The sequence below is a fragment of the Engystomops pustulosus genome, chromosome 6, assembly GCF_040894005.1.
Source record: "Engystomops pustulosus chromosome 6, aEngPut4.maternal, whole genome shotgun sequence".
Classification (NCBI taxonomy): Eukaryota; Metazoa; Chordata; class Amphibia; order Anura; family Leptodactylidae; genus Engystomops; species Engystomops pustulosus.
In genome coordinates, this window is record NC_092416.1 from 12,286,301 (window position 1) to 12,430,479 (window position 144,179).

Consider the following 144,179-nt stretch of genomic DNA (forward strand, 5'->3'; position numbering starts at 1 on the left):
GAAAGGGGTAGAATTCATCAGAGCGGAGGAAGAGAAGGAGAAGTAGCTGAAGTGGATACTGGAGGAGGCCAACAGAATCAGGGATGAGGAGGTTGAGCAGATACTGTAGGATATTATCAGGAGTTGGAGCAGAGTGTGGAGGTTGTCAGAAGAAAGGCGGAGATGGGGCAGAATGGGGTAGGATGTCCCCAGGAGGAGAAAGAGGCAGAGGAGCAGAGAATTGAGGATGTTATTAGAGTGGTAGAGTAGGAGGTTGAGCAGAGAGTGGAAGTTATAATCAGAAGAACAGAGGGGGAGGATAATGGTAGAAGTACCCCACCAGGAGCCTCCTTGTTGTGAGATTTCCCTCAGTAACCTCACCCTCCTCCTGCCAGTCTCGGCCTCTTCACCGGTCCCTGCTGTCACCTCAGTCACATTTTTTCTTTTTTTATCTCCTGCAGGTAAGGATGAGATCTGGAGTCGGCTGTCCTAACCGCGAGCCAAAGATGTCCCTGTTTGTCTCAAGTGTGCAAAATTGTTGCCAATGTAGTAACAGTATAGATAACAAATTCTGTCCTCAGAATTTGTCAAGAACACAGAGGAAGCAGCGAGGGGAACAGAAGACCCTGCAGGTGACTGCACATGACTCTGTATGGCTTCCTATACTGCTGGTCTGTAAGGCCTAGTAGAGATAATGGTAGAAGAGACCCCACCAGGAGCACCCAGTAACCTCACCCTCCTCCTGCCAGTCTCGGCCTCTTTACCAGTCCCTGCTGTCACCACACATTTTACCCTTCTCTTATCTTCTACAGGTTCCTTAGACTGTTCTGCTGCTTTGTCAGTCAAGACACATAAAGATAAGATCTGGATTGGAGTCTGCTGTCCTAATCGCGAGCCAAAGTCCCTTTTTTTCTGAAATCACAACATATCACTCACAACCAATTTTCATAGAAGAACACACAGCAAGAGGTGTTGGTGCAGCAGATTTCATCGGAACAGAGGAGGTGGTGGTGGAGAGTATTGTGAGAATGTTATCGGAGCAATAGAGGAGGCAGTGGTGTCTCAGAGAGTGGACAGAGTCATTAGAGTGGAGGAGGAGGAGGTGGAGAAAAGGAGGAGCAGTGGAGGAGGAAGAGGTGGAGCAGAAAGGGGAGGAAGTCGTCAGATCTGTGGAGGAGAAGGAGAAGTTGTTGAAGTGGATATTGGAGGAGGCCAACAGAATCCTGGAGAAGGATGATTAGGAGGTTGAGCAGATACTGGAGGATATGATTATCCTTATCCTTTTATCACATGGAACTGATCTGTCTACTTTTTTATTTCTCTTTAGGAACAAGCGGCACTGATGGATCCCGAAACTCCTCAGGAGGCGTAAGAGGAACTCTTTATCTTCAGTTCACTGGGGAGAACGCACAGCATTATGATATTCAGAGATATCAGTCTGCAGAGAGCTCCCCCTAGTGGTGGCAGTGATATTCTTACATGCACTAGTCTAGTGGTAAAGGTGCATATGGAACAGAAGACCCTGCAGGTAAGTACACGTCTGTGGATAACCTCCTTTACTCCTGCTCTGCAAGGCCTTATAAAGATAATGGTAGAAGAAACCCCACCAGGAGCCCCCTTGTTGTGACGATTATCCCCAGTAACCTCACCCTCCTCCTGCCAGTCTCGGCCTCTTCACCAGTCCCTGCTGTCACACAGTCACATTTCAACCTTCTCTTATCTACTGCAGATTCCTCAGAAAGTTCTACTGCGGTGTAAACATTGGATTGGAGTCTTTGGAGCGGAGAAGATGGTGGTAGAGAGGATTGTGGAGAATGCCATCAGAGCGGAAGAGGAGGAGGAGGTGGATCGGATGGTGGACAGAGCCATTAGAGCAGAGGAGGTGCAGCAGACAGGGTAGGAATTTATCACTGCAGTGGGGGCAGCACGGTGGCTTAGTGGTGAGTACTTACAGCCTTGAGGCACTGTGAACCTAGGTTCAAGTCTAAGGTTCAACATCTCGATATGAGTTTTTATGTTCTCTCCGTGTTTGTGTGGGTTTCCTACGGTTTCCTCCTACATTTGAAAACATACTGGTAGGATGATTAGATTGTGAGCCCCATGGGATAGGCACTGGTTTGACAAGCTCTGTGCAGCACTGCCTAATCTGTGTGCGCTATATACGTAAAGAATTATTATTATTTTATAGGAGGAAGAGGTAGAGCAGAAAGGGGAGGAAGTCATCGGAGCGGTGGAGAAGGAGAAGTTGCTCAAGTGGATATTGGAGGAGGCCATCAGAATCGCAGAGGAGGAGGAGGCAGTTGAGTCGATACTGGAGGAAATCATCAGAGCAGCGGAGGAGGAGGTAAGGCGGAGGATGGAGAAAGTCAGCGGAGGAGGAGATGGAGCAGAAGATGAAGCAGAAGATGAAGAATACCATCAAAGCAGCGGAGGAGAAGTAGATGGTGGTGGAGCAGAGAGTGGAGGATGTTATGAGAGTTGCAGAGGAGGAGGATGAGCAGAGAGTGGAATTTATAAGCAGGACAGCCAAGGAGGAGGAGATGGTGGTGAAGCGGAAAGTGGAGGTTGTGAGCAGAGCAGTGAAGGAACTTTAACACCTAGAAGTATAAGAAGCAGAAGAGGACGTGAGGAGGAGTTGAGGGCCGTCTTCAGATGTCACATTATAGATATATATTATGATGTCATGTCAGAGTCCACAGGACAATCTCCTTGTACAGATCCTTATCCTCTTATCACATGGAACTGATTTGTCTTCTTTTTTTATTTGTTACTAGGAACAGACGCCGCTGGTGGATACCAAAATGTCTCAGGAGACGTAGGAGATTGATGATATATTCTGTCCACATCAGGCGTCAAGAAAGCAGAGATAGCAGAGAGGAGAACAGAAGACCCTGCAGGTAAGTACAAGTCTGTGGATGACCTCCATTATTCCTGCTCTGTAAGGCCCAATAGAGATAATGGTAGAACAGCCCCCCACCAGTTGCCCCCCCCCTGTTGTGAACTTTGCCCCCAGTAACCTCACCCTCCTCCTGCCAGTTTAGGCCTCTTCATTAGTCCCTGCTGTCACACAGTCACATTTTATCCTTCTCCTGCAGATTCCTCAGAAAGTTCTGCTGCGGTGTCAGTACATAAAGATGAGATCCGGATAGGAGTCTTTTATCCTAACCGCGAGTCAAAGATGTCCCTGTTTGTTTCAAATCACAACTCATCAGTCACAACCCATCTTCATGCTGGAAGACACAGCAATGGATGGTGGTGGTGCAATGGATTGTGGGAATTATCATCGGAGCGGAGGAGGAGATGGTGGTGAAGAGGAGGATTGTAGAGAATGTTATCGGAGAGGAAGAGGAGGAGGTGGTCGATCGAATGTTGGACAGAGCCATTAGAGCAGAGGAGGTGCAGCAGACAGGGTAGGAATTTATCAGAGCAGTGGGGGCAGCACGGTGGCTTAGTCTTTGGCACTTACAGCCTTGCGGCACTGGGGACCTGGTATCAAGTCCCAATGTCAACGTCTGCAAACAGTTTATATCTTTCTCTCTGTGTTTGCGTGGGTTTCCTCTGGGTCCTCCGGTTTCCTTCCACACTTCAAAACATACTGGTTGATTAGATTGTGAGCCCCATGGGGACAAGGACTGATTTGGTAAACTCTGTGCAGCGCTATATAATCTGTAGGCGCTATATAAATATAGGAATTATTATTATTTTATAGGAAGAAGAGGTAGAGCAGAAAGGGGAGGAAGTCATCAGAAAAATGGAGGAGAAGGAGAAGTTGCTCAAGTGGATATTGGAGGAGGCCATCAGAATCGTAGAGAGGGAGGTCGAGCCGATACTGGACAATATCATCAGAGCAGTGGAGGAGGCAGTGAAGCGGAGGATGGAGAAAGTCAGCGGAGGAGGAGGAGATGGAGCAGAAGATGGAGAATGTCATCAAAGCAGCGGAGGAGAAGGAGGAGGTGGTGGAGCAGAAAGTGGAGGTTGTGAGAAGAGCGGTGGAGGAACTGAAACACCTAGAAGAAGCAGAAGAGGACGTGAGGAGGAGTTGAGGACCGTCTTCAGATGTCACATTATAGATATATATTATGATGTCATATCACAGTCCACAGGACAATCTCCTTGTACAGATCCTTATCCTCTTATCACATGGAACTGATTGGTCTACTTTTTTTTTCTCTTTAGGAACAGACGCCGCTGGTGGATCCCAAAATGCCTCAGGAGACGTAAGATGTGATTGACTCTTTACATGCAGTCTACTAGGGAGCACAAACTGCATTATGATTTCTAGATCTATGAGTCTGCAGAGAGCTCCCCCTAGGGGTGGCAGTGATATTCTTACATGCACTAGTCTAGTGGTAAAGGGGCATATGGCCAATAGTATCCTATAAGTTGTTGCCAATGTAGTAACTTGCATTGATAATAAATTCTATCTCAAACCTATTTGTGTCCAAGTTATTTCACACTTGCAGTTTTACAAGTATTCGCATCAGTGTTACACTATGACTCTACCACCTATTTGCGTCATACAGTAATACTATGTTCTTAATATTTTACCAATGTTCTTAAATGGTACAAGCCTTTTACAATGAGGAAAGTAGTAAATAAGGGTCAGGGACGTGGCGGTGGTGCTGCTGCTGCTGGTGGTGATGGAGAGGGCATGTTCTGCTTCTGCCTGCTCCTAGTTCCTCTGGTGCAAGCAGGTGCCAGGGCGTGCGGCGTGTACTGATAGACCCTATAGACTGATAGACACTATATTACACACATTGGGGCACATTTACTTAGCCGGTCATTGGAGTTCACAGAAAATGCATTGTCTGATTATAATGCACCGTGCGCCTGTAATTTATATTCTCCCAAAAATTCATAAGGGTCTTAAAGGCTCCCCCTGGGAGACCAATACTTTCTGGGTGTGACTCTATATTTTCCCACATAGCAATTTTCCTAGATGCTATTCTGAGAAATTGGGGCAGATTCTGCATTCTCTGCGCTGGATTCGGGTCCGGCCGGGATTTATTAAGGCAGTTCCTCCGGCGTCCACCAGGTGGCGCTGCTGCGCTGAAGTTCCCTGGAACGCACTGGAATACACCGAGCCGGGCTGAGTGAAGGTAAGTGCAAACTCTGCAACACATTTTTTTTTTAAATGTGGCAGTTTTTCCGAATCCGTCGGGTTTTCGTTCAGCCACGCCCCCCGATTTCCGTCGATACGCCACAATCCGATCGCGTGCGCCAAAATCCCGGGGCAATTCAGGGGAAATCGGCGCAAATCGGAAATACGCGTGTATTGGAGAGTAAATCTTATGTCGGTGATACATCTGATTTCTTATGTAAATGACATAATACAAATGTCTCAGGCTGTGACCGACTGCTATTGGTCTCATTGGACGTATAATAGATGTAAATAAGTAACACATTTGGGTGGACAGACTAACTCACCTTTGGAAATGAGAAAATTGCTAATTTTTAAAAAATGTTTTACCAAATTTCCACTTTTTTAATAAATAAATGCAAAACATGTCAAAATATACAACTAGCATGAAGTAAAAAGTGTCATGAAAAAATAATCTCAAAATCACTTCGCAAAGTTAAAAAGTTTCAAAGTTATGACCACATAAAGGGACACGTGTAAGGATTGAAAAGGTCTGGTCTTTAGAGGAAACCTATCATCAGTTTAGTGATAGTAGATGTGTCCTAGTGAGAAGTTCCTGAGGACATCTTTTATTATAACTCTGTATCCCGCAATCATTGAAATATAAAGTTATAAAAGTTATGCAAATTAGCCTGAGGCGCTCAGGTTACATCACCTCGGGGAGCATCTAAGTTTAATGTATGCCTTCCCCTCCCTGTAGTGCATAGATAGGAAGCGCTATGGGGGGTGCATACATTAAAATACGAGGCTCCCTAAGGTACTGGGATGATGTAACCTGAGCGCCCCAGGGTAATTTGTATAACTTTTATATCTCTATATTTCTTCGATCGTGGGATATTGGGTTATAACAAAAAAAGTCCTCAGGAACTTCAATATGTCACATACACAAGTGCTGGTAGATGTGTCATAAAGAAGACAAATGTCCTGGTCACATTGATGCATCTCCTACTGATCCCAATACATAATAAGGCCAGAAATATCCTGGTCACTAAGGAGTTAATAAGACTGTTCTGTATGATGTCACAGTATCTGTGATGTCACGGAATGTTGTGTGTTGGCTCCTCCCCCTCCATTATGACATCACATATGAGGAGGTATATAAGGAGGTGCAGAACCTTCACTCCTCTGAGGGTTGTTGTAGGAGCTGGAGGTAAGTCCACTGCATTCTCCTCCATTCTCTTCTGTCATGTCTCCTCCTCTTCAGTAATGGAAACTTCTTCACTTTTTTGCAGATTGTTGGTTGGTGATTGATTGATTTGGATTATATTAGAGACTGAGCTTGTGATATTGAGGTGAGTCCATCTTTGCTATAAAAGTACAAGGTGTGAGGGTGGGCGCTGTGTATCCACTATAGAGGGGGGTATTATTATTATGGGGCCCCAGGTGCATCACATCTTCTCTACAATATTCCTGTATTTGGACACAATTACAGGCAGTCCCCTAAGGACACCCGATTTACAGACGGACCCCTCTGCCCACTGTGACCTCTAGGGAAGGTCTCTGGAGGCTTTACTATAGTCCCAGGCTGCATTGATCAGCTGTACGGTGTCTTTAAAGAAGCTTTTATGATAATCCTTGGTCCAATTATATAAAAAAAATTTGAAACTCCAATTGTCATTGGGGCAAAAAAAAAATTTAGTCTAGATATACAATTATAAAATAAACAGTTTCGACTTACATACAAATTCAACTTAAGAACAAAGCTATGGAACCTATCTTGTATTTAAACCAGGGACTGCCTGTATATGTATTTCCAGGCAGAGTTGTCATAGTGTAGATGGTGTGTGTACTAACCTCTGACCTTAGCTTTTATTGGTCTGAGCTTGCTGATGGCGGCCATCATGGTGAGCTTTGCTGCCCTTGTCTGTGGGATTCTATGAGCTTTAGTCATGAGTTAAGGGGAGGCCTATGAACTATACAGTGTTGGGGTTAATGTGCTGGTACAGTTCTGGGATGGTTCTGAGTGTCTTTATTGTGTAGGTGTCCTTGGAGGCTGCTGAGACTTGTCCTTAACCCCTTGTCCTCTTATGTCTAATGTTCATCTTCTACATCTGTGGAGGTCATGGAAGATGTCCTGGACACTGATTGTCTTATTTTCTTATAACAGGGAGGAAGGCGAGGAGAAGGTGAAGAGCAACATCATGGTGGAGAGAATCGAGATGGAGGAGGTGGACAGGATTGTTGAGAATGTCATCGGAGTGGAGGAGGAGGTGGTGGTGGAGAGAATTATGGAGAACGTCATCGGAGTGGAGGAGGTTGTGGTGGAGAGGATAGTAGACAATTTCATCGGTGTGGAAGAGGAGGAGGAGGTGGAGCGTAGAGTGGAAAGAGTCACCAAAGCGGAGGAGGTGGAGCAGAAAGACGAGGGTTACATCAGAGTGGTGGAGGAGGTAGAGCATGGAGGAGAGGAAGACATCGGAGCGGCGGAGGAGAAGGAGGAGCTGTTAAAGTGGATTTTGGAGCAGGCCATCAGAATCGCGGAGGAGGAGGATGAGGAGGTTGAGAAAGTACTGGAGGATGTCATCAGAGCGGCAGAGGAGGAGGAGGTGGATCAACAAGCAGAGAATGTCAACACAGCAGCGGAGGAGGTGGAGGTTGTCAGCAGAGTGGTGGAGGTGTTGGAGCAGCAAGGAGAGGTTACCATCAGAGCTGCAGAGGAGGAGTTCCAAAAGAAGATATTAGAAGATGCCATCAGAGTTGCAGAGGAGGAGGAGGACGTTGAGCAATTACTGAAGGATGATATCGAAGCGGCGGAGGAGGAAGAGGAGGAGGTGGAAATGGGAGTGGAGGATGTAATGAGAGTGGTGGAGGAGGAGCAAGTGGTAAAGCAGAGTGTGGAGGTTATCATCACAGCGGAGGAGGAGGTGAAGCAGAAAGTGGAAGTTGAAGTAGAAGAAGCAGAAGAGGGCGTGAGGAGGAGGTGAGTGCATCACATTATAGATATTTATAATGATGTCATGTCAATATCCACAGGACAGGGCACAGGACAATCTCCTTGTACAGATCCTTATCCTCTAATAACATGAAACTGATTGATCTCATTTTTTTATTTCTCTTTAGGAACAGACGTCAATGGTGGATACCAAGATGGTTTAGGAGGAGAAGGTCTTTCCTCAGCAGGCAACAAGAAAACAGAGATAGCAGAGAGCAGAACAGAAGACCATGCAGGTAAGTACAAGTCTGTGGATGACACTCATGCTCTGTAAGGCCTAATAGAGATAATGGTAGATGTGACGCTAACATGAGCCCCCTTGTTGTGGATTTTGCCCCCAGTAACCTCACCCTACTCCTGCCAATCTTGGCCTCTTCTGTCTGACTGTCACCACAGTAATATTTTACCCTTCTATTATCTCCTGCAGATTCCTCAGAATGCTGTGCTGCTGTGTTTCTAATGAAGATTAGAATTTATTTTCTGCTGTAATTACTCGATACCAAAGATGTCTCTGCTTCTCTTAAATCAAAACCAATCACAGCCCATCTACATGGTGGAAGACACAGCCATGACCCATCTTCATGCTGGAAGATAAAGTCAAAATCCATCGTCATGATGGAAGACCCAGACACAAAACATCTTTATGTTGGAGGACCCGGCCAATTCCCATCTTCCTGCTGCAAGACCCAGCCACGACCCATCTTCCTGCTGGAAGACTCGGCCATGACCCAGCTAAGATACATCTTCAACCTGGAAGACTCGGCCATGACCCAGCTAAGATACATCTTCATACTGGAAGACCCAGCCACAACCCATCTACATACTGGAGGACTTTGTCAAGACCAAACTTCAAACTGTAAGACACAGCTAAGACCATCCTTACACTGGCAGACCCAGCCATGACTAATCTTCAGGCTGGAAGACCCAGCCATGACCCATCTTCAGTCTTGAAGATCCTGTCATGATCGGTTTTCCTGCTGGACCCAGCCACAACCCATCTAAATACTGGCGGACTCAGTCATGACCGAACTACATACTGGAAGAGCCAGCTAAGAAACATCCTTATGCTGGGAGACCCAGCCACGGTCGGTCTTCCTGCCTGAAAACTAGTGATCAACGAATTCAGACTGCCAAATTTGGGTCCAAGATGGTTGTTAGGCCTTTCATGAAGTGAGTCACACAAGGATGAAAATTGGAGAAGAGTCAGCTGTAGCAAATGTGAGCCAGGTTCATGCTTGAAGAAGACCCAGCTAAGACATATCTTCATATTGGAAGACACAGCCACAACCCATCTACATCTTGGAGGATCAGGCCAAGACCCATCTTCATACTGGAGAACTCGGTCAAGATCCATCCTCATGCTGGAAGACCTGGCCACAACCCATCTTCAGGCTAAAAGCCAGCCCGGTCGGTCTTCCTGCTGGAAAACTAGAGATCAGTGAATCCAGACTGCAAAATTGGGTTCCAAGATGGTTGTTAGGCCTTTCATGGTGTGGGTCACATAAGGTTGAGAATTGGAGTGGAGGCTGCTGTACGAGCTGCGAGCCAAAGATGTCTCTGATTGTCTGAAATCACAACCAATCCAGTCATAATCAACTTCATGCTGGAAGACCCTGACACGACCATCTCCCTGATGGCAGACCTGGCCATGACCCAACTTCATGCTGGAAGACCCAGCTAAGACTTATCTTCATACTGGAAGACACAGCCACAACCCATCTTCATACTGCAGGACTCGGTCAAGATCCATCCCCATGCTGGAAGACCCAGCCATGACCCATCTTCATGCCGGAAGACCCAGCCATGGTCCACCTTCCTGCTAAAAGACCCAGCCACAACCCATCTTTAGGCTCTAAGACCCAGCCATGGTCGGTCTTCCTGTTGGAAAATTAGAGATCCGCAAATCCAGACTGCCAATTTCGGGTCCAAGCTGGTTGTATAGCCTTGTATAGTGTTGAATCATATGAAGATGAGAATTGGAGTGCTGTACCAACTGCAAGCCAAAGATGTCTCTGTTTGTCTGAAATCACAACAATCATTTACAGCCCATCTGCATGCTTGAAGACACAGCAATGACCCATCTTCACGCTGGAAGATACTGTAACAGTCCATTGTAATGCTGGAAGACTCAGACACAAAGCATCATCATGTTGGAGGACCAAGCCAAGACCCATCTTCCTACTGGAAGTCCAAGCCATAATCATCTTCATGCTGAAAGATCCAGCCATGACCATATTCCTGGTAGAAGACCTGGCCATGACCCAACTTCATGCATGAAAAAGACCCAGCTAAGACATATCTTCATATTGGAAGACACAGCCACAACCCATCTACATGCTGGAGGACCAGGCCAAGACCCATCTTCATAGTGGAGGACTCAAGATCCATCCTCACGCTGGAAGACCCGGCCACGACCCATCTTCAGGCTAAAAGACCCAGCCACGGTCGGTCTTCCTGCTAGAAAACTAGAGATCAGTGAATCCAGACTGACGAATTTGGGTCCAAGATGGTTGTTAGGCCTTTCATGGTGTGAGTCACATGAGGATGAGAATTGGAGTGGAGGCTGCTGTATGAGCTCCGAGCCAAAGATGTCTCTGTCTGAAATCACAACCAATCCAGTCATAATCAACTTCATGCTGGAAGACTCTGACACAACCATCTCCCTGATGGAAGACCTGGCCATGACCCAACTTCATGCTGGAAGATATGTTCATACTGTAAGACACAGCCACAATCCATTTTCATATTGAAGGACTCGGTCAAGATCCATCCCCATGCTGGAAGACCCAGCCACAACCCATCTTCAGGCTAAAAGACCCAGCCACGGTCGGTCTTCCTATTGGAAAACTAGAGATCAGTGAATCCAAACTAGTGAATTCGGGTCCAAGATGTTTGTTAGGCCTTTCATTGTGTGTGTCACATAAGGATAAGAATTGGAGTGGAGGCTGCTGTACGAGCTGCGAGCCAAAGATGTCTCTGATTGTCTGAAATCACAACCAATCCAGTCATAATCAACTTCATGCTGGAAGACCCAGACACGACCATCTCCCTTATGGAAGACCTGGCCATGACCCAACTTCATGCTGGAAGATATGTTCATACTGGAAGACACAGCCACAACCCATCTTCCTGATGGAAGACCTGGCCATGACCCAACTTCATTCTGGAAGATATCTTCAGCTGGAAGACCCAGCTAAGACTTATCTTCATACTGGAAGACACAGCCACAACCCATCTTCATACTGCAGGACTTGGTCAAGATCCATCCCCATGCTGGAAGACCCGGCCATGCCCCATCTTCATGCTGGAAGATATGTTCATACTGGAAGACACAGCCACAACCCATTTTCATACTGCAGGACTTGGTCAAGATCCATCCCCATGCTGGAAGACCCGGCCATGACCCATCTTCATGCTGGAAGATCCAGCCATGGTCCACCTTCCTGCTAGAAGACCCAGCCACAACCCATCTTCAGGCTAAAAGACCCAGCCACGGTCGGTCTTCCTATTGGAAAACTAGAGATCAGTGAATCCAAACTAGCGAATTCGGGTCCAAGATGGTTGTTAGGCCTTTCATGGTGTGAGTCACATAAGGATGAGAATTGGAGTGGAGGCTGCTGTACAATCTGCGAGCCAAAGATGTCTCTGATTGTCTGAAATCACAACCCATCCAGTCATAATCAACTTCTTGCTGGAAGACCCAGACATGACCATCTCCCTGATGGAAGACCTGGCCATGACCCAACTTCATGCTGGAAGATATTTTCATACTGGAAGACACAACCACAACCCATCTTCATACTGCAGGACTCGGTCAAGATCCATCCCCATGCTAGAAGACCCAGCCTTGACCCATCTTTATGCTGGAAGACCCAGCCCTGGTCCACCTTCCTGCTAGAAGACCCAGCCACAACCCATCTTCAGGCTAAAAGACCCAGCCACGGTCGGTCTTCCTGCTGGAAAACTAGAGATCAGTGAATCCAAACTGCCAAATTCAGATCCAAGATGGTTGTTAGGCCTTTCATGGTGTGAGTCATATAAGTATGAGAATTGGAGTAGAGGCGGCTGTACGAGCTGCGAGTCAAAGATGTCTCTGATTATCTGAAATCACAATCAATCCAGTCTTAATCAACTTCATGCTGGAAGACGCTGACATGACCATATCCCGGATGGAAGACCTGCCCATGACCCAACTTCATGCTGGAAGACCAAGCTAAAACATATCTTCATACTGAAAGACACAGCCACAACCCATCTTTATACTGCAGGACTCGGTCAAGATCCATCCCCATGCTGGAAGACCCAGCCATGACCCATCTTCATGCTGGAAAACCAAGCCATGGTCCACCTTCCTGCTAAAATACCCAGCCACAACCCATCTTCAGGCTGAAAGAGCCAGGCATGGTCGGTCTTCCTATTGGAAAACTAGAGATCAGTGAATCCAGACTTTCAAATTCGGATCCAAGCTGGTTGTTAGGCCTTTCATGGTGTGAGTCACATAAGGATGAGAATTGGAGTGGAGGCTTCTGTACGAACTGCGGGCCAAAGATGTCTCTGATTGTCTGAAATCACGACCAATCCAATCAAAATCAACTTCATGCTGGAAGACCCAGACACGACCATCTCCCTGATGGAAGTCCTGGCCACGACCCAACTTCATGCTGGAAGACCCACTTAGAAATATCTTAATACTGGAAGACACAGCTACAACCCATCTACATGCTGGAGCACCCAGCCAAGACCCTTAGTGAAAACAGCATTATGGAAATCACAGGGTGTTCCAGGGAGACAGCTGTCAGTTGGCAGCAGAATGAGTAGGCTGTAGAGTGGCACAATGACAAATTATGGAGGTGGTGGAAACATGGTAGGCCACAGAGTGGCACAATGACAGAGTGTGGAGGTGGCAGCGACATGGTAGGCCACAGAGTGGCACAATGACCGAGTGTGGAGGTGGCAACGACATGGTAGGCCACAGAGTGGCACAATGACAGAGTGTGGAGGTGGCAGCGACATGGTAGGCCACAGAGTTGCACAATGACAAAGTGTGGAGATGGCAGCAGCAGCATGAGGTTAGAGACTGGCTTGATGACAAATTCTTTAGGCGGCAGCGACATGGTAGGCCACAGAGTGGCACATTGATAGAGCATGGAGGCAGCAGCAGCAGGGGCCCACAGAGTGGCACAATGATAGAGCATGGAGGCAGCAGCAGGAGCCCACAGAGTGGCACAATGACAGAGTGTGGAGGTGGCAGCAACATGGTAAGCCACAGAGTGGCACAATGATAAAGTGTGGAGGTGGCGGCAGCAGCAGGAGCACACAGAGTGGCACAATGACAGAGTGTGGAGGTGGCAGACAATTCCAGTCCCTGGTAAAGATGGTGGATTGCAGATGGAGCAACTGGCAGCAGATGTGTGGCATCAGGCAGGTGGCAGCATCAGAATAGTGGCTGATGCAGGTAGTTAGAACCCAGACTCATTTCTCAACGTTTGGGGGAGGCGTCATGGCTCATCTAATCTGATGCCTAAGGCATTGGTGTGTTGAAATCCTGGCCAATCCAAGCCTGATTCATCTTGACAAAGGTCAGTCTCTCCACTTTACGGGTGGACAAGCGGGTTCTCCTTGTGATAACGATGGCCCTGCCGCACCGAACACACGCTCTGATGCCACACTACTGGCCGGGCACGACAGCTTCTCTACTGTAAACTCCGCAAGTTGCGGCCACCCATCAAGTTTGGCTGCCCGGTAGTCCCGGGGATCCTCTACCTGGGGTGGTAAAGTGCTGTCCAAGTAGGAAGCTACTCATTAAGAACTCCAGACTTAAGCTGATGTTGATGGAGCTGCTACTGCTCCTACCCCTCCCCCCCCCATCTCCCCACGGAAGCCGTGGGAGTAGTACGTGAGTAATAACTGCCAGTCCTGACAGAGGATGGACAATGGCGCACATAGGCAGTGGTCAACTGTGTGCACAGTATTTCTCTATAGTACTTCAGTTGTTCCTCCCTCTCGGCAGCTGGAAAAAAGTCACCAATTTTTGAACGGTAGTGAGGGTCCAAGAGGGTGGAGAGCCAAAAGTCATCCCTATGCCGGATGTTGACTATTTGGCTGTCACTAGTTAGGCAAAGCAGCATGCTGCGGGCCATCTGCGCAAGTGACTCTGAGGGACTCCCGGCCTCCATCTCCACAGTATACTGCCACTGTGCTTCTGGGTCATCTGCCTCGTCTTTTACCTCCTCCGGATGCTCTTGCTCCTCCTCTCTTGTCACCTGAGTGGAAAAACCACTGATTTCACAGACTCTACTTGTGCTCCAATGTCCTCCTCCTCCAGTTCAGCCCCACCGGACTCATGTGGCCATGAGATATAGGAGGTCATTTACTAAGGGCCCGATTCGCGTTTCCCGACGTGTTACCCGAATATTTCCGATTTGCGCCGATTTCCCCTGAATTGCCCCGGGATTTTGGCGCACGTGATCGGATTGTGGCGCATCGGCGCTGGCATGCACGCAACGGAAATGGGGGGGGGCGTGGCCGTACGAAAACCTGACGGATTCGGAAAAACAGCCGCATTTTTTTTTAAAAAAATGTTTCGCGAAGCTTGCACTTACCTTCACTAAGAATAGGCCGGTGAACTTGAGTGCGTTCTGATGCTCTTCAGCGCAGCATCGCCACCTGGTGGACTTCGGAGGAACTGCCTTAATGAATCCCGGCCGGACCCGAATCCACCTCAGAGAACGCGCCGCTGGATCGCGAATGGACCGGGTAAGTAAATCTGCCACATAGTCTCCACTTCTCCAGTGCCCTGACCAGACAGATTTTGCAGCATGAGTTCCAAGACATGAAGCAGTTGAATTACTTTATTCATCCTGCAGTCCTGGTGACTGACAAATAACGTGGCCTCTTCAAAGGGCCCGAGCAAACAGCAGGTGTCACGCATGAGCTGCCAGTGGCTGACATCAAAGTTACACAGGGGAATACTGCGGTCCGCTTGCATCATCAAAAAATTATTAATGGCTTTTCTCTGTTCATCCAGGCGGTCTAACATATAGAGGCTAGAATTCCAACGGGTGGAAACATCGCATATCAGACTATGTTGGGGGAGGCTGTTCTGATGCTGCAACTCAAGGAGGGTGTGCTTGGCTTTGTAAGAATGGCTGAAGTGCATGCACAGTGTCCTGGCCATTTTTAGAATGTCTTGCAGATGGTTGGAAGACTTGAGAAACCTGTTGACAACCAAATTGAACACGTGCGCCATGCAGGGCGCATGGGCCATCCCTCCTTGGTGCAGCGCGGACACCATGTTCCTCCCATTGTGATGAACAATGGGAGCAACATGGTGTTTGCGCTGCACCGAGGAGGGATGGCCCATACGCCCTGCATGGCACATGTCTTCAATCTGGTTGTCAACAGGTTCCTTAATTCTTCCACCCAACTGTCCGATTTTCTGCCGTTGCAAAGAAAGCCACAGATTGATTTCTTCTTGCATGACACGGAGCAGCTCCTCCCCTGTGTGACTTCGTTCTCCCAGGCAAACCAGGTGTAGAACTGCGTGATATCGCTGTGCCCTGCACATGTGGTATGATGGAGCAGCACTTTTGGAGGCTGAGGTGGTGGTGTAGAAGGAGGAGGGGACACTGGCGCAGGAGCAGCAGTTTGACAACGTGGAGGAGAAAGCAGTGTCTTTTGGTCTAGTTGTTGGTGTGGCTGGGCGGGAAGCACATTCACCCAATGGGCCATAAAGGACCTGTACTGGCTCTGACCGCAGTTACAGCTCCACACGTCGACGCTGCCGTGCTCCTTCGAAGAAACCAATAAGCTCGAGGACTGGCCCACCTTCTATTCTACATATTTGTGAAGGGCTGGCACTGCCTTTTTGGAAAAAAAATTGCGGCTTGGAACTCTCCACCCCGGTTCGGCACAAGCCATAAGTTCTCAGAAGGGTGCAGAGTCCACGACTTGGAAAGGGAGAGACTGCAGTACCAACAACTTGGATAAGAGCATGGTCAGCTCCTGCACCTTAGGATGGCTGGACACATACAGTTGTCTCTTTCTAATCGCCTCTTTAAACATCTGCTGACGCCATGCCTAGCGAGGGGCAGGAGCATCTGGACCGGGAGATGATGTCAAAGACAAAAAGCTCCCTTCGTGCAGAGGCGCCTTGACTGGCTGAAATGGCATGTGTGCCACTAGGTGCTGCTGCTGTTGCTGCAGCGCCAGGATGGACCTCCACATCTGTTCCACGTTTCTCCCAGGCCATTGGATGGTGACACTGCATGTGTTGGCGCAGGGCCGTGGTGCCAAGGTTAGCTCCCTGGCCACGCTTCACTTTCTGACCGCAGATTCTACATATACACACGCTCGGCTCCTCTGGTGTTTTAACAAACGACTGCCACACCGCCGAGGTGGTGATTTTACCGCCATCACTCTGCAATAGTGACTACTAATGCCGCTGCCTTGCTGAGTCCCTGTACCACTGATCCGAAGCGGGGCTTGCACCCCGTGGCTGTTTGGCTCCCGTCCTCACACTGCTGCCACCCTGTTCACTCAAGCCCACATCATCATTGTTTTTTGTTTCCATGTCACTGCTATCCTCCTCAACTGTCTCAGTATGCACATAACTTCAAGTGCCACTCTCCACATTCCCGCCTACTGCACACAGCAGTGGATGTCTGCCCCACCTCTTCACTGCCAAGCAGCTGCTGACTGTCCTCAAACACTTTGTCCTCGCTGAATAGTGGCGCTGAGGCCAGAACACCAAGTAGTTCTCTGACTGAGGGAAATGAACAGGACAGAGCCTTGTTGAGGACAGGTGAGGGCCGGTGACCTGCTCCTGGGCCATGCCAACTAAGGGTTGTATCTGACGAACCCACGGACTCTTGGCTGGGGTTGTCAGATGTCATCTGGGAGGAAGTGGATGACTTAGTCAACCCATCGACAATCTTTGGGTTGTTTATCAACACACTGCCGCTAGATGACATTGGCAGTTCTGGCCTCACAGAGTCACCCCTGCCGCAACATCCCCTTACTGTGCTGCGCCCTGTGCCTGCTCCACCTGCCAACTCTGCCTGACATATTGGTTAAACAACTATGTTGATTTGACACAGATCTACTTTATCTAACAAGAAAAAATGAAATTTGTGTAGAAGCACAAGAACTGACACCCTGGGATTGGATCAGAAATCACTGCAGAAAGTATGTGGATTTCACACTGATTTCTTCCTATTCACTTCAGGAACAAAAAGGAACCACTATTTGGGGTATACAGATCCCCCAAAACGGACACCCAGGGATTGGAGCAGAAATCAGTACAGCACAGTACAGTAGGAGCAGCTGGACTCTACAGGCAGCACATGCAGTGTGAAGTGCCGAGATTCAAAATGGCCGCCTCTTTTTATAGTCTGTGTGACATCACATAAGCCTGCCGGTCGCTGATTGGCTTACATGTCTGCACATGTGATCGAGGGTGTTGCTTTCTCCTTCCCAGAGTTCTCTGCCCCATGTAAAACGTTGTACTTGTGTCCATTTTGGTAATAAAGGGGGGGTTCCCACGAATCACCGTAAACTTCGGATTAGTGACGAATCAAAGTTTTCCTGAAATTCTAACCGAAGTTAGAATTGATTCGCCCATCTCTACTTATTATGGTAAGCACCATGGGTCATTCTTTTGGGGGTTACATCACATTACCCCAGTTTGGACGCTCATGCCTAATGCTCAGGCATTAGCCATCGGGACTACTAGGGTTTACATGTTACATACCTGCCCGTGTTTAACTCCAGACACAATTTATTCTCATTTACCAACTGGTAATAAGATTTGGGGTACTGGACACTGTCTGGTGGTCCGGATGTGTTTGTTTCTCCATGTGATTTTTTTGGGATATTGCACAAAGTGTTGACACATTGGGGGTCATTTACTAAGGGCCTGATTCGCGTTTTCCCGACGTGTTACCCGAATATTTCCGATTTGCGCCGATTTTCCATGAATTGCCCCAGGTTTTTGGCGCACGCGATCGGATTGTGGCGCATCGGCGCTGGCATGCACGCAACGGAAATCGGGGGCGTGGCCGAACGAAAACCCGACGTATTCGGAAAAACTTCCGCATTTAAAACAAAAAATTGGTCGCACGGGCCATACTCACATGCACTAGGAAGAGATCAGTGAACTCAGACGCAACTCGGCGGAACTCGGCGCAGCAGCGACACCTGGTGGACATCGGGCGCAGGACCTTCATGAATCGCCAGAAGACCCGAACGCTCATCCGAGAAGCCGCCGCTGGAACGCAAATGGACCGGGTAAGTAAATGTGCCCCATTGTTAATAACAAATAGTAACATGTAGTATATTGAAAGTTACATTTTGAGTCATAAAATTGCTGTGGGGACCGGAATATTCTTATTTATGAAGTGTAATATCTCCTGAGCTCAGGATTAGACGCCACCAGCAGCACCAGCACCGAGCCTGTCCACACCATCCGTTCAGCTTTCTATCCCTGAGATACTGGAGAGAAAGAGGAGGTTTGGGGCATCTCACTCCTGAACTCTGGTCTAGGAGCATTTCCAAATTGCCGGCCTTTGAAATTCTCCCGTTCAGGCTGATGGAGATGGACTGCTTTGGCTCTGAAGGCAGTGGCTGAAGTCCCCAGCCCCGGGGCAAAACTAAAGGGGTAGCAGCTTCTATGGGGCCCGAAGTGTCAGAGGGCCCGGATCCCTGAGTGGAATACTTGGAGAACTCAATCCACACACTTCTCCAGGGGTGCGATCCGTGATTGTAGCTGCGTCACAGGCGACGTTTGATGACACGCCCGCCTGCGTCAGGTTACAGGCCTATGGCCGGAGCTAACCCGCCGAAGGCTGTTATATTATGTATTATCAGTCATCTAAGCAGCAGCTATGAAGAAGATGCTGGAATGGGCAGGAAAGTATGTTTATTTTTATATTGTCTACTGGGGCAGCACTTGCTACTGGGGCATGGGAGCAGCACTGTGACTACATGGTGGCAGCACTGGCTACTGGGATATGGGGTAGTACTGTGACTACATGGGGACAGAACTATGACTACTTAAGGGCAGCAAAGCTACTGGGGTCAGGTGCTGTGACCACTTGGGGGGCAGCACTGGCTACTGGGGGCAGATGCTGTGACTCTTGCCACTATAGGTACATACATTTGGTAATTGCTGGCATTATGTCACAATTCTGCGCTCAATACACAACCCTGAGCTTGGTTTTGGTTCTGTCTTCTTGTACTTACACCTGTCTGAACACAGAGCAGCCGCGACACAGAACCGGTGCCAACATCTTTGTAAACACATGTATAAGATCCAAAGACGTTCTATCTAGTGGAAAGTCAGACAGAGAACTGGCGCAGCCACAATAATAGATCTGGGCCAATGTGTCCAGCAGCACAGAGGATGTAAGGAGGGGGTTATCAAAAACAGGGAATTACAGAAAGAATATCAGAGCCAGAGCATTCCGTAGTGAAAGCAGCACAGAGTATTTAAGACTGACAATGAGATTATGGAAGGCACTGATTCCCTCCAGCAGTGCAGAGTATTTCAGGAGGGAAGTTATCAGAGACAAAGAACTACCAGGTGAAATAAGTTCAGTCCTTCTGCAGCACAGAGTATTTCAGGAGAAGGCTTTGCAGATCCATCGCAGGCTCAGTGTCGGCCAGTGTGGGGGGGTTGGGGGGAGACCACAAGACATTTTGGTTGAAGTGAAGACAATCTACAGATTTTGGCATCAGGATATTTTATAAAAATACAAATTACAAAACGTCACATTTTATAATCATCTGCATAAACTTCTGTAAAATAGTCATATATTACTCTCTTCTCATGTATGTAACATGAAGGGTTAATGCCCCGGCTCCTCCAGTGTTTGGCATTGGCCTGGAGGGACCGAATAGTAAAATATCCAAAAATAGACTTTGTGCTATTTTTTCATTTATAACACTGAGGGTTTGTTACAATGTATCAGTCATGCTTTTTGGTGATATTCATGTAGATGTAGGATGCTGGGCTCTGGGTCAGAGTATTGTCCCTGCAAAGATGTGTAATCAGACCTTTGTGTATGTCTTTAGTAGCAGCAGGACTGTGATAGATGGATTTATATGGATTGTAGCTTTTATAAAATAGATCTATCTGTCACAGTCCTGCTGCTACTAACAGCACACACAGATGATTACTGCACAGGGGGAAGCCTGTATTCATGCCCTGCCTGTATCTAGGCTTTAGTCCATCTATAATCTTAAGATCAAGGGGGAGGGGGTTTCTCACAGTTTTGACCCTCACAAAAAAATTACTGTTTTTGCATGTAATGGTGTAATTATCCAGATCTCAGACTGGATCCAACAACTTGTCAGAATGCATGTGTCCTCACACTGCTGTGCTCTCAGCTCTTTGCCTAAACTGTTCCTTAGTCCCTTCACTCATCTTGTACTCTGCTTTGAGTAAAAGCTCTCACAGGCTTCTGGTTCAGTACTACAGAACTCATCCAGTACACAGGGGCTGAGGAGTGGCTGTGTGCAGGGAGCACAGAGCACAGCTGTGTAAGAAGACACAACATTGTACAATCCTGGAATAAAAATCCATATTTCACAGTCCTGCTGCTCCTTATACACAATAGATAGCATTGGCTGAACAGAGCACAGCAGTGTGAGGATAAGCCCTCAATGCACTTAGAGAAGCTACAACCCTGGAATATAAATCCATATTTCACAGCCCTGCTGCTCCTTATACACAATAGATATCACTGGCTGAATAGAGTACAGCAGTGTGAGGAATAGCCCTCAATGCAGTAGCTACAATCCTGGAATATAAATCCATATTTCACAGCCCTGCTGCTCCTTATACACAATAGATATCACTGGCTGAATAGAGCACAGCAGTGTGAGGAATAGCCCTCAATGCAGTAGCTACAATCCTGGAATATAAATCCATATTTCACAGCCCTGCTGCTCCTTATACACAATAGATATCACTGGCTGAATAGAGCACAGCAGTGTGAGGAATAGCCCTCAATGCAGTAGCTACAATCCTGGAATATAAATCCATATTTCACAGTCCTGCTGCTATTTATACACAATAGATAGCATTGGCTGCACAGAGCACAGCAGTGTGAGGATAAGCCCTTAATGCACTTAGAGAAGCTACAACCCTGGAATATAAATCCATATATCACAGTCCTGCTGCTCCTTATACACAATATATATCACTGGCTGAACAGAGCACAGCAGTGTGAGGAAAAGCCCTCAATGCAGTAGCTACAAACCTGGAATATAAATCCATATTTCACAGCCCTGCTGCTTCTTATACACAATAGATATCACTGGCTGAACAGAACACAGCAGTGTGAGGATAAGCCCTTAATGCACTAAGAGAAGCTACAACCCTGGAATATAAATCCATATTTTACAGTCCTGCTGCTACTAACTATATACACAAAGATCTAATTACACATCTCTCCAGGGAAAACACATATCACTGTCTGCAGTCTGTATTGTCACAGCTGCTGACAGGTTCCCTTTAAGGAAACAAGCTCAGGGAATCCTGCTGTCGAGTAGCTTAGAAGGGACATTGGCCACAACCTACGCAGCAGGTAGATGTTCTCCAGGGATCCGGGCTGCCATGCAGGAATCTCCAGGTGTAATGTCCCTAATGTACAGAACCTGCAGCACCAAAGTACAGAATGTATGGAGATCCCAGTGGCTGACGGTTCTCCTATATCTCTAGCTCCAGCACCTAGGAGATAGCTAAGATCCTCAAAGACCTCCATGTCTTCATTCATGGAGACATAACCATCATAAGTGTCCTCTTCATAGGTCTCTAAAAGAGGCAGCTCCCAAAGATTCCCCAGGACCCTACAGAGATCCTGGAGCCTCAGGTCCGGTTCTATGTTGGTCCATCTGGAGATCAGATGTGTAAACTGTCCCTAGATCTGAGATGATCTCCACCATGAAAGCTCCATCTGTGGTCCATAGGTTTGGTCTTCAGCCTCCATTGATGGTCTCCTTCCTCCATTCCTTCTATACCTGGGTGGCGTGCTTGACTTTGGGTGGGTTTGGTGGAGGGTTGGGGGATGGATTTCGGAAATAATCTGAGGTGTTGTCTCCATTATTCTGCAAAAACACCAAAAATAATGTTACACTTATTTTTTTTCTGGACAACATTTACAACAACAAACATGTGAAGTCGGCTAAAGACACAACCCTGTGCAGGACCTGTTACTGTAAAAGGTCCTGTACCTATAAGGTCACATGAGCACTGGAACAAAACTACAAGGCAACAAGTGCATAGTTGTGTGAAGGTTAGAAGGTCCCATGTTTAGAGGTCTTCGATCTTTGGCCTAAAGTTATTTTGGGCGTTTGGCCTTATATTCTGGGGGATTGTGGAATCTGGGCTATGTTTCTTATTAATGATGGAGTCTGCAAATGGTCTGTAATATTTAGAGGGCCTGGGGATTGGTTAGAGGGTTTGGTGTAGGTCCTAGATCTATTTGTGTAGCTGTAAATAATAAGAATGGGTTGGCAGCACAGTGGCTCAGTGGTTAACATTACAGCCTTGCAGCGCTGGGGTCCTGGGTTCAAATCCCATTCAGGTCAACATCTGCAAAGAGTTTGTATGTTGTTTGTGTGGGTTTCCTCCTGGTCCTCCAGTTTCCTCCCACACTCCAAAAACATACTGGTAGGTGATTAGATTATGAGCCCCATGGATACAGGGACTGATCTGACAAGTTCTGTGCAGCGCTGTGTAATCTGTGTGCGCTGTATAAATAAAGGAATTATTAGTATTACAAAAGTAAGTAAACTCTGCAGCTCTCAGAAGAATTCATCATCGTGGTCTGGGCCAGATGGAGAAGAAAGAGAATATGAAGAGAATAGAATCATATCTACAGATAGAGAAGACATCTCCCATCCTAGGACTAGGTGAGAACTGGATGAGTGTGACAGGGGCAATGGATACACCTAGTTGCCTTTGCCAGCACATAAAGGTGGGGATGTCTATCAAATTTGGGGGTAAAGATGAGGGAAGGGGTGATGAAGTCTTTTTGAAAACAGCCCAGAACTTGTGGTCTATTGGATCTTGTATCCTACAACATGCAAGGAAAGTGTAATGAACTCACCATGATGTAGGAGCCCATGGAGATGGACGAGCTGCGGTACATGATGTTATTCATGGTGAAGTACGCCGGGTCATCGGGGGATAGCGTAGTGCCTGATACCTAGAGTCATAAGGGAAATACAATAAATATAAAACATTAATTACACAAAAGACATTTTGTAATATCTCTGCTTGCCCTCAGTAAATTGAAACATTTTTATATGCCACTTATCCTAAAACAGAAAAACCAATGGTGACCTAATTGCTCACAGCAGACACTTTGCTACAGTTGTTGCCAGTCTGGATTATTCTATGTGACTATTCTATGCACATTGGGGCAGATTTACTTACCCGGTCCGTTCACGATCCAGCGGCGCGTTCTCTGCGGTGGATTCGGGTCCGGCCAGGATTCACTAAGGTAGTTCCTCCGACGTCCACCAGGTGGCGCTGCTGCGCTGAAGTTCCCCGAGGCCCGCCGGAATGCACTGAAGTTCACCAGCTTATTCCTGGTGAAGGTAAGCGGGAGTCCCGCGACACTTTTTTTTTAAAAATGCAGCGGTTTTTCCAAATCCATCGGGTTTTCATTCGACCACGCCCCCCGATTTCAGTCGCGTGCATGCCGGCGCCGATGCGCCACAGTCCGATCGCGTGCGCCAAAATCCCGGGGCAATACAGGGGAAATCGGCGCAAGTCGGAAATATTCGGGTAACACGTCGGGAAAACGCGATTCGGGCCCTTAGTAAATGACCCCCATTGTCACAAATTATCAGATTTGTATTATTATCTCACAGAGGTTACAAATGTAGTGAACCGTTAGCTTTAGAGGTGTTAGGTCTCTTCTGGATGTGAAAGAGGGGTTCTGTTCTTTGACAGCAAGCAGAGATTTTGAACTAGGTAAGTTACTTCTTAGAGCTGAGAGTAGGTATCTCACCGTGCGGATGGCGTCTTTATGTGGCGCGGCTGGCTTCTTCTCTCTTTCTGCTAAAGAGAGAAACACATGAGTAAAGTAAGTGCCCCCTTAACTCTCTTCAATGCACAGCAGGGGACAATAGAGGAGCAAATATGTGTTCTATCCTGATGGATGATGGCAGGGACATCTAAAATTAAAATAAAACATAAAAAAAGCTATGATAAAATACCTGAGCTGTGTAAATCAGGTGGGTATGGACTTGCCCTTTAAAAATCATTGGGGCACATTTACTAAAGTCTTTGTGCCAGTTTTCTGTCGTACTTTTCACATTCTTTTCTGCTTACACAGGTGTTTAAGAAGTGTCCGCACATTTGCACCCTTTTGTGTTGTGGCTGCACTATTCTTCATGCAACACAAATTTCTGCACTGCAGGGGGCATCCCGGTGCTCAGTTGGACCGTGCGCCAGATTTATCATGCAGTGATACAGTGATCATGCAGTCATGTTAAAGGTGCACCAAAAAAAAGTGGTGCACTCGGTTGGAGCAGAGGAGGTAGCACCAGATTCATGCAGAACATGCCCCAGAAATCCTGAATCTGGCGCCCCCTGCACACTACACAGATCACTGCACATAGTACACACTGGGGCACATTTACTTACCCGGTCCATTCGCGTTCCAGCGGCGGCTTCTCGGACGAGCGTTCGGGTCTTCCAGTGAGTCATGATGGTCCTGCGCCCGACGTCCACCAAGTTCCCTGGAATGCACTGATCTTCACCAAGCCGGGCTGAGTGAAGGTAAGCGCGAGTCCCGCGACACTTTTTTTTTTTTTTTTTAAATGCAGCGGTTTTTCCGAATCCGTCGGGTTTTCGTACGGCCACGCCCCCCGATTTCCGTCGCGTGCATGCCAGCGCCGATGCGCCACAATCCGATCGCGTGCGTCAAAATCCCAGGGCAATTCATGGAAAATCGGTGCAAATCGGAAATATTCAGGTAACACGTCGGGAAAACGCGAATCGGGCCCTTAGTAAATGACCCCCACTGTGCTACTCTTAGTAAATCTGCCCCATAGTCCTTTTATTATAGGTGTATAGTTTGTAACACAAATTATGTATCTAGTTAATTTGTGGACTCACCTCTGTGTCTTTTCCGCACACAAAAGACAACAATGATGATGAGAGCGATGAGCAGAATGACTCCTCCCACCGCACCAATCACGATGCCAGCAATTGCGCCCCCACTCAGCGAAGATGTAGAAGGGTCGGAGACTGCAGGGAACAGAGAAGACATAAGGAGTGGGATACCATGTGCACCACCTGTGAATGACCCCAACCCTCCCCCCACCTAATAAACACCCCAACCCATGTACACCAGTGAGAATAACAAAGTTATTTTGATGCCCCCTGTGTTGGACTTCTCCAGGAACACTGGTGGGTGGCGCAATATGGAGCAGGGTCAAAAACATTGAGGAATAATTAAGAAATTGCTATAGGGTGCAGGACTCAATATCCTATGAAGTCACAAAGTCTGAGTCTGCACTACTTATTAAAAATTATGGAGCAGTGGTTTTTACATGAAGTTACCTTTCATAATATATCTACTCTCTTAATGATGTATTAATTCCTTAAGACAAGGGTTGGATGTCCGGGACACTCCACCTCAGGGCGCGTTCACACGTTGCGTTTTGGTTGCGTTTTCATTGCGTTTGGAACGCATATACAACAACTGATGTGAGGTAATTTGCCTAATTACATTACCGTTTACGTTTGTAAACGCAATGTTAACGCATGCGTTAACAAAGCGCATGTGTTAACGCTTTGTTAACGCATGCGTTAACATCGCGTTTACGATGCGTTTTGTTAACGCATGCGTTAACAGTGATGAAATTAGGCAAATCACCTCTCCTCAGCTGTTGTATATGAGTTTCAAACGCAATGAAAACGCAGGTCAAAACGCAACGTGTGAACGCGCCCTCAAGGGGAAGTTCATAAAACGCCTACTAGCTGGAAAGTTCCAGACAAGACTAGTGCCAGATAAGATGGAGGAGATAAGTTTTTGAGGTGTAACCAGACAAACGGCTTGCAGACATCAGGCCGGCTGCAACTCTGATCCCTAACAGGCCCTGCCTAGGATTGCTGCCCAAGCATCTAATCTCTACTGAAGCTTATAAACCGGGCTGTGAGAATCCTTTGCCAGACATTACCCAACCAGCTAACTTGGTCCTGGACAGATTAGACTGTTACCTTGACCTGTTGCCATTGCTGTGTTTGAGTTCTGGAATAAAGGAACCATGAGTAGATGTTTTATATCCCTTGTCTGCGTGTGATCCCTGGCTGCCGCTAAAATCAATAGCCTCCCCTCTACCATCTACCTGCATATCCCTTACACACGCATACACCAGGAGTGTCCCAGAGAAAACTATTTCCACCTAACAGGGGCATCTCCCTCTTGGAATCCACCTGCCAGACCTGCCCTTTGTGGATGAGTTCTGTTCCATCAGGACCAAGCAACGGTGACCCAGACGAGCGCAAGGCTGCACTCAAACCAGCCACTCAGGTATAAGGGGAATCCAGCTGCCCCCAAGCCATTAGGTCAGGCCCCGGTGGGAGGACGTTGCATACACACTATATAGAAGTTTTTGTTTGAACATTTGCGTGAACGTTATGGTGATTTGGGTGTACACAAGGTTTCCACCACAACCCTTGGCAGAAGAGGACATGTTTACATCAGAATGTCTCGGATCTCAGGTTTAATCTTTGCTTTCATGTTATTCTAGCCACAAATTAAGATTCACACTTTTTGCCTATTATAACGTTGTCATTGTCACTAGCTGCCAGCAGAGGTTGTTGGGGAATGTTTTACCCTGTTGTGTCCCCAGGTGGCTCCACTCACATGAAATATTCAGGAACCGCATTGCATCTCCCCAGGAGACCGGGTTGGACACGTTGCAGGAGTAGTTCCCACTGTGAGTTCTGTTCGGATGATTGATCTGTAGGATCCGACCTCCATCCAGTGTTACGTAGCTGCCATTGATCACTAGTGATTGTCCCTCCCTCATCCATGTGTAGGTCATCCCACCACTGGAGGCGCTGCAGCTCAGGTTAACAGCAGGAGAAGTCTCATCCACCGCAGCCGGAGACTGAGATACCGAGACATTAGTCACAGGGTCTGAGGAGGAAAATGTAACAAGTCACATGATGTATCTGTACCGATATGTACTGCTCGTCCTGTTCATGAATACAATCCCAGAGCCACAGAAAAAACTGACACAAGAGCAAAAATATAGGACAGAGGAAGCCAAGAGTAGCTATTTCCATGTGCTATATTACAGGCCAGGGACTGTTGTCATGGAGGCAAAGGCAATGAAGACGTTTTAAAGCAGGTGTGTATAACAATTATGATCCACAGCGTTCTAAATCCCCCCCTCCCTTCTTCAACATCTCCGCTTGCTGTCAGTAAATCGACATGTTTTTATTCAGAGCCTAATCCCTGTTTAAACCCAGCCGAAGGGTTGATACATTTGCAGACACTTTATAAACACATGTGCAAGATACAAAGACGTTCTATTCAGTTCAAAGTCAGACAGAAAACTGGCGCAGCCATAATAATAGATCTGTGCTAATGTGTCTATCCTCTGACTGCAAGCAGTGATCTTAAAGGGATATTCTCATGTGGGCATTTACATTTAATTCATCTGCCATATACAAACATTTTTTCAATTGTATGTTACTAAAGAAAATGTACTTGTGTGAAGATTATTTCCTATAAATGGAATCATGTTGGCCCTTAGAAATATAATTGCTGTCCATGGATACGACCACGTGTGAAACTAATTTTTTTTTTTGTTAATGAAATGTCTGAGACTAACTGTATGTCCCCCAGACATCCTGTGGTAATGAATATTTAATCCAGGTGGTCGGGGGCATCAATAGCGCATGTGTGGCCACTGATGCCAGGGTGTGGGGGTGGTCGTATCCGAGGACAGCCGTCTCCTTTCTAAGAGAGAACGTGGCTACATTACTGGGAAAGTACTTATTTTTCAATAATATGCAATTGAAGAAATGTTTGTATATGGCAGATGAATTAAATTAAATGCAAATGTTCAGATGTAAATATCCCTGGAAAAATGCTGAGGATTTGAAGCATGGATATATTAGAAAGTTGTGACTGATCTTTCCTTATTTAAAATAAAAGAATCCCCGTAATTAACTCTTTTCTGGACTCACCGTAAATATTGACCCTAAAACTCAGTGATCCTGTAAGATCGCCAGGCGGCGCCACACTGACGCTGTAATTCCCGCTGTCACTCTTGGTGCTGTTATATATGAGGAGGGATCCATTCCCAATAATATCCGCTCTTCCTTGCAATGTAGGAGATGAAGCAATGATGTTCTTATACCATGTGACCAACATGGACCCATCTTTATTCCAGGTGACGACTGCATATTGATTGGACGTGTAGGAGATGGACAGACTGATGTTTCTTCCCACCAGGAAATCAACGGAGGAATTACTGACAACAGTTATAGCTGCGGCTTCCTGACCTGTGGAGAGTAAGATAACAGAGGGTAACAGTAGTAACTGGTAACAAGGAGCTAATGTATATATCTAATATATAACTCTGTATGTATGTATGTATGTGTATATGTATGTATGTGTGTGTATGTATGCATGTGGGTCCTCTAAAGGAATCTGGACCATCGCATTTACAATCACCAAATTTTGCACAGCCGCTCTCTGTGACTCGGTTAACATCATAGACTCAGTTTGGAGTCCAAATTTTCATCCCGCCATATAACCACCATACACAGGAGCCATTGTCTGCTGCTCCTGTGGCAGTTGGTAGCTGAGCTGTGATTGGTTGTTGTTTTGCCTCAGGTCATTAATATGAGCTCTGAGCTGTGATTGGTTACTATAGACAATGAGTATAAGACGCTTATGTATATAGGGACAGTAAAAGAGAGATGGAGAGGGAGAGACACAGAGACAGTCGAGACAGAGAAAGTCAGAGACAGATAGAGACAGTGACCATCAGATAGTCAGAGACAGAGAGACAGTCAGAGACAGAGAGATAGATACATATAAAATATTTTTTGTTGACCCTTTCTATTTTGTTTTAGCTAAGAGCAGTTCTTTACTATCCAGTACAGTATACAGTATATACACCAGCAAAAGAGGCACTGAATTCTCATCCTGCTGTTTTCAGGAACTATTATCTCTAAACCCCAATGAAGCAGCACTTCAAGTGCTTGAAAATTCCTTCTAGAGAGTGAAATGCTGTAGTCTAGATTTGGTGGTAATACAAATCCTTTTGGGAGCACTGCTTTATCAATATCTATGGATTGGTAGGGCCAGGTCGGCCTTTCAGTGCTTTCACCCATCAGTTTTCTGCATGTGCTGCTCCATGAGACTTCAGGGGAAACGTTCACACGCTGGCACATCGTGCGCCAACATATGGTGTAAGCCCCGACGCAACAGATCTATGGAGAAGCTCCAGCAATCTGATGTATCCTGTGGCGCTGTTGTACAATTGTATACCAGCTCCTACCTGGCGTAGAAATGCACTATAACCAGGGGTGCACCAGCTATGGGGCAAGTTGAGCCACTTGCCTCAGGCAGCACCATCTGCAGAAAGATGGGGGGGCGGCATCAGGGACGCAGTTGTTTGTTGCAAAGCAGGACCTGCCACTTAAAAATAGTGGGGGTCATTTACTAAGGGCCCGATTCGCTTTTTCCCGATTTCCCCTGATTTGCCCCGGGATTTTGGCGCACGCGATCGGATTGTGGCGCATCGGTGCTGGCATGCATGCGACGGAAATCGGGGGGGGCGTGGCCGAACGAAAACCCAACGGATTCGGAAAAACCGCCGCATTTTTTAAAAAAAATCTGTCGCGGAGCTTGCACTTACCTTCACTCAGCTCGGCTCGGTGAACTCCAGTGCGTTCCGATGCTTTTCAGTGCAGCAGCGACACCTGGTGGACGGCGGAGGAACTACCTTAGTGAATCCCGGCCGGACCCGAATCCACCGCAGAGAACGCGCCGCTGGATCGCGAATGGACCGGGTAAGTAAATCTGCCCGAGTGTCTCTACACATCTGATGTCAGCATGGGAGAACTCACTAAACATAATCTGATATATCACTACTGGCTGGGGCAGAGGGCCTATATAGCTAGGTTGCTGGAGCAGGGAGAAAACGCCCCGTGTTGCCCACTCCGATGCACCCCTTCACATCTTTCCATGGTGCGGAGGTGGCTTTAGGGGGGAAATAAGTACAATTCCGTGTCCTACACAAAGAATGGAGATTATTTTAGCACATACTGTGCAGTGAGGGAATTGAGTATTTGATACACTGTTAATTTTGCACATTTTTACAAATGTGGAGAAGTCTGTAATATGTATTGTAGAATCACATTGTATCATTTTTAAATGTATCAAATACTTATTTTCCCCACTGTATCACATATCTAAAAAAGCTGGAAAAAAGAGCAGTGCAACACAAATCCATCCTGATAAACCAGGGACATTACTAATAGCTCTAGGCACCGGACTGTGGTAGCTTCTTATATTTATTATCCATGGCCACCTTCTAAAATCAACTTTTATAATTATGCTAATGAGCCTGAAGAGCTCTGGGGTGTTACCATAGCCCTTCCATGCTGTAGCTTCACAGGCTGTTAAACTGTTCCCTCAGGGAAAGTGCTCCAGCACAGTGTAACATCCTGTCAAGCTACAGCTACTTTTTTTAAAGACTTGTTTTTTGTGAGATTACTTGAATTTTTTGGATGACATCATTTTGGGATACCTGTGACTCATTGGGGGTCCCATATAACTGATACCACTCATTTGAGTTATTTTTTTTTTCAGTGGGTGGCGAGAGTGGAGAAAAATGGTTGTTGGCCCCCCGTCTATTGACTAAATTTTATTGAATGGTTTTCATCATCAACAATTATGTAATGTGTTCATAAATTTGGGGATTGTGTGTCCCATTTTGTAAAATAATGAACACCAAAATGTCAACCGGTGCCATATCTAAGATATATGGGGTTGATTTATCTTCAAGCAGGAATAGTGTGCCCATTATTTTTTTTGTTTTCTTTGGGGGTATTTTTCCAAATTTTTTAGGAACAATTTAAATGGTAAATCTAGTGCCTACGCTACATGGAGACATGGAACAAACCAGGATTCCTGAAATGTAGCAAACTCCTGGTTGTGCATTAAAAAAATTTCAAACAATGCATAAAACAACCCAAAAAGTCTAATTAACATATTTTAAAGGAAGGTTATACAACATTTGCCCCTCTTTACTTCATCAGGAAGTTGGAAGTCATGGAAATTATGGGCAGTTACCCAAAAGTAGGAAATCATGGAAAGTGCCTAAAAATACTAGTATTAAAAGCTGTCCATAGAAAGCACCAAGGGGGGCTGGGGGTTCTGAGAAATGTCAGGCTGGAATGGAAAACAGGAGGGTCAGGCCCAACCCTAGAGGAGCCGATAGCCAGGGGAAAACCTGGCAGGGGCCATAAGGTGACAGGATCATCACAGAGCCCTGTCCCCAGGACTGCATACATCCTCATGCCAGTCACATTCTTCATCACCCTTTCCCCCAAACCGCTCCCTCCAATAAATGTGATTGATAAGAAAGAGTCTGACGTGAGGAGCCATAAAACTTTTATAGTCCTTGGGTACTGTAAAATCATCAACACTACTGAACTGAGGGGAGATAGATAGATAGATAGATAGATAGGAGATAGATAGATAGATAGATAGATAGGAGATAGATAGGAGATAGATAGATAGGATATAGATAGATAGATAGATAGATAGATAGATAGATAGATAGATAGATAGGATATAGATAGATAGATAGATAGATAGATAGATAGATAGATAGATAGGAGATAGATAGATAGATAGATAGGAGATAGATAGATAGATAGATAGGAGATAGATAGATAGGAGATAGATAGATAGATAGGAGATAGATAGATAGATAGATAGATAGATAGGAGATAGATAGATAGGAGATAGATAGATAGATAGATAGATAGATAGATAGATAGATAGGAGATAGATAGATAGATAGATAGATAGATAGATAGATAGATAGGAGATAGATAGATAGATAGGAGATAGATAGATAGATAGATAGGAGATAGATAGATAGGAGATAGATAGGAGATAGATAGATAGATAGATAGATAGATAGATAGATAGATAGATAGATAGGAGATGGATGGATAGATAGATAGATAGATAGATAGATAGATAGATAGGAGATAGATAGATATGAGATAGATAGGAGATAGATAGATGGATAGATAGGAGATAGATAGATGGATAGATGGATAGATAGATAGATAGATAGATAGATAGATAGATATGAGATAGATAGATGGATAGATAGGAGATAGATAGATACATAGGAGATAGATAGATGGATAGATAGGAGATAGATAGATAGATAGATAGATATGAGATAGATAGGAGATAGATAGATGGATAGATAGGAGATAGATAGATACATAGGAGATAGATAGATGGATAGATAGGAGATAGATAGATACATAGGAGATAGATAGATAGATAGATAGATAGGGAGATAGATAGATGGGAGATAGATAGATAGATAGGAGATAGATAGATAGATAGATAGATAGATAGATAGATAGGAGATAGACAGATAGATAGATATAAGAGATATATAGGAGATAGATAGGATAGCCCTCCATATACAGTCACTTACCTGTGTATATGAGCAGCAGGGTGGCACAGCCCTCCATATACAGTCACTTACCTGTGTATATGAGCAGCAGGGTGGCACAGCCCTCCATATACAGTCACTTACCTGTGTATAAGAGCAGCAGGATGGCACAGCCCTCCATATACAGTCACTTACCTGTGTATATGAGCAGCAGGATGGCACAGCCCTCCATATACAGTCACTTACCTGTGTATAAGAGCAGCAGGATGGCACAGCCCTCCATATATAGTCACTTACCTGTGTATAAGAGCAGCAGGGTGGCACAGCCCTCCATATACAGTCACTTACCTGTGTATAAGAGCAGCAGGATGGCACAGACCTCCATATACAGTCACTTACCTGTGTATAAGAGCAGCAGGGTGGCACAGAGCAGGGCACAGCGCAGGGCGGCGCAGCCCTCCATGTCCAGTGTGACATCAGATACCTGTGTACAGGTGACACTGGTTACAGGTGTATTTCCTGTTACCTGGAGGAGGGGCAGGGTGACAGGTACAGGACACGCCCCCGCCCGCACTCCTCACATTACAGAGCTCCGCTGTATCTAAGCCTCTCATGTGTGATACACCCCTCCCCCTGACACACACTGGATACATTGTTACATTCCTAAGGGTTAATCTGATACACATTAACTGAGTAACGGACCCCCCCCCCCCTCCCTACCTGAGATGTGTGGGGGGCGGCCGCTCTATGGAGACATCCTCGGAATAGGCAGTCCCATGTAAATAGAGGATCACACAGAGACTCTTAGAGGGGAGGTTCATTATAGACAGTCCCTCTTAGTCTCTCATTGATAATCGGATAATAATGTTCCCCATCCCCAGTAACTATGAGAAGTCACTAGTTCTACTCTAGTCACAGCCAAAGCAACGAGTATCCTTCACCGTAAATAATCTTTCTTTACACTTTTTACTCCAGTCACAGCCAAAGCAGCTGATACTGAACCTGAATGTTCTTGTGGACTCAATGTTTAATACGGACAATGGCACCAGCTACACTGTGACTACACGTCTATGAGCTGTGGGGACCAGAAGCATTTCTAGTGCAGCTTTGGATGTGACTAGAGCATATTTCATGATTCCTGAGCCTTGTATAGATGTCTCCTCAGTCTGATTATATCACATAGTACTGGTTCTGATAATATGGACCATGCCTGATATTATCATCTTCCTCTCCTCCACTCACTCCACAAGCTGCAGCCGAAACCTCAGCAGTGATAGTGAAGAGCAGAAACTGCCAGGAATGTGGACAGGACTTTCTGTTATGCTGCATTTTTATGTCACAAAAACCAAACCGGAAAAACTGGACCCGTTTCAAAAATATTCACACCCCAACCGGACAGCGGGTGTAACAGTCGCCCTATACGGGTGTGGTCATGTGTGTATATATATATATACAGTGCACAGGAATGTCCCGTATTATACACTATAAATATCCCTTTATAGGGAACTCACACCCCAGATCTCAGGAGACACAGAGTATATACTGTATATAATGATATATGTACAGCCGCTATAACCTGGGGATCTCCTGTATATAATGATATATGTACAGCCGGTATAACCTGGGGATCTCCTGTATATAATGATATATGTACAGCCGGTATAACCTGGGGATCTCCTGTATATAATGATATATGTACAGCTGGTATAACCTGGGGATCTCCTGTATATAATGATATATGTACAGCCGGTATAACCTGGGGATCTCCTGTATATAATGATATATGTACAGCCGGTATAACCTGGGGATCTCCTGTATATAATGATACATATACAGCTGGTATAACCTGGAGATCTCCTGTATATAATGATATATGTACAGCCGCTATAACCTGGGGATCTCCTGTATATAATGATATATGTACAGCCGGTATAACCTGGGGATCTCCTGTATATAATGATATATGTACAGCCGGTATAACCTGGGGATCTCCTGTATATAATGATATATGTACAGCCGGTATAACCTGGGGATCTCCTGTATATAATGATATATGTACAGCCGGTATAACCTGGAGATCTCCTGTATATAATGATATATGTACAGCCGCTATAACCTGGGGATCCCCTGTATATAATGATATATGTACAGCCGGTATAACCTGGGGATCTCCTGTATATAATGATATATGTACAGCCGGTATAACCTGGGGATCTCCTGTATATAGTGATATCTGTACAGCCGGTATAACCTGGGGATCTCCTGTATATAGTGATATCTGTACAGCCGGTATAACCTGGGGATCTCCTGTATATAGTGATATCTGTACAGCCGGTATAACCTGGGGATCTCCTGTATATAGTGATATCTGTACAGCCGGTATAACCTGGGGATCTCCTGTATATAATGATATATGTACAGCCGGTATAACCTGGGGATCTCCTGTATATAGTGATATCTGTACAGCCGGTATAACCTGGGGATCTCCTGTATATAGTGATATCTGTACAGCCGGTATAACCTGGGGATCTCCTGTATATAGTGATATCTGTACAGCCGGTATAACCTGGGGATCTCCTGTATATAGTGATATCTGTACAGCCGGTATAACCTGGGGATCTCCTGTATATAGTGATATATGTACAGCCGGTATAACCTGGGGATCTCCTGTATATAGTGATATCTGTACAGCCGGTATAACCTGGGGATCTCCTGTATATAATGATATATGTACAGCCGGTATAACCTGGGGATCTCCTGTATATAATGATATATGTACAGCAGGTATAACCTGGGGATCTCCTGTATATAATGATATATGTACAGCCGGTATAACCTGGGGATCTCCTGTATATAATGATATATGTACAGCCGGTATAACCTGGGGATCTCCTGTATATAATGATATATGTACAGCCGGTATAACCTGGAGATCTCCTGTATATAATGATATATGTACAGCCGGTATAACCTGGGGATCTCCTGTATATAATGATATATGTACAGCCGGTATAACCTGGGGATCTCCTGTATATAGTGATATCTGTACAGCCGGTATAACCTGGGGATCTCCTGTATATAATGATATATGTACTGCCGGTATAACCTGGGGATCTCCTGTATATAATGATATATGTACAGCCGGTATAACCTGGGGATCTCCTGTATATAATGATATATGTACCGCCGGTATAACCTGGGGATCTCCTGTATATAATGATATATGTACAGCTGGTATAACCTGGGGATCTCCTGTATATAATGATATATGTACAGCCGGTATAACCTGGGGATCTCCTGTATATAGTGATATATGTACAGCCGGTATAACCTGGGGATCTCCTGTATATAATGATATATGTACAGCCGGTATAACCTGGGGATCTCCTGTATATAATGATATATGTACAGCCGGTATAACCTGGGGATCTCCTGTATATAATGATATATGTACAGCCGGTATAACCTGGGGATCTCCTGTATATAATGATATATGTACAGCCGGTATAACCTGGGGATCTCCTGTATATAATGATATATGTACAGCCGGTATAACCTGGGGATCTCCTGTATATAATGATATATGTACAGCCGGTATAACCTGGGGATCTCCTGTATATAATGATATATGTACAGCCGGTATAACCTGGGGATCTCCTGTATATAATGATATATGTACAGCCGGTATAACCTGGGGATCTCCTGTATATAATGATATATGTACAGCCGGTATAACCTGGGGATACCCTGTATATAATGATATATGTACAGCTGGTATAACCTGGGGATGTCCTGTATATAATGATATATGTACAGCCGGTATAACCTGGGGATCTCCTGTATATAATGATATATGTACAGCCGGTATAACCTGGGGATCTCCTGTATATAATGATATGTGTACAGCCGGTATAACCTGGGGATCTCCTGTATATAATGATATATGTACAGCCGGTATAACCTGGGGATCTCCTGTATATAATGATACATATACAGCTGGTATAACCTGGGGATCTCCTGTATATAGTGATATATGTACAGCCGGTATAACCTGGGGATCTCCTGTATATAATGATATATGTACAGCCGGTATAACCTGGGGATCTCCTGTATATAACCTAAGGATCTCCTGTATATAATGATATATGTACAGCTGGTATAACCTGGGGATCTCTTGTATATAATGATATATGTACAGCCGGTATAACCTGGGGATCTCCTGTATATAATGATATGTGTACAGCCGGTATAACCTGGGGATCTCCTGTATATAATGATATATGTACAGCCGGTATAACCTGGGGATCTCCTGTATATAATGATATATGTACAGCCGGTATAACCTGGGGATCTCCTGTATATAATGATATATGTACAGCCGGTATAACCTGGGGATCTCCTGTATATAATGATATATGTACAGCCGGTATAACCTGGGGATCTCCTGTATATAATGATATATGTACAGCTGGTATAACCTGGGGATCTCCTGTATATAATGATATATGTACAGCCGGTATAACCTGGGCATTGTCTGTAATTCAGTCTTCCTGCATTTAGAACTAGAGGGAGCTCACCGTTTACCCCTTAAATGCGAGCCAAGAGTGCAGCTCAATGTAGAGGGCACAGAACACAGCAGTGTTAGGTCACACTTGTGCAATGTTAGTAGCTGCAGGACTGTGATACATGGATTTATACATAAATGGTCACTCTCGCAGATAGTTTCCTTAAAGGGAAGGTCTGCGGCAGGTAGAGATTGTTAGACTGTTGGGCTGCAGATAATGATAGGGGTCACGGTGCGGGGGTCACACCCGGCTGCACTCGCTGTGTAGCCCCTCTATCTCCCCTGCTGGTGCCATTATACAGTAATGATGAGGATGCGGAGCTCTGGACATAGAAAGGAAAAACTTTATTTATAGAAGACGTGTAATTACAGAAGACAAGGACCACACTGATCTCCGATGGCGTCTCCTCCGGCCCTCTCCTGATTATCAGGAGGTCCTACAATCGTATCCAGCGGCCGGCAGTGATCCGGGAAGGCACCCATGGGTGATGGGGACGGTGCGGCCCGATGGTGGCCAGACCCCCTCCTCTGGTATCTGCAGCAGTAGTCACAACTCCGCCTCCAACCTGCAATACAACAAGCCGATTGTCACCCAGCTTTCCCAGGACCAGATGATGTAACCACCTCATATGACTTCATATAGATAATTGGCAGAACTTTAATCCTTTAAGGGATTTTCTACAGGTGTAAAAACATGTCTGCATTTTCCCCAGAAACAGCGCCACCCCTGACCCTGGGTATTGTGTGGTACTGCAACTCATTTCATCTCTATACAGCTGAGCTGCAATACCAGCACCAGCCATGGGCAGGGGGCAGCGCTGTTTCAGGAAGACCGCAGCCATGTTTTTACACCTCTCCGTGCATATATCTGCTGTGATGGGCAGTAGACGAGGCACTAGCCCCCCAGACACACGTAGGACATCGCTGGAACGTGGGGGAAGACACAAGGGGCAGATTTACTTTACCCGGTCCATTCGCGATCCAGCGGCGCGTTCTCAGCGGTGGATTCGGGTCCAGCCGGGATTTATTAAGGTAGTTCCTCCGCCGTCCACCAGGTGGCGCTGCTGCGCTGAAAAGCATCTGAACGCACTGGAGTTCACCGAGCCGGGCTGAGTGAAGGTAAGTGCAAGCTCCGCGACAGATTTTTTTGTTTTAAATGCGGCGGTTTTTCCGAATCCGTCGGGTTTTCGTTCGGCCACGCCCCCCAATTTCCGTCGTGTGCATGCCGGCGCCGATCCGATCGCGTGCCCCAAAATCCCGGGGCAATTCAGGGGAAATCGTCGCAAATCGGAAATATTCGGGTAACACGTCGGGAAAGCGTGAATTGGGCCCTTAGTAAATGACCCCCAGTGTTCGCTGTCTGTACGAGCGCGTAATCACCACATCATTACAAACATATTTATCAAATTAGGCCCCAAAATATTGATGCGGCCTCCTGGCCCTCCCCTGCAGGAGACACTTCAATTACCCAGACACACTAATTAATTGTGTAATTGGCGCGGCACAGCTGCAGGCGGGCGCCCATCCCGGGGTCTGCGCCCATTACTGAGGGGGCCAGGTCGGAGGTCTCTGCTCCCAGTGTTCAATTTAACCCCTTATTCTACATTGATTGCAGCATTCAAGGGGTTAAAAACCAACGATTACACAGCGTTACAATGTATCAGTGCATTAGTCATATAATAGACTGTCTGTACTGCATGCAACTGCAGCAAACCCTCAGCTGTGAACAGTGTACAGTCTGGTGCCCCCTCTACCTGCACTAGATGCGGCCGCTCTCCCTCAGCTTGGTGACCAGGTCCTCCACGGTCTCCACCTTGACCCCGGCCTGTCTCTGCGGAGGGTCCTCCACGCTGAGTACATGGACGCGGCTCGTGGTGTCCACCCCAAGGTCCGCCGGCTTCACCGTGTCGATCTTCTTCTTCTTGGCTTTCTAGAGGAAACAGAGAGGCCTCAGTAGGACGACTTGTGGCGCCCCCTGTCTGCCGGGGATTGCGCTGCCTCATCGTCTTACCATGATGTTAGGTAACGTGGCGTAACGTGGCTCGTTCAGTCGCAGGTCGGCGGTCACCACGGCCGGGAGCTTCACGCTGATGGTTTCCAATCCTCCATCTATCTCCCGCACCACCGTCAGCTTCTCACCCTCCACCTTCACCTCCGATGCAAAAGTGGCCTGGAGGGAGCACAGAGGGTTAATGGAGACTCCCAGTATAATAAGGACTGTACACAGGCCGGGGGTCCCATACGAGGTCCTTACACTCAGCACAAGGGGGGGGGGCTCTAGGGGTTAAGCCTCCATATACCCTATGGAGCTGCTATATGGGACCAGCCTCACCTTATGGATAATTTACTACAACACGGCACAGAACTGTGCGATCCCTAAAGTCACAGCAGTGACTGTACACAGGGCGGGGGTCCCATACGAGGTCCTTGTACCCACATGTGACCCCTGGCTGCTCGCAGTACCTGAGGCCAGTCCAGCAGGGCGGCGGTCATCTGTCCCGTCTGGTTACAGTCATCATCAATGGCCTAAGAGAAAAGATGGGAGAGAGCGGAGGTCAGGAGGAGACGAGGGTCACCGGACCCCCGGAGCAGGTCCATCCCAGTATACAGTATATACACAGAGCAGTATGTAATATATAGTGCTGCACCGGCGGCCATACAACAGGACATGAAACTAGGATCTACTCCTAAAGAGGCAGCGGCAGTGCTGTACTGCTCACACGCTGCCCCCTGCTGGAGTGTCACTGATGTTACTAATACACCTGAGGCCCCTAGTGCCCAGGGGGGGTATTTATCTTCCATGGTGGAGGCCGGGCGTCTTGTAATCCAGCAGCCAGCCCCTATCAGGCAGGGATTACAGACAGTGCCGGGGGTCTCACCTGTTACCATACAGTGCCGGGGGTCTCACCTGTTACCATACAATGCCGGGGGTCTCACCTGGTACCATACAGTGCCGGGGGTCTCACCTGTTACCATACAGTGCCGGGGGTCTCACCTGTTACCATACAGTGCCGGGGGTCTCACCTGGTACCATACAGTGCCGGGGGTCTCACCTGTTTTCCCAGCAGCACCAGGTTGACGTTCTCCTTCTTGGCGAGGGCGGCCAGGATCTTGGAGACTTGGAAGGGTCCGAGGGTCTCGGCCTCCTTTGCCGACACGTCTACATGGATCCCGCGGTCGGCCCCCATGGCCAGCGCTGTTCTGATGGTTTCCTGGAATGACAGAGGAAGTCAGGACAGTCCCCGTTATTGATTTACTAGGCAGATTTGGTCATTCAGGACACTGGGAAAGCTGGATGACAACTGCCATTTCTGACCTCCACCTTGTTGTTACCCAATCCTGATCATCATCCAATACCGTGGAGCAGCACATAGATAATGCACTTCTAAGCAGAGATGTCATTCAGGACTGTAGAAAAGCTGGGTCACACCGAATATGGATACGATAGCAGTTGTCACAGGGATTCTTACTCAGCTTTCCCAGTCTCCTGATCATCTGAAGTCTGACTGCAGTTCCTATACACAGGTGGGAGGTTACTCAGCTTTCCCAGGCTACTGAACGTCATGTAAATCTATCACTTAACAAAATGCCCCCTTCACTCTCTTCCCTAGTATAAAGCCAAATGTGTCATTCAGTTCCCTGGGAAAGCTGGGTGATGTCACATGTGCCATCAATCACACAGGGACATCTACTTTTGAAATTGGGTAAATCTGTCAGACAGGATCCAGGGAAAGCTGGGTGACTCGTGTGAGCAGTGGCTGCAGCCAGGAACAGAGATCCTGAATACAGTGCACACACGCTTAGGGAAGTCCCTCCCATATGACACATCACTGTCCAGCAACATAACGGGCCAGGATGCGGGCAAATTAGAGTGTAAGCTCCTCTGCTGCACTGCTCTCCATGTACAGGACATCTGCAGCTATGACATACAGTTTGCTGCAGGCTGTAAAGTGAGATGCTGCCTATTAGTACCGTGACCTGCCATCTAGTGGCCGCTGCAGGAACCGCAATTATCCCAAAATAAACATATTCCACTAAAGCCACCAGCTACAACCCCTCTGCTTGCCATCAGTGAATGAAACCCTTACTTCTCAATATCTGCATCCAGAAGAAGAAAAACCGCTGAGGGTTTGTTACTATGTATCAGTTCTCCTCTCCTGATAGCATATGACAATGCATCAGTGCACATCATTGGTTTCACAATCTAGATGCCATTGAAGCAAACCCTCAGCTGTGAAAGGTAAGCAGGATGTGAATGACCCCCACACACAGTGACCGGTCCTATCTGCAGTGCCTGGCTCCGGCCACCGCTCCCTAGTCCATTACATAGAAGGTTGTGTAGAGAGCGCTGCTAGGAGACCTGCATGCTAATTACACCGCAAAGTAGGGGGCGCCGCCTCATGTCAACAGCCGCGCACAGCGCCCAGACATCAGAGCAGAGGAGTCTTACAAGTCACCATGGAGCAATTACACAGAAGAGGCCAGGAGAGTCTTATATAACAACTGCAGTACCCACAGCAGCCACTAGGGGGCGGATTATCTAGTAATAGGAAGAATCTCGCTTTACAGCCTACAGCAAACTCAGGTTTGCCCCTAATAGAGCGAGGTTGAAGAGCAAATAGATAACCTGCAGACACACCTGCTATAACGAAGCAACTGTAATTTCTGCATCAGCCACTAGACGGCACCATAACAAGTCAAAGGAAGAGAAAGCAGCTCGCTTTACAGCCTACAGCAAATTTAAAGTTAAACCCTAAGAGAAAAAAGTTGAAAAGCAAAAGGAGTAGCAGTCGCCCTTCCATAAAGAAGCATCTGCAGGTCTAACATCAGGCACTAGATGGCAGAATAACAGGTCACAGTTTACACAAACTTGCTATAGGAAGCATCTCACTTTACAGCCTACAGTAAACTGAAGTTAACCCCTAATAGAGAGAGATTATAAACCAGAATTGCAGATAGAAAAGGAGTCACTCCTGCCTTAACCAAGCATCTGCAGTTCTCATAACAGGCACTAGATGGCAGACTAATGGGTCAGAGTTCAAGCTGTCTATAGGAAGCATCTTGCTTTACAGCCTACAGTAAAGTCAGGTTAAACCCTAACAGGTTGGAAAGAACAATTGCAGAATGAAGATGGGCAGCAGTCACACCTGGCTTAGTAAAGCCGCTGCAGTTACCCACATGAGCCACTAGAGGGCTCCATAACAGATCAGTCATAGGACGAGAAAGCACCTCACTTTACAGCCTGCAGTAAACAGAAATCTGCACATAAAAGATTGAGGGCGAGGCAAAACTGAAGCTGTATTGTTACTGACTGGGCCAAGAGAAGCAGCTGCCCCTGTAGACCCTGGATTGTCCCACAGCTCTGGAATGTGAATGCAGCTTTGGAGGTGAATAGAGGAAAACAAATACTTTCCAAGAGAAGTCAGTCCAGCTGGAGTTCCCCTTTAAGCAGTTAACCAGCCGCACTGAGTTGCCCTGCCCCCGCTCGCTCCCATTATAACCGCATCCAGGAGATTTATGGCTCTTTTATGCTTTTAATGGTTTTTTATGCTCCCGCAGCGTCTGAACTTTCCTTCTAACAAACCCGAGGAGCGGATGTCACCACCGTCCCCCGACCACAGGAGCGAATCCCAGCGCAGCACAGCCCCCGCTACATGGACCTGCGGACACTAATGCTTTATAATCCTGCAATTAGGATTATTACACAATAACCTCATCCGCCCCCCCACAAAGCACTCGACAAATAATCAGCAGCATTATCACTGCAGCCGCAGCCACAGGCCCAGACATAGAAGAGCGGGGGAGGAAGACACAGCGCCCCCATAAGCCCAAGTCTGGCCGTGATTTCACCAAAACCCCAAAGCACTACCGCGACAAATCTTAACAGGACACCTCAACCACCAGCTGAGCCAATCACTGCAGAGCGCTCTGACCCCTCTGTGACTACACCCCCATACACAGCGAGCTGCCATGTCCTGTGTGTCCTGACACCTTTCTATCATAGCCAGCAGTGATCAGGGGTCAGCATGGGCGCTCTGACCCCTCTGTTCCTACACCCCCCATACACAGCGAGCTGCCATGTCCTGTGTCCTGACACCTTTCTATCATAGCCAGCAGTGATCAGGGGTCAGCATGGGCGCTCTGACCGCTCTGTGACTACACCTCCCATACACAGCGAACTGTCATGTCCTGTGTCCTGACACCTTTCTATCATAGCCAGCAGTGGTCAGGGGTCAGCATGGGCGCTCTGACCGCTCTGTGACTACACCTCCCATACACAGCGAACTGTCATGTCCTGTGTCCTGACACCTTTCTATCATAGCCAGCAGTGGTCAGGGGTCAGCATGGGTGCTCTGACCCCTCTGTGACTACACCTCCCATACACAGCGAGCTGCCATGTCCTGTGTGTCCTGACACCTTTCTATCATAGCCAGCAGTGGTCAGGGGTCAGCATGGGTGCTCTGACCCCTCTGTGACTACACCCCCCATACACAGCGAGCTGCCATGTCCTGTGTGTCCTGACACCTTTCTATCATAGCCAGCAGTGGTCAGGGGTCAGCATGGGTGCTCTGACCCCTCTGTGACTACAACCCCCATACACAGCGAGCTGCCATGTCCTGTGTGTCCTGACACCTTTCTATCATAGCCAGCAGTGGTCAGGGGTCAGCATGGGCGCTCTGACCTCTCTGTGACTACACCCCCCATACACAGCGAGCTGCCATGTCCTGTGTCCTGACACCTTTCTATCATAGCCAGCAGTGGTCAGGGGGCAGCATGGGTGCTCTGACCCTTCTGTGACTACACCCCCCATACATAGCGAGCTGCCATGTCCTGTGTGTCCTGACACCTTTCTATCATAGCCAGCAGTGGTCAGGGGTCAGCATGGACGCTCTGACCCCTCTGTGACTACACCCCCCATACACAGCGAGCTGCCATGTCCTGTGTGTCCTGACACCTTTCTATCATAGCCAGCAGTGGTCAGGGGTCAGCATGGGCGCTCTGACCTCTCTGTGACTACACCCCCCATACACAGCGAGCTGCCATGTCCTGTGTGTCCTGACACCTTTCTATCATAGCCAGCAGTGGTCAGGGATCAGCATGTGTGCTCTGACCTCCCTGTGACTACACCCCCCATACACAGCGAGCTGCCATGTCCTGTGTGTCCTGACACCTTTCTATCATAGCCAGCAGTGGTCAGGGGTCAGCATGGGCGCTCTGACCTCTCTGTGACTACACCCCCCATACACAGCGAGCTGTCATGACCTGTGTGTCCTGACACCTTTCTATCATAGCCAGCAGTGGTCAGGGATCAGCATGTGTGCTGTGACTACACCCCCCATACACAGCGAGCTGTCATGTCCTGTTTGTCCTGACACCTTTCTATCATAGCCAGCAGTGGTCAGGGGTCAGCATGGGCGCTCTGACCCCTCTGTGACTACACTCCTCATACACAGCGAGCTGCCATGTCCTGTGTGTCCTGACACCTTTCTATCATAGCCAGCAGTGGTCAGGGGTCAGCATGGGCGCTCTGACCCCTATGTGACTACACCTCCCATACACAGCGAGCTGCCATGTCCTGTGTCCTGACACCTTTCTATCATAGCCAGCAGTGGTCAGGGGTCAGCATGGGTGCTCTGACCCCTCTGTGACTACACCCCCATACACAGCGAGCTGCAATGTCCTGTGTGTCCTGACACCTTTCTTTCATAGCCAGCAGTGGTCAGGGGTCAGCATGGGCGCTCTGACCCCTCTGTGACTACACCCCCCATACACAGCGAGCTGCCATGTCCTGTGTGTCCTGACACCTTTCTTTCATAGCCAGCAGTGGTCAGGGGTCAGCATGGGCACTCTGACCCCTCTGTGACTACACCCCCCATACACAGCGAGCTGCCATGTCCTGTGTCCTGACACCTTTCTATCATAGCCAACAGTGGTCAGGGGTCAGCATGGGCGCTCTGACCCCTCTGTGACTACACCTCCCATACACAGCGAGCTGCCATGTCCTGTGTGTCCTGACACCTTTCTATCATAGCCAGCAGGGGTCAGCATGGGAGCTCTGACCCCTCTGTGACTACACCCCCCATACACAGCGAGCTGCCATGTCCTGTGTGTCCTGACATCTTTCTATCATAGCCAGCAGTGGTCAGGGGTCAGCATGGGCGCTCTGACCCCTCTGTGACTACACCCCCCATACACAGCGAGCTGCCATGTCCTGTGTGTCCTGACACCTTTCTATCATAGCCAGCAGTGGTCAGGGGTCAGCATGGGCGCTCTGACCTCTCTGTGACTACACCCCCAGACACAGGGAGCTGCCATGTCCTGTGTGTCCTGACACCTTTCTATCATAGCCAGCAGTGGTCAGGGGTCAGCATGGGCGCTCTGACCCCTCTGTGACTACACCCCCCATACACAGCGAGCTGCCATGTCCTGTGTGTCCTGACACCTTTCTATCATAGCCAGCAGTGGTCAGGGGTCAGCATGGGCGCTCTGACCCCTCTGTGACTACACCCCCCATACACAGTGAGCTGCCATGTCCTGTGTGTCCTGACACCTTTCTATCATAGCCAGCAGTGGTCAGGGGTCAGCATGGGCGCTCTGACCCCTCTGTGAGTACACCCCCCATACACAGCGAGCTGCAATGTCCTGTGTGTCCTGACACCTTTCTATCATAGCCAGCAGTGGTCAGGGGTCAGCATGGGAGCTCTGACCTCTCTGTGACTACACCCCCATACACAGCGAGCTGCCATGTCCTGTGTGTCCTGACACCTTTCTATCATAGCCAGCAGTGGTCAGGGGTCAGCATGGGCGCTCTGACCCCTCTGTGACTACACCCCCCATACACAGCGAGCTGCCATGTCCTGTGTGTCCTGACACCTTTCTATCATAGCCAGCAGTGGTCAGGGGTCAGCATGGGCGCTCTGACCCCTCTGTGACTACACCCCCCATACACAGTGAGCTGCCATGTCCTGTGTGTCCTGACACCTTTCTATCATAGCCAGCAGTGGTCAGGGGTCAGCATGGGCGCTCTGACCCCTCTGTGACTACACCCCCCATACACAGCGAGCTGCCATGTCCTGTGTGTCCTGACATCTTTCTATCATAGCCAGCAGTGGTCAGGGGTCAGCATGGGCGCTCTGACCCCTCTGTGACTACACTCCCATACACAGCGAGCTGCCGTGTCCTGTGTGTCCTGACACCTTTCTATCATATCACGCAGTGGTCAGGGGTCAGCATGGGCGCTCTGACCCCTCTGTGACTACACCCCCCATACACAGCGAGCTGCCATGTCCTGTGTGTCCTGACACCTTTCTATCATAGCCAGCAGTGGTCAGGGGTCAGCATGGGGGCACTGACCTCTCTGTGACTACACCCCCCATACACAGCGAGCTGCCATGTCCTGTGTGTCCTGACACCTTTCTATCATAGCCAGCAGGGGTCAGGGGTCAGCATGGGCGCTCTGACCCCTCTGTGACTACACCCCCCATACACAGCGAGCTGCCATGTCCTGTGTGTCCTGACACCTTTCTATCATAGCCAGCAGTGGTCAGGGGTCAGCATGGGCGCTCTGACCCCTCTGTGACTACACCCCCCATACACAGCGAGCTGCCATGTCCTGTGTGTCCTGACACCTTTCTATCATAGCCAGCAGTGGTCAGGGGTCAGCATGGGCGCTCTGACCTCTCTGTGACTACACCCCCCATACACAGTGAGCTGCCATGTCCTGTGTGTCCTGACACCTTTCTATCATAGCCAGCAGTGGTCAGGGGTCAGCATGGGTGCTCTGACCCCTCTGTGACTACACCCCCATACACAGCGAGCTGCCATGTCCTGTGTGTCCTGACACCTTTCTATCATAGCCAGCAGTGGTCAGGGGTCAGCATGGGCGCTCTGACCCTTCTGTGACTACACCCCCCATACCCAGAGAGCTGCCATGTCCTGTGTGTCCTGACACCTTTCTATCATAGCCAGCAGTGGTCAGGGGTCAGCATGGACGCTCTGACCCCTCTGTGACTACACCCCCCATACACAGCGAGCTGCCATGTCCTGTGTCCTGACACCTTTCTATCATAGCCAGCAGTGGTCAGGGGTCAGCATGGGTGCTCTGACCCCTCTGTGACTACACCCCCCATACACAGTGAGCTGCCATGTCCTGTGTGTCCTGACACCTTTCTATCATAGCCAGCAGTGGTCAGGGGTCAGCATGGGCGCTCTGACCCCTCTGTGACTACACCCCCCATACACAGCGAGCTGCCATGTCCTGTGTGTCCTGACACCTTTCTATCATAGCCAGCAGTGGTCAGGGGTCAGCATGGGCGCTCTGACCCCTCTGTGACTACACCCCCCATACACAGCGAGCTGCCATGTCCTGTGTGTCCTGACACCTTTCTATCATAGCCAGCAGTGGTCAGGGGTCAGCATGGGCGCTCTGACCCCTCTGTTCCTACACCCCCCATACACAGCGAGCTGCCATGTCCTGTGTGTCCTGACACCTTTCTATCATAGCCAGCAGTGGTCAGGGGTCAGCATGGGCGCTCTGACCCCTCTGTTCCTACACCCCCCATACACAGCGAGCTGCCATGTCCTGTGTGTCCTGACACCTTTCTATCATAGCCAGCAGTGGTCAGGGGTCAGCATGGGTGCTCTGTTCTCTGTGACTACACCCCCCATACACAGCGAGCTGCCATGTCCTGTGTCCTGACACCTTTCTATCATAGCCAGCAGTGGTCAGGGGTCAGCATGGGCGCTCTGTTCTCTGTGACTACACCCCCCATACAAAGCGAGCTGCCATGTCCTGTGTGTCCTGACACCTTTCTATCATAGCCAGCAGTGGTCAGGGGTCAGCATGGGCGCTCTGACCCCTATGTGACTACTCCCCCCATACACAGCGAGCTGCCATGTCCTGTGTGTCCTGACACCTTTCTATCATAGCCAGCAGTGGTCAGGGGTCAGCATGGGCGCTCTGACCCCTCTGTGACTACACCCCCCATACACAGTGAGCTGCCATGTCCTGTGTGTCCTGACACCTTTCTATCATAGCCTGCAGTGGTCAGGGGTCAGCATGGGTGCTCTGACCCCTCTGTGACTACACCCCCTATACACACCGAGCTGCCATGTCCTGTGTGTCCTGACACCTTTCTATCATAGCCAGCAGTGGTCAGGGGTCAGCATGGGCGCTCTGACCCCTCTGTGACTACACCCCCATACACAGCGAGCTGCCATGTCCTGTGTGTCCTGACACCTTTCTATCATAGCCAGCAGTGGTCAGGGGTCAGCATGGGCGCTCTGACCCCTCTGTGACTACTCCCCCCATACACAGCGAGCTGCCATGTCCTGTGTGTCCTGACACCTTTCTGTCATAGCCAGCAGTGGTCAGGTGTCAGCATGGGTGCTCTGATCCCTCTGTGACTACACCCCCCATACACAGCGAGCTGCCATGTCCTGTGTGTCCTGACACCTTTCTATCATAGCCAGCAGTGGTCAGGGGTCAGCATGGGCGCTCTGACCCCTCTGTGACTACACCCCCCATACACAGTGAGCTGCCATGTCCTGTGTGTCCTGACACCTTTCTATCATATCACGCAGTGGTCAGGGGTCAGCATGGGTGCTCTGACCCCTCTGTGACTACACCCCCCATACACAGCAAGCTGCCATGTCCTGTGTGTCCTGACATCTTTCTATCATAGCCAGCAGTGGTCAGGGGTCAGCATGGGCGCTCTGACCCCTCTGTGACTACACCCCCCATACACAGCGAGCTGCCATGTCCTGTGTGTCCGGACACCTTTCTATCATAGCCAGCAGTGGTCAGGGGTCAGCATGGGTGCTCTGACCCCTCTGTGACTACACCTCCCATACACAGCGAGCTGCCATGTCCTGTGTGTCCTGACACCTTTCTATCATAGCCAGCAGTGGTCAGGGGTCAGCATGGGCGCTCTGACCCCCCCTGTGACTACACCCCCATACACAGCGAGCTGCCATGTCCTGTGTGTCCTGACACCTTTCTATCATAGCCAGCAGTGGTCAGGGGTCAGCATGGGCGCTCTGACCCCTCTGTGACTACACCCCCCATACACAGCGAGCTGCCATGTCCTGTGTCCTGACACCTTTCTATCATAGCCAGCAGTGGTCAGGGGGCAGCATGGGCGCTCTGACCCCTCTGTGACTACACCCCCCATACACAGCGAGCTGCCATGTCCTGTGTGTCCTGACACCTTTCTATCATAGCCAGCAGTGGTCAGGGGTCAGCATGGGCGCTCTGACCCCTCTGTTCCTACACCCCCCATACACAGCGAGCTGCCATGTCCTGTGTGTCCTGACACCTTTCTATCATAGCCAGCAGTGGTCAGGGGTCAGCATGGGCGCTCTGACCCCTCTGTGACTACACCCCCCATACACAGCGAGCTGCCATGTCCTGTGTGTCCTGACACCTTTCTATCATAGCCAGCAGTGGTCAGGGGTCAGCATGGGCGCTCTGACCCCTCTGTTCCTACACCCCCCATACACAGCGAGCTGCCATGTCCTGTGTGTCCTGACACCTTTCTATCATAGCCAGCAGTGGTCAGGGGTCAGCATGGGCGCTCTGACCCCTATGTGACTACACCCCTATACACAGCGAGCTGCCATGTCCTGTGTGTCCTGACACCTTTCTATCATAGCCAGCAGTGGTCAGGGGTCAGCATGGGCGCTCTGTTCTCTGTGACTACACCCCCCACACACAGCGAGCTGCCATGTCCTGTGTGTCCTGACACCTTTCTATCATAGCCAGCAGCGGTCAGGGGTCAGCATGGGCGCTCTGACCCCTCTGTGACTACACCCCCCATACACAGCGAGCTGCCATGTCCTGTGTGTCCTGACACCTTTCTATCATAGCCAGCAGTGGTCAGGGGTCAGCATGGGCGCTCTGACCCCTATGTGACTACTCCCCCCATACACAGCGAGCTGCCATGTCCTGTGTGTCCTGACACCTTTCTATCATAGCCAGCAGTGGTCAGGGGTCAGCATGGGCGCTCTGACCCCTCTGTGACTACACCCCCCATACACAGCGAGCTGCCATGTCCTGTGTGTCCTGACACCTTTCTATCATAGCCAGCAGTGGTCAGGGGTCAGCATGGGCGCTCTGACCCCTCTGTGACTACACCCCCATACACAGCGAGCTGCCATGTCCTGTGTGTCCTGACACCTTTCTATCATAGCCAGCAGTGGTCAGGGGTCAGCATGGGCGCTCTGACCACTCTGTGACTACACCCCCATACACAGTGAGCTGCCATGTCCTGTGTGTCCTGACACCTTTCTATCATAGCCAGCAGTGGTCAGGGGTCAGCATGGGCGCTCTGACCCCTCTGTGACTACACCCCCCATACACAGCGAGCTGCCATGTTCTGTGTGTCCTGACACCTTTCTATCATAGCCAGCAGTGGTCAGGGGTCAGCATGGGCGCTCTGACCCCTCTGTGACTACACCGCCCATACACAGCGAGCTGCCATGTCCTGTGTGTCCTGACACCTTTCTATCATAGCCAGCAGTGGTCAGGGGTCAGCATGGGTGCTCTGACCTCTCTGTGACTACATCCCCATACACAGCGAGCTGCCATGTCCTGTGTGTCCTGACACCTTTCTATCATAGCCAGCAGTGGTCAGGGCTCAGCATGGGTGCTCTGACCTCTCTGTGACTACACCCCCCATACACAGCGAGCTGCCATGTCCTGTGTGTCCTGACACCTTTCTATCATAGCCAGCAGTGGTCAGGGGACAGCATGGGTGCTCTGACCCCTCTGTGACTACACCCCCCATACACAGCGAGCTACCATGTCCTGTGTGTCCTGACACCTTTCTATCATAGCCAGCAGTGGTCAGGGGTCAGCATGGGCGCTCTGACCCCTCTGTGACTACACCCCCATACACAGCGAGCTGCCATGTCCTGTGTGTCCTGACACCTTTCTATCATAGCCAGCAGTGGTCAGGGGTCAGCATGGGTGCTCTGACCTATGTGACTACACCCCCCATACACAGCGAGCTGCCATGTCCTGTGTGTCCTGACACCTTTCTATCATAGCCAGCAGTGGTCAGGGGTCAGCATGGGCGCTCTGACCCCTCTGTGACTACACCCCCCATACACAGCAAGCTGCTATGTCCTGTGTCCTGACACCTTTCTATCATAGCCAGCAGTGGTCAGGGGTCAGCATGGGCGCTCTGACCTCTCTGTGACTACACCCCCCATACACAGCGAGCTGCTATGTCCTGTGTCCTGACACCTTTCTATCATAGCCAGCAGTGGTCAGGGGTCAGCATGGGCGCTCTGACCTCTCTGTGACTACACCGCCCATACACAGCGAGCTGCCATGTCCTGTGTGTCCTGACACCTTTCTATCATAGCCAGCAGTGGTCAGGGGTCAGCATGGGTGCTCTGACCTCTCTGTGACTACACCCCCCCATACACAGCGAGCTGCCATGTCCTGTGTGTCCTGACACCTTTCTATCATAGCCAGCAGTGGTCAGGGGTCAGCATGGGTGCTCTGACCTCTCTGTGACTACACCCCCCATACACAGCAAGCTGCCATGTCCTGTGTGTCCTGACACCTTTCTATCATAGCCAGCAGTGGTCAGGTGTCAGCATGGGCGCTCTGACCCCTCTGTGACTACACCCCCCATACACAGCGAGCTGCCATGTGCTGTGTCCTGACACCTTTCTATCATAGCCAGCAGTGGTCAGGGGTCAGCATGGGCGCTCTGACCTCTCTGTGACTACACCCCCCATACACAGCGAGCTGCCATGTCCTGTGTCCTGACACCTTTCTATCATAGCCAGCAGTAGTCAGGGGTCAGCATGGGCGCTCTGACCCCTCTGTGACTACACCCCCATACACAGCGAGCTGCCATGTCCTGTGTCCTGACACCTTTCTATCATAGCCAGCAGTTGTTAGGGGTCAGCATGGGCGCTCTGACCCCTCTGTGACTACATCCCCCATACACAGCGAGCTGCCATGTCCTGTGTGTCCTGACACCTTTCTATCATAGCCAGCAGTGGTCAGGGGTCAGCATGGGCGTTCTGACCTCTCTGTGACTACACCCCCCATACACAGCGAGCTGCCATGTCCTGTGTGTCCTGACACCTTTCTATCATAGCCAGCAGTGGTCAGGGGTCAGCATGGGCACTCTGACCCCTCTGTGACTACACCCCCCATACACAGCGAGCTGCCATGTCCTGTGTGTCCTGACACCTTTCTATCATAGCCAGCAGTGGTCAGGGGTCAGCATGGGCGCTCTGACCCCTCTGTGACTACACCCCCCATACACAGCGAGCTGCCATGTCCTGTGTGTCCTGACACCTTTCTATCATAGCCAGCAGTGATCAGGGTTCAGCATGGGTGCTCTGACCCCTCTGTGACTACACCCCCCATACACAGGGAGCTGCCATGTCCTGTGTGTCCTGACACCTTTCTATCATAGCCAGCAGTGGTCAGGGGTCAGCATGGGCGGTCTGACCCCTATGTGACTACATCCCCCCATACACAGCGAGCTGCCATGTCCTGTGTGTCCTGACACCTTTCTATCATAGCCAGCAGTGGTCAGGGGTCAGCATGGGCGCTCTGACCTCTCTGTAACTACACCTCCCATACACAGCGAGCTGCCATGTCCTGTGTATCCTGACACCTTTCTATCATAGCCAGCAGTGGTAAGGTGTCAGCATGGGCGCTCTGACCCCTCTGTGACTACATCCCCCATACACAGCGAGCTGCCATGTCCTGTGTGTCCTGACACCTTTCTATCATAGCCAGCAGTGGTCAGGGGTCAGCATGGGCGCTCTGACCCCTCTGTGACTACATCCCCCATACACAGCGAGCTGCCATGTCCTCTGTCCTGACACCTTTCTATCATAGCCAGCAGTGGTCAGGGGTCGGCATGGGCGCTCTGACCCCTCTGTGACTACACCCCCCATACACAGCGAGCTGCCATGTCCTGTGTGTCCTGACACCTTTCTATCATAGCCAGCAGTGGTCAGGGGTCAGCATGGGCGCTCTGACCGCTCTGTGACTACACCTCCCATACACAGCGAGCTGCCATGTCCTGTGTGTCCTGACACCTTTCTATCATAGCCAGCAGTGGTCAGGGGTCAGCATGGGCGCTCTGACCGCTCTGTGACTACACCTCCCATACACAGTGAGCTGCCATGTCCTGTGTGTCCTGACACCTTTCTATCATAGCCAGCAGTGGTCAGGGGTCAGCATGGGCGCTCTGACCCCTCTGTGACTACATCCCCCATACACAGCGAGCTGCCATGTCCTGTGTGTCCTGACACCTTTCTATCATAGCCAGCAGTGGTCAGGGGTTAGCATGGGCGCTCTGACCCCTCTGTGACTACACCCCCTATACACAGCGACCTGCCATGAAGTGCCAACAAATGACCTACCTGACATTGCTGGGGTCCACAGCTGACGGCGATGATCTCGCTGACTATCTTCTTCTCCTTTAACCTGACGGCCTCTTCTACAGCGATCTCACAGAACGGGTTCATAGAGTGTTTGACGCCATCGGTGACTACTCCGGTCTTATCCGGCTTCACTCGGACCTGAGGTATACAGAGAGGTAACGGGTGGTCAGTGTTGTCATAGGCGCACGGCACTTGTGTCTAATCTGTCAATCCTCAGAACACATCTCTCTCCAGACGGCACTACACTGACACATTGTAACAAACTGCAGCTGTGTCACCATTCAGAGTTACTCTGGAGCAACACAGGAACCAGGAGCTGTTCACATTACCATTTGCAGAAAGGCTCATATCCAAACATCAGCTCCACACAATGTGTAGTGGTTGATCTTTGTATTGCAGGTTAGTTCTGTTCACTGGAGCTGTACACAGGTCACATGACTAATTAAAAGGGGTGTTTTTGGCACTTCAATGATGATGGAGCAAGCAGCAAGAGACCACAGACAGTAATCTGCCACCGTGGGAGATTACGGTGTCCTGTCCTGTACTGTGTTACTGTGTCCTCATTCACACCACATGTTCAGAACTGGGGGAGGGCAGCTCCTGCCTCCCACCTGGTTAAACATTCAGTCAATGTAGAGGCTGAAGTGCATGTGAAGGACAGGCCGGTCCTGTGCCTTGTCCCAATGCCAGGAGAGAGGTGGCACCAGCACCCGGCACCTACATCAGATAAGGAACATGTTCACACACGTCTCATCTGTGCAGAACAGCTACTGCCATAACCTGAGCTGCCAGAGCGCCCCCTGGTGGACCCAAGGAGGATAGACCATGCAGAACACATGTAACAATGTATCCGCGCAGGACACAAGACTTCCACTGTATCACCGTATACAGAGGGGGGGCGCCCCGACATCCTCACAAGATGAACCCCTCCGGATAAATATAATGGGGTCACCGGTAATACAGAGGGGGGGCGCCCCGACATCCTTACAAGATGAACCCCTCCGGATAAATATGATGGGGTCACCGGTAATGAAGCTGAACATTGACATCTCAATAACTGGAAAATACAAAAAAAATCAAGCTCTCCAGTCATGGGTCACAAGGTCGGTGTAGTCAGGGGGTCAGACACATGGCGGCCCAAGAAGGCGGCCCGACCCCAAGTCAGAAATTTCATGGTCATGTCTAGGGGGAAACTGAAATAGTGTACAGCAGGACTGATGGAGACAGATTGGACCTATATCTGAGAAATGCTGCAATAACAGATAGAGAAATGTGTTATTCTGTTATCCTGAGCACGTCTAAGAAACTTGTCCGTGTAGGAGGAGTAGCCCTTTAAAAAGGGTCGTTGCAAGATGCAACGTTATGGCCTGTATACGGGGGTCAGCGTCGCACACGGCCTGTATACGGGGGTCAGCGTCGCACACGGCCTGTATACGGGGGTCAGCGTCGCACACGGCCTGTATACGGGGGTCAGCGTCGCACACGGCCTGTATACGGGGGTCAGCGTCGCACACGGCCTGTATACGGGGGTCAGCGTCGCACACGGCCTGTATACGGGGGTCAGCGTCGCACACGGCCTGTATACGGGGGTCAGCGTCGCACACACAGCTGTATACAGGGGGTCAGTGTCACATACAGCTGTATACAGGGGGTCAGTGTCACATACAGCTGTATACGGGGGGTCAGTGTCACATACAGCTGTATACGGGGGGTCAGTGTCACATACAGCTGTATACGGGGGGTCAGTGTCACACACAGCTGTATACGGGGGGTCAGTGTCACACACAGCTGTATACGGGGGTCAGTGTCACACACACAGCTGTATACGTGGGTCAGTGTCACACACAGCTGTATACGTGGGTCAGTGTCACACACAGCTGTATACGTGGGTCAGTGTCACACACACAGCTGTATACGGGGGGTCAGTGTCACACACACAGCTGTATACGGGGGGTCAGTGTCACACACACAGCTGTATACGGGGGGTCAGTGTCACACACACAGCTGTATACGGGGGTCAGCGTCACACACACAGCTGTATACGGGGGGTCAGCGTCACACACAGCTGTATACGGGGGTCAGCGTCACACACAGCTGTATACGGGGGTCAGCGTCACACACAGCTGTATACGGGGGTCAGCGTCACACACAGCTGTATACGGGGGTCAGCGTCACACACAGCTGTATACGGGGGTCAGCGTCACACACAGCTGTATACGGGGGTCAGCGTCACACACAGCTGTATACGGGGGTCAGCGTCACACACAGCTGTATACGGGGGTCAGCGTCACACACAGCTGTATACGGGGGTCAGCGTCACACACAGCTGTATACGGGGGTCAGCGTCACACACAGCTGTATACGGGGGTCAGCGTCACACACAGCTGTATACGGGGGTCAGCGTCACACACAGCTGTATACGGGGGTCAGCGTCACACACAGCTGTATACGGGGGTCAGCGTCACACACAGCTGTATACGGGGGTCAGCGTCACACACAGCTGTATACGGGGGTCAGCGTCACACACAGCTGTATACGGGGGTCAGCGTCACACACAGCTGTATACGGGGGTCAGCGTCACACACAGCTGTATACGGGGGTCAGCGTCACACACAGCTGTATACGGGGGTCAGCGTCACACACAGCTGTATACGGGGGTCAGCGTCACACACAGCTGTATACGGGGGTCAGCGTCACACACAGCTGTATACGGGGGTCAGCGTCACACACAGCTGTATACGGGGGTCAGCGTCACACACAGCTGTATACGGGGGTCAGCGTCACACACAGCTGTATACGGGGGTCAGCGTCACACACAGCTGTATACGGGGGTCAGCGTCACACACAGCTGTATACGGGGGTCAGCGTCACACACAGCTGTATACGGGGGTCAGCGTCACACACAGCTGTATACGGGGGTCAGCGTCACACACAGCTGTATACGGGGGTCAGCGTCACACACAGCTGTATACGGGGGTCAGCGTCACACACAGCTGTATACGGGGGTCAGCGTCACACACAGCTGTATACGGGGGTCAGCGTCACACACAGCTGTATACGGGGGTCAGCGTCACACACAGCTGTATACGGGGGTCAGCGTCACACACAGCCTGTATACGGGGGTCAGCGTCACACACAGCTGTATACGGGGGGTCAGCGTCACACACAGCTGTATACGGGGGGGTCAGCGTCACACACAGCTGTATACAGGGGGTCAGCGTCGCACACAGCTGTATACAGGGGGTCAGCGTCGCACACAGCTGTATACAGGGGGTCAGCGTCGCACACAGCTGTATACAGGGGGTCAGCGTCGCACACAGCTGTATACAGGGGGTCAGCGTCGCACACAGCTGTATACAGGGGGTCAGCGTCGCACACAGCTGTATACAGGGGGTCAGCGTCGCACACAGCTGTATACAGGGGGTCAGCGTCACACACAGCTGTATACGGGGGGTCAGTGTCACATACAGCTGTATACAGGGGGGTCAGCGTCACACACAGCTGTATACAGGGGGTCAGCGTCACACACAGCTGTAGTACCAGGCACGGCCGCTGTAGTATGGCTGGCGCTGTGCCTCTCTCCATAGTGATGGTCTCTCCTCACCTTCACCGCGTAGTCTATGACCCGCTTGACACCGACCAGGGCCCGCAGCGCCATCTTTCCTGCAGAGTCAATGGAAGCGCGTGCGCCGCCAGCCAATCATCAGACCCGTCACATAGCATCCAGCCAATCACCGAGCGAGGTACCGCGGCCAATCAGGGGGCTCAGCACCAGCAGCGCGCCACGTGCTTCCCCAGCTCCAATCAGGGAGCTGCCAGGCTATGACTGGAGCTGGGGGCGGGGCGGGGGTGACAGGTGAAGGACAGGCCGGTCCAGTGCCCTGTAATCTGTACCGATGCCAGGAGGGAGGTGGCGCCGCCCCTCCAGCACCAGAACCGACCAGCCCCTCCCCCGCAGCACCGACTCCTCCGTTAGCAGATAAGGAAGGTGTTCACACACATCTCATCGGCCGCTGCCATATCCTGGTCTGCGCTGCCGGAGCGCCCCCTGGTGGCCACAAGGAGGAAAGACAATGCAGAACACAAGACTTCCCTGATGTTTTACATTGTATCACCCCCTCATCCTCACAAGATGCCCCCCCCCCCCCCCCGGCTACATATCATGGGGTCACCGGTAATACAGAGACTCAATCCGATCGCGTGCGCCAAAAACCCAGAGCAATTTGGAGCAAACCGGTAATTTTTGGGAAACCCGACGAAAATAAGCAATTTGGGCCCTTATTAAATGAGCCCCAATGACTGGAACCGTCACTGCACTCATATGGGGGGAGGGGGGAGGGACCCCCCTGTAGTTCCTATGATCGAACGCTTTTTGGCACAACCCCTTTAATCACTGTACAGTAACATCAGATCCCAGTGGTTTCAGGGTCTCCACCTTCTCCCACTAGATGCAGAAATCCTTTCCTATGGGGGGACACGACTCCTCTAGCCGCGCTTTCCCGGGAAACGCATATGCCATCGGGCCAAGGCCCGCCCCCTGTGCACTAGTGTCAAACTAGAAGGCTCAGGATGAACAGTGGAGGGAATTGTGGGCAATCATGGCCCAATCTTATAAAATAGAACATGCCCCCCCCATCACCGGTAAGTGACCCCGCATCTACAGCTGCCATCTATAGGGTCTTGTGAAGTGCCCTCTAAGCCCCCCCATTCGCTGCTGTGACTGATGACAGGCGCAATCATTTGGCGGCTTGGAGAGGGGAATCTGCTGAGCGACGAGACCGATAAGGAATGAATTCTGTCTCAAGTATCTGAGGACGCGGCGTCTTCACTGACTAGAGAGGAAATCTGCAGCGTCTCCTACTCCAGAAACAAAAGCTGAAAATTGGGGGATTGGGAAGAAGCGCGGAGCGTGCAGCCGCCTCACCGCCATCTCCATACAAATCACCTGCCGCATCTTCATCACCGCAAGACGACACTTCATCTAGAGACACAGAAGAAGCAAATTAACAAAAGAACAGACTAGATGAGGGAGGGGGGAAACCAGGAGAAATCTCTTGTATTGGTGCTCTGTCATGTTCCTACCCCTGTATTAATATAATTATTATTATATTATTATAATTATTGTTATAATTTATTGTAACTATATTAATATAGTTACAATAAATAGACAGCATTAATGAAGAGGATACAGCGTGACAATCTTTTTTTGAATTGAGCCTCCTCGGATTCCGTAGTCGATTTTTTAAAATGGCAAAAAAGTGCCATTTTCGACTTATTTTCTGCTACAGGGTAAAACGCAGTGAAAATCCGTTATTATATTTTGATAGATCGGACATTTTCGGACGCGGCGCTACCTAATGTGTTAATGATTTTTACTGTTTATTACAGTTCTAGGGAAGGGGGGGGATAAGATTTTTTAGGTTTTTTTTTTTATTTTTTTTTTTTAACTATTTTTCATTTTCACTTTTACTATTTTTCAGACTCCCTAGGGTACTTTAACCCTAGGTTTTCTGATAGATCCTATCACATACTACCATACTACAGTCTCCTAGTCTCCTACTCCATACTACTCCTGATAGCACATGGTAATGAATAGGTTAACCCGAAGTAGCCTCGGGTTTTCGGAAGACCCGAGGCTGTCATGGCGATGGATTTCCGCTCCCCGATGATGAGCATCGGAACGCAGTCAAGTTCACCGGCCTATTCCTAGTGAAGGTAAGTGCAAGCTCCACGACACTTTTCTTTTTTTAAATGCGGCGGTTTTTCCGAATCCGTCTGTTTTTTGTTCAGCCACGCCCCCGATTTCCGTCACGTGCATGCCAGTGCCGATGCGCCACAATCCGATCACGTGCGCCAAAATCCCGGGGCAATTCAGGGGAAATCGGCACAAATTGGAAATATTCGGGTAACACCATTAAAACATTATGATAATTGCCGCAGGGGTGTAACTAGCAGAGCTTGGGCCCCGCGTTCCCCATAAAAAAAAAAATACATATTTGTACAGACACAATTATACAATCGCACACATTTACGCACTCATATACACTCACCGGCCACTTTATTAGGTACACCTGTCCAACTGCTCGTTAACACTTAATTTCTAATCAGCCAATCACATGGCGGCAACTCAGTGCATTTAGGCATGTAGACATGGTCAAGACAATCTCCTGCAGTTCTCCCGAGCATCAGTATGGGGAAGAAAGGTGATTTGAGTGCCTTTGAACGTGGCATGGTTGTTGGTGCCAGAAGGGCTGGTCTGAGTATTTCAGAAACTGCTGATCTACTGGGATTTTCACGCACAACCATCTCTAGGGTTTACAGAGAATGGTCCGAAAAAGAAAAAACATCCAGTGAGCGGCAGTTCTGTGGGCGGAAATGCCTTGTTGATGCCAGAGGTCAGAGGAGAATGGGCAGACTGGTTCGAGCCGATAGAAAGGCAACAGTGACTCAGATCCCCACCCGTTACAACCAAGGTAGGCAGAAGAGCAACTCTGAACGCACAGTACGTCCAACTATGAGGCAGATGGGCTACAGCAGCAGAAGACCACACCGGGTGCCACTGCTTTCAGCTAAGAACAGGAAACCGAGGCTACAATTTGCACAAGCTCATCGAAATTGGACACTAGAACATTGGAAAAACGTTGCCTGGTCGGATGAGTCTCAATTTCTGCTGCGACATTCGGATGGTAGGGTCAGAATTTGGCGTCAACAACATGAAAGCATGGATCCATCCTGCCTTGTATCAACGGTTCAGGCTGGTGGTGGTGGTGTCATGGTGTGGGGAATATTTTCTTGGCACTCTTTGGGCCCCTTGGTACAACGCCACAGCCTACCTGAGTATTGTTGCTGACCATGTCCATCCCTTTATGAGCACAATGTACCCTGTAACATCTGATGGCTACTTTCAGCAGGATAATGCGCCATGTCATAAAGCTGGAATCATCTCAGACTGGTTTCTTGAACATGACAATGAGGTCACTGGACACAAATGGCCTCCACAGTCACCAGATCTCAATCCAATAGAGCATCTTTGGGATGTGGTGGAACGGGAGATTTGCATCATGGATGTGCAGCCGACAAATCTGCGGCAACTGTGTGATGCCATCATGTCAATATGGACCAAAATCTCTGAGGAGCTTCCAGCACCTTGTTGAATCTATGCCACGAAGAATTGAGGCAGTTCTGAAGGCAAAAGGGGGTCCAACCCGTTACTAGCATGGTGTACCTAATAAAGTGTCCGGTGAGTGTATATAATATATATATATATATATATATATACACATTTATATTATATACACACATAAAGTTCTAAACTCATACACTCATTTTTATATATTCGTATACAGTTATACCCACACATTTATGTGATCATATATACATTTATACACTAATATAGACAGTATATATAAACTCATAGAGTAATTTTACATTTATACAAACATATATATCAAATTTGCACAAATACTGTATAGTACATACACATTATATACATACATATACACTCACCGTTTATACACATACATGCAGTATAAACACACCATATACACACATAGGGGGTCATTTATCATACGCTGGCTGCAGGGATTGCACAGGCGCTGGGACAGGAACGCCCCATGCCGGTCCACTCCTCGTCAGCCGCGCCCCACTGGTGTGAAGGTGGCAGATAAAATAATTGCGAGTGCTAGATATAAGCTATAGGATATCATTTGCGATTATTTCATGGCTTGTACGTCACTGACGTGGTGCAGAAGCCCTGATAGATATCACCAATACTCTATTTACATACAGTATACATACATACAATATATACACCTGCATATACATACAGCATTTACACCTACATACAGTATGTACAGCATCTACACACATTCTGCGTATACACATACATACAGCAAATATACACATATACATACACACCATATACACACTTATACAGAATATACATAACCACTCATACAGCCTATGCATATACAATATGTACAGATAGTGTTGCTTGCCCTTTTTCTTTTATGTTCCTGGTGGGCAGGATCCAGCTTCTTCAAGTTCGGTCTGGGAGCAGGGTGCGGGCAGGAAGGTGCAGGGCGCACGGCTGTACTTTGCGGTGGTGGGAAAGTGCAGGAGGATGTGCCGGTAGGCGAGATAGTATGACGTGATGGCGGGCTGGAGGATATGCTGGCGGGAGGGAAGGCACAATGTGTCGGCCAGCGGGAAGATATGAAGTTTCCACGGGCGGGAGGACGTGAGTTTGGGCGGATGTGAAGGGGGGTGTGAGAGTGCGCGTCCTGCACAGGTGTGTGGCTCCATCTTTAGCACATCAGGTGGGGCCCTTACTGCTGTGCTGTTAGCAGGGGGGGGAAGGGTCCTGTGCAGCACGGGCTACAGCTGTTGTTATGCCACTGAACGAGCCTTTGTCGCCCCAGCGGCTGCTCCGGTGCGTTTCCTCTTATCCTAATTATGTGCTGCTCAGAGAACGCTGTATTCACTGTGTTGTCCCTGACAGGCAGAAGTAATCAATCGCTGCACCATCCCCCAGAAGCATTGTATGAGTCATCCAGTTTAGGTTGATTAGTCCTGTCTGGAGAGTTCAGGCAACTCTTTTATGTACAGCAGCCAGTCTGCACCCAGCTTTCCCAAGGTCCTGAATTTTATAATTGCAAAACCACTCAATTAAACAAGCTATGTTTCTGCATCAGTGTCACTACAGCATAGGTATGTTTGGTTCACAAAATTTCTAAAAACCAGTGGTAGATTTCCTTCAAAGCGTTCCGAAGTTATAACCAATTATTGTGATACATGTCGTATTCTAAAAATAGAGCTGAAAACAAACGTCGGTAAAAAGGGTTAATGCTGGCGCTCCTTTATCGGCGTATGATCGCAGCCACCTCCCCTCCTTTGTTGCGCCGGATTCATCAAGAGGCTTATGTCTAGGTTGGACATAAGGTCCAGTCTGGTGTAGGTTTGCGTAATAATGGTAAAAGTTTGCTAGTTTTTCAAAAGAACTCGAGCTCGGGGCAGGAATGACTTGTGTCTGTCCCCTCCACCGGCCAACGTGTCCCTCTACGCCCACATGGCGTTGGAGGCGGCGGATTTGCTATTTGCCCGATCAGTCGGGTTGTCCGACGGCCACGCCCTCCCATTCATGTCGCATGAAAGCTGGCGGCGATGCGCCAAAATCCGATCGCATGCGCCAAAGATCCCTGTGCAATTCGGTGCACTCTTAGTACATGAACCCCTATGTGTTTTACACTTAAGATAGGAGTAGTGTAGTATTCTCTATAGTAACATGATGGTGGGCCCCAAACGCGTCCTCCAGTCTGGCGCTGATGGTAGAGGAGCTGTAATAGTGCGCCCCTGCGGCACTTTATGTGCGGTGCCCTGTACTTTCTATTCTCCGTTAGGAACAGTCACGTTTGTTTTCTAAATTACAGCCAGGTGCTCTTGCGGTGTATGACCACTAGATGGCGCTACAATGTGCACAAATATTGTAGAAAGAAACAAGCCCCAAAAATGTCTAGAAATGAAGGTGGAAACATAAATAACAAGAACAAAAAAAAACTTTATAGCCGGCGCAGGGAGGTACGCGCTCGGCGCTTACCATGCGCACGCCTCTCCTTCACTTCCTATGTAGCCGCGCGCGCATGGTAAGCGCCGAGCGCGTACCTCCCTGCGCCGGCTATAAAGTTTAAAAAGTGTTTTAAAAAGCGATACAGCGGTTAATAACACTAACAAAAATAAGCTGGTGCTCTGTGTTTTCTTCTTAAACCTGCCATTTCAAGTGCTAGGTTTCCTTTAAAGGTTCACCCAGTGCAGGGGGCACCAGATTCATGAAGATGGTGCGCCACAATTCCTGAATGTGGCTCCCCCTGCAGACTACACAGGTAACTGCACATAGTACACACGGCACTGCTCTTAGTAAATGTGCCCCATTATGTTTGTATGTGCTGTCACATCTTTTCTTATATCTTTATAATTTAAAAAACTCTCTGGTCGTGATGGAGAGACCGAGTGCCTAAACTACAACCAAAACCCACATTGCAACCTGCCAACATGGTAATCTAAGAAATAACTTATTTTTAACTGTTTTGTCCTGTCACAGCTTTCAATCGTATCAGCGTCTTGAGGAAACCAATACAGTAAAAATTGAGATTTTCATTGTAACTCCCTTCCCGGTTCTCCTTTTCGCTGGAGAACCGGGAAGAAACAGAAGTCCTAGAGCTGGAGCTCCAATAATAATCCCCACATTTCACCTGTAGTCCCAGCAGCCAAGGATGTGACACCTTATGATGGGACTTAGCATGTCCCGGGTTTCCTCGGGCTGCAGGAGAAGGTCTGTTCTGGAACAGTGGCCTGAGTGCCCAGAGAGAGAGCTCCCGATGCCACCTCTGGCACCCGTGCCACAGGTTCACCACCCCTTTGATATTCCCTGTATGGGTCATAATGCAGAGGATTGAGAAGTAAGGCTTATAATATAGCGCCATCAGATTCCGTAGCGCTTTACAAATCATCCCCTGTAATTCACAAAAACCGCAGTCTGTTGGTGAAACCACCTGTCAATTATACTATGGGAGGAGCTCATTGTAATTGTTATCGGCAAGTTGTAACAATATAACCTCAGAGAGTGCAGGAACCTCCCCTATTACACTAGCTAGATCCGTGTGGCACATTATACAATATTACAGGTGTAGCCCCCGCTTTACATCTAAGTCTGTGCTCCCAGGCCACCCCGTGACTGCTCCGGAGAATATCAATATTTCAGTATATAAGAAATAATGACTCGGACATCTTACATCGTGTCATTTCTTTTATTGACCGCAGGGTGTCTTGAGGACTTTTTCAGTAACGGAACCTCTCAGGTGCCCTCCTCGCCCGTGTAGGGTAACGTCTGGGTTGCCTCCTTGCCGGCCTCCCCCTTCTCAGTCGTTTGGCTGGTCTGCTATCTCCATCATTGCCCGCATCATCTGTGGTTGGACGTGGAGCTTTCATAGGTGGGACCTTGGTGGCCGTTGAGGTTGAAAATGTTCGCTTTGTTGGAGGATTTTGTAAGGTCCCAGGGGCAGGGCTTGAGGTTACTGATGAGGGACGAGCTGTTTGAGGGGTCACTGAGGTTTTACGAGCTCTCTGTGGTGCATTGGTGGTGACCCCTGGGGCAGGACGAGCCATCTGTGGGGTATTAGCGGTGACCCCTGGGGCAGGACGAGCCGTCTGTGGGGTATTAGTGGTGACCCTTGAAGCAGGACGAGCTGTCTGTGGGGTATTAGTGGTGACCCTTGAAGCAGGACGAGCTGTCTGTGGGGTATTAGTGGTGACCCCTGGGGCAGGACGAGCTGTCTGCGGGGTATTAGTGGTGACCCCTGAGGCAGGACGAGCTCTCTGTGGTGCATTGGTGGTGACCCCTGAGGCAGGACGAGACATCTTTGGGGTATTATTGGTGACCCCTGAGGCAGGACGAGCTGTCTGTGGGGCACTGGAGGTGACCCCAGAGGCAGGACGAGACATCTCTGGGGCATTAGTGGTGACCCCGGAGGCGGCACGAGCCATCTGTGGGGCACTGGAGGTGACCCCAGAGGCAGGACGAGGCATCTGTGGGGCATTAGTGGTGACCCCTGAGGCAGGACGAGGCATCTGAGGGGTACTGGTGGTGACCCCTGAGGCAGGACGAGGCATCTGTGGGGCATTAGTGGTGATCCCTGAAGCAGGACAAGCCATCTGTGGGGCACTGGAGGTGACATAACCGCTCTGTGACGTATCAGCTGAGGTGGGTTCAGCTCTTTGTGCGTCATTGGTGGTGACCCCTGAGGTTGGAGAAGCTGTCTGTGGCACGTTGGCTATTGGCACAGGGACACTGGTGGGGGCCGCTGAGTTTGGGGACTCTCCCTGTGATGTTGGTTGAGATGCTGCGTCTTGAGGGACTTCTGGTTTTGGAAATCTGAAATATGATCAATAATTCATGGTAGAAAAATGACTGAATTTCTGCTTTCATCTAGAAACAGCGCCACCTCTGTCTATGGGTTGTGTCTGGTATTGCAGCGCAGCTCTATAGGAGTGAATGGGGCTGAGCTGCATTACCACACGTGGATGGTGTGGAAAGACTTGGGGCTGTTTGTGTAATTCAAAGAGCAGCCATGATTTTCTTGGGCATCTCCTTTAAGAGCTGTGACACCAAACCAGCTGGGACAATGTAAGGTCTATACCTGACATTTCATATCCATATAGAGGAGAACAGTCTGTGTTACCCATTGCAACCAATCACAGCGCAGCTTTCATTTTATATGAACTGTTTCAGAAATGAATGCCGATCCCTGATTGGTTGCTATGAGCAACACAACAATATGAGGCCTGTGGTTTATCCCCTGAGGCCTAAAGTGTAAAGAAAACCTCAGACCAAAATGTTCTCTGCCTCTAAATTAGTACATTTCTGTAAAGACCAATGTCATTCAGCTTAAAGGGGCGGGTGACGCCACCAAATACCCACCTGGTATGATAATTACGGGACCTAAAGAAGCCCCACCCCCTTGACTCTTACAAAACTGGGCTTTTATTATTCCTGGGAGTCGGGGACGAAGGTCATGTGACTCTTCTCTGATCCCGAAAATGGCTGATAGGGATTTTATCACCGCTCAGAAAAATTCTGCCACCTAGAGGCAAAATTACATGAAAACCATCTCACCGGAGCATGATTCTGCTGGTTGGGCAGCCTTCAGTCCCCTGCTGGATCACTCCTCGAATGTGGAAGTTCAGATTATGTGTAATCCAGGTATCTGGTTGTGGAGAATTCCATTACATGTGTGATGTCATCACTGGCTTTGTGATGTCATAACCCCATAAACTTCTTACATTCTGACTATTGGAAGGCCCAGATTTTCATAATTTTTGGCCAATATGTACAAATCCTGAATAAAGGGTCAGTCTGTGACCCCCTCCTCGCAGTATCATAGACCTGCGGATGGGGGTCTATTAAAGGACCCGCTTTACTACAAAAATTCATAGTCTAAACCAGTGGTGGCGAACCTATGGCACAGGTGCCAGAGGTGGCACTCAGAGCCCTTTCTGTGGGCACCCGGGTCATCGCCCCAGCACACCAGACAGGACTCAAAGAATCTTCCTGCAGCTCCAAGCAACTTAAAAGATGTTGCTTTCACTCATATATTAAAGTGATACTTACTTTGCTACTTGGAAATGATGGAAGAGGGAGAAGGAGTATACAGGGCCGAATTATCTTTGGAGGACCTTCTGCTGGCCCCGGATTCTCTGTGTTCAGAGGGGAACTGCAAAGAAGCTACAATGATGCAAATTTTCCATCTTGTCCTCAGGAGGCCAATATGATCGAACGTTGTTGAGGAACAGGGAGCAATAAGTTACTGCTTTAATTTTTGGTTGGCACCTCAAAATAAATAAGGGGGGTTTGGGGTTGCAGTTTGGGCACTCGGCCGCTAAAAGGTTCGCCATCACTGGTCTAAACAGATATTTTGCATGAAAATAAGGGTTTTTTTTGGAAGGTCTCATCAATAGGTGGCGCTGTTTAACATACTAATGATTTCCATGGAAAAGTGAACGGAACGGCGAGCTCCGTGCAGCGGCCACGTAATCTGTAGTCGCCATATAAATAAAGAATTATTATCCGAGGGATCCAAATGTTTTTTTTTTTTAAAGAATAATTTAAATCATGTAAAAGAAAACTCCTCATAACTACGATTATTGCAGACAGTCAACTTTATTACATTAAGAAAAAAAAAAAATTTAAAAAAATTTACAAAAATTTCCAACATTGAATAAAATTGTCAGCATGATCGTATGAAAATATTTAAGAAAAAACTTTAACACTAGCATCATTTGTAGGAATAGCGGCTGGCCATGTCAGTGGTGACAACTTTTAAATTAGAACTTTTTTTTTTTTTTTTTTAATATTTGAAAATTTTAAATAAAAAATAATAGTAGAAAAGGTCAAATTTTATTCGATGTATCAATGCAAATATAACAAAGTAGCAAAAAGAAGCTGCTGGATAGGTAGTGCTGTCCTCTGTTATTCCAATGGATTGAATAAATTAACAACTGGGTGTTACAAGTTGGTGGTGTGGCCTGGAATTTTTTTTTTTAAAGCTTCAGCATGTGAAGGGACACGCCCCCTGCTGGTATCACCCAGATGTCAATTTATTCAAAGGAGGAATAACAGAGGAATGGCAAAATATATTCCTATAGGAAAAGATGATCACAATTTTTATTTTTTGGGAAAAAACATATAATGGAGAGTGGAAATTTAGGAGTAAGCAGTGGCTTCAGGGACGACACTGACGAGGAAGAGGATACATGAGTTTATACCGATTCATATCCAGGTAATGGAGAAGTTTGATGTTCCAGGAAATGGAATATCCCTACAGAGGACGCAAAAGAGAGGTCATTAATGTCATGTATATAACAGCAGAATAGTGAGTGCAGCTCTGGGTTATAATACAGGATGTAACTCAGCATCAGTACAGGATAAGTAATGTCACGTATGTACACAGTGACTGCACCAGCAGCAGAATAGTGAATGCAGCTCTGGGGTATAATACAGGATGTAACTCAGGATCAGTACAGGATAAGTAATGTCATGTATGTACACAGTGACTGCACCAGCAGCAGGATAGTGAGTGCAGCTCTGGGGTATAATACAGGATGTAACTCAGGATCAGTACAGGATAAGTAATGTCATGTATGTACACAGTGACTGCACCAGCAGCAGGATAGTGAGTGCAGCTCTGGGGTATAATACAGGATGTAACTCAGGATCAGTACAGGATAAGTAATGTCATGTATGTACACAGTGACTGCACCAGCAACAGAATAGTGAGTGCAGCTCTGGAGTATAATACAGGATGTAACTCAGGATCAGTACAGGATAAGTAATGTCATGTATGTACACAGTGACTGCACCAGCAGAATAGTGAGTGCAGCTCTGGGTATAATACAGGATGTAACTCAGCATCAGTACAGGATAAGTAATGTCACGTATGTACACAGTGACTGCACCAGCAGCAGAATAGTGAATGCAGCTCTGGGGTATAATACAGGATGTAACTCAGGATCAGTACAGGATAAGTAATGTCATGTATGTACACAGTGACTGCACCAGCAGCAGGATAGTGAGTGCAGCTCTGGGGTATAATACAGGATGTAACTCAGGATCAGTACAGGATAAGTAATGTCATGTATGTACACAGTGACTGCACCAGCAGCAGGATAGTGAGTGCAGCTCTGGGGTATAATACAGGATGTAACTCAGGATCAGTACAGGATAAGTAATGTCATGTATGTACACAGTGACTGCACCAGCAACAGAATAGTGAGTGCAGCTCTGGAGTATAATACAGGATGTAACTCAGGATCAGTACAGGATAAGTAATGTCATGTATGTACACAGTGACTGCACCAGCAGAATAGTGAGTGCAGCTCTGGAGTATAATACAGGATGTAACTCAGGATCAGTACAGGATAAGTAATGTCATGTATGTACACAGTGACTGCACCAGCAGCAGAATAGTGAGTGCAGCTCTGGAGTATAATACAGGATGTAACTCAGGATCAGTACAGGATAAGTAATGTCATGTATGTACACAGTGACTACACCAGCAGCAGAATAGTGAGTGCAGCTCTGGAGTATAATACAGGATGTAACTCAGGATCAGTACAGGATAAGTAATGTCATGTATGTACACAGTGACTGCACCAGCAGCAGAATAGTGAGTGCAGCTCTGGGGTATAATACAGGATGTAACTCAGGATCAGTACAGGATAAGTAATGTCATGTATGTACACAGTGACTGCACCAGCAGCAGAATAGTGAGTGCAGCTCTGGAGTATAATACAGGATGTAACTCAGGATCAGTACAGGATAAGTAATGTCATGTATGTACACAGTGACTGCACCAGCAGCAGAATAGTGAGTGCAGCTTTGGAGTATAATACAGGATGTAACTTAGGATCAGTACAGGATAAGTAATGTCATGTATGTACACAGTGACTGCACCAGCAGCAGAATAGTGAGTGCAGCTCTGGGGTATAATACAGGATGTAACTCAGGATCAGTACAGGATAAGTAATGTCATGTATATACACAGTGACTGCACCAGCAGCAGAATAGTGAGTGCAGCTCTGGAGTATAATACTGGATGTAACTCAGGATCAGTACAGGATAAGTAATGTCATGTATGTACACAGTGACTGCACCAGCAGCAGAATAGTGAGTGCAGCTCTGGAGTATAATACAGGATGTAACTCAGGATCAGTACAGGATAAGTAATGTCATGTATGTACACAGTGACTGCACCAGCAGCAGAATAGTGAGTGCAGCTCTGGGGTATAATACAGGATGTAACTCAGGATCAGTACATGATAAGTAATGTCATGTATGTACACAGTGACTGCACCAGCAGCAGAATAGTGAGTGCAGCTCTGGTGTATAATACAGGATGTAACTCAGGATCAGTACAGGATAAGTAATGTCATGTATGTACACAGTGACTGCAACAGCAGCAGAATAGTGAGTGCAGCTCTGGGGTATAATACAGGATGTAACTCAGGATCAGTACAGGATAAGTAATGTCATGTATGTACACAGTGACTGCACCAGCAGCAGAATAGTGAGTGCAGCTCTGGGGTATAATACAGGATGTAACTCAGGATCAGTACAGGATAAGTAATGTCATGTATGTACACAGTGACTGCACCAGCAGCAGAATAGTGAGTGCAGCTCTGTTCCAGGCCGCAGTACATTTAGTGCTGTGCTTTGTGTCCGGGAGGCAGTGGAGCAGGGCAGGGCTGGTAACTGGAAGGGGTACTTGCTGTCCTTGGATCAGGCAAAAGCGTTTGATTGGGTTAACCACGAGTACCTCTGGTCTGTCCTTCTGAGGTATGGCCTGCCGGGGGAGTTTGTCAATTGGCTGAAAGTTTTGTACGCAGGGGCAGAGAGTTTCCCGCTTGTGAACGGTTGGATTGGCCGCTCTTTTGAGGTTGGGTCTGGTGTTCGCCAGGGTTGTCCTCTGAGCCCACTTTTATACGTGTTCGCGATTGACCCATTCCTTAGGAGGGTTGATCGTGGGCCGTTGGTGGGAGTCGGGATGGACCAGGCGGCATCGGAAGCCACTCTAAGGGTGGTAGCGTATGCCGATGATGTCACCGTTTTCGTGTCCTCGGGAGGGGAGGCGCAATGGGTGATGTCAGAGGTTGACCGCTACTCAGAGGCTTCTGGGTCCAAGATCAACCGGGATAAGTGTGAGAGTCTCTGGCTGAGAGAGGGGGATCCAGGCTTTGATCTCCCGGACACTCTTCCAGGGCCCCAGGACTCTGCCAAAGTTCTCGACATCGAATTTGGCCAGGGGGATTACCCCATGCAAAACTGGGACGGCAGGCTTAAGATCGCCGCTCAGAAGGTGGACCAGTGGAAGGGTTGGTCTTTGACCCTCAGAGAAAGGGTGAACCTGATTAAAACTTACCTCCTCCCATTGCTGATATATCTGGGCAGTGTGTGCATGTTGCCAGAACCCCTCTGGACTCGGGTCTACAGTCTGTTCTTCCAGCTGTTATGGGGGAATAGGCTGAACCTAATGAAGAGGGAGGTTACTTACCGCACGAGGAGACAAGGAGGGTTGTGTATGGTCAACCCTGTGGTGTTCCTAGTGAATACCTTTCTTAAGATCAATATCGCAAACCTCTGGAAAGAGAGGGCTCCTCCGTGGGTATACTCCTGTAGGGGATGGTTTCGGCCTTTCTTCCAGGAATGGGAGACAGGAGGGCGAGTGAAGGATCTCCGTACAACGCATGGGCATCTTCCGGCTTATGCCGGTGGGGTCTGGGAATGTGGGAGATCAGGACCATGTCGAGGAAACTCCTTGACAAGAGGGTTCTGTTGACCCATTTCCAGAAGCCTCTGGCCCTCAGGGATTGCCCAAGTCGGGATCTGGGGGTGGGTTTGAGTTTATTGAATTCCATCAGGATCCCCTTGAAGTTTTGGGACTTGACTTGGCGCTGCTTCCATGGAAAGCTGTGTGTGAGGGACAATCTGAAGTGTAGGAGCTCTGAGGAAAGGGGTTGTCCCCGGGAGGAGTGCGGTGGCCTGCTGGAGAGCATGGACCACTTCCTGCTTCAGTGCCCCTTTAACACAGAGGTGTACAACCGGGTGGGTGCTTCCATCCATTGGCCCGGGTTGGCCGGTCTCTCCTATGCGGAGTGGGCCTATGGAGCATTCAGAGGCCTGGGTGCCCGGGACCGCTGCACGTTATTCCTAGTTAGTTAGTGAGTGCAGCTCTGGGGTATAATACAGGATGTAACTCAGGATCAGTACAGGATAAGTAATGTCATGTATGTACACAGTGACTGCACCAGCAGCAGAATAGTGAGTGCAGCTCTGGAGTATAATACAGGATGTAACTCGGGATCAGTACAGGATAAGTAATGTCATGTATGTACACAGTGACTGCACCAGCAGCAGAATAGTGAGTGCAGCTCTGGAGTATAATACAGGATGTAACTCAGGATCAGTACAGGATAAGTAATGTCATATATGTACACAGTGACTGCACCAGCAGCAGAATAGTGAGTGCAGCTCTGGGGTATAATACAGGATGTAACTCAGGATCAGTACAGGATAAGTAATGTCATGTATGTACACAGTGACTGCACCAGCAGAATAGTGAGTGCAGCTCTGGGGTATAATACAGGATGTAACTCAGGATCAGTACAGGATAAGTAATGTCATGTATGTACACAGTGACTGCACCAGCAGCAGAATAGTGAGTGCAGCTCTGGAGTATAATACAGGATGTAACTCAGGATCAGTACAGGATAAGTAATGTCATGTATGTACAGTGACTGTACCAGCAGCAGAATAGTGAGTGCAGCTCTGGGGTATAATACAGGATGTAACTCAGGATCAGTACAGGATAAGTAATGTCATGTATGTACACAGTGACTGCACCAGCAGAATAGTGAGTGCAGCTCTGGGGTATAATATAACACACACAGACCTGAGATGATGAGGAGCAGGTTTGCGGTCCAGCACAGGTAGAAGGACCACTGGTAATTTAGTGAGTTGTTGAGGACTCCATCAGACGTGTTCGCTGTGTAGATGGACATCCCAATAATAAGAAAAATGGCTGCAAAACATAAAGAAGACGTCTGAGTGACCTGGCAGATCTGTGACAGATATATCCAATCGGAGATGAATCCAGTTTTCATCCATCTACATTACCTCCCCCTCCAGGATATCCTCATTCATTCACTCTCACAGGTTCTTACCTGACAAGCCATTCAAGATGGCGGCCGCCAGGGAGGCGGAGACTCTCCCCACATGAAACTTCATGAATGTAAGACAGGAAAGTATCATCCCGAAGAGGAGGAGCGAGACGGAGAAGATGACGAAGCCTCTGGTGGCATCGATGTATCCTGGAAGAACAAATCCCACAAATAACCCCCAAATACTGGAAATGTCACATCATGAGTCACCACTAGAGGGAGCTCCGCAGATACAAAAGATTCATTAGCTATAAACCTATGCAGTGGGCGCCCCCTGGAGGTGACTGTGTGAAGGAAACTACAAACTATAGTGTGCCGTGTGTGAAAACCAGAAATCTGATCAATGTGCTTAAGCTGCCGTCCTTACCCCCTCACTATCCATCTACTGCAGCCCACCAGGGACACTACACGAATCACAACAATCCCAGATAACCATCACTGATGTACATCCACAGGAACTTCCTCATCACCGCAGACAACTAGTGATATGATGTATTATCTATTCAGCTGTCTATACCACCTGGGACATCAGCTACTCGCCTCCAAACCACCTCAGCCCACCAGGGATTTCACATAGTATGAATTAAACTACTTTAGACAACAGGTAAATCAGGTATTTAACCATTTAACTACCCAAGACCACCGCAAATAACATATATATACACTCACCGGTCACTTTATTAGGTACACCATGCTAGTAACGGGTTGGACCCCCTTTTGCCTTCAGAACTGCCTCAATTCTTCGTGGCATAGATACAACAAGGTGCTGGAAGCTCCTCAGAGATTTTGCTCCATAGTGACATGATGGCATCACACAGTTGTCGCAGATTTGTCGGCTGCACATCCATGATGCGAATCTCCCGTTCCACCACATCCCAAAGATGCTCTATTGGACTGAGATCTGGTGACTGTGGAGCCATTTGTGTCCAGTGAACTCATTGTCATGTTCAAGAAACCAGTCTGAGATGATTCCAGCTTTATGACATGGCGCATTATCCTGCTGAAAGTAGCCATCAGATGTTACAGGGTACATTGTGCTCATAAAGGGATGGACATGGGCAGCAACAATACTCAGGTAGGCTGTGGCGTTGCAACGATGCTCAATTGGTACCAAGGGGCCCAAAGAGTGCCAAGAAAATATTCCCCACACCATGACACCACCACCACCAGCCTGACCCGCTGATACAAGGCAGGATGGATCCATGCTTTCATGTTGTTGACGCCAAATTCTGACTCTACCATCCGAATGTCGCAGCAGAAATCGAGACTCATCAGACCAGGCAAGGTTTTTCCAATCTTCTACTATCCAATTTCGAGGAGCTTGTGCAAATTGTACCCTCAGTTTCCCGTCCTTAGCTGAAAGGAGTGGCACCCGGTGTGGTCTTCTGCTGCTGTAGCCCATCTGCCTCAAAGTCCGACGTACTGTGCGTTCAGAGATGCTCTTCCATGTCTACATGCCTAAATGCACTGAGTTGCCGCCATGTGATTGGCTGATTAGAAATTAAGTGTTAACGAGCAGTTGGACAGGTGTACCTAATAAAGTGGCTGGTGAGTGTATATTAACCATTTAACTAACCTACACCACCAAGGATATTATATATTAACCATTTAACTCCCCTGGACCACCTAGGATAGGAGGCAGTTACCACTAGATCACAAGGGAATATCACAGTGATGGTGAACCTTTTAGAGACCGAGTGCCCAAGCTACAACCAAAATCCACTTATTTACCATGAAGTGCCAACATGGTATTTTAAGCAGTAACTTACTGCTACCTGCTCTTCCACATCTTTCAATCGTATTGGTCTCCTGGGGACACCAATACAGTTGAAAGAAATAGTGCAAATTCATACTATCATTGTAGCTTCTCTTCAGGGTCTCTCTATAGAAGAAGAATGAAGGGTCCAGCAGGAAGACCTCCAAAGATACTGCAGCCCTGTTCACACCTTCTCACTTTACCCACAGTTCCAAACAGACAATGAAGTGTCGCTTAAAAATAGCGCTGAGAGCAGCATCTCTTAAATTGCCTGGGACTGCAGAAAGATTTGGTGGATTTGTTCCTGTCTTGTGAACTCTGTCCTGAGGTGATAAGCTGAGTGCCCACAGAAGTGGCTCTGAGTGCCACCTCTGGCACCCGTGCCATAGGTTCGCCACCACTGGAATATCAGATGTTACCCAGAGATTTTAGATCTTATCTATTAAACCACCCTGGACCACCAGGGAAATGATACATTAAGAAATCCAAAACCATAAGGGATAGTAGACATTAAAAACATTACTCCAGATCAAATATATATGAACTGTATTCATCTCTGTTGTGGGTCGGGACCACCATAGATCCTTGCACAGAACCACTGATCTCTCCTGTGCCCCCAGTATCTCATCTGTACATGAGAACGCTCTCTGTCGTGTGGGTTTTGTTACAATGTTGCATGAGTATTTCCCATCAGAATGAGATTCTCACCGTTGCTTTGGACTTTAGTACATATGTTTTTGGTACATTTTTGCCACAGTCCAGAATGGAACAAGTCGGAGCCGAAATTCACCAACCAGTAGTCAGTGAGGGTCCCGGTCAGCACCAGGATCAGGCTGAGAGCGGAGCAGAGGAGTCCGGAGATTTTCAGCAACATTTTCCACAGGAGATCAAAGACAGAAAAACGTCAGAATCCTGAGAAAAGACAAAATTCTGATATTATATCCAACTACAGAGATACAAGAGGTTGTAAGAGATACAAGGGGTTGTAAAAGTCTTCACACCCCTGGAAAGTTTCCTTAGTTTTCAAACTTATCGCCACAAACTTCCTTGTGTGTTATTGATATTTTGAGTTAGAGAGAAACAAAAAGTATCAAGTATTTCTGATGTGTAAACAAAATCATCTATTCTTTGCACATTGGTGTAGTCAACATTGGTGAACAAACAGCATCATCAAAACCAAGGAACAAAGTTGTGGCACAGAGAAAAGCAGGGTTAGGCAGCTCTGAACATCTCCTGGAGCACAATCCACCATCGGTAAGTGGAAGGATTAGGACGCAACTGCTAACCTACCAAGACATGGCCAACCGCTGTACACTGACAGCCCAAGCATGAGGTCCAGGGAGACACAGAGATCCACAGCTCAGGAAAAGTTGTGTCCTCCAAAAGTCTTCAAGAAGAACCCATTACTGAAACCCATAAGAAGTCCAGTCCTATGTAGGAGCAGATAAAGAATAAGGAAGAAGAGGCTGAGTGGAGACCACAACTAATACCAAATGCAATGTGCGGACATCCTCCAGCCTCTAGATGTGCAAAGAAGAATGGAGGAACCTCCAGCCTTTAGATGTACAAAGAAGAATGGGGGAACCTCCAGCCTCTAGATGTACAAAGAAGAATGGAGGAACCTCCAGCCTCTAGATGTACAAAGAAGAATGGGGGAACCTCCAGCCTCTAGATGTACAAAGAGCAATGGGGGAACATCCAGCCTCTAGATGTACAAAGAAGAATGGAGGAACCTCCAGCCTCTAGATGTACAAAGAAGAATAGGGGAACCTCCAGCCTCTAGATGTACAAAGAAGAATGGGGGAACCTCCAGCCTCTAGATGTACAAAGAGCAATGGGGGAACATCCAGCCTCTAGATGTACAAAGAAGAATGAAGGAACCTCCAGCCTCTAGATGTACAAAGAAGAATGGGGGGAACCTCCAGCCTCTAGATGTAAAAAGAAGAATGGGGAGAGCCTCCAGCCTCTAGATGTACAGAGAATAATGGGGGAACCTCCAGCCTCTAGATGTACATTGGAGAATGGAGGAACCTCGAGATGTACAGAGAAGAATGGGGGGAACCTCCAGCCTCTAGATGTGCAGAAAAGAATGGGGGAACCTCCAGCCTCTAGATGTACAAAGAAGAATGGGGGAACCTCCAACCTCTAGATGTACAAAGAAGAATGGGGGAACCTCCAGCCTCTAGATGTACAAAGAAGAATGGAGGAACCTCCAGCCTCTAGATGTACAAAGAAGAATGGAGGAACCTCCAGCCTCTAGATGTACAAAGAAGAATGGAGGAACCTCCAGCCTCTAGATGTACAAAGAAGAATGGGGAGAACCTCCAGCCTCTAGATGTACAGAGAAGAATGGGGGAACCTCCAGCCTCTAGATGTACAAAGAAGAATGGAGGAACCTCCAGCCTCTAGATGTACAAAGAAGAATGGAGGAACCTCCAGCCTCTAGATGTACAAAGAAGAATGGAGGAACCTCCAGCCTCTAGATGTACAAAGAAGAATGGGGAGAACCTCCAGCCTCTAGATGTACAGAGAAGAATGGGGGAACCTCCAGCCTCTAGATGTACAGAGAAGAATGGGGGAACCTCCAGCCTCTAGATGTACAATGAAGAATGGGGGGAACCTCCAGCCTCTAGATGTACAAAGAAGAATGAAGGAACCTCCAGACTCTAGATGTACAAAGAAGAATGGGGGGAACCTCCAGCCTCTAGATGTACAAAGAAGAATGGGGGAACCTCCAGCCTCTAGATGTACAGAGAAGAATGGGGAGAACCTCCAGCCTCTAGATGTACAAAGAAGAATGGGGAGAGCCTCCAGCCTCTAGATGTACAGAGAATAATGGGGGAACCTCCAGCCTCTAGATGTACATAGGAGAATGGAGGAACCTCGAGATGTACAGAGAAGAATGGGGGGAACCTCCTGCCTCTAGATGTGCAGAGAAGAATGGGGGAACCTCCAGCCTCTAGATGTACAAAGAAGAATGGGGGAACCTCCAGCCTCTAGATGTACAAAGAAGAATGGGGGAACCTCCAGCCTCTAGATGTACAAAGAAGAATGGAGGAACCTCCAGCCTCTAGATGTACAAAGAAGAATGGAGGAACCTCCAGCCTCTAGATGTACAAAGAAGAATGGAGGAACCTCCAGCCTCTAGATGTACAAAGAAGAATGGGGAGAACCTCCAGCCTCTAGATGTACAAAGAAGAATGGGGGAACCTCCAGCCTCTAGATGTACAGAGAAGAATGGGGGAACCTCCAGCCTCTAGATGTACAGAGAAGAATGGGGGAACCTCCAGCCTCTAGATGTACAATGAAGAATGGGGGGAACCTCCAGCCTCTAGATGTACAAAGAAGAATGGAGGAACCTCCAGCCTCTAGATGTACAAAGAAGAATGGGGGAACCTCCAGCCTCTAGATGCACAAAGAAGAATGGGGAGAACCTCCAGCCTCTAGATGTACAGAGAAGAATGGGGGAACCTCCAGCCTCTAGATGTACAAAGAAGAATGGAGGAACCTCCAGCCTCTAGATGTACAAAGAAGAATGGGGGAACCTCCAGCCTCTAGATGTACAAAGAAGAATGGGGGGAACCTCCAGCCTCTAGATGTACAAAGAAGAATGGGGAGAACCTCCAGCCTCTAGATGTACAGAGAAGAATGGGGGAACCTCCAGCCTCTAGATGTACAAAGGAGAATGGAGGAACCTCCAGCCTCTAGATGTAGAAAGAAGAGTGGAGGAACCTCTAGCCTCTAGATGTACAAAGAAGAATGGGGGAACCTCCAGCCTCTAAATGTACAAAGAAGAATGGGGGGAACCTCCAGCCTCTAGATGTACAAAGAAGAATGAGGGAACTTCCAGCCTCTAGATGTACAAAGAAGAATGGAGGAATCTACAGCCACTAGATGTACAAAGACGTATGGGGGAACCTCCAGCCTCTAGATGTACAAAGAAGAATGGAGGAACCTCCAGCCTCTAGATGTGCATAGGGGGCAGTATTATAGTAGTTATATTCCTGTACATAGCGGGCAGTATTATAGTAGTTATATTCTTGTACATAGGGGGCAGTATTATAGTAGTTATATTCTTGTACATAGGGGGCAGTATTATAGTAGTTATATTCCTGTACATAGGGGGCAGTATTATAGTAGTTATATTCCTGTACATAGGAGGCAGTATTATAGTAGTTATATTCCTGTACATAGGAGGCAGTATTATAGTAGTTATATTCTTGTACATAGGGGGGCAGTATTATAGTAGTTATATTCCTGTACATAGGAGGCAGTATTATAGTAGTTATATTCTTGTACATAGGGGGGCAGTATTATAGTAGTTATATTCTTGTACATTGGGGGCAGTATTATAGTAGTTATATTCTTGTACATTGGGGGCAGTATTATAGTAGTTATATTCTTGTACATAGGGGGTAGTATTATAGTAGTTATATTCCTGTACATAGGGGGCAGTATTATAGTAGTTATATTCCTGTACATAGGAGGCAGTATTATAGTAGTTATATTCTTGTACATAGGGGGGCAGTATTATAGTAGTTATATTCTTGTACATTGGGGGCAGTATTATAGTAGTTATATTCTTGTACATAGGGGGGCAGTATTATAGTAGTTATATTCTTGTACATAGGGGGCAGTATTATAGTAGTTATATTCTTGTACATAGGGGGCAGTATTATAGTAGTTATATTCCTGTACATAGGAGGCAGTATTATAGTAGTTATATTCCTGTACATAGGAGGCAGTATTATAGTAGTTATATTCTTGTACATAGGGGGCAGTATTATAGTAGTTATATTACTATACATAGGGGCAGTATTATAGTAGTTATATTCTTGTACATAGGGGCAGTATTATAGTATCTATATTCCTGTACATAGTGGGCAGTATTATAGTAGTTATATTCCTGTACATAGTGGGCAGTATTATAGTAGTTATATTCCTGTACATAGGGGGCAGTATTATAGTAGTTATATTCCTGTACATAGGGGGCAGTATTATAGTAGTTATATTCTTGTACATAGGGGGCAGTATTATAGTAGTTATATTCTTGTACATAGGGGCAGTATTATAGTAGTTATATTCTTGTACATAGGGGGCAGTATTATAGTAGTTATATTCTTGTACATAGGGGGCAGTATTATAGTAGTTATATTCCTGTACATAGGGAGCAGTATTATAGTAGTTATATTCTTGTACATAGGGGGCAGTATTATAGTTGTTATATTCTTGTACATAGGGGCAGTATTATAGAAGTTATATTCCTGTACATAGGTGGCAGTATTATAGTAGTTATATTCCTGTACATAGGGCAGTATTATAGTAGTTATATTCTTGTACATAGGGGGCAGTATTATAGTAGTTATATTCTTGTACATAGGGGGCAGTATTATAGTAGTTATATTCCTGTACATAGGGGGCAGTATTATAGTAGTTATATTCCTGTACATAGTGGGCAGTATTATAGTAGTTATATTCCTGTACATAGTGGGCAGTATTATAGTAGTTATATTCCTGTACATAAGGGGCAGTATTATAGTAGTTATATTCCTGTAAATAGGGGGCAGTATTATAGTAGTTATATTCTTGTACATAGGGGGCAGTATTATAGTAGTTATATTCCTGTACATAGGGGGCAGTATTATAGTAGTTATATTCTTGTACATAGGGGGCAGTATTATAGTAATTATATTCCTGTACATAGGGGGCAGTATTATAGTAGTTATATTCCTGTACATAGGGGGCAGTATTATAGTAGTTATATTCTTGTACATAGGGGGCAGTATTATAGTAGTTATATTCCTGTACATAGGGGGCAGTATTATAGTAGTTATATTCTTGTACATAGGGGGCAGTATTATAGTAGATATATTCCTGTACATAGGGGGCAGTATTATAGTAGTTATATTCCTGTACATAGTGGGCAGTATTATAGTAGTTATATTCCTGTACATAGTGGGCAGTATTATAGTAGTTATATTCCTGTACATAAGGGGCAGTATTATAGTAGTTATATTCCTGTAAATAGGGGGCAGTATTATAGTAGTTATATTCTTGTACATAGGGGGCAGTATTATAGTAGTTATATTCTTGTACATAGGGGCAGTATTATAGTAGTTATATTCTTGTACATAGGGGGCAGTATTATAGTAGTTATATTCTTGTACATAGGGGGCAGTATTATAGTAGTTATATTCCTGTACATAGGGAGCAGTATTATAGTAGTTATATTCTTGTACATAGGGGGCAGTATTATAGTAGTTGTATTCTTGTACATAGGGGCAGTATTATAGAAGTTATATTCCTGTACATAGGTGGCAGTATTATAGTAGTTATATTCCTGTACATAGGGCAGTATTATAGTAGTTATATTCTTGTACATAGGGGGCAGTATTATAGTAGTTATATTCTTGTACATAGGGGGCAGTATTATAGTAGTTATATTCCTGTACATAGGGGGCAATATTATAGTAGTTATATTCCTGTACATAGGGGGCAGTATTATAGTAGTTATATTCTTGTACATAGGGGGCAGTATTATAGTAGTTATATTCTTGTACATAGGGGGCAGTATTATAGTAGTTATATTTCTGTACATAGGGGGCAGTATTATAGTAGTTATATTCTTGTACATAGGGGGCAGTATTATAGTAGTTATATTCCTGTACATAGGAGGCAGTATTATAGTAGTTATATTCCTGTACATAGGAGGCAGTATTATAGTAGTTATATTCTTGTACATAGGGGGCAGTATTATAGTAGTTATATTACTATACATAGGGGCAGTATTATAGTAGTTATATTCTTGTACATAGGGGCAGTATTATAGTATCTATATTCCTGTACATAGTGGGCAGTATTATAGTAGTTATATTCCTGTACATAGTGGGCAGTATTATAGTAGTTATATTCCTGTACATAGGGGGCAGTATTATAGTAGTTATATTCCTGTACATAGGGGGCAGTATTATAGTAGTTATATTCTTGTACATAGGGGGCAGTATTATAGTAGTTATATTCTTGTACATAGGGGCAGTATTATAGTAGTTATATTCTTGTACATAGGGGGCAGTATTATAGTAGTTATATTCTTGTACATAGGGGGCAGTATTATAGTAGTTATATTCCTGTACATAGGGAGCAGTATTATAGTAGTTATATTCTTGTACATAGGGGGCAGTATTATAGTTGTTATATTCTTGTACATAGGGGCAGTATTATAGAAGTTATATTCCTGTACATAGGTGGCAGTATTATAGTAGTTATATTCCTGTACATAGGGCAGTATTATAGTAGTTATATTCTTGTACATAGGGGGCAGTATTATAGTAGTTATATTCTTGTACATAGGGGGCAGTATTATAGTAGTTATATTCCTGTACATAGGGGGCAGTATTATAGTAGTTATATTCCTGTACATAGTGGGCAGTATTATAGTAGTTATATTCCTGTACATAGTGGGCAGTATTATAGTAGTTATATTCCTGTACATAAGGGGCAGTATTATAGTAGTTATATTCCTGTAAATAGGGGGCAGTATTATAGTAGTTATATTCTTGTACATAGGGGGCAGTATTATAGTAGTTATATTCCTGTACATAGGGGGCAGTATTATAGTAGTTATATTCTTGTACATAGGGGGCAGTATTATAGTAATTATATTCCTGTACATAGGGGGCAGTATTATAGTAGTTATATTCCTGTACATAGGGGGCAGTATTATAGTAGTTATATTCTTGTACATAGGGGGCAGTATTATAGTAGTTATATTCCTGTACATAGGGGGCAGTATTATAGTAGTTATATTCTTGTACATAGGGGGCAGTATTATAGTAGATATATTCCTGTACATAGGGGGCAGTATTATAGTAGTTATATTCCTGTACATAGTGGGCAGTATTATAGTAGTTATATTCCTGTACATAGTGGGCAGTATTATAGTAGTTATATTCCTGTACATAAGGGGCAGTATTATAGTAGTTATATTCCTGTAAATAGGGGGCAGTATTATAGTAGTTATATTCTTGTACATAGGGGGCAGTATTATAGTAGTTATATTCTTGTACATAGGGGCAGTATTATAGTAGTTATATTCTTGTACATAGGGGGCAGTATTATAGTAGTTATATTCTTGTACATAGGGGGCAGTATTATAGTAGTTATATTCCTGTACATAGGGAGCAGTATTATAGTAGTTATATTCTTGTACATAGGGGGCAGTATTATAGTAGTTGTATTCTTGTACATAGGGGCAGTATTATAGAAGTTATATTCCTGTACATAGGTGGCAGTATTATAGTAGTTATATTCCTGTACATAGGGCAGTATTATAGTAGTTATATTCTTGTACATAGGGGGCAGTATTATAGTAGTTATATTCTTGTACATAGGGGGCAGTATTATAGTAGTTATATTCCTGTACATAGGGGGCAATATTATAGTAGTTATATTCCTGTACATAGGGGGCAGTATTATAGTAGTTATATTCTTGTACATAGGGGGCAGTATTATAGTAGTTATATTCTTGTACATAGGGGGCAGTATTATAGTAGTTATATTCCTGTACATAGGGGGCAGTATTATAGTAGTTATATTCCTGTACATAGGGAGCAGTATTATAGTAGTTATATTCCTGAACATAGGGAGCAGTATTATAGTAGTTATATTCCTGTACATAGGGGGCAGTATTATAGTAATTATATTCCTGTACATAGGGGGCAGTATTATAGTAGTTATATTCTTGTACATAGGGGGCAGTATTATAGTAGTTATATTCTTGTACATAGGGGGCAGTATTATAGTAGTTATATTCCTGTACATAGGGGCAGTATTATAGTAGTTATATTCCTGTATATAGGGGGCAGTATTATAGTAGTTATATTCTTGTACATAGGGGGCAGTATTATAGTAGTTATATTCCTGTACATAGGGGGCAGTATTATAGTAGTTATATTCTTGTACATAGGGGGCAGTATTATAGTAGTTATATTCCTGTACATAGGGAGCAGTATTATAGTAGTTATATTCCTGTACATAGGGAGCAGTATTATAGTAGTTATATTCCTGTACATAGGGGGCAGTATTATAGTAGTTATATTCCTGTACATAGGGGGCAGTATTATAGTAGTTATATTCCTGTACATAGGGGGCAGTATTATAGTAGTTATATTCCTGTACATAGGGGGCAGTATTATAGTAGTTATATTCCTGTACATAGGGGGCAGTATTATAGTAGTTATAGTCTTGTACATAGGGGGCAGTATTATAGTAGTTATATTCTTGTACATAGGGGGCCGTATTATAGTAGTTATATTCTTGTACATAGGGGGCAGTATTATAGTAGTTATATTCCTGTACATAGGGGCAGTATTATAGTAGTTATATTCTTGTACATAGGTGGCAGTATTATAGTAGTTATATTTTTGTACATAGGGGCAGTATTATAGTAGTTATATTCCTGTACATAGGGGGCAGTATTATAGGAGTTATATTCCTGTACATAGGGGGCAGTATTATAGTAGTTATATTCTTGTACATAGGGGGCAGTATTATAGTAGTTATATTCCTGTACATAGGGGGCAGTATTATAGTAGTTATAGTCTTGTACATAGGGGGCAGTATTATAATAGTTATATTCTTGTACATAGGGGGCAGTATTATAGTAGTTATATTCCTGTACATAGGGGGCAGTATTATAGTAGTTATATTCTTGTACATAGGGGGCAGTATTATAGTAATTATATTCCTGTACATAGGGGGCAGTATTATAGTAGTTATATTCCTGTACATAGGGGGCAGTATTATAGTAGTTATATTCTTGTACATAGGGGGCAGTATTATAGTAGTTATATTCCTGTACATAGGGGGCAGTATTATAGTAGTTATATTCTTGTACATAGGGGGCAGTATTATAGTAGATATATTCCTGTACATAGGGGGCAGTATTATAGTAGTTATATTCTTGTACATAGGAGGCAGTATTATAGTAGTTATATTCCTGTACATAGGGGGTAGTATTATAGTAGTTATATTCTTGTACATAGGGGGCAGTATTATAGTAGGTATATCCTTGTACATAGGGGGCAGTATTATAGTAGTTATATTCTTGTACATAGGGGGCAGTATTATAGTAGTTATATTCTTGTACATAGGGGCAGTATTATAGTAGTTATATCCTTGTACATAGGGGGCAATATTATAGTAGTTATATTCTTGTACATAGGGGGCAGTATTATAGTAGTTATATTCTTGTACATAGAGGGCAGTATTATAGTAGATATATTCCTGTACATAGGGGGCAGTATTATAGTAGTTATATTCTTGTACATAGGGGCAGTATTATAGTAGTTATATTCTTGTACATAGGGGGCAGTATTATAGTAGTTATATTCTTGTACATAGGGGGCAGTATTATAGTAGTTATATCCTTGTACATAGGGGGCAATATTATAGTAGTTATATTCTTGTACATAGGGGGCAGTATTATAGTAGTTATATTCTTGTACATAGAGGGCAGTATTATAGTAGATATATTCCTGTACATAGGGGGTAGTATTATAGTAGTTATATTCTTGTACATAGGGGGCAGTATTATAGTAGTTATATTCCTGTACATAGGGGCAGTATTATAGTAGTTATATTCCTGTATATAGGGGGCAGTATTATAGTAGTTATATTCTTGTACATAGGGGGCAGTATTATAGTAGTTATATTCCTGTACATAGGGGGCAGTATTATAGTAGTTATATTCTTGTACATAGGGGGCAGTATTATAGTAGTTATATTCCTGTACATAGGGAGCAGTATTATAGTAGTTATATTCCTGTACATAGGGAGCAGTATTATAGTAGTTATATTCCTGTACATAGGGGGCAGTATTATAGTAGTTATATTCCTGTACATAGGGGGCAGTATTATAGTAGTTATATTCCTGTACATAGGGGGCAGTATTATAGTAGTTATATTCCTGTACATAGGGGGCAGTATTATAGTAGTTATATTCCTGTACATAGGGGGCAGTATTATAGTAGTTATAGTCTTGTACATAGGGGGCAGTATTATAGTAGTTATATTCTTGTACATAGGGGGCCGTATTATAGTAGTTATATTCTTGTACATAGGGGGCAGTATTATAGTAGTTATATTCCTGTACATAGGGGCAGTATTATAGTAGTTATATTCTTGTACATAGGTGGCAGTATTATAGTAGTTATATTTTTGTACATAGGGGCAGTATTATAGTAGTTATATTCCTGTACATAGGGGGCAGTATTATAGGAGTTATATTCCTGTACATAGGGGGCAGTATTATAGTAGTTATATTCTTGTACATAGGGGGCAGTATTATAGTAGTTATATTCCTGTACATAGGGGGCAGTATTATAGTAGTTATAGTCTTGTACATAGGGGGCAGTATTATAATAGTTATATTCTTGTACATAGGGGGCAGTATTATAGTAGTTATATTCCTGTACATAGGGGGCAGTATTATAGTAGTTATATTCTTGTACATAGGGGGCAGTATTATAGTAATTATATTCCTGTACATAGGGGGCAGTATTATAGTAGTTATATTCCTGTACATAGGGGGCAGTATTATAGTAGTTATATTCTTGTACATAGGGGGCAGTATTATAGTAGTTATATTCCTGTACATAGGGGGCAGTATTATAGTAGTTATATTCTTGTACATAGGGGGCAGTATTATAGTAGATATATTCCTGTACATAGGGGGCAGTATTATAGTAGTTATATTCTTGTACATAGGAGGCAGTATTATAGTAGTTATATTCCTGTACATAGGGGGTAGTATTATAGTAGTTATATTCTTGTACATAGGGGGCAGTATTATAGTAGGTATATCCTTGTACATAGGGGGCAGTATTATAGTAGTTATATTCTTGTACATAGGGGGCAGTATTATAGTAGTTATATTCTTGTACATAGGGGCAGTATTATAGTAGTTATATCCTTGTACATAGGGGGCAATATTATAGTAGTTATATTCTTGTACATAGGGGGCAGTATTATAGTAGTTATATTCTTGTACTTAGAGGGCAGTATTATAGTAGATATATTCCTGTACATAGGGGGCAGTATTATAGTAGTTATATTCTTGTACATAGGGGCAGTATTATAGTAGTTATATTCTTGTACATAGGGGGCAGTATTATAGTAGTTATATTCTTGTACATAGGGGCAGTATTATAGTAGTTATATTCTTGTACATAGGGGGCAGTATTATAGTAGTTATATCCTTGTACATAGGGGGCAATATTATAGTAGTTATATTCTTGTACATAGGGGGCAGTATTATAGTAGTTATATTCTTGTACATAGAGGGCAGTATTATAGTAGATATATTCCTGTACATAGGGGGCAGTATTATAGTAGTTATATTCTTGTACATAGGAGGCAGTATTATAGTAGTTATATTCCTGTACATAGGGGGTAGTATTATAGTAGTTATATTCTTGTACATAGGGGGCAGTATTATAGTAGTTATATCCTTGTACATAGGGGGCAGTATTATAGTAGTTATATTCTTGTACATAGGGGGCAGTATTATAATAGTTATATTCTTGTACATAGGGGGCAGTATTATAGTAGTTATATTCCTGTACATAGGGGGCAGTATTATAGTAGTTATATTCCTGTACATAGGGGGCAGTATTATAGTAGTTATATTCCTGTACATAGGGGGCAGTATTATAGTAGTTATATTCTTGTACATAGGGGGCAGTATTATAGTAGGTATATTCTTGTACATAGGGGGCAGTATTATAGTAGTTATATTCTTGTACATAGGGGGGCAGTATTATAGTATTTATATTCCTGTACATAGGGGGCAGTATTATAGTAGTTATATTCCTGTACATATGGGGCAGTATTATAGTAGTTATATTCTTGTACATAGGGGCAGTATTATAGTAGTTATATTCCTGTACATATGGGGCAGTATTATAGTAGTTATATACCTGTACATAGGGGGCAGTATTATAGTAGTTATTTCCTTGTACATAGGGGGCAGTATTATAGTAGATTTTAGTACATTATATTCTTATAGTAACTTGGTAAAGTATTTTTTAGCATTATTAGTGTTACATGAGTTGTCCTGTCTTGTTGTGAGGTTATAACCACTTGTTATATTATAAGGTGGTGAGAATAGCTGTCACTTCCTTCCCCCCTGTGCTGGTTGCAGTGTACATGTGGTGGTCTATGTGGTGCATAGAAGTAATAATGAGCACAGAAGACCCTCACACCCGCCATCCCCCCTCTGGTCTTGCCCCTGTAGCAGTGGGGTTTATGCTGCAGTATTGATGCCGCTCTGACCTGTAATGTGAATAGTTTCCTATACTCTGAGCATCTGAGGTCTTTACATTTGACCATATAGAATCCGGTTGCATATTGTCCTATGTTACATACGTGTCATTCACCAGCCGCATGTCACACAGGATGTCGCCTTCTGCATCTTCTTCATCTTTCGCTCTGAGTAAATCTCTCACCCGTAGCTACTACAGAGCCAGAACCGGACCTCATCCTATGAGACCCAAGTCTCTGAGCTACTGATTATACTGCACGATGTATGATACATAATACTGACATCATGTGACACCGGGGCTCTGACCAATGGGCTGGGGATATACAGGATGAAAAATAATAGTAAAAAAACAATAAAAAATATAATTTTCCTGGAATCTTAATTTGCTGCAGTGTGAAGCGAATGTAACAGAAGGATGTGATCCAGATGTAGCAGAGCTGAATTTGTCATCTCTATATATATTCTTGAGCTGTGACAACAAAGTGTTGACCCTGTTATGTCCCCGGGAGCTCTGCCCAATGACAAACTCGGCTCTGCAGCGCGATATGTCACTGTTTTACATACGGTGTGTTACCCAGCTTTCCTGGAGCCCTGAACAGTCAGTCTGATGAGATGGATTGAGCTGATGATCGTATAGGGGCCGTGACAAATGTCTCCCACCCAGGGGCTCAATTAAAGGGGCGCAGAATTAGGATCCGCACCCAGTCTTGGGTCCCTAATGGTAAATCAGACTGTCCCACCCCCCAGTCCAGACCTAAAGACCTCGGAATATTGGGAGGAGGTGCGACAGATTTGATACAAAGTTGCCGGACGGCGCATTACACAATGACCTGTATCCTGCTTGTATTACATTATCCAAGCAGTGGGTTATCAATCCCGAATTTCGTACCAAACATCTCTACCCAAAGTGCTGGTTTTTCTTTTAAGTTTTTAAATTTTGGAAAAAAAAACATTTTTTAAAAAAAGATTTTGGAATGTGCCATTTACAACATACGCCCCAGGGTTGTTTTGTGCGTCAAGCAGGGTCCAATATTCCTCCACTACCCCAGGTCACACACTTTGGGGTAAAATTTAACCCCCTCTTGTCACTGCAGCTGAGCCCATAGACCCCCCGCCCCCCCTTAGATGTCCTCACAATTAAGTCTGACCTATGTTGTGGTTATGCAGGGTGATGTAGCAGAGCTGAGTTTGTATGGCTGCAGGATGGTGATAGAGAGAACAAGTGATGCAACAGGTCTGTGCAGTCCCATGTAAATCCACAAAGAGTATGCACCAGGCATGATGGACCGGTGGATAATCTCAGCTCTGCTACATCTCCATGTTCTGGGCTTAGTATGAAGCTCATAGTTACCTTCTTCAGCGGCGCCGGGTGACTTGTAGCCGGTTTCCTGAGTGGTCGGGAGGGTTAATATGACTCTGTGTCGGGGAGGGGCTGTGAAGAGTCACAGCCATGGTGTGAGATATGAGGGGGCTCCTGTCACTATTCCAGGAAGACCCACATTATACTCCATCACTGCAGCAATTAGCTTCTATCTGAGCCTGTTCATCCTGAGCCCCCTGGTTCATGAAGAGAATGTAAAGGTCTAATAGAGACTGATGAACAGGACAGTCTCAGAGTATGTGCTAAATCTGCATTTTTTAAAAATATTTTTGAGCAATGGGGATAAAATGGGGGTAACTGGCCACAATAGGGGAGACCCCGGTGGGCAACACAAGATGGGGGGTTGACACAGTAAAGGAGGGGAGCTATAGATTTTGGGATCCATAATTGTGGAAGGGAGCACAATAGAGGGGATTATACATTTGGGGGCCACATTGGGGGTGAATTGAGAGGAACACCGTCCTCCCACATAAGGCTTGCATTGTCACCTTCGAGTTGTCTGTGATGCATGACTACGCCAAATTTGGACCTCACCAACCTGGCGACACGCATGTTCAAAGCTGCGCAAATCCCGAAAACCGTGAACAGTCCAACGAAAGTGTAATCCGCGACCCTTAGTAAATGTGCCCCAATGTCCGATATTAATTCGGTCAAACGTGTTGAACATATTGGGGCAGATTTACTTACCCGGTCCATTCGCGATCCAGCGGCGCATTCTCTGCAGTGGATCCGGGTCTTCCGGCGATTCACTAATGTAGTTCCTCCGACGTCCACCAGATGTCGCTGCTGCGCTGAAGTCCGCCGAGGTCCGCCGGAGTTCACGATCCTATTCCTGGTGAAGGTAAGTGCGTGTCCAGCGACACTTTTTTTTTAAAAAATGCGGTGGTTCCTCCGAATCCGTCGGGTTTTTGTTCGGCCACGCCCCCCGATTTCCATTGCGTGCATGCCAGCGCCGATGCGACACAATCTGATCGCGTGCGCCAAAATCCCGGGGCAATACAGGGAAAATCGGCAAATCGGAAATATTCGGGTAACAAGTTGGCAAAACGCGAATCGGGCCCTTAGTAAATGACCCCTAGTGTTCCCTCGTGCAACACAAGGACTGTAGGACCCGGGGAGGACTTGCTAATTGCCACCACTTTAGGCAGGACTTGAAGCCACTTAAGGCCCTTGATGCCCCTCCAGGAGAAATCCACGGTAGTGAACCCCAAGCTCATACCTCCTGGATGGACATCTGCCGGCGAGCCGCCCAATATATATACGAATGGCCGATCAGCCAAACCTTAGGCCGAGGTTAACCACGGCTGCTCCAGGTTCTCTCCGCCAAAGAGGATTGTAGCAACGGTGTCAGCTGCGCACCACCATGTCCCACAGGAAGAGGGGGCAGGAGGACCCCTCTAGGTAATCCTTGAATCGCTGGAGCTGAAAATGAGATAACACATCAGCAACCACATTAACCTCGCCAGGAACATACCTAGCCCAGTTGCAAGCAGCGTAATACCAGATGTCTCAGAAGTGCCAAAACCTGCCAAGAGCTTGATGTGAGATTGTCCAAGGACTGAACTGTACTTTCATTGTCCGACCAAAAACGAATCTTTTTATTCTCCATCTCCTTTCCCCAGAGCTCCACAGCAACTACGATTGGAAAAAGTTCAAGCAGCGTCAAGTTCTTTGTAAGTCCCCTCTCCAACCACTGCGAGGGGCAGCATTCCGCAGACCATTTTTTGCCAAAAACAGCACCGTAACCCTACAGACCCCACTGCATCTGTGTGCAACTGCAAGTCAGCATTGTCATTCTCAGGCTCCGGGAATGCCAAAACACCGCTATAGTCAGTCAAGTCCTCCTTCAGTACTGAAGTCAAGCGTATATGATGATAAGGTTTGGAGGTACCGGCAGTAACCAAAGATAACGTCCTGGAAAACACCCTACCCATAGGAAAAATTCTGCAGCCGAAGGCTAATTGGCCCAGCAATGACTGAAATCGTTGTCGCCCTGCAAACGTTCCAATTTATCGCCTGGGAGGCTGAGGGTCATATTTTTTGAGTCAATCAAGATTCCCAAAAAGGTCATTCGCTGCGAGGGGCCCTCAATCTTCTCAGCCAACAAAGGAATGCCAAAATAGCCTGCAAAGTAACGAAACAAACTCAGTAACCTTAAACAATCCAAAGAATCCCAAAGACTCTTTCTTTTGGACTAAACCCAGCGGAGAAACCCGACGATTCTCAAATGATGGGACAGCGAAGGGACCCGCCATTCTGCCGTACTTAACCTCTTTTAGCAAATTTTCTGCTACCAAAACCTCATTGTCCCTCACCAATTTTAGATTGTCTGCTAACATTAAACCGGCACAAAGAGGATAACAAAACCTTGGACCTACAGGAAGCGAAGAAGGCCTTCTACTAAGTGTGGCCTTTGATAAAAAGCCTGCAGGATCCCAGTCGCTTGGAGGCCGCCCCAGACTGTAAACCCGAGATGGCTCCAGAAGGAAAGGGAGCCTGAGGCTTCTGTGACATCAACAGCTGTATCCACATGTCAGTTGGCTTTGTCGCCCAAACAACCTTTGGTCTGGCCGCTGATCGGCGTCTAAATTTATCATATCTCCACCAGGCTGAACCTCTGTGGAGTTCCTGTGCAGTATATATGGTGTCCAAATAGACAAACAGATCTTGTGCGCAGTTAGGCTTCACCACAAAGGCCTGGGGCCAGTTACCTTTGTTTTTTTCTCCTCACCTTTCTGAAACCGCTTCTCCTTATCCACCGTTAATTGATTGGGAGATACCTGCGACCAAGTATTAACATATTTTTTCACAATTTTTTTCTCTGAGGTCAGCAGCAACATGTGTGCCAAAAAGAGCCACCCAAAAATAAGAATCTCCAAACAGCAGCCCAACTGACCCCGAAGCCTGCTCAGGCAGCAACGATGTCACCCTGGGGGCACCCCGGAAGCACCTCCTTCCCTTTTGGCTAAAACTACTTTAACCCCTTCCCGACATTTGACGTACTATTACTACATGGCGGGAGGTGCGTTCCCGCAATATGCAGTAATAGAACGTCAAACTTCTGGCGCCGGATCCTGAACGGCGGGTATCATAGCCGACACCCCTAACACCCCGCGGTCGCACTGACTGCGGCGTGTCAGGGGCATTTAACTGGAATCGGAATTACACTGTATTAGGTGAAGAATAGCTTGAACAAACGATCAATGGGTCGCTTGTTCAAGCTAACTGGTAAAAGTAAATAAAAAAAGTAAAAAACACTAAATAAACACACTTTTTAATAAAAAAGAATTAATTAAATAAAGTTAAAGTCCCCTAAACACAAACATTCCCTATACACATCTAATAAAATAAAAAAAAACCTGAAAATCACCAAAACCCCCCACATATTTGGTATCGCCGTGTCCGTAAAACTCTGTACAATAAGTCAGAAAAAAGTTTCATAAAATCCCTTCACAAAAATGTTCCAAAAAGTGATAAAAAAAAGTTATGTGCACCAAAATAGTACCACTGAAAAGGACAACTCAACACATAAAAAATAAGCCTAAAACCAGCTCTGTCAACCAAAAAATATTAGCGTTTTTTCTCCGAAAAGATGGTGAAAACAAATGAGATTTTCTTTATATTTGTTTTTTTTCTGTAAAATTGTAAAATATATAAAAAAACTATATAAATGAGGCATCACCGTAATCGTAGTGATCTATAGAATAAAGATATTATAGTATTTTTAGTGTACGGTGTACGACCCCCAAAATATCCAAAAAAAAAGAAACCCCAAATTGACAATTTTCTTTTCCTCCATAAAGAGTTAATAAAATCTCATCAAAAAGCTAATGACCCACTAAAATGAAGTATTTGTAAAGTGCATCTCATGTCGCAAAAAATAAGCCCCTATATGTCCAAATTGCCAAAAAAATAAAGATTGTATAGCCAATAAAAAGTGACAATGCATAATCTGCTGTGAATGGCGCAGCTTCCCCTCTATGCCCTGGCGTGTGCCCATACAGCAGTCACCACCACATATGGGGTATTGTTATACACGGGAGGGATTGGGTATCAAATTTTGTGGAGCGTTTTGGTATTTTATCCCCTGAGAATTTGTACATTTTATGAAAAACACATTCATTTAGCCCAAAAAAATAGAATTTCGAAATTGCATCCGATTTTGTTTTATCTTCTGTAAACCAATTAAAGGGTTAACAAACTTCATAAAAGTTGTTTTACGTACGTTGAGGGGTGTAGTTTCTATAATGGGGTAATTTATGGGGTTTTCTTTTATTTAGGCCTCTCAAAGTGACTTGAAACCAGAGCAGGTCCCTCAATAGCAGGATTTAGCTTTTTTTATGAAAATGTGAAAAATCGCACCAAACGTTCAAAGGCCCAGAACATCTTACAAAAATAACAGTATGCATAAAAAACCACGGAGGCATAAAGTAGACATTCGGTGAATGTTATTTTTACGTTTTTTGGTGTTATGACTCATGTGTGGAAAAAGTAGAACATTTTGAATTTCGAAAATTGAGAATTTTTCAAAATTTTCACCAAATATCTGATTTTCTCATAAATAAATGCAAAACATACCACCAACATTTTTTAACTAACATGAAGTACAAAGTGTCACGAGAAAACAATTTCAAAATCACTTGGATATGTTAAAGCGTTCCGAAGTTATAACCATTTATAGTGACACAGGGCAGATTTGAGAAAATGGGCCGCGTCAGGAAGGTGAAAAGTGGCTTTGGCGTTAAGGGGTTAAGGGCGCCAAGCACATCATCACCTTTAACAGATTCATTCATTCAATGCATTATCACAGGATAACTCATCAGCCGAAGAAACAACCAGGGCCATCGGATTGGAGGAGGAGGAGCCACAGGTGCGTTGGGCATCACCGGGGGTGGAACCGTTGGAGACACCCTTGTTTCGCCAACCCGGTAAGGTGAAGAAGCGTGCTGCCGCCTCTTAGACCGCCTCTCTTCGGAGCGGGTGTGATCACCATTGGATGAGGACGAAGAGCACCTGGAATTCGTCTGGCCCCAATTGGATCTACCAGAACATCTGCTGTCTCTGCCGATAGTCCGTCCCCGGCTTGCATAAGTGAAGCGGGAAAAGGATCGGGCTGAGTGAGATCGATGTCTACACTTTCCCCCAGGACAACTCCTATGAGACCCAGCCCTGCGGGAAATCCGTGCAGCTACAGGCTACGCTGGATATGGCCCCTCTCGTGGCGGCCATCAACAGTGCCCTTATAGAAGTGCCAGCCACAGTGCCCTTATACTAGTGCTATCAACAGTGCCCTTATACTAGTGCCAGCCACAGTGCCCTTATACTAGTGCCAACCAGAGTGCCCTTATACTAGTGCCAGCCATAGTGCCCTTATACTAGTGCCAGCCACAGTGCCCTTATACTAGTGCCAGCCACAGTGCCCTTATACTAGTGCCAGCCACAGTGCCCTTATACTAGTGCCATCAACCGTGCCCTTATACTAGTGCCAGCCACAGTGCCCTTATACTAGTGCCAGCCACAGTGCCCTTATACTAGTGGCAGCCACAGTGTCCTTATACTAGTGCCAACCACTGTGCCCTTATACTAGTGCCAACCACAGTGCCCTTATACTAGTGCCAGCCACAGTGCCCTTATACTAGTGCCAACCACAGTGCCCTTATACTAGTGCCAATCATAGTGCCCTTATACTACTGCCAACCACTGTGCCCTTATACTAGTGCCAACCACAGAACCCTTATACTAGTGCCAGCCATAGTGCCCTTATACTAGTGCCAACCACAGTGCCCTTATATTAGTGCCAGCCACAGTGCCCTTATACTAGTGCCAACCACAGTGCCCTTATACTAGTGCCAACCACAGTGCCCTTATACTACTGCCAACCACTGTGCCCTTATACTACTGCCAACCACAGAACCCTTATACTTGTGCCAGCCATAGTGCCCTTATACTACTGTCAACCACTGTGCCCTTATACTAGTGCCAGCCACAGTGCCCTTATACTAGTGCCAACCACAGTGCCCTTATACTAGTGCCAGCCACAGTGCCCTTATACTAGTGCCAGCCACCCTGCCCTTATTCTAGTGCCAACCACAGTGCCCTTGTACTAGTGCCAACCATTGTGCCCTTATACTAGTGTCAGCCACAGTGCCCTTATACTACTGCCAGCCATAGTGCCCTTATACTAGTGCCAGCCACAGTGCCCTTATACTCCTGCCAACCACAGTGCCCTTATACTAGTGCCAGCCACAGTGCCCTTATTCTAGTGCCAGCCACAGTGCCCTTATACTAGTTCCAGCCACAGTGCCCTTATAGTACTGCCAACCACAATGCCCTTATACTAGTGCCAGCCACAGTGCCCTTATACTACTGCCAACCACAGTGCCCTTATACTAGTGCCAGCCACCCTGCCCTTATACTAGTGCCAGCCACAGTGCCCTTATACTAGTGCCAACCAGAGTGCCCTTATACTAGTGCCAGCCACAGTGTCCTTATACTAGTGCCAACCACAGTGCCCTTATACTACTGCCAGCCACCCTGCCCTTATTCTAGTGCCAACCACAGTGCCCTTGTACTAGTGACAACCACTGTGCCCTTATACTAGTGTCAGCCACAGTGCCCTTATACTAGTGCCAACCACAGTGCCCTTATACTAGTGCCAACCACAGTGCCCTTATACTAGTGCCAGCCACAGTGCCCTTATTCTAGTGCCAGCCACAGTGCCCTTATACTAGTGCCAGCCACAGTGCCCTTATACTACTGCCAACCACAGTGCCCTTATACTAGTGCCAGCCACCCTGCCCTTATACTAGTGCCAGCCACAGTGCCCTTATACTACTGCCAACCACAGTGCCCTTATACTAGTGCCAGCCACAGTGCCCTTATTCTAGTGCCAGCCACAGTGCCCTTATACTAGTGCCAGCCACAGTGCCATTATAGTACTGCCAAACACAGTGCCCTTATACTAGTGCCAGCCACAGTGCCCTTATACTACTGCCAACCACAGTGCCCTTATACTAGTGCCAGCCACCCTGCCCTTATACTAGTGCCAGCCACAGTGCCCTTATACTAGTGCCAACCACAGTGCCCTTATACTAGTGCCAGCCACAGTGTCCTTATACTAGTGCCAACCACAGTGCCCTTATACTACTGCCAGCCACAGTGCCCTTATACTAGTGCCAGCCACAGTGCCCTTATAGTACTGCCAACCACAGTGCCCTTATACTAGTGCCAACCACAGTGCCCTTATACTAGTGCCAGCCACAGTGCCCTTATAGTACTGCCAACCACAGTGCCCTTATACTAGTGCCAGCCACAGTACCCTTATAATAGTGCCAGCCACAGTGTCCTTATACTAGTGCCAGCCACAGTGCCCTTATACTAGTGCCAACCACAGTGCCCTTATACTAGTTCCAGCCAAAGTGCCCTTATACTAGTGCCAACCACGGTGTCCTTATACTAGTGCCAGCCACGGTGCCCTTATACTAGTGCCAACCACAGTGTCCTTATACTAGTCCCAGCCACAGTGCCCTTATACTAGTGCCAACCACAGTGCCCTTATACTACTGCCAGCCACAGTGCCCTTATACTAGTGCCAGCCACAGTGCCCTTATACTAGTACCAGCCACAGTGCCCTTATACTAGTGCCAACCACAGTGCCCTTATACTAGTGCCAGCCACAGTGCCCTTATACTAGTGCCAGCCACAGTGCCCTTATACTACTGCCAGCCACAGTGCCCTTATACTAGTGCCAACCACAGTGCCCTTATACTAGTGCCAGCCACAGTGCCCTTATACTAGTGCCAGCCACAGTGCCCTTATACTAGTGCCAACCACAGAGCCCTTATACTAGTGCCAGCCAGAGTGCCCTTATACTAGTGCCAGCCACAGTGCCCTTATACTAGTGCCAACCACAGTGCCCTTATACTAGTGCCAGCCACAGTGCCCTTATACTAGTGCCAACCACAGTGCCCTTATACTACTGCCAGCCACAGTGTCCTTATACTAGTGCCAGCCACAGTGCCCTTATAGTACTGCCAATTACAGTGCCCTTATACTAGTGCCAACCACAGTGCCCTTATACTACTGCCAGCCACAGTGCCCTTATAGTACTGCCAACCACAGTGCCCTTATACTAGTGCCAGCCACAGTGCCCTTATAGTACTGCCAACCACAGTGCCCTTATACTAGTGCCAACCACAGTGCCCTTATACTACTGCCAGCCACAGTGCCCTTATAGTACTGCCAACCACAGTGCCCTTATACTAGTCCCAGCCACAGTGCCCTTATACTAGTGCCAGCCACAGTGCCCTTATACCAGTGCCAACCAGAGTGCCCTTATACTAGTGCCAGCCACCCTGCCCTTATACTAGTGCCAACCACAGTGTCCTTATACTAGTGCCAGCCACAGTGCCCTTATACTAGTGCCAGCCACAGTGCCCTTATACTACTGCCCGCCTCAGTGCCCTTATACTACTGCCAGCCACAGTGCCCTTATAGTACTGCCAACCACAGTGCCCTTATACTAGTGCCAACCAGAGTGCCCTTATACTAGTGCCAACCAGAGTGCCCTTATACTAGTGCCAGCCACCCTGCCCTTATTCTAGTGCCAACCACAGTGTCCTTATACTAGTGCCAGCCACAGTGCCCTTGTACTAGTGCCAGCCACAGTGCCCTTATACTAGTGCCAGCCACAGTGCCCTTATACTACTGCCAGCCACAGTGCCCTTATAGTACTGCCAACCACAGTGCCCTTATACTAGTGCCAACCAGAGTGCCCTTATACTAGTGCCAACCACAGTGTCCTTATACTAGTGCCAGCCACAGTGCCCTTATACTACTGCCAGCCTCAGTGCCCTTATACTACTGCCAGCCACAGTGCCCTTATAGTACTGCCAACCACAGTGCCCTTATACTAGTGCCAACCAGAGTGCCCTTATACTAGTGCCAACCAGAGTGCCCTTATACTAGTGCCAGCCACCCTGCCCTTATTCTAGTGCCAACCACAGTGTCCTTATACTAGTGCCAGCCACAGTGCCCTTGTACTAGTGCCAGCCACAGTGCCCTTATACTAGTGCCAGCCACAGTGCCCTTATACTACTGCCAGCCACAGTGCCCTTATAGTACTGCCAACCACAGTGCCCTTATACTAGTGCCAGCCACAGTGCCCTTATACTAGTGCCAGCTACCCTGCCCTTATTCTAGTGCCAACCACAGTGTCCTTATACTAGTGCCAGCCACAGTGCCCTTATACTAGTGCCAGCCACCCTGCCCTTATTCTAGTGCCAACCACAGTTACCTTATACTAGTGCCAGCCACAGTGCCCTTGTACTAGTGCCAGCCACAGTGCCCTTATACTAGTGCTATCAACAGTGCCCTTATACTAGTGCCAGCCACACTGCCCTTATTCTAGTGCCAACCACAGTGCCCTTATACTAGTGCCAGCCACCCTGCCCTTATACTAGTGCCAGCCATAGTGCCCTTATACTAGTGCCAGCCACAGTGCCCTTATACCAGTGCCAACCAGAGTGCCCTTATACTAGTGCCAGCCACCCTGCCCTTATACTAGTGCCAACCACAGTGTCCTTATACTAGTGCCAGCCACAGTGCCCTTATACTAGTGCCAGCCACAGTGCCCTTATACTACTGCCAGCCTCAGTGCCCTTATACTACTGCCAGCCACAGTGCCCTTATAGTACTGCCAACCACAGTGCCCTTATACTAGTGCCAACCAGAGTGCCCTTATACTAGTGCCAACCAGAGTGCCCTTATACTAGTGCCAGCCACCCTGCCCTTATTCTAGTGCCAACCACAGTGTCCTTATACTAGTGCCAGCCACAGTGCCCTTGTACTAGTGCCAGCCACAGTGCCCTTATACTAGTGCCAGCCACAGTGCCCTTATACTAGTGCCAGCCACAGTGCCCTTATAGTACTGCCAACCACAGTGCCCTTATACTAGTGCCAACCAGAGTGCCCTTATACTAGTGCCAGCCACAGTGCCCTTGTACTAGTGCCAGCTACCCTGCCCTTATTCTAGTGCCAACCATACTGTCCTTATACTAGTGCCAGCCACAGTGCCCTTATACTAGTGCCAGCCACCCTGCCCTTATTCTAGTGCCAACCACAGTGTCCTTATACTAGTGCCAGCCACCCTGCCCTTATTCTAGTGCCAACCACAGTGTCCTTATACTAGTGCCAGCCACAGTGCCCTTGTACTAGTGCCAGCCACAGTGCCCTTATACTAGTGCTATCAACAGTGCCCTTATACTAGTGCCAGCCACAATGCCCTTATTCTAGTGCCAACCACAGTGCCCTTATACTAGTGCCAGCCACCCTGCCCTTATACTAGTGCCAGCCACAGTGCCCTTATTCTAGTGCCAACCACAGTGTCCTTATACTAGTGCCAGCCACAGTGCCCTTGTACTAGTGCCAGCCACAGTGCCCTTATACTAGTGCCAACCAGAGTGCCCTTATACTAGTGCCAGCCACCCTGCCCTTATTCTAGTGCCAACCACAGTGTCCTTGTACTAGTGCCAGCCACAGTGCCCTTATACTAGTGCCAACCAGAGTGCCCTTATACTAGTGCCAGCCACCCTGCCCTTATTCTAGTGCCAACCACAGTGCCCTTGTACTAGTGCCATCAACAGTGCCCTTATACTAGTGCCAGCCACAATGCCCTTATTCTAGTGCCAACCACAGTGTCCTTATACTAGTGCCAGCCACCCTGCCCTTATACAAGTGCCAGCCACAGTGCCCTTGTACTAGTGCCAGCCACAGTGCCCTTATACTAGTGCCAGCCACAGTGCCCTTATACTAGTGCCAGCCACAGTGTCCTTATACTAGTGCCAACCACAGTGTCCTTATTCTAGTGCCAGCCACCCTGCCCTTATATTAGTGCCAGCCACAATGCCCTTGTACTAGTGCCAGCCACAGTGCCCTTATACTAGTGCCAGCCACAGTGCCCTTATAGTACTGCCAACCACAGTGCCATTATACTAGTGCCAGCCACAGTGCCCTTATTCTAGTGCCAACCACAGAGCCCTTATACTAGTGCCAGCCACAGTTCCCTTATACTAGTGCCAGCCACAGTGCCCTTATACTAGTGCCAGCCACAGTTCCCTTATACTAGTGCCAGCCACAGTGCCCTTATACTAGTGCCAGCCTCAGTGTCCTTATACTAGTGCCAGCCATAGTGCCCTTATATTACTGCCAACCACTGTGCCCTTATACTACTGCCAACCATAGAGCCCTTATACTAGTGCCAGCCACAGTGTCCTTATACTAGTGCCAACCACAGTGCCCTTATACTAGTGCCAGCCATAGTGCCCTTATACTAGTGCCAACCACAGTGCCCTTATACTAGTGCCAGCCATAGTGCCCTTATACTAGTGCCAACCACAGTGCCCTTATACTAGTGCCAACCACTGTGCCCTTATACTAGTGCCAACCACTGTGCCCTTATACTAGTGCCAACCACAGTGCCCTTATACTAGTGCCAACCACAGTGCCCTTATACTAGTGCCAACCACAGTGCCCTTATACTAGTGCCAGCCTCAGTGCCCTTATACTAGTGCCAGCCATAGTGCCCTTATATTACTGCCAACCACAGTGCCCTTATACTAGTGCCAGCCATAGTGCCCTTATATTACTGCCAACCACAGTGTCCTTATACTAGTGCCAGAAACAGTGCCCTTATAATAGTCCCAGCCACAGTGCCCTTATACTAGTCCCAGCCACAGTGCCCTTATACTAGTGCCAACCACAGTGCCCTTATACTAGTGGCAGCCACAGTGCCCTTATACCAGTGCCAACCAGAGTGCCCTTATACTAGTGCCAGCCACCCTGCCCTTATTCTAGTGCCAACCACAGTGTCCTTATACTAGTGCCAGCCAGAGTGCCCTTATAGTACTGCCAGCCTCAGTGCCCTTATACTACTGCCAGCCACAGTCCCCGTATAGTACTGCCAACCACAGTGCCCTTATACTAGTGCCAACCACAGTGCCCTTATACTAGTGCCAGCCACAGTGTCCTTATACTAGTGCCAGCCACAGTGCCCTTGTACTAGTGCCAGCCACAGTGCCCTTATACTAGTGCCAGCCACAGTGCCCTTATACTACTGCCAGCCACAGTGCCCTTATAGTACTGCCAACCACAGTGCCCTTATATTAGTGCCAACCAGAGTGCCCTTATACTAGTGCCAGCCACAGTGCCCTTATACTAGTGCCAGCCACCCTGCCCTTATTCTAGTGCCAACCACAGTGTCCTTATACTAGTGCCAGCCACAGTGCCCTTATACTAGTGCCAGCCACCCTGCCCTTATTCTAGTGCCAACCACAGTGTCCTTATACTAGTGCCAGCCACAGTCCCCTTGTACTAGTGCCAGCCACAGTGCCCTTATTCTAGTGCCAACCACAGTGCCCTTATACTAGTGCTATCAACAGTGCCCTTATACTAGTGCCAGCCACAATGCCCTTATTCTAGTGCCAACCACAGTGCCCTTATACTAGTGCCAGCCACCCTGCCCTTATACTAGTGCCAGCCACAGTGCCCTTATTCTAGTGCCAACCACAGTGTCCTTATACTAGTGCCAGCCACAGTGCCCTTGTACTAGTGCCAGCCACAGTGCCCTTATACTAGTGCCAACCAGAGTGCCCTTATACTAGTGCCAGCCACAGTGCCCTTATACTAGTGCCAGCCACCCTGCCCTTATTCTAGTGCCAACCACAGAGCCCTTATACTAGTGCCAACCCGTGTGCCCTTTTTCTAGTGCCAACCACAGTGCCCTTATTCTAGTGCCAACCACAGTGCCCTTATACTAGTGCCAACCAGAGTGCCCTTATACTAGTGCCAGCCACCCTGCCCTTATTCTAGTGCCAACCACAGTGTCCTTGTACTAGTGCCAGCCACAGTGCCCTTATACTAGTGCCAACCAGAGTGCCCTTATACTAGTGCCAGCCACCCTGCCCTTATTCTCGTGCCAACCACAGTGCCCTTGTACTAGTGCCATCAACAGTGTCCTTATACTAGTGCCAGCCACAATGCCCTTATTCTAGTGCCAACCACAGTGTCCTTATACTAGTGCCAGCCACCCTGCCTTTATACTAGTGCCAGCCACAGTGCCCTTGTACTAGTGCCAGCCACCCTGCCCTTATTCTAGTGCCAACCATAGAGCCCTTATACTAGTGCCAGCCACAGTGCCCTTATACTAGTGCCAGCCACCCTGCCCTTATACTACTGCCAACCATAGAGCCCTTATACTAGTGCCAGCCACAGTGCCCTTATACTAGTGCCAGCCATAGAGCCCTTATACTAGTGCCAGCCACAGTGCCCTTATACTAGTGCCAGCCACAGTGTCCTTATACTAGTGCCAACCACAGTGTCCTTATTCTAGTGCCAGCTACCCTGCCCTTATTCTAGTGCCAACCACAGTGTCCTTATACTACTGCCAGCCACAGTGCCCTTATACTAGTGCCAGCCACCCTGCCCTTATTCTAGTGCCAACCACAGTGTCCTTATACTAGTGCCAGCCACAGTGCCCTTGTACTAGTGCCAGCCACAGTGCCCTTATACTAGTGCTATCAACAGTGCCCTTATACTAGTGCCAGCCACAGTGCCCTTATACTAGTGCCAACCAGAGTGCCCTTATACTAGTGCCAGCCACCCTGCCCTTATTCTAGTGCCAACCACAGCGTCCTTGTACTAGTGCCAGCCACAGTGCCCTTATACTAGTGCCAACCAGAGTGCCCTTATACTAGTGCCAGCCACCCTGCCCTTATTCTAGTGCCAACCACAGCGCCCTTGTACTAGTGCCATCAACAGTGCCCTTATACTAGTGCCAGCCACAATGCCCTTATTCTAGTGCCAACCACAGTGTCCTTATACTAGTGCCAGCCACCCTGCCTTTATACTAGTGCCAGCCACAGTGCCCTTGTACTAGTGCCAGCCACAGTGCCCTTATACTACTGCCAACCATAGAGCCCTTATACTAGTGCCAGCCACAGTGCCCTTATACTAGTGCCAGCCATAGAGCCCTTATACTAGTGCCAGCCACAGTGCCCTTATACTAGTGCCAGCCACAGTGTCCTTATACTAGTGCCAACCACAGTGTCCTTATTCTAGTGCCAACCACAGTGCCCTTATACTAGTGCCAGCCACCCTGCCCTTATTCTAGTGCCAACCACAGTGTCCTTATACTAGTGCCAGCCACAGTGCCCTTGTACTAGTGCCAGCCACAGTGCCCTTATACTAGTGCTATCAAGAGTGCCCTTATACTAGTGCCAGCCACAGTGCCCTTATACTAGTGCCAACCAGAGTGCCCTTATACTAGTGCCAGCCACCCTGCCCTTATTCTAGTGCCAACCACAGCGTCCTTGTACTAGTGCCAGCCACAGTGCCCTTATACTAGTGCCAACCAGAGTGCCCTTATACTAGTGCCAACCACAGTGTCCTTATACTAGTGCCAGCCACCCTGCCCTTATACAAGTGCCAGCCACAGTGCCCTTGTACTAGTGCCAGCCACAGTGCCCTTATACTAGTGCCAGCCACAGTGTCCTTATACTAGTGCCAACCACAGTGTCCTTATTCTAGTGCCAGCCACCCTGCCCTTATATTAGTGCCAGCCACAATGCCCTTGTACTAGTGCCAGCCACAGTGCCCTTATACTAGTGCCAGCCACAGTGCCCTTATAGTACTGCCAACCACAGTGCCATTATACTAGTGCCAGCCACAGTGCCCTTATACTAGTGCCAACCACAGTGTCCTTATACTAGTGCCAGCCACAGTGCCCTTATAGTACTGCCAACCACAGAGCCCTTATACTAGTGCCAGCCACAGTTCCCTTATACTAGTGCCAGCCACAGTGCCCTTATACTAGTGCCAGCCTCAGTGTCCTTATACTAGTGCCAGCCATAGTGCCCTTATATTACTGCCAACCACTGTGCCCTTATACTACTGCCAACCATAGAGCCCTTATACTAGTGCCAGCCACAGTGTCCTTATACTAGTGCCAACCACAGTGCCCTTATACTAGTGCCAGCCATAGTGCTCTTATACTAGTGCCAACCACAGTGCCCTTATACTAGTGCCAGCCATAGTGCCCTTATACTAGTGCCAACCACAGTGCCCTTATACTAGTGCCAACCACTGTGCCCTTATACTAGTGCCAACCACTGTGCCCTTATACTAGTGCCAACCACAGTGCCCTTATACTAGTGCCAACCACTGTGCCCTTATACTAGTGCCAACCACAGTGCCCTTATACTAGTGCCAGCCTCAGTGCCCTTATACTAGTGCCAGCCATAGTGCCCTTATATTACTGCCAACCACAGTGCCCTTATACTAGTGCCAACCACAGTGCCCTTATACTAGTGCCAGCCATAGTGCCCTTATACTAGTCCCAGCCACAGTGCCCTTATACTAGTCCCAGCCACAGTGCCCTTATACTAGTGCCAACCACAGTGCCCTTATACTAGTGCCAGCCACAGTGCCCTTATACCAGTGCCAACCAGAGTGCCCTTATACTAGTGCCAACCACAGTGTCCTTATACTAGTGCCAGCCACCCTGCCCTTATTCTAGTGCCAACCACAGTGTCCTTATACTAGTGCCAGCCAGAGTGCCCTTATAGTACTGCCAGCCTCAGTGCCCTTATAGTACTGCCAACCACAGTGCCCTTATACTAGTGCCAACCAGAGTGCCCTTATACTAGTGCCAGCCACCCTGCCCTTATTCTAGTGCCAACCACAGTGTCCTTATACTAGTGCCAGCCACAGTGCCCTTGTACTAGTGCCAACCACAGTGCCCTTATACTAGTGCCAGCCACAGTGCCCTTATACTAGTACCAGCCACAGTGCCCTTATACTACTGCCAGCCACAGTGCCCTTATAGTACTGCCAACCACAGTGCCCTTATACTAGTGCCAACCAGAGTGCCCTTATACTAGTGCCAGCCACAGTGCCCTTATACTAGTGCCAGCCACCCTGCCCTTATTCTAGTGCCAACCACAGTGTCCTTATACTAGTGCCAGCCACAGTGCCCTTATACTAGTGCCAGCCACCCTGCCCTTATTCTAGTGCCAACCACAGTGTCCTTATACTAGTGCCAGCCACAGTGCCCTTATAGTACTGCCAACCACAGTGCCATTATACTAGTGCCAGCCACAGTGCCCTTATACTAGTGCCAACCACAGTGCCCTTATACTAGTGCTATCAACAGTGCCCTTATACTAGTGCCAGCCACAATGCCCTTATTCTAGTGCCAACCACAGTGCCCTTATACTAGTGCCAGCCACCCTGCCCTTATACTAGTGCCAGCCACAGTGCCCTTATTCTAGTGCCAACCACAGTGTCCTTATACTAGTGCCAGCCACAGTGCCCTTGTACTAGTGCCAGCCACAGTGCCCTTATACTAGTGCCAACCAGAGTGCCCTTATACTAGTGCCAGCCACAGTGCCCTTATACTAGTGCCAGCCACCCTGCCCTTATTCTAGTGCAAACCACAGAGCCCTTATACTAGTGCCAACCCGTGTGCCCTTTTTCTAGTGCCAACCACAGTGCCCTTATTCTAGTGCCAACCACAGTGCCCTTATACTAGTGCCAACCAGAGTGCCCTTATACTAGTGCCAGCCACCCTGCCCTTATTCTAGTGCCAACCACAGTGTCCTTGTACTAGTGCCAGCCACAGTGCCCTTATACTAGTGCCAACCAGAGTGCCCTTATACTAGTGCCAGCCACCCTGCCCTTATTCTAGTGCCAACCACAGTGCCCTTGTACTAGTGCCATCAACAGTGCCCTTATACTAGTGCCAGCCACAATGCCCTTATTCTAGTGCCAACCACAGTGTCCTTATACTAGTGCCAGCCACCCTGCCTTTATACTAGTGCCAGCCACAGTGCCCTTGTACTAGTGCCAGCCACAGTGCCCTTATACTAGTGCCAGCCACAGTGTCCTTATACTAGTGCCAACCACAGTGTCCTTATTCTAGTGCCAACCACAGTGTCCTTATACTACTGCCAGCCACAGTGCCCTTATACTAGTGCCAGCCACCCTGCCCTTATTCTAGTGCCAACCACAGTGTCCTTATACTAGTGCCAGCCACAGTGCCCTTGTACTAGTGCCAGCCAGAGTGCCCTTATACTAGTGCTATCAACAGTGCCCTTATACTAGTGCCAGCCACAATGCCCTTATTCTAGTGCCAACCACAGTGCCCTTATACTAGTGCCAGCCACCCTGCCCTTATACTAGTGCCAGCCACAGTGCCCTTATTCTAGTGCCAAACACAGTGTCCTTATACTAGTGCCAGCCACAGTGCCCTTGTACTAGTGCCAGCCACAGTGCCCTTATACTAGTGCCAACCAGAGTGCCCTTATACTAGTGCCAGCCACCCTGCCCTTATTCTAGTGCCAACCACAGCGTCCTTGTACTAGTGCCAGCCACAGTGCCCTTATACTAGTGCCAACCAGAGTGCCCTTATACTAGTTCCAGCCACCCTGCCCTTATTCTAGTGCCAACCACAGTGCCCTTGTACTAGTGCCATCAACAGTGCCCTTATACTAGTGCCAGCCACAATGCCCTTATTCTAGTGCCAACCACAGTGTCCTTATACTAGTGCCAGCCACCCTGCCCTTATACAAGTGCCAGCCACAGTGCCCTTGTACTAGTGCCAGCCACAGTGCCCTTATACTAGTGCCAGCCACAGTGCCCTTATAGTACTGCCAACCACAGTGCCATTATACTAGTGCCAGCCACAGTGCCCTTATACTAGTGCCAGCCACAGTGCCCTTATTCTAGTGCCAACCACAGTGTCCTTATACTAGTGCCAGCCACAGTGCCCTTATACTAGTGCCAGCCACAGTGCCCTTATAGTACTGCCAACCACAGAGCCCTTATACTAGTGCCAGCCACAGTTCCCTTATACTAGTGCCAGCCACAGTGCCCTTATACTAGTGCCAGCCTCAGTGTCCTTATACTAGTGCCAGCCATAGTGCCCTTATATTACTGCCAACCACTGTGCCCTTATACTACTGCCAACCATAGAGCCCTTATACTAGTGCCAGCCACAGTGTCCTTATACTAGTGCCAACCACAGTGCCCTTATACTAGTGCCAGCCATAGTGCTCTTATACTAGTGCCAACCACAGTGCCCTTATACTAGTGCCAGCCATAGTGCCCTTATACTAGTGCCAACCACAGTGCCCTTATACTAGTGCCAACCACTGTGCCCTTATACTAGTGCCAACCACTGTGCCCTTATACTAGTGCCAACCACTGTGCCCTTATACTAGTGCCAACCACAGTGCCCTTATACTAGTGCCAGCCATAGTGCCCTTATATTACTGCCAACCACAGTGCCCTTATACTAGTGCCAGCCACAGTGTCCTTATACTAGTGCCAGAAACAGTGCCCTTATACTAGTCTCAGCCACAGTGCCCTTATACTAGTCCCAGCCACAGTGCCCTTATACTAGTCCCAGCCACAGTGCCCTTATACTAGTCCCAGCCACAGTGCCCTTATACTAGTGCCAACCACAGTGCCCTTATACTAGTGCCAGCCACAGTGCCCTTATACCAGTGCCAACAAGAGTGCCCTTATACTAGTGCCAACCACAGTGTCCTTATACTAGTGCCAGCCACCCTGCCCTTATTCTAGTGCCAACCACAGTGTCCTTATACTAGTGCCAGCCACCCTGCCCTTATTCTAGTGCCAACCACAGTGTCCTTATACTAGTGCCAGCCAGAGTGCCCTTATAGTACTGCCAGCCTCAGTGCCCTTATACTACTGCCAGCCACAGTCCCCGTATAGTACTGCCAACCACAGTGCCCTTATACTAGTGCCAACCAGAGTGCCCTTATACTAGTGCCAACCAGAGTGCCCTTATACTAGTGCCAGCCACCCTGCCCTTATTCTAGTGCCAACCACAGTGTCCTTATACTAGTGCCAGCCACAGTGCCCTTGTACTAGTGCCAGCCACAGTGCCCTTATACTAGTGCCAGCCACAGTGCCCTTATACTACTGCCAGCCACAGTGCCCTTATAGTACTGCCAACCACAGTGCCCTTATACTAGTGCCAACCAGAGTGCTCTTATACTAGTGCCAGCCACAGTGCCCTTATACTAGTGCCAGCCACCCTGTCCTTATTCTACTGCCAACCACAGTGTCCTTATACTAGTGCCAGCCACAGTGCCCTTATACTAGTGCCAGCCACCCTGTCCTTATTCTAGTGCCAACCACAGTGTCCTTATACTAGTGCCAGCCACAGTGCCCTTGTACTAGTGCCAGCCACAGTGCCCTTATTCTAGTGCCAACCACAGTGCCCTTATACTAGTGCTATCAACAGTGCCCTTATACTAGTGCCAGCCACAATGCCCTTATTCTAGTGCCAACCACAGTGCCCTTATACTAGTGCCAGCCACCCTGCCCTTATACTAGTGCCAGCCACAGTGCCCTTATTCTAGTGCCAACCACAGTGTCCTTATACTAGTGCCAGCCACAGTGCCCTTGTACTAGTGCCAGCCACAGTGCCCTTATACTAGTGCCAACCAGAGTGCCCTTATACTAGTGCCAGCCACAGTGCCCTTATACTAGTGCCAGCCACAGTGCCCTTATACTAGTGCCAGCCACCCTGCCCTTATTCTAGTGCCAACCACAGAGCCCTTATACTAGTGCCAACCCGTGTGCCCTTTTTCTAGTGCCAACCACAGTGCCCTTATTCTAGTGCCAACCACAGTGCCCTTATACTAGTGCCAACCAGAGTGCCCTTATACTAGTGCCAGCCACCCTGTCCTTATTCTAGTGCCAACCACAGTGTCCTTGTACTAGTGCCAGCCACAGTGCCCTTATACTAGTGCCAACCACAGTGCCCTTATACTAGTGCCAGCCACCCTGCCCTTATTCTAGTGCCAACCACAGTGCCCTTGTACTAGTGCCATCAACAGTGCCCTTATACTAGTGCCAGCCACAATGCCCTTATTCTAGTGCCAACCACAGTGTCCTTATACTAGTGCCAGCCACCCTGCCCTTATACTAGTGCCAGCCACAGTGCCCTTGTACTAGTGCCAGCCACAGTGCCCTTATACTATTGCCAGCCACAGTGTCCTTATACTAGTGCCAACCACAGTGTCCTTATTCTAGTGCCAGCCACCCTGCCCTTATACTAGTGCCAGCCACAGTGCCCTTATACTAGTGCCAGCCACAGTGCCCTTGTACTAGTGCCAGCCACAGTGCCCTTATACTAGTGCCAGCCACAGTGCCCTTATAGTACTGCCAACCACAGTGCCCTTATACTAGTGCCAGCCACAGTGCCCTTATACTAGTGCCAACCACAGTGCCCTTATACTAGTGCCAACCACAGTGTCCTTATACTAGTGCCAGCCACAGTGCCCTTATAGTACTGCCAACCACAGAGCCCTTATACTAGTGCCAGCCACAGTGCCCTTATACTAGTGCCAGCCACAGTGCCCTTATACTAGTGCCAGCCTCAGTGTCCTTATACTAGTGCCAGCCATAGTGCCCTTATATTACTGCCAACCACTGTGCCCTTATACTACTGCCAACCATAGAGCCCTTATACTAGTGCCAGCCACAGTGTCCTTATACTAGTGCCAACCACAGTGCCCTTATACTAGTGCCAGCCACAGTGCCCTTATACTAGTGCCAGCCATAGTCCCCTTATACTAGTGCCAGCCACAGTGCCCTTATACTAGTGCCAGCCATAGTCCCCTTATACTAGTGCCAACCACAGTGCCCTTATACTAGTGCCAACCACAGTGCCCTTATACTAGTGCCATCACTGTGCCCTTATACTAGTGCCAACCACAGAGCCCTTATACTAGTGCCAGCCATAGTGCCCTTATATTACTGCCAACCACTGTGCCCTTATACTAGTGCCAACCACAGTGCCCTTATACTAGTGCCAGCCATAGTGCCCTTATACTAGTGCCAACCACAGTGTCCTTATACTAGTGCCAGCCTCAGTGACCTTATACTAGTGCCAGCCACAGCACCCCCTATAACAGTACCCCAATAACAGTGCCACCCTCAGTGCCCCCATAATGGCGGCTGTACGGTGATTATATAGTGTAGTGAGCACTTGCCTCACACCAGACATTGGGTAAGTACTTACTACCGCACTTTACATGACATTGCACAAGTGTCTGGAGTGTTGCAGCAGTTCTTCCACATCGCAGCTCCTGCAATACTGCAAGGGACATGTCCTAAGACCTGAATCCTCCTGAGGTTACCCACAGAACAAGCTGCACAAGGCACGAGGTAAGCGATGCCTCACTGCACTCTTACTGGTCCTAGAAGCTGAGAGATGGAGGCCGTGTCCTACAGACCACAAGGGACCAACATCTCCACAGAGTGATACCTCCCGTGTATCCGAGCTTCCAGGACCTCTGGGAATGAGATATGGAAGGAGGAGGAATATTGGGGGGGGGTCACTGGGGGGTTTCAGGGGAATCCTTGGTATGAGCCTGGGGGAGGGGGGGGGGGCAATCTGCTATTCCTTCTATTACTGGTATCACCAACTTTGACCTGATCTCTTTGCCTAATTTTTGTGATTCTGCTTGATATATGAGATCACATGATCTCTGTACGACCCTCTGATATCTGTGACTGTCTGCTCTATATGATCCCCTGATCTCTGTGACCGCCTGCTCTATACGATCCTCTGATATCTGTGACTGCCTGCTCTATACGATCCCGATATCTGTGACTGCCTGCTCTATATGATCCCCTGATATCTGTGACTGCCTGCTCTATATACTATCCCCTGATATCTGTGACCGCCTGCTCTATACGATCCCCTGGTATCTGTGACTGCCTGCTCTGTACGATCCCGATATCTGTGACTGCCTGCTCTATATGACCCCTGATATCTGTGACTGCCTGCTCTATATGATCCCCTGATATCTGTGACTGCCTGCTCTATATGATCCCCCGATCTCTGTGACTGCCTGCTCTATACGATCCCGATATCTGTGACTGTCTGCTCTATATGATCCCCTGATCTCTGTGACCGCCTGCTCTGTACAATCCCCTGATCTCTGTGACTGCCTGCTCTATACGATCCTCTGATATCTGTGACTGCCTGCTCTATACGATCCTCTGATATCTGTGACTGCCTGCTCTATATGATCCCCCGATCTCTGTGACTGCCTGCTCTATACGATCCCGATATCTGTGACTGCCTGCTCTATATGATCCCCTGATATCTGTGACTGCCTGCTCTATATGATCCCCTGATATCTGTGACTGCCTGCTCTATATGATCCCCTGATCTCTGTGACCGCCTGCTCTGTACAATCCCCTGATCTCTGTGACTGCCTGCTCTATACGATCCTCTGATATCTGTGACTGCCTGCTCTATACGATCCTCTGATATCTGTGACTGCCTGCTCTATACGATCCCCTGATCTCTGTGACCGCCTGCTCTATACGATCCCCTGATCTCTGTGACTGCCTGCTGTATACAATCCCCTGATATCTGTGACTGCCTGCTCTATACGATCCCCTGATCTCTGTGACCGCCTGCTCTATACGATCCCCTGATCTCTGTGACTGCCTGCTGTATACGATCCCCTGATCTCTGTGACTGTCTGCTCTATACGATCCCCTGATCTCTGTGACTGTCTGCTCTATACGATCCCCTGATCTCTGTGACCGCCTGCTCTATACGATCCCCTGATCTCTGTGACCGCCTGCTCTATACGATCCCCTGATCTCTGTGACTGCCTGCTGTATACGATCCCCTGATATCTGTGACTGTCTGCTGTATACAATCCCCTGATCTCTGTGATTGCCAGATGTCTGATCTCTGTGATGTTCTGATTTCTGTGATTGCCTGCTGCATGTCTGATCTCTGTGATTTCCTGATTTCTGTGATTGCCCGATGTCTGATCTCTGTGATATTCTGATCTCTGTGATTGCCCGATGTCTGATCTCTGTGATTTCCTGATCTCTGTGATTGCCAGATGTCTGATCTCTGTGATTTTCTGATTTCTGTGATTGCCCGATGTCTGATCTCTGTGATTTTTTGATCTCTGTGATTGCCCGATATCTGATCTCTGTGATTTTCTGATCTCTGTGATTTTCTAATCTCTGTGATTTTTTGATCTCTGTGATTGCCCGATATCTGATCTCTGTGATTTTCTGATCTCTGTGATTTTCTAATCTCTGTGATTTTTTGATCTCTGTGATTGCCCGATATCTGATCTCTGTGATTTTCTGATCTCTGTGATTTTCTGATCTCTGTGATTTTCTGATCTCTGTGATTGCCCGATGTCTGATCTCTGTGATATTCTGATCTCTGTGATTGCCCGATGTCTGATCTCTGTGATTTCCTGATCTCTGTGATTGCCAGATGTCTGATCTCTGTGATTTTCTGATTTCTGTGATTGCCCGATGTCTGATCTCTGTGATTTTTTGATCTCTGTGATTGCCCGATATCTGATCTCTGTGATTTTCTGATCTCTGTGATTTTCTGATCTCTGTGATTTTTTGATCTCTGTGATTGCCCGATATCTGATCTCTGTGATTTTCTGATCTCTGTGATTTTCTGATCTCTGTGATTGCCCGATGTCTGATCTCTGTGATTTCCTGATCTCTGTGATTGCCAGATGTCTGATCTCTGTGATTTTCTGATTTCTGTGATTGCCCGATGTCTGATCTCTGTGATTTTTTGATCTCTGTGATTGCCCGATATCTGATCTCTGTGATTTTCTGATCTCTGTGATTTTCTGATCTCTGTGATTTTCTGATCTCTGTGATTGCCTGCTGCATGTGATCGCCAGATGTCTGATCTCTGTGATTTTCTGATCTCTGTGATTGCCTGCTGCATGTGATCGCCAGATGTCTGATCTCTGTGATTTTCTGATCTCTGTGATTGCCTGCTGCATGTGATCGCCAGATGTCTGATCTCTGTGATTTTCTGTGATTGCCTGCTGCATGTGATCGCCTATTCTCTGTGGTTTTCTCTCTGCTCTCTTTGTAATTGTCTGATCTCTGTCTTTGCCTCTTATCCCCATGGTCAGCATTTTGTGATATGTCTTCCATAGCTGTGACCTCATTGGTCCATATTGAAAGAACTTCAGAGGTAAATATTCAGTTTTAAGTAATTAGAAAACATAACCTACAGCATTAACCCTTTCCACCGGTAGGTGGTGCTTTACCAGTATTATGTAACGAGATGAGTGATAGAGCTCTGGGCTGCTGGTAACCTCTGGGGACAGCACTCCCTGTGGCCAGGCATGGTATTGCACTACACTTTTTTTTACCCATTGCTTATTATAAACAATATACATTTTTTTTCTATAAAATACTTTATATCCTGATCTCTACTTTTCCCACAGCAGAACCTTTAGGAGATCGAGGGACATGGCCTGGCAGATGAAACTCCTGACCTACGTGGTCTTATTACTACAGATGGGCAGTGGAATATTGGCCATGGTGGCCTTTTTCTCCGATTACTGGGGGGTCGTCCCGGCTATTCCTGCGCACTTTGGATTAACCAGAATTTGTACCGAGCGAAGCGGTTGTGACTTAATCACTGTCAGTGGGGCAGGTAAGTTATGTGACTGTTTAGCACCATTAGGGGGCGCTGTAAAGAATAATGGCAAATCTTGTGGGTGGAGTCTGGACTCTTTAGCCCCGCCCCGTTTCTCGTGCTTTGTCACTGACCTCCTGTTTTTTGCCCCCGCAGGTTCTGTCTTCTTTCTCCTGCTTGTAGCCTTCCTTCTTGGCTTTGTACTTGCACTCACTTGTGCCATCATGGAGCTTATCAGGACCTACGCCTGCTTCGGCTTCCTAACTGTAGTTTCCTTACTTCAAGGTAATGTCATCAGAAAGCTCAGTTACTTCTCGCGACCACTAGGAGGGCGCTGTAGTCACTGAGATTCATAGAAATGCTGTACAAAGGTCGCCCTCTAGTGGTGGCAATTGGAAGGAGGGATTTTGCAAATGAGGTTGATACAGATTTAACATTAAGGAATTAGAACAAAGCCTTAAAGGGGCGGTAATGGCGGCCATATTGGCCGTCACCCTGGTGCCTGACAGTGACATCCACTCTTCTCTTCTCTGTACACAGCGCTCATGTCGTTTGCCGGGATGGTTCATTCAGTCGTCGTGTTCAATGCGTTTTATGGATCCGAATTTTACTACTCCTGGTCCTTTGCTTTGGGATGGTTATGTGTGGTGACGTCTGTTATCTCAGGTATGACTGTATCACACATGAATGGCTTAGATACGCTTAGATGCGGCACCTAGACATGATGAGATTAGATACATTATCTTGGCTCACAGTATCATGTGTGATAGGATTAGATACACAGCTCAGCAGACAGTATCACACAGGAGAGGATTAGATACATGGCTCAGCAGACAGTATCACACAGGAGAGGATTAGATACATGGCTCAGCAGATAGTATCACACAGGAGAGGATTAGATACACAGCTCAGCGGACAGTATCACACAGGGGATGATTAGATACATGGCTCAGCAGAAGTATCACACAGGATAGGATTAGATACACAGCTCAGCAGAAGTATCACACAGGATAGGATTAGATACACAGCTCAGCAGCCAGTATCACACAGGATAGGATTAGATACACAGCTCAGCAGACAGTATCACACAGGATAGGATTAGATACACAGCTCAGCAGACAGTATCACACAGGATGGGATTAGATACATGGCTCAGCAGACAGTATCACACATGATGGGATTAGATACACAGCTCAGCAGACACTATCGCACAGGGTATGTTTAGATACATAGCTCAGCAGACAGTATCACACAGGATAGGATTAGATACACTGCTCAACAGACAGTATCACACATGATAGGATTAGATACACAGCTAAGCAGGCAGTATCACACATAGGATTAGATACACAGCTGTGCATACGGTATCACACATGAAAGGATTAGATACACAGCTCAGCAGGCAGTATCACACATGATAGGATTAGTTACACAGCTCTGCATACAGTATCACAGATGATGGGATTAGATACACGGCTCAGCAGGCAGTATCACATGATGATCCTGGTGACCCCTCTCGTTGTCCCCCTGTAGGTGCGCTGTGTATTTACCTCTATAAGAAGGACCCAGAGATGTCTGAAGCCACCGCGGTGGCCATCGCCCCGTACATGGTCAATGTACAGTACCTAACCCAGAAGCTGCGGGGACCCCCAAAGAACACGGAGAACATAGCACCGCCAACTGTATGATGTACCGCCATATACAGCCCCCCACATCTGGGTCACCACATCCAGTGCTATTAACCCTTTAATCAGTTGTGTGTGTAAGAAAGGTGCATGACAGTGAATAACGCCGGTCACCCAGCTTTCCTAGAGCCCTGCATTCATTGTAAAGAATAAAGATTTGTGCGTATCTGAGAAAATGATTGGGTGCTTTGTTATCGGGATGTTTTTACCACCTGGAAAAAAGAAAAAGTATCAGATATCACAACCCAATGAAGTAATGGTCACAGGGGGTGCGACTAGGTCAGGGGAAGGAGGAGGTCCACAGCCTGACAGTCGGAAGACCGCGGGTACATAACAGGGGTAGGGAATCAATGGTATCCATATAAGACACAGATACAAGAGTGGCACAGGTCTGAGTGCTCTGCCCGCGTCTGCTCTATGATGTCATCACACAGTGTGTGTGAGCAGAATGCACAGTCCTGTCTCTGCCTATGCTGCTACATTGGGAGAAAAGAGGGGACGCTGGACATTGTATAAGTGAAAGGAGGCTGCTGGAAATTTCATTAGTGAGGGGAGGCTGCTGCACATTGTATTAGTGAGGGGAGGCTGCTGGACATTGTATTAGTGAGGGGAGGCTACTGCACATTGTATTAGTGAGAGGAGGCTGCTGCACATTGTATTAGTGATGGGAGGCTGCTGGACATTGTATTAGTGAGGGGAGGGTACTGCACATTGTATTAGTGAGGGGAGGCTGCTGGACATTTCATTAGTGAGGGGAGGCTGCTGCACATTGTATAAGTGAGGGGAGGCTGCTGGACATTTCATTAGTGAGGGGAGGCTGCTGCAGATTGTATTAGTGAGAGGAGGCTTCTGGACATTTCATTAGTGAGGGGAGGCTGCTGCACATTGTATAAGTGAGAGGAGGCTGCTGAAAATTTCATTAGTGAGGGGAGGCTCCTGCACATTGTATTAGTGAGGGGAGGCTGCTGGACATTTCATTAGTGAGGGGAGGCTGCTGCACATTGTATAAGTGAGGGGAGGCTGCTGGACATTTCATTAATGAAGGGAGGCTGCTGCACATTGTATTAGTGAGAGGAGGCTTCTGGACATTTCATTAGTGAGGGGAGGCTGCTGCACATTGTATAAGTGAGAGGAGGCTGCTGGAAATTTCATTAGTGAGGGGAGGCTGCTGCACCTTGTATTAGTGAGGGGAGGCTGCTGGACATTTCATTAGTGAGGGGAGGCTGCTGCACATTGTATTAGTGAGGGGAGGCTGCTGGACATTTCATTAGTAAGGGGAGGCTGCTGCACATTGTATTAGTGAGGGGAGGCTGCTGGACATTTCATTAGTGAGGGGAGGCTGCTGCACATTGTATAAGTGAGAGGAGGCTACTGGAAATTTCATTAGTGAGGGGAGGCTGCTGGACATTTCATTAGTGAGGGGAGGCTGCTGTACATTGTATTAGTGAGCGGAGGCTGCTGTATATTGTATAAGTGAGAGGTGGCTGCTGGAAATTTCATTAGTGAGGGATGGCTGCTGGACATTTCATTAGTGAGGGGAGGCTGCTGCACATTGTATAAGTGAGAGGAGGCTGCTGGAAATTTCATTAGTGAGGGGGAGCTGCTGCACATTGTATTAGTGAGGGGAGGCTGCTGGAAATTTCATTAGTGAGGGGAGGCTGCTGTATATTGTATAAGTGAGAGGAGGCTGCTGGAAATTTCATTAGTGAGGGAAGGCTGCTGGACATTTCATTAGTGAGGGGAGGCTGCTGGACATTTCATTAGTGAGGGGAGGCTGCTGTATATTGTATAAGTGAGAGGAGGCTGCTGGAAATGTCATTAGTGAGGGGAGGCTGCTGGACATTTCATTAGTGAGGGGAGGCTGCTGCACATTGTATTAGTGAGGGGAGGCTGCTGGACATTTCATTAGTGAGGGGAGGCTGCTGCACATTGTATTAGTGAGGGGAGGCTGCTGGACATTACATTAGTGAGAGGAGGCTGCTGCACATTGTATTAGTGATGGGAGGCTGCTATACATTGTATTAGTGAGGGAAGGCTGCTGCACATTGTATTAGTGAGGGGAGACTGCTGGACATTTCATTAGTGAGGGGAAACTGCTGCATATTGTATTAGTGAGGGGAGGCTGCTGCACATTGCATTAATGAGGAGAGGCTGACAAAGTGTTTTTGTATTAAAAATTGGTTTTACAGAAAAAAAGAAATGTTATATTGTACCTTTGTACCTTTAATTAGCATGTGCTGTGTGACTAGGCACTCGTCCACTGGGAGGGTCTGGAAAGGAGCAGTCCCCCCCCCCCTTGGGAAACAGCTCCTCCATGTGTCCTTTTCAAATATATGAAAACTCCCATCACTTGGCTTAGCGACGCCTCCTGCTCCTCTACAGCCAATCCCGAGTGTGGGGAGTTATTCATATATTTGAAAAGGAGGAGCTGTTTCCCATATCTTTTTTTCTGTAAAACCAATTTTTAATACAAAAACACTTTGGTAGTGTATGTGCTATGCTCTGTGGGGGCTGGGGAGTCCTAAAAATGGGTCTCTTGGTGAAAGGTTCCCTTTAAGAACAAACCTACAGACCCTGTCTGGTATGTAACCCGGGAACTGCCTGTACTACTACCCATATACCCCATACAGTGATACCAGTCATATAATACTGCCCATATACCCCATACAGTGATACCAGTCATATAATACTACCCATATACCCCATACAGAGATACCAGTCATATAATACTACCCATATACCCCATACAGTGATACCAGTCATATAATACTGCCCATATACCCCATACAGTGATACCAGTCATATAATACTGCCCCTATACCCCATACAGTGATGCCAGTCATATAATACTACCCATATACCCCATACAGTGATGCCAGTCATATAATACTACCCATATACCCCATACAGTGATGCCAGTCATATAATACTACCCATATACCCCATACAGTGATACCAGTCATATAATACTACCCATATACCCCATACAGTGATACCAGTCATATAATACTACCCATATACCCCATACAGTGATACCAGTCATATAGTACTGCCCATATACCCCATACAGTGATACCAGTCATATAATACTGCCCATATACCCCATACAGTGATACCAGTCATATAATACTACCCATATACCCCATACAGTGATACCAGTCATATAATACTGCCCATATACCCCATACAGTGATACCAGTCATATAATACTGCCCATATACCCCATACAGTGATGCCAGTCATATAATACTACCCATATACCCCATACAGTGATACCAGTCATATAATACTGCCCATATACCCCATACAGTGATACAAGTCATATAATACTACCCATATACCCCATACAGTGATACCAGTCATATAATACTGCCCATATACCCCATACAGTGATACCAGTCATATAATACTGCCCATATACCCCATACAGTGATACCAGTCATATAATACTGCCCATATACCCCATACACTGATACCAGTCATATAATACTACCCATATACCCCATACAGTGATGCCAGTCATATAATACTACCCATATACCCCATACAGTGATGCCAGTCATATAATACTACCCATATACCCCATACAGTGATACCTGTCATATAATACTGCCCATATACCCCATACAGTGATACCAGTCATATAATACTGCCCATATACCCTACACAGTGATGCCAGTCATATAATACTGCCCATATACCCCACACAGTGATGCCAGTCATATAATACTGCCCATATACCCCATACAGTGATACCAGTCATATAATACTACCCATATACCCCATACAGTGATACCAGTCATATAATACTACCCATATACCCCATACAGTGATACCAGTCATATAATACTACCCATATACCCCATACAGTGATACCAGTCATATAATACTACCCATATACCCCATACAGTGATGCCAGTCATATAATACTACCCATATACCCCATACAGTGATACCAGTCATATAATACTGCCCATATACCCCATACAGTGATGCCAGTCATATAATACTACCCATATACCCCATACAGTGATACCAGTCATATAATACTGCCCATATACCCCATACAGTGATGCCAGTCATATAATACTACCCATATACCCCATACAGTGATGCCAGTCATATAATACTACCCATATACCCCATACAGTGATACCAGTCATATAATACTGCCCATATACCCCATACAGTGATACCAGTCATATAATACTACCCATATACCCCATACAGTGATACCAGTCATATAATACTACCCATATACCCCATACAGTGATACCAGTCATATAATACTACCCATATACCCTATACAGTGATACCAGTCATATAATACTGCCTATATACCCCATACAGTGATACCAGTCATATAATACTACCCATATACCCCATACAGTGATACCAGTCATATAATACTGCCCATATACCCCATACAGTGATACCAGTCATAAAATACTACCCATATACCCCATACAGTGATACCAGTCATATAATACTACCCATATACCCCATACAGTGATGCCAGTCATATAATACTACCCATATACCCCATACAGTGATACCAGTCATATAATACTGCCCAAATACCCCATACAGTGATACCAGTCATATAATACTACCCATACACCCTATACAGTGATACCAGTCATATAATACTGCCTATATACCCCATACAGTGATACCAGTCATATAATACTACCCATATACCCTATACAGTGATACCAGTCATATAATACTGCCTATATACCCCATACAGTGATACCAGTCATATAATACTACCCATATACCCCATACAGTGATACCAGTCATATAATACTGCCCATATACCCCATACAGTGATACCAGTCATATAATACTACCCATATACCCCATACAGTGATACCAGTCATATAATACTACCCATATACCCCATACAGTGATGCCAGTCATATAATACTACCCATATACCCCATACAGTGATACCTGTCATATAATACTGCCCACATACCCCATACAGTGATACCAGTCATATAATAATACCCATATACCCCATACAGAGATACCAGTCATATAATACTACCCATATACCCCATACAGTGATACCTGTCATATAATACTGCCCATATACCCCATACAGTGATACCAGTCATATAATAATACCCATATACCCCATACAGTGATACCAGTCATATAATACTGCCCATATACCCCATACAGTGATGCCAGTCATATAATAATACCCATATACCCATACAGAGATACCAGTCATATAAAACTACCCATATACCCCATACAGTGATACCTGTCATATAATACTACCCCTATACCCCATACAGTGATACCAGTCATATAATACTACCCATATACCCCATACAGTGATACCAGTCATATAATACTACCCCTATACCCCATACAGTGATACCAGTCATATAATACTGCCCATATACCCCATACAGTGATACCAGTCATATAATACTACCCATATACCCCATACAGTGATACCAGTCATATAATACTACCCATGTACCCTATACAGTGATGCCAGTCATATAATACTGCCCATATACCTCTTACAGTGATACCAGTCATATAATACTGTCCACATACACCATACAGTGAGACCAGTCATATAATACTGCCCATATACCTCTTACAGTGATACCAGTCATATAATACTGTCCATATACACCATACAGTGAGACCAGTCATATAATACTGCCCATATACCCCATACAGTGATGCCAGTCATATAATACTACCCATATACCCCATACAGTGATACCAGTCATATAATACTGCCCATATACCCCATACAGCGATACCAGTCATATTATACTGCCCATATACCCTATACAGTGATACCAGTCATATAATGCTACCCATATACCCCATACAGTGATACCAGTCATATAATACTGCCCATATACCCCATACAGTGATACCAGTCATATAATACTGCCCATATACCCCATACAGTGATACCAGTCATATAATACTACCCATATACCCCATACAGTGATACCAGTCATATAATACTGCCCATATACCCCATACAGTGATACCTGTCATATAATACTGCCCATATACCCCATACAGTGATACCAGTCATATAATACTGCCCATATACCCTATACAGTGATGCCAGTCATATAATACTGCCCATATACCCCATACAGTGATGCCAGTCATATAATACTGCCCATATACCCCATACAGTGATACCAGTCATATAATACTACCCATATACCCCATACAGTGATACCAGTCATATAATACTACCCATATACCCCATACCGTGATACCAGTCATATAATACTGCCCATATACCCCATACAGTGATACCTGTCATATAATACTACCCATATACCCCATACAGTGATACCAGTCATATAATAATACCCATATACCCCATACAGTGATACCAGTCATATAATACTGCCCATATACCCCATACAGTGATGCCAGTCATATAATAATACCCATATACCCATACAGAGATACCAGTCATATAAAACTACCCATATACCCCATACAGTGATACCTGTCATATAATACTACCCCTATACCCCATACAGTGATACCAGTCATATAATACTACCCATATACCCCATACAGTGATACCAGTCATATAATACTGCCCATATACCCCATACAGCGATACCAGTCATATAATACTGCCCATATACCCCATACAGTGATACCAGTCATATAATACTACACATATACCCCATACAGTGATACCAGTCATATAATACTACCCATGTACCCTATACAGTGATGCCAGTCATATAATACTGCCCATATACCCCATACAGTGATACCAGTCATATAATACTACCCATATACCCCATACAGTGATACCAGTCATATAATACTACCCATATACCCCATACAGTGATACCAGTCATATAATACTGCCCATATACCCCATACAGCGATACCAGTCATATAATACTGCCCATATACCCCATACAGTGATACCAGTCATATAATACTACACATATACCCCATACAGTGATACCAGTCATATAATACTACCCATGTACCCTATACAGTGATACCAGTCATATAATACTGTCCATATACACCATACAGTGAGACCAGTCATATAATACTGCCCATATACCCCATACAGTGATACCAGTCATATAATACTGCCCATATACCCCATACAGCGATACCAGTCATATAATACTGCCCATATACCCTATACAGTGATACCAGTCATATAATGCTACCCATATACCCCATACAGTGATACCAGTCATATAATACTGCCCATATACCCCATACAGTGATACCAGTCATATAATACTGCCCATATACCCCATACAGTGATACCAGTCATATAATACTACCCATATACCCCATACAGTGATACCAGTCATATAATACTGCCCATATACCCCATACAGTGATACCTGTCATATAATACTGCCCATATACCCCATACAGTGATACCAGTCATATAATACTGCCCATATACCCTATACAGTGATGCCAGTCATATAATACTGCCCATATACCCCATACAGTGATGCCAGTCATATAATACTGCCCATATACCCCATACAGTGATACCAGTCATATAATACTACCCATATACCCCATACAGTGATACCAGTCATATAATACTACCCATATACCCCATACCGTGATACCAGTCATATAATACTGCCCATATACCCCATACAGTGATACCTGTCATATAATACTGCCCATATACCCCATACCGTGATACCAGTCATATAATACTGCCCATATACCCCATACAGTGATACCTGTCATATAATACTGCCCATATACCCCATACAGTGATACCAGTCATATAATACTGCCCATATACCCCATACAGTGATGCCAGTCATATAATACTACCCATATACCCCATACAGTGATACCAGTCATATAATACTACCCATATACCCCATACAGTGATACCAGTCATATAATACTGCCCATATACCCCATACAGTGATACCTGTCATATAATACTGCCCATATACCCCATACAGTGATACCAGTCATATAATACTGCCCATATACCCCATACAGTGATACCAGTCATATAATACTACCCATATACTCCATATAGTGATGCCAGTCATATAATACTACCCATATACCCCATACAGTGATACCTGTCATATAACACTACCCATATACCCCATACAGTGATGCCAGTCATATAATACTACCCATATACCCCATACAGTGATGCCAGTCATATAATACTACCCATATACCCCATACAGTGATACCAGTCATATAATACTACCCATATACCCCATACAGTGTTACCAGTCATATAATACTACCCATATACCCCATACAGTGATACCAGTCATATAATGCTACCCATATACCCCATACAGTGATACCAGTCATATAATACTGCCCATATACCCCATACAGTGATACCAGTCATATAATACTGCCCATATACCCCAAACAGTGATACCAGTGATATAATACTACCCATATACCCCATACAGTGATACCAGTCATATAATACTACCCATATACCCCATACAGTGATACCAGTCATATAATACTGCCCATATACCCCATACAGTGATACCTGTCATATAATACTGCCCATATACCCCATACAGTGATACCAGTCATATAATACTGCCCATATACCCTATACAGTGATGCCAGTCATATAATACTGCCCATATACCCCATACAGTGATGCCAGTCATATAATACTGCCCATATACCCCATACAGTGATACCAGTCATATAATACTACCCATATACCCCATACAGTGATACCAGTCATATAATACTACCCATATACCCCATACCGTGATACCAGTCATATAATACTGCCCATATACCCCATACAGTGATACCTGTCATATAATACTGCCCATATACCCCATACCGTGATACCAGTCATATAATACTGCCCATATACCCCATACAGTGATACCTGTCATATAATACTGCCCATATACCCCATACAGTGATACCAGTCATATAATACTGCCCATATACCCCATACAGTGATGCCAGTCATATAATACTACCCATATACCCCATACAGTGATACCAGTCATATAATACTACCCATATACCCCATACAGTGATACCAGTCATATAATACTGCCCATATACCCCATACAGTGATACCTGTCATATAATACTGCCCATATACCCCATACAGTGATGCCAGTCATATAATACTGCCCATATACCCCATACAGTGATACCAGTCATATAATACTACCCATATACTCCATATAGTGATGCCAGTCATATAATACTACCCATATACCCCATACAGTGATACCTGTCATATAACACTACCCATATACCCCATACAATGATGCCAGTCATATAATACTACCCATATACCCCATACAGTGATGCCAGTCATATAATACTACCCATATACCCCATACAGTGATACCAGTCATATAATACTACCCATATACCCCATACAGTGTTACCAGTCATATAATACTACCCATATACCCCATACAGTGATACCAGTCATATAATGCTACCCATATACCCCATACAGTGATACCAGTCATATAATACTGCCCATATACCCCATACAGTGATACCAGTCATATAATACTGCCCATATACCCCATACAGTGATACCAGTGATATAATACTACCCATATACCCCATACAGTGATACCAGTCATATAATACTGCCCATATATCCCATACAGTGATACCAGTCATATAATACTACCCATATACCCCATACAGTGATACCAGTCATATAATACTACCCATATATCCCATACAGTGATACCTGTCATATAATAATACCCATATACCCCATACAGAGATACCAGTCATATAATACTACCCATATACCCCATACAGTGATACCTGTCATATAATACTACCCATATACCCCATACAGTGATACCAGTCATATAATACTGCCCATATACCCCATACAGTGATACCAGTCATATAATACTGCCCATATACCCCATACAGTGATGCCAGTCATATAATACTACCCATATACCCCATACAGTGATACCAGTCATATAATACTGCCCATATACCCCATACACTGATACCAGTCACATAATACTACCCATATACCCCATACAGTGATGCCAGTCATATAATACTACCCATATACCCCATACAGTGATACCTGTCATATAATACTGCCCATATACCCCATACAGTGATACCAGTCATATAATACTGCCCATATACCCTACACAGTGATGCCAGTCATATAATACTGCCCGTATACCCCATACAGTGATACCAGTCATATAATACTACCCATATACCCCATACAGTGATACCAGTCATATAATACTACCCATATACCCCATACAGTGATACCAGTCATATAATACTACCCATATACCCCATACAGTGATACCAGTCATATAATACTACCCATATACCCCATACAGTGATACCAGTCATATAATACTGCCCATATACCCCATACAGTGATGCCAGTCATATAATACTACCCATATACCCCATACAGTGATGCCAGTCATATAATACTACCCATATACCCCATACAGTGATACCAGTCATATACTACTGCCCATATACCCCATACAGTGATACCAGTCATATAATACTACCCATATACCCCATACAGTGATACCAGTCATATAATACTACCCATATACCCCATACAGTGATACCAGTCATATAATACTGCCTATATACCCCATACAGTGATACCAGTCATATAATACTGCCCATATACCCCATACAGTGATGCCAGTCATATAATACTACCCATATACCCCATACAGTGATACCAGTCATATAATACTGCCCATATACCCCATACAGTGATGCCAGTCATATAATACTACCCATATACCCCATACAGTGATGCCAGTCATATAATACTACCCATATACCCCATACAGTGATACCAGTCATATAATACTACCCATATACCCCATACAGTGATACCAGTCATATAATACTACCCATATACCCCATACAGTGATACCAGTCATATAATACTACCCATATACCCTATACAGTGATACCAGTCATATAATACTGCCTATATACCCCATACAGTGATACCAGTCATATAATACTGCCCATATACCCCATACAGTGATACCAGTCATATAATACTACCCATATACCCCATACAGTGATACCAGTCATATAATACTACCCATATACCCCATACAGTGATACCAGTCATATAATACTACCCATATACCCTATACAGTGATACCAGTCATATAATACTGCCTATATACCCCATACAGTGATACCAGTCATATAATACTACCCATATACCCCATACAGTGATACCAGTCATATAATACTGCCCATATACCCCATACAGTGATACCAGTCATATAATACTACCCATATACCCCATACAGTGATACCAGTCATATAATACTACCCATATACCCCATACAGTGATGCCAGTCATATAATACTACCCATATACCCCATACAGTGATACCAGTCATATAATACTGCCCAAATACCCCATACAGTGATACCAGTCATATAATACTACCCATACACCCTATACAGTGATACCAGTCATATAATACTGCCTATATACCCCATACAGTGATACCAGTCATATAATACTACCCATATACCCTATACAGTGATACCAGTCATATAATACTGCCTATATACCCCATACAGTGATACCAGTCATATAATACTACCCATATACCCCATACAGTGATACCAGTCATATAATACTGCCCATATACCCCATACAGTGATACCAGTCATATAATACTACCCATATACCCCATACAGTGATACCAGTCATATAATACTACCCATATACCCCATACAGTGATGCCAGTCATATAATACTACCCATATACCCCATACAGTGATACCTGTCATATAATACTGCCCACATACCCCATACAGTGATACCAGTCATATAATAATACCCATATACCCCATACAGAGATACCAGTCATATAATACTACCCATATACCCCATACAGTGATACCTGTCATATAATACTGCCCATATACCCCATACAGTGATACCAGTCATATAATAATACCCATATACCCCATACAGTGATACCAGTCATATAATACTGCCCATATACCCCATACAGTGATGCCAGTCATATAATAATACCCATATACCCATACAGAGATACCAGTCATATAAAACTACCCATATACCCCATACAGTGATACCTGTCATATAATACTACCCCTATACCCCATACAGTGATACCAGTCATATAATACTACCCATATACCCCATACAGTGATACCAGTCATATAATACTACCCCTATACCCCATACAGTGATACCAGTCATATAATACTGCCCATATACCCCATACAGTGATACCAGTCATATAATACTACCCATATACCCCATACAGTGATACCAGTCATATAATACTACCCATGTACCCTATACAGTGATGCCAGTCATATAGTACTGCCCATATACCTCTTACAGTGATACCAGTCATATAATACTGTCCATATACACCATACAGTGAGACCAGTCATATAATACTGCCCATATACCTCTTACAGTGATACCAGTCATATAATACTGTCCATATACACCATACAGTGAGACCAGTCATATAATACTGCCCATATACCCCATACAGTGATGCCAGTCATATAATACTACCCATATACCCCATACAGTGATACCAGTCATATAATACTGCCCATATACCCCATACAGCGATACCAGTCATATAATACTGCCCATATACCCTATACAGTGATACCAGTCATATAATGCTACCCATATACCCCATACAGTGATACCAGTCATATAATACTGCCCATATACCCCATACAGTGATACCAGTCATATAATACTGCCCATATACCCCATACAGTGATACCAGTCATATAATACTACCCATATACCCCATACAGTGATACCAGTCATATAATACTACCCATGTACCCTATACAGTGATGCCAGTCATATAATACTGCCCATATACCTCTTACAGTGATACCAGTCATATAATACTGTCCATATACACCATACAGTGAGACCAGTCATATAATACTGCCCATATACCTCTTACAGTGATACCAGTCATATAATACTGTCCATATACACCATACAGTGAGACCAGTCATATAATACTGCCCATATACCCCATACAGTGATGCCAGTCATATAATACTACCCATATACCCCATACAGTGATACCAGTCATATAATACTGCCCATATACCCCATACAGCGATACCAGTCATATAATACTGCCCATATACCCTATACAGTGATACCAGTCATATAATGCTACCCATATACCCCATACAGTGATACCAGTCATATAATACTGCCCATATACCCCATACAGTGATACCAGTCATATAATACTGCCCATATACCCCATACAGTGATACCAGTCATATAATACTACCCATATACCCCATACAGTGATACCAGTCATATAATACTGCCCATATACCCCATACAGTGATACCTGTCATATAATACTGCCCATATACCCCATACAGTGATACCAGTCATATAATACTGCCCATATACCCTATACAGTGATGCCAGTCATATAATACTGCCCATATACCCCATACAGTGATGCCAGTCATATAATACTGCCCATATACCCCATACAGTGATACCAGTCATATAATACTGCCCATATACCCCATACAGTGATGCCAGTCATATAATACTACCCATATACCCCATACAGTGATACCAGTCATATAATACTGCCCATATACCCCATACAGTGATACCAGTCATATAATACTACCCATATACCCCATACAGTGATACCAGTCATATAATACTGCCCATATACCCCATACAGTGATACCAGTCATATAATACTACCCATATACCCCATACAGTGATACCAGTCATATAATACTACCCATATACCCCATACAGTGATACCAGTCATATAATACTACCCATATACCCCATACAGTGATACCAGTCATATAATACTACCCATATACCCCATACCGTGATACCAGTCATATAATACTGCCCATATACCCCATACAGTGATACCTGTCATATAATACTACCCATATACCCCATACAGTGATACCAGTCATATAATAATACCCATATACCCCATACAGTGATACCAGTCATATAATACTGCCCATATACCCCATACAGTGATGCCAGTCATATAATAATACCCATATACCCATACAGAGATACCAGTCATATAAAACTACCCATATACCCCATACAGTGATACCTGTCATATAATACTACCCCTATACCCCATACAGTGATACCAGTCATATAATACTACCCATATACCCCATACAGTGATACCAGTCATATAATACTACCCCTATACCCCATACAGTGATACCAGTCATATAATACTGCCCATATACCCCATACAGTGATACCAGTCATATAATACTACCCATATACCCCATACAGTGATACCAGTCATATAATACTACCCATGTACCCTATACAGTGATGCCAGTCATATAATACTGCCCATATACCTCTTACAGTGATACCAGTCATATAATACTGTCCATATACACCATACAGTGAGACCAGTCATATAATACTGCCCATATACCCCATACAGTGATACCAGTCATATAATACTGCCCATATACCCCATACAGCGATAGCAGTCATATAATACTGCCCATATACCCTATACAGTGATACCAGTCATATAATGCTACCCATATACCCCATACAGTGATACCAGTCATATAATACTGCCCATATACCCCATACAGTGATACCAGTCATATAATACTGCCCATATACCCCATACAGTGATACCAGTCATATAATACTACCCATATACCCCATACAGTGATACCAGTCATATAATACTGCCCATATACCCCATACAGTGATACCTGTCATATAATACTGCCCATATACCCCATACAGTGATACCAGTCATATAATACTACCCATATACCCCATACAGTGATACCAGTCATATAATACTACCCATGTACCCTATACAGTGATGCCAGTCATATAATACTGCCCATATACCTCTTACAGTGATACCAGTCATATAATACTGTCCATATACACCATACAGTGAGACCAGTCATATAATACTGCCCATATACCTCTTACAGTGATACCAGTCATATAATACTGTCCATATACACCATACAGTGAGACCAGTCATATAATACTGCCCATATACCCCATACAGTGATGCCAGTCATATAATACTACCCATATACCCCATACAGTGATACCAGTCATATAATACTGCCCATATACCCCATACAGCGATACCAGTCATATAATACTACCCATATACCCCATACAGCGATACCAGTCATATAATACTGCCCATATACCCTATACAGTGATACCTGTCATATAATACTGCCCATATACCCCATACAGTGATACCAGTCATATAATACTACCCCTATACCCCATACAGTGATACCAGTCATATAATACTACCCATATACCCCATACAGTGATGCCAGTCATATAATACTGCCCATATACCCTATACAGTGATACCAGTCATATAATGCTACCCATATACCCCATACAGTGATACCAGTCATATAATACTGCCCATATACCCCATACAGTGATACCAGTCATATAATACTGCCCATATACCCCATACAGTGATACCAGTCATATAATACTACCCATATACCCCATACAGTGATACCAGTCATATAATACTGCCCATATACCCCATACAGTGATACCTGTCATATAATACTGCCCATATACCCCATACAGTGATACCAGTCATATAATACTGCCCATATACCCTATACAGTGATGCCAGTCATATAATACTGCCCATATACCCCATACAGTGATGCCAGTCATATAATACTGCCCATATACCCCATACAGTGATACCAGTCATATAATACTACCCATATACCCCATACAGTGATACCAGTCATATAATACTACCCATATACCCCATACCGTGATACCAGTCATATAATACTGCCCATATACCCCATACAGTGATACCTGTCATATAATACTACCCATATACCCCATACAGTGATACCAGTCATATAATAATACCCATATACCCCATACAGTGATACCAGTCATATAATACTGCCCATATACCCCATACAGTGATGCCAGTCATATAATAATACCCATATACCCATACAGAGATACCAGTCATATAAAACTACCCATATACCCCATACAGTGATACCTGTCATATAATACTACCCCTATACCCCATACAGTGATACCAGTCATATAATACTACCCATATACCCCATACAGTGATACCAGTCATATAATACTGCCCATATACCCCATACAGCGATACCAGTCATATAATACTGCCCATATACCCCATACAGTGATACCAGTCATATAATACTACACATATACCCCATACAGTGATACCAGTCATATAATACTACCCATGTACCCTATACAGTGATGCCAGTCATATAATACTGCCCATATACCTCTTACAGTGATACCAGTCATATAATACTGTCCATATACACCATACAGTGAGACCAGTCATATAATACTGCCCATATACCCCATACAGTGATACCAGTCATATAATACTGCCCATATACCCCATACAGCGATACCAGTCATATAATACTGCCCATATACCCTATACAGTGATACCAGTCATATAATGCTACCCATATACCCCATACAGTGATACCAGTCATATAATACTGCCCATATACCCCATACAGTGATACCAGTCATATAATACTGCCCATATACCCCATACAGTGATACCAGTCATATAATACTACCCATATACCCCATACAGTGATACCAGTCATATAATACTGCCCATATACCCCATACAGTGATACCTGTCATATAATACTGCCCATATACCCCATACAGTGATACCAGTCATATAATACTGCCCATATACCCTATACAGTGATGCCAGTCATATAATACTGCCCATATACCCCATACAGTGATGCCAGTCATATAATACTGCCCATATACCCCATACAGTGATACCAGTCATATAATACTACCCATATACCCCATACAGTGATACCAGTCATATAATACTACCCATATACCCCATACCGTGATACCAGTCATATAATACTGCCCATATACCCCATACAGTGATACCTGTCATATAATACTGCCCATATACCCCATACCGTGATACCAGTCATATAATACTGCCCATATACCCCATACAGTGATACCTGTCATATAATACTGCCCATATACCCCATACAGTGATACCAGTCATATAATACTGCCCATATACCCCATACAGTGATGCCAGTCATATAATACTACCCATATACCCCATACAGTGATACCAGTCATATAATACTACCCATATACCCCATACAGTGATACCAGTCATATAATACTGCCCATATACCCCATACAGTGATACCTGTCATATAATACTGCCCATATACCCCATACAGTGATACCAGTCATATAATACTGCCCATATACCCCATACAGTGATACCAGTCATATAATACTACCCATATACTCCATATAGTGATGCCAGTCATATAATACTACCCATATACCCCATACAGTGATACCTGTCATATAACACTACCCATATACCCCATACAGTGATGCCAGTCATATAATACTACCCATATACCCCATACAGTGATGCCAGTCATATAATACTACCCATATACCCCATACAGTGATACCAGTCATATAATACTACCCATATACCCCATACAGTGTTACCAGTCATATAATACTACCCATATACCCCATACAGTGATACCAGTCATATAATGCTACCCATATACCCCATACAGTGATACCAGTCATATAATACTGCCCATATACCCCATACAGTGATACCAGTCATATAATACTGCCCATATACCCCATACAGTGATACCAGTGATATAATACTACCCATATACCCCATACAGTGATACCAGTCATATAATACTACCCATATACCCCATACAGTGATACCAGTCATATAATACTGCCCATATACCCCATACAGTGATACCTGTCATATAATACTGCCCATATACCCCATACAGTGATACCAGTCATATAATACTGCCCATATACCCTATACAGTGATGCCAGTCATATAATACTGCCCATATACCCCATACAGTGATGCCAGTCATATAATACTGCCCATATACCCCATACAGTGATACCAGTCATATAATACTACCCATATACCCCATACAGTGATACCAGTCATATAATACTACCCATATACCCCATACCGTGATACCAGTCATATAATACTGCCCATATACCCCATACAGTGATACCTGTCATATAATACTGCCCATATACCCCATACCGTGATACCAGTCATATAATACTGCCCATATACCCCATACAGTGATACCTGTCATATAATACTGCCCATATACCCCATACAGTGATACCAGTCATATAATACTGCCCATATACCCCATACAGTGATGCCAGTCATATAATACTACCCATATACCCCATACAGTGATACCAGTCATATAATACTACCCATATACCCCATACAGTGATACCAGTCATATAATACTGCCCATATACCCCATACAGTGATACCTGTCATATAATACTGCCCATATACCCCATACAGTGATGCCAGTCATATAATACTGCCCATATACCCCATACAGTGATACCAGTCATATAATACTACCCATATACTCCATATAGTGATGCCAGTCATATAATACTACCCATATACCCCATACAGTGATACCTGTCATATAACACTACCCATATACCCCATACAATGATGCCAGTCATATAATACTACCCATATACCCCATACAGTGATGCCAGTCATATAATACTACCCATATACCCCATACAGTGATACCAGTCATATAATACTACCCATATACCCCATACAGTGTTACCAGTCATATAATACTACCCATATACCCCATACAGTGATACCAGTCATATAATGCTACCCATATACCCCATACAGTGATACCAGTCATATAATACTGCCCATATACCCCATACAGTGATACCAGTCATATAATACTGCCCATATACCCCATACAGTGATACCAGTGATATAATACTACCCATATACCCCATACAGTGATACCAGTCATATAATACTGCCCATATATCCCATACAGTGATACCAGTCATATAATACTACCCATATACCCCATACAGTGATACCAGTCATATAATACTACCCATATATCCCATACAGTGATACCTGTCATATAATAATACCCATATACCCCATACAGAGATACCAGTCATATAATACTACCCATATACCCCATACAGTGATACCTGTCATATAATACTACCCATATACCCCATACAGTGATACCAGTCATATAATACTGCCCATATACCCCATACAGTGATACCAGTCATATAATACTGCCCATATACCCCATACAGTGATGCCAGTCATATAATACTACCCATATACCCCATACAGTGATACCAGTCATATAATACTGCCCATATACCCCATACACTGATACCAGTCACATAATACTACCCATATACCCCATACAGTGATGCCAGTCATATAATACTACCCATATACCCCATACAGTGATACCTGTCATATAATACTGCCCATATACCCCATACAGTGATACCAGTCATATAATACTGCCCATATACCCTACACAGTGATGCCAGTCATATAATACTGCCCGTATACCCCATACAGTGATACCAGTCATATAATACTACCCATATACCCCATACAGTGATACCAGTCATATAATACTACCCATATACCCCATACAGTGATACCAGTCATATAATACTACCCATATACCCCATACAGTGATACCAGTCATATAATACTACCCATATACCCCATACAGTGATACCAGTCATATAATACTGCCCATATACCCCATACAGTGATGCCAGTCATATAATACTACCCATATACCCCATACAGTGATGCCAGTCATATAATACTACCCATATACCCCATACAGTGATACCAGTCATATACTACTGCCCATATACCCCATACAGTGATACCAGTCATATAATACTACCCATATACCCCATACAGTGATACCAGTCATATAATACTACCCATATACCCCATACAGTGATACCAGTCATATAATACTACCCATATACCCCGTACAGTGATACCAGTCATATAATACTACCCATATACCCCATACAGTGATGCCAGTCATATAATACTACCCATATACCCTACACAGTGATGCCAGTCATATAATACTACCCATATACCCCATACAGTGATACCAGTCATATAATACTGCCCATATACCCCATACAGTGATACCAGTCATATAATGCTACCCATATACCCCATACAGTGATACCAGTCATATAATACTACCCATATACCCCATACAGTGATACCAGTCATATAATACTACCCATATACCCCATACAGTGATACCAGTCATATAATACTGCCCATATACCCCATACAGTGATACCAGTCATATAATACTGCCCATATACCCCATACAGAGATACCAGTCATATAATACTACCCATATACCCCATACAGTGATACCAGTCATATAATACTGCCCATATACCCCATACAGAGATACCAGTCATATAATACTACCCATATACCCCATACAGTGATACCAGTCATATAATACTGCCCATATACCCCATACAGTGATGCCAGTCATATAATACTGCCCATATACCCCATACAGTGATACCAGTCATATAATACTGCCTATATACCCCATACAGTGATACCAGTCATATAATACTGCCCATATACCCCATACAGTGATGCCAGTCATATAATACTACCCATATACCCCATACAGTGATACCAGTCATATAATACTGCCCATATACCCCATACAGTGATGCCAGTCATATAATACTACCCATATACCCCATACAGTGATGCCAGTCATATAATACTACCCATATACCCCATACAGTGATACCAGTCATATAATACTGCCCATATACCCCATACAGTGATACCAGTCATATAATACTACCCATATACCCCATACAGTGATACCAGTCATATAATACTACCCATATACCCCATACAGTGATACCAGTCATATAATACTACCCATATACCCCATACAGTGATGCCAGTCATATAATACTACCCATATACCCCATACAGTGATACCAGTCATATACTACTGCCCATATACCCCATACAGTGATACCAGTCATATAATACTACCCATATACCCCATACAGTGATACCAGTCATATAATACTACCCATATACCCCATACAGTGATACCAGTCATATAATACTGCCCATATACCCCATACAGTGATGCCAGTCATATAATACTACCCATATACCCCATACAGTGATGCCAGTCATATAATACTACCCATATACCCCATACAGTGATACCAGTCATATACTACTGCCCATATACCCCATACAGTGATACCAGTCATATAATACTACCCATATACCCCATACAGTGATACCAGTCATATAATACTACCCATATACCCCATACAGTGATACCAGTCATATAATACTGCCTATATACCCCATACAGTGATACCAGTCATATAATACTGCCCATATACCCCATACAGTGATGCCAGTCATATAATACTACCCATATACCCCATACAGTGATACCAGTCATATAATACTGCCCATATACCCCATACAGTGATGCCAGTCATATAATACTACCCATATACCCCATACAGTGATGCCAGTCATATAATACTACCCATATACCCCATACAGTGATACCAGTCATATAATACTGCCCATATACCCCATACAGTGATACCAGTCATATAATACTACCCATATACCCCATACAGTGATACCAGTCATATAATACTACCCATATACCCCATACAGTGATACCAGTCATATAATACTACCCATATACCCTATACAGTGATACCAGTCATATAATACTGCCTATATACCCCATACAGTGATACCAGTCATATAATACTACCCATATACCCCATACAGTGATACCAGTCATATAATACTGCCCATATACCCCATACAGTGATACCAGTCATATAATACTACCCATATACCCCATACAGTGATACCAGTCATATAATACTACCCATATACCCCATACAGTGATGCCAGTCATATAATACTACCCATATACCCCATACAGTGATACCAGTCATATAATACTGCCCAAATACCCCATACAGTGATACCAGTCATATAATACTACCCATACACCCTATACAGTGATACCAGTCATATAATACTGCCTATATACCCCATACAGTGATACCAGTCATATAATACTACCCATATACCCTATACAGTGATACCAGTCATATAATACTGCCTATATACCCCATACAGTGATACCAGTCATATAATACTACCCATATACCCCATACAGTGATACCAGTCATATAATACTGCCCATATACCCCATACAGTGATACCAGTCATATAATACTACCCATATACCCCATACAGTGATACCAGTCATATAATACTACCCATATACCCCATACAGTGATGCCAGTCATATAATACTACCCATATACCCCATACAGTGATACCTGTCATATAATACTGCCCACATACCCCATACAGTAATACCAGTCATATAATAATACCCATATACCCCATACAGAGATACCAGTCATATAATACTACCCATATACCCCATACAGTGATACCTGTCATATAATACTGCCCATATACCCCATACAGTGATACCAGTCATATAATAATACCCATATACCCCATACAGTGATACCAGTCATATAATACTGCCCATATACCCCATACAGTGATGCCAGTCATATAATAATACCCATATACCCATACAGAGATACCAGTCATATAAAACTACCCATATACCCCATACAGTGATACCTGTCATATAATACTACCCCTATACCCCATACAGTGATACCAGTCATATAATACTACCCATATACCCCATACAGTGATACCAGTCATATAATACTACCCCTATACCCCATACAGTGATACCAGTCATATAATACTGCCCATATACCCCATACAGTGATACCAGTCATATAATACTACCCATATACCCCATACAGTGATACCAGTCATATAATACTACCCATGTACCCTATACAGTGATGCCAGTCATATAGTACTGCCCATATACCTCTTACAGTGATACCAGTCATATAATACTGTCCATATACACCATACAGTGAGACCAGTCATATAATACTGCCCATATACCTCTTACAGTGATACCAGTCATATAATACTGTCCATATACACCATACAGTGAGACCAGTCATATAATACTGCCCATATACCCCATACAGTGATGCCAGTCATATAATACTACCCATATACCCCATACAGTGATACCAGTCATATAATACTGCCCATATACCCCATACAGCGATACCAGTCATATAATACTGCCCATATACCCTATACAGTGATACCAGTCATATAATGCTACCCATATACCCCATACAGTGATACCAGTCATATAATACTGCCCATATACCCCATACAGTGATACCAGTCATATAATACTGCCCATATACCCCATACAGTGATACCAGTCATATAATACTACCCATATACCCCATACAGTGATACCAGTCATATAATACTACCCATGTACCCTATACAGTGATGCCAGTCATATAATACTGCCCATATACCTCTTACAGTGATACCAGTCATATAATACTGTCCATATACACCATACAGTGAGACCAGTCATATAATACTGCCCATATACCTCTTACAGTGATACCAGTCATATAATACTGTCCATATACACCATACAGTGAGACCAGTCATATAATACTGCCCATATACCCCATACAGTGATGCCAGTCATATAATACTACCCATATACCCCATACAGTGATACCAGTCATATAATACTGCCCATATACCCCATACAGCGATACCAGTCATATAATACTGCCCATATACCCTATACAGTGATACCAGTCATATAATGCTACCCATATACCCCATACAGTGATACCAGTCATATAATACTGCCCATATACCCCATACAGTGATACCAGTCATATAATACTGCCCATATACCCCATACAGTGATACCAGTCATATAATACTACCCATATACCCCATACAGTGATACCAGTCATATAATACTGCCCATATACCCCATACAGTGATACCTGTCATATAATACTGCCCATATACCCCATACAGTGATACCAGTCATATAATACTGCCCATATACCCTATACAGTGATGCCAGTCATATAATACTGCCCATATACCCCATACAGTGATGCCAGTCATATAATACTGCCCATATACCCCATACAGTGATACCAGTCATATAATACTACCCATATACCCCATACAGTGATACCAGTCATATAATACTACCCATATACCCCATACCGTGATACCAGTCATATAATACTGCCCATATACCCCATACAGCGATACCAGTCATATAATACTGCCCATATACCCTATACAGTGATACCAGTCATATAATACTACCCATATACCCCATACAGTGATACCAGTCATATAATACTACCCATATACCCCATACAGTGTTACCAGTCATATAATACTACCCATATACCCCATACAGTGATACCAGTCATATAATGCTACCCATATACCCCATACAGTGATACCAGTCATATAATACTGCCCATATACCCCATACAGTGATACCAGTCATATAATACTGCCCATATACCCCATACAGTGATACCAGTGATATAATACTACCCATATACCCCATACAGTGATACCAGTCATATAATACTGCCCATATATCCCATACAGTGATACCAGTCATATAATACTGCCCATATACCCTATACAGTGATACCAGTCATATAATACTACCCATATACCCCATACAGTGATGCCAGTCATATAATACTACCCATATACCCCATACAGTGATACCTGTCATATAATACTGCCCATATACCCCATACAGTGATACCAGTCATATAATACTGCCCATATACCCTACACAGTGATGCCAGTCATATAATACTGCCCGTATACCCCATACAGTGATACCAGTCATATAATACTACCCATATACCCCATACAGTGATACCAGTCATATAATACTACCCATATACCCCATACAGTGATACCAGTCATATAATACTACCCATATACCCCATACAGTGATACCAGTCATATAATACTACCCATATACCCCATACAGTGATACCAGTCATATAATACTGCCCATATACCCCATACAGTGATGCCAGTCATATAATACTACCCATATACCCCATACAGTGATGCCAGTCATATAATACTACCCATATACCCCATACAGTGATACCAGTCATATACTACTGCCCATATACCCCATACAGTGATACCAGTCATATAATACTACCCATATACCCCATACAGTGATACCAGTCATATAATACTACCCATATACCCCATACAGTGATACCAGTCATATAATACTGCCTATATACCCCATACAGTGATACCAGTCATATAATACTGCCCATATACCCCATACAGTGATGCCAGTCATATAATACTACCCATATACCCCATACAGTGATACCAGTCATATAATACTGCCCATATACCCCATACAGTGATGCCAGTCATATAATACTACCCATATACCCCATACAGTGATGCCAGTCATATAATACTACCCATATACCCCATACAGTGATACCAGTCATATAATACTGCCCATATACCCCATACAGTGATACCAGTCATATAATACTACCCATATACCCCATACAGTGATACCAGTCATATAATACTACCCATATACCCCATACAGTGATACCAGTCATATAATACTACCCATATACCCTATACAGTGATACCAGTCATATAATACTGCCTATATACCCCATACAGTGATACCAGTCATATAATACTACCCATATACCCCATACAGTGATACCAGTCATATAATACTGCCCATATACCCCATACAGTGATACCAGTCATATAATACTACCCATATACCCCATACAGTGATACCAGTCATATAATACTACCCATATACCCCATACAGTGATGCCAGTCATATAATACTACCCATATACCCCATACAGTGATACCAGTCATATAATACTGCCCAAATACCCCATACAGTGATACCAGTCATATAATACTACCCATACACCCTATACAGTGATACCAGTCATATAATACTGCCTATATACCCCATACAGTGATACCAGTCATATAATACTACCCATATACCCTATACAGTGATACCAGTCATATAATACTGCCTATATACCCCATACAGTGATACCAGTCATATAATACTACCCATATACCCCATACAGTGATACCAGTCATATAATACTGCCCATATACCCCATACAGTGATACCAGTCATATAATACTACCCATATACCCCATACAGTGATACCAGTCATATAATACTACCCATATACCCCATACAGTGATGCCAGTCATATAATACTACCCATATACCCCATACAGTGATACCTGTCATATAATACTGCCCACATACCCCATACAGTAATACCAGTCATATAATAATACCCATATACCCCATACAGAGATACCAGTCATATAATACTACCCATATACCCCATACAGTGATACCTGTCATATAATACTGCCCATATACCCCATACAGTGATACCAGTCATATAATAATACCCATATACCCCATACAGTGATACCAGTCATATAATACTGCCCATATACCCCATACAGTGATGCCAGTCATATAATAATACCCATATACCCATACAGAGATACCAGTCATATAAAACTACCCATATACCCCATACAGTGATACCTGTCATATAATACTACCCCTATACCCCATACAGTGATACCAGTCATATAATACTACCCATATACCCCATACAGTGATACCAGTCATATAATACTACCCCTATACCCCATACAGTGATACCAGTCATATAATACTGCCCATATACCCCATACAGTGATACCAGTCATATAATACTACCCATATACCCCATACAGTGATACCAGTCATATAATACTACCCATGTACCCTATACAGTGATGCCAGTCATATAGTACTGCCCATATACCTCTTACAGTGATACCAGTCATATAATACTGTCCATATACACCATACAGTGAGACCAGTCATATAATACTGCCCATATACCTCTTACAGTGATACCAGTCATATAATACTGTCCATATACACCATACAGTGAGACCAGTCATATAATACTGCCCATATACCCCATACAGTGATGCCAGTCATATAATACTACCCATATACCCCATACAGTGATACCAGTCATATAATACTGCCCATATACCCCATACAGCGATACCAGTCATATAATACTGCCCATATACCCTATACAGTGATACCAGTCATATAATGCTACCCATATACCCCATACAGTGATACCAGTCATATAATACTGCCCATATACCCCATACAGTGATACCAGTCATATAATACTGCCCATATACCCCATACAGTGATACCAGTCATATAATACTACCCATATACCCCATACAGTGATACCAGTCATATAATACTACCCATGTACCCTATACAGTGATGCCAGTCATATAATACTGCCCATATACCTCTTACAGTGATACCAGTCATATAATACTGTCCATATACACCATACAGTGAGACCAGTCATATAATACTGCCCATATACCTCTTACAGTGATACCAGTCATATAATACTGTCCATATACACCATACAGTGAGACCAGTCATATAATACTGCCCATATACCCCATACAGTGATGCCAGTCATATAATACTACCCATATACCCCATACAGTGATACCAGTCATATAATACTGCCCATATACCCCATACAGCGATACCAGTCATATAATACTGCCCATATACCCTATACAGTGATACCAGTCATATAATGCTACCCATATACCCCATACAGTGATACCAGTCATATAATACTGCCCATATACCCCATACAGTGATACCAGTCATATAATACTGCCCATATACCCCATACAGTGATACCAGTCATATAATACTACCCATATACCCCATACAGTGATACCAGTCATATAATACTGCCCATATACCCCATACAGTGATACCTGTCATATAATACTGCCCATATACCCCATACAGTGATACCAGTCATATAATACTGCCCATATACCCTATACAGTGATGCCAGTCATATAATACTGCCCATATACCCCATACAGTGATGCCAGTCATATAATACTGCCCATATACCCCATACAGTGATACCAGTCATATAATACTACCCATATACCCCATACAGTGATACCAGTCATATAATACTACCCATATACCCCATACCGTGATACCAGTCATATAATACTGCCCATATACCCCATACAGTGATACCTGTCATATAATACTACCCATATACCCCATACAGTGATACCAGTCATATAATAATACCCATATACCCCATACAGTGATACCAGTCATATAATACTGCCCATATACCCCATACAGTGATGCCAGTCATATAATAATACCCATATACCCATACAGAGATACCAGTCATATAAAACTACCCATATACCCCATACAGTGATACCTGTCATATAATACTACCCCTATACCCC

General features: G+C 46.0%; 4 protein-coding genes across 5 annotated transcripts; all 4 read right to left on the reverse strand.

Annotated features, from left to right (window-relative positions):
- Positions 1-19,784: 19,784 nt before the first annotated feature.
- LOC140134574 (cell adhesion molecule CEACAM7-like) lies at positions 19,785-33,265 on the reverse strand. 2 transcript variants are annotated; one of them, XM_072154983.1, is made up of 7 exons: positions 33,150-33,265; positions 28,276-28,593; positions 26,942-27,217; positions 25,186-25,317; positions 24,074-24,120; positions 23,165-23,263; positions 19,785-22,160 (listed from the first exon to the last, which is right to left on the reverse strand). In XM_072154983.1, the coding sequence occupies exons 1-7, from the start codon at positions 33,211-33,213 to the stop codon at positions 22,068-22,070; spliced, it is 1,029 nt and encodes a 342-aa protein (XP_072011084.1). In that variant the 5' UTR covers positions 33,214-33,265; the 3' UTR covers positions 19,785-22,067. The 2 variants fall into 2 exon arrangements, with proteins under 2 accessions (XP_072011084.1, XP_072011083.1); XM_072154982.1 differs by having other exon boundaries at positions 24,074-24,123.
- A 4,371-nt stretch (positions 33,266-37,636) lies between these two features.
- ETFB (electron transfer flavoprotein subunit beta) lies at positions 37,637-57,502 on the reverse strand. Its single transcript, XM_072154984.1, has 7 exons — positions 57,344-57,502; positions 53,719-53,877; positions 40,368-40,526; positions 39,778-39,840; positions 39,326-39,484; positions 39,069-39,244; positions 37,637-37,880 (listed from the first exon to the last, which is right to left on the reverse strand). The coding sequence occupies exons 1-6, from the start codon at positions 57,395-57,397 to the stop codon at positions 39,074-39,076; spliced, it is 765 nt and encodes a 254-aa protein (XP_072011085.1). The 5' UTR covers positions 57,398-57,502; the 3' UTR covers positions 37,637-37,880; positions 39,069-39,073.
- Positions 57,503-64,527: 7,025 nt separating this feature from the next.
- Positions 64,528-66,515, reverse strand: LOC140134576 (uncharacterized). The gene is made up of 2 exons (XM_072154985.1): positions 66,407-66,515; positions 64,528-65,665 (listed from the first exon to the last, which is right to left on the reverse strand). The coding sequence occupies exons 1-2, from the start codon at positions 66,412-66,414 to the stop codon at positions 64,573-64,575; spliced, it is 1,101 nt and encodes a 366-aa protein (XP_072011086.1). The 5' UTR covers positions 66,415-66,515; the 3' UTR covers positions 64,528-64,572.
- Positions 66,516-67,732: 1,217 nt separating this feature from the next.
- LOC140065381 (lens fiber membrane intrinsic protein-like) lies at positions 67,733-89,522 on the reverse strand. The gene is made up of 5 exons (XM_072112980.1): positions 89,434-89,522; positions 75,470-75,673; positions 73,009-73,155; positions 72,738-72,866; positions 67,733-68,108 (listed from the first exon to the last, which is right to left on the reverse strand). The coding sequence occupies exons 2-5, from the start codon at positions 75,633-75,635 to the stop codon at positions 68,050-68,052; spliced, it is 501 nt and encodes a 166-aa protein (XP_071969081.1). The 5' UTR covers positions 75,636-75,673; positions 89,434-89,522; the 3' UTR covers positions 67,733-68,049.
- Positions 89,523-144,179: the final 54,657 nt, after the last annotated feature.

Excerpts from the sequence above, each read along its gene's own strand:
- LOC140134574 (XM_072154982.1), bottom strand. The coding sequence starts at position 33,213 with ATGGAGGGCTGCGCCGCCCTGCGCTGTGCCCTGCTCTGTGCCACCCTG. Across the intron at positions 28,594-33,149 it reads CCTGCTGCTCTTATACACAG|GTCAGGAAGCCGCAGCTATA; the intron begins GTAAGTGACTGT and ends TACTCTCCACAG. Across the intron at positions 25,318-26,941 it reads GCGGTTCCTGAATATTTCAT|TCTCCGACCCTTCTACATCT; the intron begins GTGAGTGGAGCC and ends TGTTCCCTGCAG.
- ETFB (XM_072154984.1), bottom strand. The coding sequence starts at position 57,397 with ATGGCGCTGCGGGCCCTGGTCGGTGTCAAGCGGGTCATAGACTACGCG. Across the intron at positions 40,527-53,718 it reads GTGGACCCCAGCAATGTCAG|GAAACCATCAGAACAGCGCT; the intron begins GTAGGTCATTTG and ends CTGTCATTCCAG. Across the intron at positions 39,485-39,777 it reads CCCTGCTGGACTGGCCTCAG|GCCACTTTTGCATCGGAGGT; the intron begins GTACTGCGAGCA and ends TGCTCCCTCCAG.
- LOC140065381 (XM_072112980.1), bottom strand. The coding sequence starts at position 75,635 with ATGTTGCTGAAAATCTCCGGACTCCTCTGCTCCGCTCTCAGCCTGATC. Across the intron at positions 73,156-75,469 it reads TACTAAAGTCCAAAGCAACG|GATACATCGATGCCACCAGA; the intron begins GTGAGAATCTCA and ends TTGTTCTTCCAG. Across the intron at positions 68,109-72,737 it reads CCTGCTCCTCATCATCTCAG|GGATATTCCATTTCCTGGAA; the intron begins GTCTGTGTGTGT and ends CGTCCTCTGTAG.